Consider the following 127,023-nt stretch of genomic DNA (forward strand, 5'->3'; position numbering starts at 1 on the left):
CGTATGGGGGGTGTTGAGATAGCTGATCACTGCAATGTTTTATGAGGAAGACTCTGAAATGGTGGTGTACGTTGTTTTTCTGGGGGCTTGAGGCCAGTGTTGTAAATTCCTATATATCGTACAAAGAACGCCAAAAAAAGAAAAAATGAAAAACCGATAACGCGTGTGAAATGTATTAGGAAACTAGTACATGATCTTGTAGGAGAATTCAGAGATGGTCCGCTAACTCCCAGCGGTGGATTATTATCCACTAAGTTAGAGCAACGTGTAGATGGAAAGCTCCATACAATCTCATATAACCCTAACAAAAAAAACACAAAGCTTATGTCATTTGTTCTAACAGAAAAATCAAAGGAGGAAGAAGAGAGACGATCTATATTTGCAAAACATGTGCATGTAAACCAGGTCTTCGTGTGGGTGAATGCTTCAACAAACATCCCATCATGAAAAATTTATAGAGATTAAAATGACTCTTTGAATGTATCAATAATTTGAAATATTAAAAAAAATCCCAAATAAATAAGTTCGTATGAAAAGAAACTCCAGTTTTTTACTCTACTGCCGTGCTTTGTAAAAAACTGGGGTGTTTAAAAAAATTAAATCCCGAGTAGAATAAAGGAATCGAGAAGAAGGCAAGCGGGTGCAAAGGGCTAAAGGTGTGCGTGACAACCAAACTGGGGGGCGCAGATGGTGAAATCCCCATGAAATCCCCATGAAATCTACAAGACTTCGAGGGAGCTTGGGGATCTCTCCTCCCATCTAGGAAGCCCCAGAGGGGGGAAACGCGATTGAACTCGGGGCCTCTCGATCTTTCAAGGGTACACGACTCAGCTGGGGATCTCCTTAAAGATCAGGTTCTGATCCAGTCGCTCCAGGGTCAGGGCTTGGAGACTTTGCATTTCTAACCCGTGCCCAGGACATGGTGACACTGCAGCATCCTGCAACAGATTCGGGTCTGCACGATCCTCCAAGAAGGCTCCATCCAGGTCTCTCCTCCGTTGTCACTTCCTCAGAGAGCCCTTCCCCTGGCCACCACCTCTGGAACCCCGGATGTTGTTACCGGAAGGAGGGCAGGAATCCTGTCTGTTGGGTTCTTTGCAGAATCCCTAGCCCGCACTTCCTCCAGCGTGTCGGTTCCCACAGACCAGACCTTTGGTCTGAGACCTGACAGTCCAGGTGCCACGCCTGCTGCCGCGTGGCGGCGGTGTCGCTGCATGGGACAAGAGGAGGCCCCACGGTGCGGGCTGGGGTGGCAGGCACCGTGGCGGGCGCTGAGGGTGGGGGTGAATCACCGGCCCGCCGCCGCGCTCCCAGAAAGGGGACAGAACAAGAGGCAGAAAAAAAAAAAAAGCCTAGGGCACCCGGTATTCCCAGGCGTTGCACATCCAAGTACTAACGAGGCCCGACCCTGCTTAGCTTCCGAGACCAGACGAGATGGGGGGCGTTCAGGGTGGTGTGGCCCTAGACGGCGGAGGGCGCCCCTGCCCCGCTCAAGAAGCCGAGCCTCTCTGCGCTTCCCCGCCGCCTCCTCCCGCCCCAGGCCCCGCGCCGGGCCGGGCCTGTTGAGTTCTTTGGCCGGCGGGGTCCCACGGGCTCCCCGGGACAGTGGTGCCGTGTGGGGCGGGGTGGGGGCCTGTCCACACACACACACACACACACAAGATGCGTCTCCACGGGTGGACCCCCCAAGGTGGAGACCTTCCAACCCCCCTCCTCTCCTCACCTCGCCTCCTTCACCTACCCGCCCCCACCCCCAGCGCGCCGCTGCTGACTGCGCACACGCGGGCGCTCGCCTTTGTCGCAGGGGCCCCTCTCCCGCACAATCCATTCCAGCTGCGCCCCTGCCCTGAGTGTGGGCTGTCGCATATCCGCCCGGGCCAGGGCTGGGGCACAGCGCATGGGGGAGGGGAGCGAGTGTAGGGTCGTCTCTCCGGACGTGTGCCATGGGTGGGGTGGTTTCAGGGGCACCGAAGAAAGCAGTCCCCTCCGTCTCCTACCTCTGGAAAACGCCCAAGCCCTTGGAGAACTGCCGGCACCCCTACCGTGGGGACCCGGACCCTACTCTGTGTCCTCCTGTGGCCCAGTCCAAGGGGCCTGGGCCTGACCGGGGCTGGATTGGACCCCAACCACCCTCGGGTGTGGACTTGCTAAAAATGGGCGATTAGATATTGGATTTGAGATTCATTTAGGTCATTTCACTAATGAGTGCACCATAAAGTCTTTCCTAATCCATCTGTGAGGGTGGCAACTGAGAGAGAATTTTAAAGCTGGCAGAATAGGCGAGGAAAGGCAGAGGAAATTCCCAAACCCAGTAAAGAAGACTTTCCCGAAATGGAAGGAAGAAAGTAGCAAACAAACCGGCGCACTGCCCGGTTCAGAGTCTGCTCGCTAGAGAAACTACACTGACGAAATTCACCTGTGGGTCCCAAGCGGCATTCACAAGAGCGAGGCCTGCAGTCTACGCAAAAGACACCTGCGATCGGGTGTCTGTGGCGGCACAATTCACAATTGCAAAGTTGTGGAAGCGACCCGGGTGCCCATAAATCCACGAGTGGATTAATAAAATGTGGTGCGTGGACACTACGGAGTGCTATTCGGCTATGAGAAACGGCGGTGAGAGGGCGCCTCTCGTGTTCTCCTGGCCAGAGCTGGAACCCGTTCCAGTAAGCCAAGTATCCCAAGAATGGACACACGAGCACCACGTGAGCGCGCTCACTGGCAAATTGGTAGGAACCCATGGACACCTGAGTGGACAGAGAGGAATCACCTTCATCGGGTGGGGGTCGGGCGGGTGGGGGGAGGGGATGGGCATACACACCCATTAGGAATGGGGTGGGTGCGCACCGACTGGGGGATGGGCGCACTTGAAGCTCTGACCAGAGGGGGGAGGCGGGGAGAGGGCAATGTACCTGACCTTAACATTGGGACCCCCACCAACCATACGCTGCTAAAGCATGAGAGATAAATGAATAAGACAACAGGGGGGAGGGGGGCACGGGCAATACATGGAACCTTAACACTTGTACTCCCATAATCTGCTTGAAAAGAGAGAGAAAAGAAAATGTAATAATCGAGGTAAGAGGCATTTTTTTTTTTTTTTTGAGACAGAGTCTCCCTTTGTTGCCCTGGCTAGAGTGAGTGCCATGGCGTCAGCCTGGCTCACAGCAACCTCAATCTCCTGGGCTCAAGCAATCCTGCTGCCTCAGCCTCCCAAGTAGCTGGGACTACAGGCATGCGCCACCATGCCCGGCTAATTTTTTTTTTGTATATATATATATATATATATATATATATATATATATTAGTTGGCCAATTAATTTCTCTCTATTTATAGTAGACATGGGGTCTCGCTCTTGCTCAGGCTGGTTTCAAACTCCTGACCTCGAGCAATCCGCCCACCTCGGCCTCCCAGAGTGCTAGGATTACAGGTGTGAGCCAGCACGCCCGGCCAAGAGGCATATTTAAAAAAAAAAAAAATGACTCCGTAAAGAAAAGTAAAAGGAGGCCTGTTGAGCACGTCTGGGTGTGACTGTGCATCCCCCAACATCCGGTGCCACCACCAAAGATTCCTACGTGTAGCCCATAGAACCCCAAAAGCAACGGGAGGAGTTCTGGTCACATACTCCCTCAAAATGACATCCTGGCCTTCTTCTGCAACTCCCTCCCCTCTCAGACTCTCAAGATTTCCTCCAGCGTGTCGGTTCCCACAGAGCAGACCCTCGGTCTGAGACCCGACAGTCCAGGTGCCACGCGTGCTGCCGCGTGGCGGCGGTGCTGCGGCTTGGGGCAAGAGGAGGCCCCACGGAGCGGGCTGGGGCGCCAGGCACCACGGCGGGCGCTGAGGTTGGGGGTGACCCCCCCCCCCACCGACTGCCGCCGCGCTCTCCGAATGGGGACAGAACAACAGGCAAAAAAAAAAAAGCCTACGGCACCCGGTATTCCCAGGCGGTCTCCCATCCAAGTACTAACCAGGCCCGACCCTGCTTAGCTTCCGAGACCAGACGAGGTCGGGCGCGTTCAGGGTGGTGTGGCCCTAGACGGCGGAGGGCGCCCCTGCCCCGCTCAAGAAGCCGAGCCTCTCTGCGCTTCCCCGCCGCCTCCTCCCGCCCCAGGCCCCGCGCCGGCGCTGACCCACTTGGGGCCGGGCCAGGCTGGTTGAGTTCGCTGGCCGGGTCCCGAGGTCTCCACGGGACTGGGGTGCGGGGCGTGGTGGGCTCGGCGGGGTCGGGGGCTGTCTTCACACACACACACACACACACACACACACTCACACACACCAGATGCGCCTCCACGGCTGGACCCGCCAAGGTGGAGACCTCCAGCCGCCCCCCTCTCCTGGCCTCGCCTCCTTCACCTACCCGCCCCCACCCCCAGCGCGCCGCTGCTGACTGCGCACGCGCGCGCGCGGCGCGCTCACCCTTTGACCCCAGCCAGGGGCCGCCCTCCCGCACAACCCCTTTCAGCTGCGCCCCCGCCCTGCGTGTGGGCTGCCGCCTATCCGCCCCGGACCGGGGCCGGGGCACAGCGCATAGGGGAGGGGAGCGAGTGTAGGGGCGTCTCTCGGGATGTGTGCCATGGGTGGGGTGTTTTGGGGGGCGCTGAAGAAATCAGTCCCCTCCATCTCCTACCTCTGGAAACCCCCCAAGCCGTTGCAGACCTGCCGGCACCGCTACCGTGGGGGCCGGGACCCACTCTGTGTCCTCCTGTGGCCCAGTCCAAGGGGCCTGGGCCTGGCCGGGGCTGGATTGGACCCCAACCACCCTGGGGTGTGGACTTGCTAAAACTGGGCGATTAGAGATTTGGTTCCAGCTTCATTGAGGTCATTTCACTAAGGAAGGCACCGTAAAGACGTTCCTAAGACGTTTGGGGGGTGGCAACTGAAAGAGAATTTGAAAGCTGACAGAAGAGGCGAGGAAAGGCATAGGAGATTTCCACACCCAGCAAGGAAGACTTTCCCGAAATGGAAGAAAGAAACGAGCAAACAGAGACACCGGTAGCCCGCCCGGATCAGAGTCTGCCCCTGAGAGAGAGCACCCTGACCAGGTTCACCCGTGGGTGGGTGGTGAGCTAGCGGCATTCAGAAGAGCGAGGCCCGCAGTCTGTGCGGAAGACACCTGCACTCGGGTGTCTGTGGCGGCACAATTCACAATTGCAAAGTTGTGGAAGCGACCCGGGTGCCCATAAATCCACGAGTGGATTAATAAAATGTGGCGCGTGGACACCACGGAGTGCCATTCGGCTGTGAGGAGCAGCGGTGAGAGGGCACCTCTCGTGTTCTCCTGGCCAGAGCTGGAACCCGTTCCAGTAGGCCAGGTATCCCAAGAATGGACACACGAGCACCACGTGCGCGTGCTCACCGGCAAATTGGTAGGAACCCATGGACACCTGAGTGTACAGAGAGGAATCACCTTCATCGGGTGGGGGTCGGGCGGGTGGGGGGAGGGGATGGGCATACACACCCATTAGGAATGGGGTGGGTGCGCACCGACTGGGGGATGGGCGCACTTGAAGCTCTGACCAGAGGGGGGAGGCGGGGAGAGGGCAATGTACCTGACCTTAACATTGGGACCCCCACCAACCATACGCTGCTAAAGCATGAGAGATAAATGAATAAGACAACAGGGGGGAGGGGGGCACGGGCAATACATGGAACCTTAACACTTGTACTCCCATAATCTGCTTGAAAAGAGAGAGAAAAGAAAATGCAATAATCGAGGTAAGAGGCATTTTTTTTTTTTTTTGAGACAGAGTCTCCCTTTGTTGCCCTGGCTAGAGTGAGTGCCATGGCGTCAGCCTGGCTCACAGCAACCTCAATCTCCTGGGCTCAAGCAATCCTGCTGCCTCAGCCTCCCAAGTAGCTGGGACTACAGGCATGCGCCACCATGCCCGGCTAATTTTTTTTTGTATATATATATATATATATATATATATATATATATATATATATATTAGTTGGCAAATTAATTTCTTTCTATTTATAGTAGAGATGGGGTCTCGCTCTTGCTCAGGATGGTTTCGAACTCCTGACCTCCAGCAATCCGCCCGCCTCAGCCTCCCAGAGTGCTAGGATTACAGGTGTGAGCCAGCACGCCCGGCCAAGAGGCATTTTTTTAAAAAAAAAATGACTCCGAAAAGAAAAGTAAAAGGAGGCCTGTTGAGCACGTCTGGGTGTGACTGTACATCCCCCAACATCCGGTGCCACCACCAAAGATTCCTACGTGTAGCCCATAGAACCCCAAAATCAACGGGAGGAGTTCTGGTCACATACTCCCTCAAAATGACATCCTGGCCTTCTTCTGCAACTCCCTCCCCTCTCAGACTCTCAAGGTTTCCTCCAGCGTGTCGGTTCCCACAGACCAGACCCTCGGTCTGAGACCTGACAGTCCAGATGCCACGCCTGCTGCCGGGTGGTGGCGGTGCTGCGGCTTGGGACAAGAGGAGGCCCCACGGTGTGGGCTGGGGCGCCAGGCACCGCGGCGGGCGCTGAGGGTGGGGGTGACCCCCACCCCGGGCCGCCGCCGCGCTCCCAGAAAGGGGACACAACGAGAGGCAAGAAAAAAAAAAAAAAAAAAAAAAGCCGCCGCCTACGGCACCCGGGATTCCCGGGCGGTCTCCCATCCAAGTACTAACGAGGCCCGACCCTGCTTAGCTTCCGAGACCAGACGAGATGGGGGGCGTTCAGGGTGGTGTGGCCCTAGACGGCGGCGGAGGGCGCCCCTGCCCCGCTCAAGATCCCAGCGTCTCTGCGCTTCCCCGCGCCAGCGCTGACCCACTCGGGGCTGGGCCGGGCTGGTTGAGTTCGCTGGCCGGGTCCCGAGGTCTCCACGGGACTGGGGTGCGGGCGTGGTGGGCTCGGCGGGGTGGGGGGCTGTCTTCACACACACGATGCGCGTCCACGGCTGGACCCGCCAAGGTGGAGACCTCCAGCCGCTCCCCTCTCCTGGCCTCGCCTCCCTCACCTACCCGCCCCCAACCCCAGTGCGCCGCTGCTGACTGCGCATGCGCGGGCGGTCGCCTTTGGCCCCAGGGGCCGCCCTCCAGCACAACCCCTTTCAGCTGCGCCGCTGCCCTGCGCGTGGGCTGCCGCCTATCCGCCCAGGTCACCCCGCCAACAGGGGATCTCCCGAGACACAGCTCTTTGGTGGGAGCACAGGTGACCCTGCCACCATAGGAGAGTGCCAGACACAGCCTGTGGTCAGCGTGAAGGTCACCCCTCCAGGATAGGCGGGCTCAGGACAGAGCTCTGTGGGCGGTGCACACACCACCATGCCACCACGGAAGGGCGCAGAACAGGGCTCTCTGGTGGGTGCACAGAGCACCCCGTCACTGTGGTTGGCCCGGGACACAGCTCTGTGGTCGGTGCACAGGTCACACCGCCACCACGGGAGGGCGCGGGACACAACTATGGGGCCGGTGCACGGTCACCCCGCCCACGCGGGAGGCCACTGTACAGAGCTCTGTGATCGGCGCCCAGGTCACCCCGCCAGCACGGGAGAGCGCGGGTCACAGCTCTATGGTCCGCGCCCAGGTCACCCCGCCAGCACGGGAGAGCGCGGGTCACAGCTCTATGGTCCGCGCCCAGGTCACCCCGCCAGCACCGGAGAGCGCGGGTCACAGCTCTATGGTCCGCGCCCAGGTCACCCCGCCAGCACCGGAGAGCGCGGGTCACAGCTCTATGGTCCGCGCCCAGGTCACCCCGCCAGCACCGGAGAGCGCGGGTCACAGCTCTATGGTCCGCGCCCAGGTCACCCCGCCAGCACGGGAGAGCGCGGGTCACAGCTCTATGGTCCGCGCCCAGGTCACCCCGCCAGGACGGGAAGGCCTGGGACAGCTCTGTGTCCAGTGCGCAGGTCACCCCGTGGCCACGGGAGGGCGTGGGACACAGCTCTGTGGTCGGTGCACAGGTCACACCTCCACCGTGGGAGGACGCGGGACACAGCTCTGTGGTCGGTCCTCTGGTTGCCCCGCCAGGAGGGGAGGGCACAAAAAGGGCTCTGTGGTCGGTGTGCAAGTCACCCCACCATCGAGGGAGGCCACGGGACACAGCTCTGTTGTTGGCGCCCAGGTTGCCCCGCAACTACGGGAGGATGCGGCACACAGCTGTTTACAGCACGAAGGTCACCCTGCCACCACGGGAGGGCGCGGGACACAGCTCTGAGGCCAGTGCACAGGTCACTCCGCCACCACAGGACGGCGGGGGACACAGTTCTGTGGTCAGCGCCAAGGTCACCCTGCACCACGGGACACAGCTCTGACGCCGGTGCACAGGTCGCCCCGCCACCACAGGAGGGCGCGGGACACAGCTCTGTTGCGGGTGCACAGACCACCCCGCCACCGCTGGAAGGGAGCGGGTCACAGCTCTACTATGGTCTGCGCCCAGGTCACGAAGGGAAGTCGCGGGACAAAGCTCTTTCCTTGGCGCGCAGGTCACCCCGCCACCTCGGGAGGGCGCCGAACACAAGTCTGTGGTCGGTGCCCAAGTCACCCCGGCACCACGGGAGGGTGCGGGACACAGCTCTGTGGCAGGTATGCAGGTCACCCCGGCACCACGGGAGGGTGCGGGACACAGCTCTGTGGCCAGTATGCAGGTCACCCCGCCAACACGGGAGGGCGCGGGACACAGCTCTGTGGTCAGTGCGCAGGTCACCCCGCCACCACGGGAGGGCGCGGGACACAGCTCTGTGGCCGGTATGCAGGTCACCCCGCCACCACGGGAGGGCGCGGGACACAGCTCTGTGGCCAGTATGCAGGTCACCCCGCCACCACGGGAGGGCGCGGGACACAGCTCTGTGGTCAGTGCGCAGGTCACCCCGCCACCACGGGAGGGCGCGGGACACAGCTCTGTGGTCAGTGCGCAGGTCACCCCGCCACCACCGGAGGGCGCGGGACACAGCTCTGTGGTCAGTGCGCAGGTCACCCCGCCACCACCGGAGGGCGCGGGACACAGCTCTGTGGCAGGTATGCAGGTCACCCCGCCACCACGGGAGGGCGCGGGACACAGCTCTGTGGTCAGTGCGCAGGTCACCCCGCCACCACCGGAGGGCGCGGGACACAGCTCTGTGGTCAGTGCGCAGGTCACCCGGCCACCACGGGAGGGCGCGGGACACAGCTCTGTGGCCGGTATGCAGGTCACCCCGCCACCACGGGAGGGCGCGGGACACAGCTCTGTGGCCGGTATGCAGGTCACCCCGCCACCACGGGAGGGCGCGGGACACAGCTCTGTGGCCGGTATGCAGGTCACCCCGCCACCACGGGAGGGTGCGGGACACAGCTCTGTGGCCAGTATGCAGGTCACCCCGCCACCACGGGAGGGCGCGGGACACAGCTCTGTGGCAGGTATGCAGGTCACCCCGCCACCACGGGAGGGCGCGGGACACAGCTCTGTGGCAGGTATGCAGGTCACCCCGCCACCACGGGAGGGCTCGGGACACAGCTCTGTGGCCAGTATGCAGGTCACCCCGCCACCACGGGAGGGCGCGGGACACAGCTCTGTGGTCAGTGCGCAGGTCACCCCGCCACCACCGGAGGGCGCGGGACACAGCTCTGTGGCAGGTATGCAGGTCACCCCGCCACCACGGGAGGGCGGGGGACACAGCTCTGTGGCAGGTATGCAGGTCACCCCGCCACCACGGGAGGGCGCGGGACACAGCTCTGTGGCAGGTATGCAGGTCACCCCGCCACCACGGGAGGGCGCGGGACACAGCTCTGTGGCAGGTATGCAGGTCACCCCGCCAACACGGGAGGGCGCGGGACACAGCTCTGTGGTCAGTGCGCAGGTCACCCCGCCACCACCGGAGGGCGCGGGACACAGCTCTGTGGCAGGTATGCAGGTCACCCCGCCACCACGGGAGGGCGGGGGACACAGCTCTGTGGCAGGTATGCAGGTCACCCCGCCACCACGGGAGGGCGCGGGACACAGCTCTGTGGCCGGTATGCAGGTCACCCCGCCACCACGGGAGGGCGCGGGACACAGCTCTGCGGCCGGTATGCAGGTCACCCCGCCACCACGGGAGGGCGCGGGACACAGCTCTGTGGCAGGTATGCAGGTCACCCCGCCACCACGGGAGGGCGGGGGACACAGCTCTGTGGCCAGTATGCAGGTCACCCCGCCACCACGGGAGGGCGCGGGACACAGCTCTGTGGCAGGTATGCAGGTCACCCCGCCACCACGGGAGGGCGCGGGACACAGCTCTGTGGCCGGTATGCAGGTCACCCCGCCACCACGGGAGGGCGCGGGACACAGCTCTGCGGCCTGTATGCAGGTCACCCCGCCACCACGGGAGGGCGAGGGACACAGCTCTGTGGCCGGTATGCAGGTCACCCCGCCACCACGGAAGGGCGCGGGACACAGCTCTGTGGCCGGTATGCAGGTCACCCCGCCACCACGGGAGGGCGAGGGACACAGCTCTGTGGCCGGTATGCAGGTCACCCCGCCACCACGGAAGGGCGCGGGACACAGCTCTGTGGCCGGTATGCAGGTCACCCCGCCACCACGGAAGGGCGCGGGACACAGCTCTGTGGCCGGTATGCAGGTCACCCCGCCACCACGGGAGGGCGCGGGACACAGCTCTGTGGCCGGCGTCAGCGAGGCCCGGGTCGGACCGCGTCGGCAGCTTTCCCCGCGGGCGAGAAGGCGCAGGAAGCTGACCGCGGCCTCTCTCCACACGGTGCAGGTTTTTCCCCTCATAAAGAAACGCTGAGCGTTCCAGTAGGCAGAGGAAGGCAAAATGCACCTCTTCCTTCCTCGTGCGTTTTTCGCTCGCCTCGTCGTCGGTTCCGGAACGTTGGAACGACGTGAGACAAAGTCGGCGGTGACTGTCACGTCCGTCAGGTGACAGTAAGAATCACGGCAATCGGCGTGATCTCACCACGGCAAAAGTTAATGAGGTTTGGTATGAATGAGCTCTAAAGGGGGACAACCTCACCTGCAAGCCACCCTGGAGGCTGCCTATTGTTGATGACAACGTCCCTCCCAACAAGCTGAGAGGTCAGTGGCAAGGGCGTTACCATGCCTGCTCCCTGACTGAGGGACTCCAGCTCAGAGAGGCTGAGCTCCTGCTCGAGGTCACACCGCACCGCTGGCTGCCCTGAGCACTGGCCGCGGCCTTCCTGACCCTGCGCCAGGGCTCCCTCCCAGAGCCTGCCTCCTGCTCTTCCGCCCAGCCCTCAGGCCTCAGCTCAGCGGGTGTGATTCCCAGGCCTCATTCCTAGAGATTTTCTCTTGGAGGGCTAAGTGGAAGCCAGAGAGGTGCATTTTTAACTCTCTCTCCCAGGGGACCCACTTAAGGGAGATTTGACACATGGTCTGGCAGCATGATCTCACCAGTTGCCATTGCATGGATTCACATGTGGCCTTACAACTCGGTCCCACAGTAGGTCCCGGCGTGGCTGTGTCTGACCCTACAACACGGGGTCTCGTGATGTGGTCTCACTATGGGCATCTGGGAAGGACTTGGGTGGTCTCGTGACGTGGCCTTGCGACATGGCTTAGCGCTATGATCTCCTGGCAGCGTCTCCCTGCTCCGCAGGTGTGCTTCGCCTCCTGGCCCTCACCTTTGTCCTGGTCGCCACGTGGGTCTTCTTTAGAAACTATATGAAGTTAACCACAAAAACCATCCATCTGCTGCGCTGGCTGGACGAGTGGGGCTCCCTGCTGGGGGCAGGGTGTGCAGACTTCCATCCGTAGGTGACCCAGGAGACAGACAGGGCAAGGTGTGCACCTGCCTTTGGGTCCCCAGCCATTTGTGGAGACAGGGAGCTTCAGGGAGAAAGCCCCCAGGCTGTCAGGAAGGTTGGAGCCTACGGGTAACCAACAAGTGTCCCAAGGAGCTGGGCGACACATGTGCCTGCACCAAGGGCTGCTTTGGAAAGGTGACCCCCAAGAAGGAAGGGAAAAAAGAAAGACAGAGGAAGGAAGAGGAGAAGGAAGGGAGGTAGGGAGGAAGAGAAGGAAGAAGAAAGAAAACGGTCTCTACGTTGAGTGGCTTCACCTGCACTTGCTGTTCCCTCTACCTGGAACCTCTAGGTGTAGCTCCCACAACACCGACCCGCCCTCCTGCCCAGCTCCTTGTCAGCCTTCAGGTCTCTGCCCAGATGTCTCCTCCTCAGACGTCTTCCCTGACCCCCCAGCTACAGACACACCCCTCCCAGTTTAGCTTCTCTCATGTCAGCCTGTTCCCTTCAGGACACCATCATTATCTGTCATTATGTTCACTCATTTATTGTTTCCCTGGTCATTGCCTGTCTCCACGCCCTAGCATGTGGGCTTTCTGAAGGCAAAGATTTTATTTTGTGTATTTCCATCTTTCTAGCACCTGGCACACAGTAGGTGCCTAGTGAACATTTGAAGAATGAAAAGAAAATGAATGGATGGATGGGTGGATGGATGGAGGAATTAGTGTATAGGCAGGTGGGTGGATAGATGGATGAGTGGATGGATGGATGGATGGGTGGGTGAATGGATGGATGGATGGGTGGGTGGGTGGATGCATAGATGGTTAGATGAGTAAATGGTGAGGAATGGATAGATGGGTGGATGGATGAATGGAGAGATGGAAGAGTGGATGATGGATGCTATCTGCTTTACGTGCATAGTGTCATTTAATCTGCACAATCTCCTATGGGGAGAGTCATGGTGTAGACTCAAGCATGATCCCTGATGTATTTTCACATGTGATCTGAGAAAATAGAAGCTTTGGGAGATTAAAACACTCACCGAAGCTCCCCTTGGAGATGTCAGACAAGAGTAGAAACTCAGGTCTCCTAGATTCAAATCTTTTGTGATCAAGGAAGGAGGGAGGGGAAGGGATTTACACTTCTGGATTTGTCATCCTTGAAGACCAAGAACCACCTCAACTGACAGAATCTGTAGTGAGCCAGGCCAGCTCACAGCTTCCTAAGACAGCAAGAAACCAGCCACCCCACTTTAGCACAGCCACACGGTGGAGTGTCTGAGTTCCCTCCCCTCATCTGCTGCTTAGCTAACATGATCTATGACCCACGATTTATAAGTTTATATAGCTGCTTGGTGGCCACCATGTCCACAGCCCCAAGGCACTGCTTTTATAGGCTAGAGATTGACTTGGCTGTGCTGATGGCCTCAGAGAAGAGGGGCCCAGGTCAGGTTAGGAGTCTCAGGGTAAGTGTGGAGTGCAGGGGTATCTTGAGGAAAGAACCCCAGCCTGAGGTGGGAGAGGAGCAGTGGTTAAAAGGAGACCCCAGGTGGCCAGGCGCGGTGGCTCACGCCCATAATCTTAGCACTCTGGGAGGCCGAGGCGGGCGGATTGCTCGAGGTCAGGAGTTCAAAACCAGCCTGAGCAAGAGCGAGACCCCGTCTCTACTATAAATAGAAAGGAATTAATTGGCCAACTAATATATATAGAAAAAAAATGAGCCAGGCATGGTGGCGCATGTCTGTAGTCCCAGCTACTCGGGAGGCTGAGGCAGGAGGATCGCTTGAGACCAGGAGATTGAGGTTGCTGTGAGCTGGGTTGATGCCATGGCACTCACTCTAGCCTGGGCAACAAAGTGAGATTCTGTCTCAAAAAAAAAAAAAAAAGGAGACCCTAGGAATTCTTTCTTTCCCAGAACTCAACTGCTTGGGGTTTGACAAATCAATACCTCCAACCAACAGCTCAGTGTCCAGCTGTGCATTGGGTTCCAGGGACCCTGAAATGAGGAACATGAGGCCTCTGCTCATGGTCTGAGTCAGAGAGACCAAAAGACTTGATTACAGAATACAGAAAAATAAACGTGCGTTCACATGATCCAGAGTCTCAAGAAGTATAACCAGTGGGACAGATGGCCATGGAAACCCATTCGTGGTCCCGCACTGACAAAGGGGTAACTTTGGTTGACTTCAGAGCTTCCTAACCTGGGTGCACATGCCTCCATTTTGTTATTTAATGCATTAATATAGAAGCACATGTGTTACTATTATAAATTTTTATCATTATGCTGATATATGTTAATAATTGGTTTCCTTTGTAACTCAGTCTATTTTACTTTATACGTTTAATAACTTGCAATTCGTGGGAATAGAAAGTGCTAAGTAGGAATAAATTTATTCTAAGGGGAGTTCATAGTCTTTTTCCAAACCAGAACTCAGGAGATTAAGAAGCCCTGGTTTACCTGGCAAGTTAGGCAGGGTTCTTCCAGATGCTCTGGTTTCAACAAAACAGGATGTCTTGATGTCCACTATGGGCACCTGGCTTCAGGTGTGGCTGGATCTAGGGGTCCCCTCCAACCCCCAGAGCCTCGCTCTTACTACCCTTGGCCTTGTTCATTTCTCCTTCACCTCAACAGTCAGAACCTCCTTCTGCGTGCAGCCTCCTCCTCAAGGCGCGCGTGACGGCCACTGTCCAGAGGCTCATCCTGCAGCCTGGCCGCAAGAGGCGCCTCTCTCACCCCACCCCAGGGCCACACAGCAGCCCAGGGAAGGGCTCTGTCTCCAGAGGAATGTCCCATTATGATTGGCCCTGAGTAACATGCAACTCCTGCGGCCTGGGAGGCAGGGGTGGGGACCCTCCAGGCCTGAGCAGCCCCCTGAGGACCAAATGGAAAGTGTGGGAGCGTGGGGGTCCCCCAGAAGAGGAGAGCTCCTGTCCTGGCATTTTTGCTACCACTGGGGCCCTGTTCTCTAGGACTTACTGCCAGTGTGGTAGGAGATCTGACGTAGGGCAGCAGAAACAACTAGGACACAGCAGCAGAGGAGATGTCAGGAAGTGACCGGGGCCCTAAGGTCCAGCACAGACAGTCGGCGCCGCAGGCAGTCTGGAAGGGGGTGCCCCAGCACGGGCGGAACCACCCACAGCGGCACCATTGACCCTTCCCTGCGGGCCGCGGCCAGGCCCTGGGCTTGGCCTTCACAGATCGACCTGCCCGCTCCTCGCCGCAGCCCACGCAGGGCAGCTGTGCCGGTCTCCACGTGCAGTCAAGGAAACTGAGGCTCACGGAGGTTCTAACTGTCCAACTGCGGCCTCACCTTTGCCAGTGCCCCTCCCACAGCCAGAACCCCTGGACAAGACTGACCAACGGCTGAGTGGAAGTGAGGGTGGTCCCTGCCACCTGTGGGTCAGCTTCCCCGGAAGGTCACCCACTTACAGTTGATATAACCTAAACTGGGGTTATACTTTGCTCGCTGAGATGCTAGGGCTGTGGGTAACCACAGCACACACCTGCTGATTCTGCCACGTTCAGTCTCCCAAGGCATCTTCGACTCAAACATCTAGACTGACAGCCTGACGTCTAGCCCCATCTCCTTCCCCTGCCACTGACCTGGGCCCGGGAAAGTGCAGCCATCTGTGTCCCCGCAGCAGCCGCTCTGCAGCGCAGTGCGTCCCGGCCCTACCGCAGAAACGGCACCCGCCCTGGTGCTCAGACATCCCAGGTCCCCATCTCGTCTCCACCGGGTTCCTGCAAAGTGGCACCGCCTGTAGCTACTGCAAGACCTCCGAGTCATTAAAGTGAGCATATTCCCAATATTCTCCGCACAGCTCAAAACTGCTTTCCATGTTTTCTTTCAGCAGGTCTGACCACCCTAAGAAAGATCCCACTGTCGTATCTGAGCTGTCTCCGCGTGGGCCACGGTGCTCGCGGCCTGGCTCAGTGTTCTGCACCGAGACTACATTCCTCTGGTCTGAATTAAGTGGTCAGACGTTTGTATTCAAAACTTGTAAATGGACTCAATTGCTACATTTAAAAACTATTTCTCATTGCATTAAAAAATTCCAAACTCCCCCTCAGAACCAAAGGAACCGTGTGAGGCAGCAGGGCGGGGACAGCAGCGAGAAAGGGTAGCCACACGGAACGCAGGCGGAGGGGGAGGAGGGCTGCGACGCATGCGCAGCTGGGGACGACAGCTAAGAGCTAGTGAGGAGCAGATCGTTAGGAAATAAAACCGGAGCTCCTTTCCTGAGGCCAGAGTCAGCTGTGCAGCCTGCGAAGTGCTCTCCCTGCGTGCAGAATTAATTTTACTTCACCTTGGATGTTTCTTTATTTTATCCAGAGGTACAAACTCACTTCCATAGAAATATTTCACTCCTAATTTTACAGCTTATATTATACACCCTGCTCTGTGTTATGTGTTTGTTCACTTCATATATATGTCAAAACAGCCCTTGCCTTGCAAGGCCTCCCCATTTTTCATTCAAATGAACTGTCCCAGTCCAAACAGATGATGGTACTTATAAAAAGGGAAAAGGACAACTTTTAAGTGGCTTAAATAGTGTTCTTTAATTGAGAAGAAAAAACGAAATGTACCAATTAAATTAAATGTAACTTAATACACTCACTGTGGAATTACATCTTTAAATTAATATCTGAATACCATTAAATTTTATAAAAGCATTATTATAACCCATGAGCAGGTTATAGAAACAATACTTTATGAGTGCTGGAACAAGTAAATCATGACAGTTCTTGCAATGAGCAACAGGCAAAACACACACCGACTATATTTGCAGTGGGAGATTCTGGACCGGGAGACATGATATTTTTGAGAAATGAATTCAGTGCACAGAAAATATATTTTCCTTCAGAATCCGTGAGGTTTCTAGTGTTCTAGCATGCCATCAACTCTTAAAATTATATGTTTTGTTTCAATATTTTCATTTTCCTTCCTTTTTCTCCATATAGGTATCCTCTCTCCCTCTCCATTTCTCTCTCTTTCTCTCTCTGTCTCTCTCACACATTCCCACATACAAATAACTTCCTCCATAGTTCTTGTACTCCTAAAATTTATCTTTAGATTGATATATTTGTATATTTGTTAGTGTAAATCAAAACCAAAAGTCTGTGTGTGTTTTGCAGGCCCAGAGGATTGGTATTCCAAAAGGAAATTATAGGATAAAATGTTGTAAATAGTCACACCTGATTAATAAAGATACCAATTATTATAGCACTCATAAAATTTGTGTTATAACCCTCATTATGCCACAGAAGTTACAAAAAAAGATAAAAGAATTTAAAAAACTTATGAGATAAATGTTCTCCAAATTATTTGGAATTTAATCCTACTGGGAATAAGGATTCCTAGAAATATCATTGGACTGTATTATTCAATAGTACATTTTTGCCAAGTAATAATACTACCTACAACTTTGAGCAAGGTGGAACAGGCTAATATCTGTGGCAAGATAATATGTTATTCTACATACAACAATGTTAAGACATCAAAAGCCATTCAGTTTTATTCATCATAACAACCCAGTTCACGCATAGACTGAAGAAAGCATTTTAAAATTCACTGTGTCTTCAATGGCTAGTGTAGAGATTATGAACGCTCAAGAAGCAGTCTGGCTCTCCTGATACCATGAAAGATGTGAAAAGTGTGCTTCCTTTATTTCTGAACTCAGGCTAAGTACTTAGAAAATTGGATTCACAATAATGCCATGTCCTACCAGGGTAGTTTTCTATACCTATTTCTGGTATCTGTAAAGATTTCTTTATTGCTGCCACATCAACAAATACCTATTACTTCTAATTATTGCTACTATGAATATATATTAATATCTATATATTAAAAGAATGACTAGACTCTTCTCCTAAATGAGTAATTGGTAAAATCATTTATTTCTGAATCTCAGTGTTCCTACCTGATACATTAATGAAGAAGAATGATACCCTGAACACCTAATTTATAGATGACTTATAACACTGTTATGTCAAACAAAAAGAGCTTCTCTATTTAGATTCTCATCTTACACCCTACGTTTCTTAATCTCCCGTGAGAGAATCGATGTGAATGATGCCCACCTAATATGGAATAGTTTCTCATAGCTCAGAGGCATGAGCAATCCCCCACATGCCTTGACATGAACAGTAGAAATGAATGAATAGCCTCAAGTTTATTGACATCAATAGTATTTGTTCAAATCTCGATATTGTCATTATAAAAAAGTATACATTGAATATAGTTATGCCTATTGAAACATCAATCTCTTTGTTCCTTTGACATATACAATTAAATTATCTAATTGTTTTGACTTTGCATTATTCTTTGTAATAAGCACTCCAATTTAGAGTGATGTCTAAAAGTGTTAGTGTCCTTTCTAGAGTGATTCCTCTGGTTTTTATTTAGACATAATTTTTGATTAAATAAATTTCCACGATTATTGCACCTATAAAATTGCTTCCTAGTATAAAGTCTCTGTTGTTTTCTAAGATGTATATTTTGGACAAAGTTTGCTCCATACTTATAACATTTTTAAGAGTTTTCTTCTACAGGAACATCTGTCAAGTAAGATATGAGAAACAGTTAAAGATTTTGCTATCTGCTTTACATTTGTAATTTTTTCTTTCAGTATAAATACTGTAGTGTTATCTAAGATATATATTTTGGACAAACATGTATAGGGTTTTTATCCACTATTAATTCTTTGATGTTGAGTAAAGTATGAGTACCATTTAAGGGTTTTGGCACTTTCTTTATACTTGCAGGGTTTGTAAGTGGTATGAATTCCCTTGTGCTTAGTAAGGTCTGATCCTAAATTAAAGGCTCTGTCACATTTTTTACACTTGTAGGGTTTCTCTCCAGTATGGATTATCTGATGTTTTATAAGGTATGTGCTCTGCCTAAATCCTTTGCCATATTCTTTAAATTTAAAACATAAATTCTCTTACGTTGTGTAAGGTTTGAGTGCCAGTGAAAGGCTTTTCCACATTCTTTACATTTGTAAGGTTTCTTACCAGTATGGATTTTATTTCATGTATAAGGGTTTGGTATTAAAGGCTTTGCCACATTCTATACATGTGAATGGGTTCTCTCTAGTATAGATTTTCTTATGTCTATGTAGATGTGATGACTGATTAAAGACTTTTCCTTATTACATTTGTATGAATTTTCTCCAATATGAATTCTCTGACATTGAGTAAGTTTGGGGGACTGATTAAAAGTTTTACCACATTCATTACATTTGTAAGTCCTCTCTTCAATCTAGACAACAGTTTGATGAGAGCATTTAAAAACATATTCATCAAATGCTATCTTCTTGGTAGAATATGGACATGTTCTTGCCTTGTAGACTTTGCTAACTTTTTATATTCTAGGGTAAAGCAGCTCACTGAGAGAGGCTCAACCTTAAGAGCTTTAATGACAGCAGATTAGGAGGACCCCACCCCTTTTTGTGGCAACCTCTCTCAAGAGTGGACAATCTCTGGCATGCTGCTGGAAACCTAGGATTTAAAAAAGAAGTCTGCAAAGAACCACATCAAAAACCCACAAACAAAAACAAACTTGAGTCTGCAAATATCTGTAGTAGGGACCTCGTGCTCCATGTCTGAGTTCTCAAGGGTCACCTTCTTTTGCAATCACTTTAATGTAGGGCAAATCAAAAGGACTTACCCTCCTTGAGAACAGAATAGATGCTTTCTACTTCTCATTCTCTTCTACCTTCTCTGTCACTGGCCCTGCAGTTTTCTCTGTGGTTACAGATGAAGTTATGTCAAAAAGCCAGTTACAAATGTAGGGAACGGAGGCTGGCTGATCAGACATAAAAGGAAAGGATCAGATCATCTAGAAAAATTAAATTGCTAAAGTTTCTCTAGCGTCCAAAGGGGATTAACATGGGGTGAACATAAAAATACAGATAGTAGTAAGGTAACCAGGATGTGGTCATGGAAAAGGGTTCTCTAACTTCCTGAGGCTTCATGTTGGTTTGCCATCATCTTGCATTGCTTGTGTCCACCAGATCAGGCTGCTGGGAATCCGCAGTCCTGGCTGTTATGAACTACACCAGAACTGTCCCTGTTGTAGGGAAACCATCTCTCCAGCATGCAATTTGTGAGCCATCAGGTGTCATTGTGGGTGGGGACTAGAAAGCAAGGGCTGGGAGAAGGACAGGCATAAATGAGGGAGTAAGAGGAATGGGGTAATTGGAAACCATGGCAGCATTAAACGGACAATAATCTGGAGGGAAGAGAGGAAGAACTGGGCAGGGAGATCAAGGTAGTGTAGTGGGAAGGAAGGACAGAGAGGAGGTCTGCAACAGGTAGGGTAGAAAACGGAAGAAGTTGGACAAATATGGAGGCTACACTGAAGGCCAGACGATTGAGAAGAAAGGGGAGGAAGGAGGGCTGGATAATAAAAACATAAGAAAGCAGAATAAGGCAGATGCTGGGGTTGAGAAAGAGATACACAAGGTAGCTTTCTTGCTATTTTTTCCAATATGAGCTCTAGTTACTCACTTATGCAAAGGAGTCAAAATGAGTAATGGGGCATGTTCACACTTACTTCAGTATTTATCTCTTGCCCACCCCTCATGCCATCCCATGACTCAATGCCCATCACGACATGTACGTCCCCTTCCTCAGGTCCAGTAAGTAGGACCCAACAGCCAGGACAATGGTTCCAGTTTCTAGGTTTAAGTCCTGTCAAGAAGCCAGTTACAAATGTAGAGGATGCAGTATGGTAAATAGCAATGAGAAGAAACGGGGTTGTAACGTTAGTCTATGTTCCCTAAATACCATGTAGCGTTGCCCCTCATGAGGCAAAGATTGATCCAGGGCTAGGAGAGAGTTCAGTGCTCAGTGCCTAAGGGAATGGTTCTGAAGCAGCAATTCAAAAAATGGGTGAAAGCAGGTGTCCCAGTGCTTTAACTCACTGCATTTTCCAAAGCCCTTCACATCATTTTATCACTGTGTAAATTATGCATGACTAGAGAAGAGATGTTATATCAACTTTACCACTGAAAACACTGACGACCCAAGAAGATTCTATTATAGGCAAGGCAGTGTGTGACAAAGCAGGTAGGATTAAAGCTTGGGTCAAAAGGAGGGAGCAGGTGGAAAGGAGAGCAAAATGGCACAAAGTGCTGACCAGAAGCATTCCCTCCTCCTATCCCTCCAGGCAAGATCTTGTAGGGGATACTCCAGAGCAAAATTTTTGAGACAAGAGTCTCACTCTGTTGCCCAGGCTAGAGTGCTGTGGCGTCAGCCTCGCTCACAGCAACCTCACACTCCTGGGCTCAAGCGATCCTCCTGCCTCAGCCTCTCCGGTAGCTGGGACTACAGGCATGCACCACCATGCCTGGCTAATATTTTCTATTTTTAGTTGTTTGGCTAATTTCTTTCTATTTATAGTAGAGACAGGGTCTTGCTCTTGCTCAGGCTGGTCTTGAACTCCTAAGCTCAAGCAATCCTCCTGCCTCCGCATCCCAGGGTGCTAGGATTACAGGTGTGAGCCACTGCACTGGGCCAATATTTTACTTTTTGTAGCTTACCTCTTGGTCCCTGTTGTCTTTGGTTGATGCTTTACTTTGAAATGGAACCAAAAACATAGGGCCAAAGCTGGTAACATGAATGCTCACTCCTGCGTGTCTAATGATTAGATTTGGACTTCTTGCTCCCTACCTGAGATGCCTAATTTCATGTCAGAAGATGAAGAAGGCTAGCAGCCCTTTCTGCTTAACATTCCCGGTTCCTTTGATCACAATCCAAATCATAAGCCCCTTTTGTATCAAATTCTCTCCTGTATTATTACTATAATATTCTGATTTTTCTCCCCTCACCTAACATCCTTCTCCTCCCATAAGACATAGAACATTCAGTGGTATTCTCTGGAAATCAAGCTACATGACTAGGAAACTTCTATTTCGTTAGACTCCTTCTTCATTGAGTTTCTTCCATGTACTGGCTTTAAGTGTAATCTGGATTTCCCTTGACATTGCTGCTCTGTATCTCAAGTAAAAAGTACTCATTCTCTCAAACTATAAAGCACTTTAAGGTGGAAATGGGGTTTATAGACTCTCCTTGCTTCTTCTGATTTCTTTTTTTTTCTTTTTTTTTTTTTTTGAGACAGAGTCTCGCTTTGTTGTCCAGGCTAGAGTGAGTGCCGTGGCGTCAGCCTAGCTCACAGCAACCTCAAACTCCTGGGCTCCAGTGATCCTTCTGCCTCAGCCTCCCGAGTAGCTGGGACTACAGGCATGCGCCACTATGCCCGGCTAATTTTTTATATATATATCAGTTGGCCAATTAATTTCTTTCTATTTATAGTAGAGACGGGGTCTCGCTCTTGCTCAGGCTGGTTTTGAACTCCTGACCTTGAGCAATCCGCCCGCCTCGGCCTCCCAAGAGCTAGGATTACAGGCGTGAGCCACAGCGCCCGGCCTCTTCTGATTTCTTGAAGACCATTATTCCTGTCTTCCTCTTGCTGCTTAGAAGATTGTGCTGCCCCCCACCATTTCCCTGGCACTGCCACCTTCAGATCTACTGGATGCTCTCCTATGAAAACCTTCACACTTGTCCTGAAGTTTTATTCTTGAGTCCATCATCCTGAGTCACTTCAATATCCATTTGGATGGCATCATTTAATTCTCTGGGTTCACTGTGAATCCTACCCAAACCCGATCTGCTGACTTTTGGATTTTTTTATTTATGTGCTTGCTTTTGTTTATTTTATTCTCTATGGAAACACAGAATAAGAAGTTTACACAATTTCTAAGACAGGGAAATGCAAGACCAGAGGAGGGTACAATAGGTGTGTGTGAGGAATAGGGTCAGGACATGGGGAGGTGTTATTCTCTTTCAGATTTTCATCCTAAAGTCTATGCTTTTCTCTTAGCTTTGTACCTTCCTATCTTTGGAGAGCATTTAGGGTCAGAAGCTTCTATCTTTGCAGCCATGCTTCACCCCACTGTCCTTGGCATTTTCACTCACCTTTATTACCTACTGTTCCTGCCCAGAGCACCATAGAAGACAGTGACTTGGGCACTCGTATGAAACAGAACTATACAATTTTGAGTTGCTCCCTTCCAAAAACTCCCAAGTAGATTCAACTTTTCCCATAAAGCTGCTAAAATGGAGCGTGCGTGGAGGGAGGGATCAGTGGGTACAGGGAGAGAGTGACTCCCTGCTAGTAGGCAAAACACCAAATGCCACATTTTCTTTGAGTTTATTGCTGTAAGGAAAACCACAACACTTAAAATATTTTTGGTTTATCCAAAGTGCTGTATCAGCTGTGGGGACTCTGTCCTTTGTTCCTCCTGACAGGAGAAGCAGCAGCCAATGAAGCGTGCTTAGATGGCCCGTTTCCTCCCTCGCCCTCAGACAGCCTCACTGTCAGGTCAGAGAGTGGATGGGTTACTTTCACTTCACTTTCACTCGGGTGAGAGACTTTGCTACTTGTTCCAGGGAGCCTTCTCATATCCCTGACCATGCCTCTACTTTCGTTTTATACAACATTATGTTACATTAAATAGGAAATGTCTAACTTTGAATCAAAAGTTTAGTCTATTATATGCCAAGAAAGAAACAGTACAGTTAATAAAAGTATGTACCTAAACTATCAATACAGTTTCACCCTCTGAAACTTGTTGTACTGCTTGTTTATGCCAGCAGCAAAGAAGCCTGGAGAGCTAGTGGTGATGAAGTCACAAAAGGTGTTTTCCACAGCTTGTGGGGAACTGAGTATTTTTCCTTGCAACAAGTGGTCCAAAGCCTGGAAGAAGTGGTAGTCAGTTGGTGCAAGGTCTGGTGAATACGGTGGATGACAGAGAGTTTGAGCAGCATTGTTTGTGTGACATGTGGTCAAGCTCTGTCTTGCAAGAGGATTGGCTTGTATCTATTAATCAATCTCAGCTGCTTAATTGCAAGCATCCTCATCATTTCATCCAGTTGGTGGCAGTAGACAATCACTGTAATCGATTGACCAGGTTTCATGAAGCTGTAGTGGATTATACCAGTGCTGGACCATCAAACAGACACTATTAGCCTTTTATTAATGAATATTTGGTTTTGGACTGTGTTTTAGCACTTCATCTTTATCCAACCATTGTGCAAAATGCTTGTGATTGTCAAAAAGTAACTGTTTTTCATCACACATAACAATACAGTGTAGGAATGGTTTGCCTTTATGTTGTGACAGCAAAGAAAGGCAAGCTTTCAGTGACGTCTCTCCTTATGTTCATTTGCTTCATGTGGTACCCATCTATCCATCGTGTTTACCTTGCTGATTTGTCTCAAATGGTCCAATATTGCTGGAATAGTAATGTCAAACCTTGCTGCTAATTTATGAGTGGGTTGAGATGGATTCGCTTCCATGAAGCTTTTAGCTCATCATTATCCACCGTGGTCTCAGGTCGCCCACGTGGCTCATTTTCAAGATTAAAATCACCAGAATGGAACTTCTCAAACCATCCACGTGCTGTGTGTTCATCAGCCACATCCTTCCCAAACTCTTTGTTGCCATTTTGAGCTGTCTGCATTACATTGTTTCCACAACAGAACCTATATATGAAAATAACACAAATTTTTGACTTATTCATGGTTTCACAAAAATTGTTCCAAAATATTTTTGAAAGAAAATCACAAGCCAAACTATACCTTTGAAAGAATGAAGATGTACCTTCATAATAAAACAAGAAGTGTCAAGGTGAAATGTCAGAGATGTCAACTATCAAACTTAGTACTTAAGGAAATCAGACATTTCATACTTTATAACCTTAATCTCTTAGAAATCCACACTCATCACCAAGATTGTCAGAAATGTGAAGCTCTTAGATTTTTTCCCATTTGAACGCCAACAAGTTACACTATCAGTGTTATAGACAAGCCAGCTCCAAGAGTGAGGTGAGGTTAAATTGGGTGAGGCAATGAGAGGTGACAGCAGATAAAAAGAACTGTAAGACAACATTTGAAGAATAAATTGAATTTTATTATCTTACTGGAAAATAATTAAATCACTAGCCACACACAACCAATTCTGAATGGATTGTGAAACCACATTTTTAAATGTCTTTTAAAAAAAGAACATCTCTATGGTCTTAAAATAGAAAAAAAATCATTAAATGAAAGAAAAGACATTTAATATACTGAGGGAAATAACAAATGAGTTGGTATTAAATTTTAGAACTTCTCATTGAGAGGGGGGGGGAGAGACAGAGAGAGAGAGAGAGAGAGAGAGAGAGAGAGAGAGAGAGAGAGAGAGAGAGAGAGAGAGAAGGTAGAGGGCAAAGCAAGGACTCCAATCCAGCACATATAAAAAACTCCTACAAACCCATATGAAAAATATGGCTGAAACAATGGAGGATGGCTAAAATAAAACAGCATAGTCCTTCAAAAAGAGGTAATTTAATAGCTTAAGAAGTGTAAAAAAATGTTTAACTTTTTTAGTAATCAGGGAATTGTAAAAAAGCTTGATATAATCACACAGCAACCAGGAGACACAGTAAAAATACCATATTAGGCCGGGCGCTATGGCTCACGCCTGTAATCCTAGCTCTTGGGAGGCCGAGGCGGGCGGATTGCTCAAGGCCAGGAGTTCAAAACCAGCCTGAGCAAGAGCGAGACCCCGTCTCTACTATAAATAGAAAGAAATTAATTGGCCAACTGATATATATATAAAAAATTAGCCGGGCATGGTGGCACATGCCTGTAGTCCCAGCTACTCGGGAGGCTGAGGCAGAAGGATCATTCAAGCCCAGGAGTTTGAGGTTGCTGTGAGCTAGGCTGACGCCACGGCACTCACTCTAGCCTGGACAACAAAGTGAGACTCTGTCTCAAAAAAAACAAAACAAAACAAAACAAAAAAAACATATTAGCAAGGATATAGATACTCCAGGAAACTTATATACTGTTGGTGGGTTTGAAAAGTGGTACAAATATTTTTGGAAAACTGTTTTGCATATTTTTTTGAGACAGAGTTTCACTCTCTTGCCAGGGCTAGAGTGCCATGGCATCAGCCTAGCTCAGAGCAACCTCAAACTCCTGGGCTCAAGCAATCTTCCTGCCTCAGCCTCCCGAGTAGCTGGGACTACAGGCACACACCACCGTGCCCGCCTAATTTTTTTTCTATTTTTAGTTGTTTGGCTAGTTTCTTTCTATTTATAGTAGAGACAGGGTCTTGCTCTTGCTCAGGCTGGTCTTGAACTCCTAAACTCAAGCAATCCTCCTGCCTCGGCCTCCCAGAGTGCTAGGATTATGGGCATGAGCCACTGCGCCCAGCCTGGCATATTATTTATAGATGAAGAGATGTAAACATATGACATAAAAATTTTACTTTACATATGTTCCCAACAGAAATTTGTACATGTGTCACCAATACATTTTCTAGAATTTACATACGGGCACTGTTCCTAACAGCCCCAACTAAAGCACACTCACATGTGCATCAGCAGTGGAGTAATTATGTTAGTTGTCTGATATTTACACAACAGGATTCAATGCTAAAAAATGACCCACAATAACATGCAAAAATATAGATAAACTTAAAACAACCCATCCAATTTAAAAAGTCATGTACTAAAAAGTTTATTCTTCATAATATTTATATAAAGTATAAAAGAGGTCAAAGTGGCCGGGCGCTGTGGCTCACGCCTGTAATCCTAGCTCTTGGGAGGCCGAGGCGGGCGGATTGCTCAAGGTCAGGAGTTCAAAACCAGCCTGAGCAAGAGCGAGACCCCATCTCTACTATAAATAGAAAGAAATTAATTGGCCAACTGACATATATAAAAAAATTAGCCGGGCATGGTGGCACATGCCTGTAGTCCCAGCTACTCGGGAGGCTGAGGCAGAAGGATCACTCAAGCCCAGGAGTTTGAGGTTGCTGTGAGCTAGGCTGACGCCACGGCACTCACTCTAGCCTGGACAACAAAGCGAGACTCTGTCTCAAAAAAAAAAAAAAAAAAGAGGTCAAAGTGACCTCTGCCATTAGATGTCAGTGTAGTGCTCACGCTGAGTGTAGTGGCTGGCGGTGATCATAAGAATATCTCTGTGGGCTAAGATGTCCTTAAAAAAAAAATCTAAAAAGCCTCATACACAATTATGCCAGAGATGTTTTAATATTTCATTGTGCTTTCCACTCATGACCTGTGTATGTACCTTTAAATATTTTAAACACATGAGAATTTTTTTAAAGTTGAAGAAAGGTACATAGATTAATGCCATATTGTTCATAGGGCATAGGTATTGTCACCTGACACCATGATTGGTGTTTAAAAGAAAGCTTTAATTTCTAGGTTTAAAACTAAGAAATGATGAAAAAATAGGAAAATAGAGCAGGTTATCATGAAGAATACACTGCACAATATACCCATTATTATATTTAACAAAAACTAACTAATCATTCCTATTAAAGACAACATACTTTGGCTATATTCAGTTGGACAATTTAAAGACAAATTAACAATGAATCACTTACCATAGTGATGTAACTATCAAATGTAATAGACTTTATGGCAAAGCATTTGCCATTATTGTAATTGGTATTATTTTTACATTCTTCATGTGTAATTTCCAATTTTATTGCTTGATAGAGAAGAATAACCTGATTGTCACAAGCACATGCAAACACATGCACTCACAAACACACGCACTCACAAACACACACATTTACACTCACACAAATGCATTTACCTGTGTGTACAGTCAGTTTCTTGAAATGAGAACATTTCACAGTTGTGTTTACAACTCTATGAAGATGAATGAACAAACAACTGAATGTTGAAAAAACACACACAATCCCATATTTCTGAGAAGACCTGGGGTTTGTATTACTTACCCAGGCAATGCAAAGCTGTGACACGTTGCAGTCTCTGCTCCTGAGAACAGGGGCTGACAGTCGGGAAACCTTCACTGGTTATCAGGGAGATGTGAACCATCAACTGATTGGGATTATTACAAAGAGCCAAACAAATTTGAAAGATAAAGGAGAGAGTGTAAAATGATATAAAAGCACTCACCAGAAGAAGTTTTAGAAGCTCTGGTCTCAGAGAAGGATTAGGGGTGAAATTAGTCACATGTATGTATTTGACCTGTTACTTGTGCCTGTACAGAATAAAAATCATGGAGACACACACCCAGGGCATGGTCCCCAAACATAAAACACCAGGGAATGATAACAATGCTGCATGGAGTATCTCCAGTTTTGCCAGGATAAACAATAGAACAGTATCCCAAATCTTCTGTCTTTGTGATTTTTTATTACTTCATTTGCCAGGCACATACATGGAAAAAATAATATTTACGAGAATTCGGAGGATCCATCACAGGAATATGGAGGTGTGGGGAGCGGTGGCAACGCCATTCCAAGATGGCGGCCGCTTCCTGGTCAAACCCTGCTGTTAGTCTGACAAACAAGTGCTCAGCGCATGTGCAGAGTTTGTCTCCTCCCTTCCAAGTGCCTTATCCAATCAGACAATGCCCAGTGTACTTACTGCCTTTATAAGCAGCCGCCGAGAACGCCTCGGCGTCTCCGCATGTAACCAGTTAAGCAATCCCCATTAAAGCGCTGTCAGAAGAACTCCGGTTGCCGTGTCTTCCTTGCTGGCGAGGGGGCGCGACAAGTGGTGCCGAAACCCGGGAACCGAAACAACTTTGAGGCACAAGTGGTGCCGAAACCCGGGAACCGAAACAACTTTAAGGCACCAGCGGGAGACGACCTCGATAGAGGAGAGTTCAGAACTGACGCGTGGGACGGAACCGAATTCGGACCTTTGCTGACCAAAGTAGGCTGTTAGTGAGAGCCCGTGAGCCCCCTGCTTTCGTTTCGACAGGCAGGGAAAAAGGTGCTCTCTGACGATCAAGACAGTACTTCAGAGTCAGACAAAGGGAGAAGGCCTAGAAAGAAGAAAAGGGAGAGAAAGAAGAAAAGGGAGAGAAAGAAGAAAAGGGAGAGAAAGAAATGTAAAGGTACCAAAAATAAAAATGACAAAGGAAAGGACAGGACAGAAGACAGAGGAGATGCCTGCTTGACTACTGATATTCATACTGCTCAGGCTCTCAACAATCTATCTGCTGGAGTAGCCGCAGCCCTCGACACTCAAGTCACTCTGAATGCCCATGTGAAGGGTGGGATTATGCTTCTGAATCAGCGAGTGGATTTAGTACAGGACCAGGTGGACACTCTTTGGCAGCTTGCGCAGCTGGGTTGTGAGTGGAGAATGACCGGCCTCTGTGTCACTTCTGTGCTCTATGAGAACTTTACCTTTGCCGCTAATCTTTCTAAACAGCTGTCTAGGCATCTAACAGGCAACTGGTCTGCACAGTTTGATTCCTCACTCAGAGACCTGAGACTGGCCATCATGCATGTGAACTCCACTCGTGTGGATCTGAGCCTTGCCACAGGACTGACAGCATGGATTCAATAAGCCACCCGTCATCTGAAGGAATGGTCCGGTCTTGCAGCCGTGGCCGTCTTCTGATCATTGCGGTTGGCAGACTGTGGTGCATCTGTAGGCTACAGGCCCAGAGACGGAGGGACCATGTGGTATTGGCACAGGCATTTGCTGCGCTTGAACTGGGACAGTCTACACAGGTGTGGTTGACCATGCTTAAGGGTTAGCCTAGGTTTGGGTTGCACCCGCTCCTGCCCCCAGGCATTTGGCAGACATGGCCTTTGCACTCTGAGGGATTTCTCCCATTGCACCAGAGAAGGCATGTCCTCAGTCCCACAACCAGCCTTTGCACATCTCAGAGTTTTGCTCATTGCACGAGGTAAGGTGGTTGTTGTTGGGTAAGTGAGGCTCTGCATCCTTGCTAAACGGTTGCTCAGTTCTCATTTAATTAATAAAATAGGGGGAGATGTGGGGCGCGGTGGCAACGCCATTCCAAGATGGCGCCCGCTTCCTGGTCAAACCCTGCTGTTAGTCTGACAAACAAGTGCTCAGCGCATGTGCAGAGTTTGTCTCCTCCCTTCCAAGTGCCTTATCCAATCAGACAATGCCCAGTGTACTTACTGCCTTTATAAGCAGCTGCCGAGAACGCCTCGGCGTCTCCGCATGTAACCAGTTAAGCAATCCCCATTAAAGCGCTGTCAGAAGAACTCCAATTGCCGTGTCTTCCTTGCTGGCGAGGGGGCGCGACATGGAGGAGCCAATATAAGTAGTAGTTTTCACCTTAAGGTCTGCCCACCTGGAATTCCTGACTGACTGTGATTCCTTGGAAAACACTCAATAGGAAGCTGGTGCCAGTGAACACACCCTTCCCCACTCTGTGAACACAGAAAAGTACTTTTTATGTAAAATCACTGAGGGAATGTTTCCACCCCAAAGCTGCCATTGTCAGTAGAACTCCTCAGGAGAGAGGGAACCAGGATTTGGCTATAATAATAAAGGTGCTTAATAATCAACTCTGTGGACCCTAAAGAGTGAAGTAAATCTTTACTGAGTGAAGTAAAAAAAAAAAAACATGGTAAAAAAGACAAAAATTTTCCAGGATTCCAAGTGTGGCCTGTGTTAGGAAGGCCATTCCGGTTGCCAAATCCCCGACAGCCATTCTTCAGCGCCACAGCCTACTTGCCTTCAGAGCCAGAGGACGTGCAGGGGACGTGAGCATGGGCTACCTGTAAAATATCAGCTAGCATGCAACACTCTCCCTGACCATTAGTGCCTATTCAGAATATGACTCAAATTTTCTCTATTATCAACAGGTTTCCAATATGTAAATCTGTACCATCTAAAGTACACTTGCATCGCTGCGAAGGGCAGGCGTGTGGTGACTTTGCTACGCTTCACTCACGTATGAGGCATGTGCTGCCACTGTAATGATAGAGAGGATTTAAGCACAGAGAGGGCAAGTGACATGTCTAAATTCAGGCACTGGACAGGGGTAAAGTAGGAACTTGATCCTGTCGGGCTGATACCAAGGAGTGCTTTTATCCCCCATGCTCTGCTATCAACGCTGGCTACCTGAATTCTTTCAGTTGTCTAGATATATATTTAGTTTTGATTTTACACTGTGTCATTCTATCTCACATTGGCGATATTGAATTTTATATTGCTGGATTGAACAAGTTTCTATGAATGTGTAAAGTATTCCAATGATAAATATCAATTATGAGTAAACCTTTACAATTTTAGATATAATGTAGATACACTGATGGCAATATAATATCCCAAGAACCTGCATCATGATTAAATTGGATTTAAAGAATACAAGAATGGTTTTGTTTCAGGATGGCCACAGAAAGACTCATTTTATCTTATGCCAGGAAGGAAAATACAATAGCAACTACTATAAGAACTAATAACAATCTCATATCATGTCCTAAACAATGGGACTCAAAACACTAGTACATGATCAAATAGTGTAGGGTAGAAACTAAATTACTACCATTTAAGTTTATATACTCATCATTTAATTAATATGTAAATAAAACAATTTGCAAAGAGGTGAGGCTTGTGAACAATATTAACATTAGACAAATATGGAAAATGAAATCTGTGAGGCATGGAAACTTGTGTATTTTATAAATTGAAATGGTAGATTTGGGAATAGATATTAGACATTTTAATCTAGACCAATAACCACTAGATACACTGAGTCTAGAAAATGCTGTCTGAAAGCCATTATTATAAAGTCACCTCTGCTTTCAATGCTGCCTCCTGAACGTCAGGACTGAAAATAGCCTCCGCGGGGCGCGGTGGCTCACGCCTGTAATCCTAGCTCTTTGGGAGGCCGAGGCAATCAGCTCAAGGTCAGGAGTTCGAAACCAGCCTGAGCAAAGTGAGACCACGTCTCTACTATAAATAGAAAGAAATTAATTGGCCAACTAATATATATAGAAAAAATCAGCCGGGCATGGTGGCGCATGCCTGTAGTCCCAGCTACTCGGGAGGCTGAGGCAGGAGGATCTCTTGAGCCCAGGAGTCTGAGGTTGCTGTGAGCTAGGCTGATGCCACAGCACTCACTCTAGCCTGGGCAACAAAGTGAGACTGTCTCAAAAAAGCCTCACCATGAACGGCATGTCACTATGTTTTCAGTAGAGATACAACTACTGTCTACTAGCACTTTGTACATCAGAGCTTGAGAAAATATTCTATTCCAACAATTGCCATTCATATACATTGATTCTGCACAGAGAATCCAATAGTTATATAGATTTATACTATTCTTTATTAGCAGCATGGAAGTGATATGGGTGCAACTATAGGAATTCTAACAATCCTGTCTAGGATTAGTTTAAAGATTCCAGAGTTACAGTTTTTAAGAACCTTAACATTCAGATGTTATTATCACATGGATAAAATATCAACAATCCCATCAGTGAGGATTATATTAAATTACATATCTCAGAAGGACTTTCAAAGAGTTGCAAGTAAAAGGAAACATATAATGTCAATAGTATGCATTAGAAATTATTGGACTCATGTACAACTCAATCCCAGTTAACATGGAAATTTTGTAGGAAAATATACTTTACCAATACTTACATAAATAGTATTATATCCATAAATGTGTATTTAAATAAATATATAAAATGTAGTGTTACCAATTAAAGGGATAGAAATTATTAAAAAACAAGAAGAGATACTGCATTTGGAAAGGCAATAAATAAATTGAAAAATTTACTATAGGTATGCAACTGTTGACTTAAATAAGTAGAAGAAACTATCAGCAAACTGAAATGGAGATAATTTGAAATTATTGGATCTGAGGAACAAAATGATTAAAAAAAAAATAAATGAAAAGATTGAACAAAGTCTAAGGGACTTTAGGAACATCATCCAATGGGCCAATATATGCATTGTGGTGTCCCAGTATGAGAAGAGAGATTTCTCTTCTCATACTGGGGAAGAACATTGACTTAATAATGGATGAAAACTTTTCAAATTTCAGGAAGAACATGAATAAACAAGTACAAGTTTCATAATTACCAATAAGGAAAACCCTGAGATGCATACCAAGACACATAAAAATCAAACTGTTAAAAGGTGAATGTAAAAAAATATTAAAACTAGTAAGAGAAAAGTGATTCATAACATGCAGGGATTCATAGAAAAGACGACCAACAGATTTCTCAGTAGAAATATAGCAGGCAGAAGGTAGTGCAACAATATATCCAAAGGGATGAAAGGAAACAAACAAACAAGAGGCAAACAGAAAACAACGAAAAAAGAACTATCAATCAAGAATTCTGTATCTGGTGAAATTATGCTTTACAAATGAAGGCAAAAATAAGACATTTGTAGACAAACAAAAGTTGAGAGATTGTTTCCTGTCCCTAGACCTATCCTACAATAATGTTCAAGAGAGTTGTTTAGATTGAAATAAGCATTGGCAAAAAGTATCTCAAAGCCATATAAAAATACAAAGTTATGCAGTAAAGTTAAAGACATGAGCATATATTTTAAAAACTATTATAAAAATTTTAGTTGGTAACTTGATTTTTATTTCCTGAAATATTTTAAAAGAAAAATAACAAATAATAAACATCAATCTGTTAACTATGCAATATATTAAAGTGTAATTTGTAACATCAATAAAATAAAGAGAGGAAGTGGAGCTTTAAAGGAGTAGAGACTTTGTACATAATTTAAGTTGGTATACATTTAAAATAGATTTTCATAACTGTAGAATGTTGTGTGCAATTTCCATGGTAATAACAAAGAACATATCTATATAATGTACACAAATGGAATGAAAAGAGAATCAAAATGTGTTACAACAAATAAAATAAATACAAAGACATGAAAGCAGCTATGGAGTAAATAAGAGACAAAAAAGCTGTAAGACATACAGAAAACAAATTAAAAATGACAATGTGAGGCCAGCCATGGTGGCTCATGCTTGTCCTAGCCTTCTGGGAGGCCAAGGCGGGTGGATCGCTCAAGGTCAAGACTTTGAAACCAGCCTGAGCAAAAGCAAGACCCTGTCACAGCACTCTAGCCTGAGCAACACAGTGAAACTCTGTCTCAAAAAAAAAAAAAAAATGACAATGTGAGTCCTTTCCGATCCATAATTACTTTACATATAAAAGAATTAAACTCACAAAATAAAAAAATTAAAATTGGAACAACAAATTACAAAATTAAACTATATAAGGTCTATAACAGACTCATCTTAAATCCAAGGACCCATATAGGTTGAAAATGAAAGTTTGGAAAAAAAGATGTTTCATGCAATCAGTATCCAAAAGACAGATGGGCTGGCTATATGGCTAATAAATGCATGAGGTAATGAATACACTAAATATCATGATTTCATTATTATGCAACAGATATATGTGAAACATCAAATTGTATCCTGTAAATATGCACAATTACAAGTGTCAATTAAAAACATAGACAAAGACTTAAATGTTAATTTAAGACCTATAAATATTAAACTCCTAGAAACATATGTAAAAGGGAAGCTTCATTACAATTAACCTTTGTAATGATTTCTTAGATATAACAACAAAGTATCACACAAAAGCAAGAATATGCACATGGTACATATATCAGTGTATCCAAAATATCTCAAATTTATTCAAAGCAAAACACGGAATAGATATTTGCACATTTGGATACATTGCAGCATTATTTACTAAAGACAACACCTGGAAATAAACAAAATGTCCCTTTATCGATGAGTAGATAAAGAAATGTGTCGTATACATAAAATGGAATATTATTTAGCCTTAAAAACATCATCTTGACACACATTATAGCAAGGACAAACCTTGAAGATAACATGTTAGGTAAAACATAGCAGTCAAAAAGAAACAGACACTGTATTATTATACTCATAAAATATGTGAAGTAGTCAAACTCATAGAAAGAGAAAGTAGAATGATGTTTTTCAGGTGCTAGAGAGAGGTGGAAAGAATAATTTCTTGTATAATGGATATTCATTTTTAGTTTGGTAAGATAAAAATGATCTAGAAGTATGTTGAAAAACTATGTGAATATACACTACTAAACTGTATACTTAAAAATGTTTGCTATAACAATTTTATGTATTTTACCACAATAAAAAATTTGGCTATGTAAAAGAGGTAATTAGAAAACTTTTCAAAAATCACCTTCAAATAACAAAAGTGTTTCTCTCATAAAATAACAGAAATTCAAACAATAAATACATGGTGAATTTAAGACTATTTCCTTCACTACTCACATAGACAAGATAAAACAATCACTGACAACCAATGCGTTTGCGCGCACGCACACCCACACACACAAGATAAGCCCTAAACAGGTATGGGCAATGTAAGTCCTGAACCATGTATGGGCAATTTTCATAAAATCAAAAAACACACAGATATTTTATAGACATATGACCAATACATACAAAAATCAGGTGCCACATCATTTTAAGCATACAGAGATGAACATTATCATCCATTCATAATATTCACGTACAAAATTAAAAATACATTGAACTCATCTGAGAAAACATACACCCAAAAAAGAAACACAGTAAAATGGACTTGAAAACAAGAATAAGAGAAATTTTGATGTATAAAATATTGAAGATAACATAGATACACTATTTAAAAATAATTCTGTTGTCTTTTTTCCTCTGTACTCTAATGGATGCAAATAAAAATAATTCTTTAGCAATAGATTAAGGCCCTGTCTCAAAAAAAGTAATACTTTCAATATCTACAAGTTTTAATTGCATGCTGCCATGAAGATTGGTGCTATTTTTACAGAAAATATAGGAGCAATAATACAGCCTTTTGAAGTTAAGAAAAACTTGGCATTCCCAAATGAACAACATAAATGTAAAATATGTTATAAATTACTGAAATAAAAAGGAAAGTTTGGGGATTAAATTATACCATCATTTAAATATAGGATGAGAAAAATGGATATTAATTTTAATGATTTCGTCTTGCTTACAATAAACTTGAACTTAAATCCAAACATTTTAATAAATATTTGGTGCCCACTAGTAATCTAATTTGCTTGTTACATAACATGTAAGTTTACCATTTTATTTCAGAACTTTTGAATCTAGGAACCATGGACAAATTTGACATATATTTCAGAAAGTGAAACATGCAGCAGAGTAACATAAGCAAGATGACGGAATAGGAGGTCTCCCACCCCTGTCCCCACAGCACACTGTGATAGCCACACTCAGACAGAGCAGCCTTTATGAGAGTTTCGAGGTCCAGGTCAGAGTTTGTGACACCCTGGTGGAGCCCAGTTTGAAGAGGCTCATTTTGAGAAAGCCAGACCATGACCAGGTGGCAGACTTGTCAATAATAGTCCCGGCAAGAGAATAAAGAATGACCACTTCCACTTTAAACTAAGCTATAGCCCATTTGACCTTGATGCTGCCACTAGCACCATCTGCCAAGATACACAGGATTCACATCCACCTATGTTTCAGGTGAACAGACCTGCAGACCTTGGTCCTATCTTTGCCCACTGAATCAGCCTAAAACCCACCTTTTTCACCTCTCAGCCATGGTATAGAAAAAATTCCTGCCCACACAGGAACTCTCATGGAAAAACACCCATCTATGCTTCTGAATATAGAACCACAAATATTGATCTGAAAGTTGATTTTGCAGTGGCACTATATCCTGGCCTCATCTAGTCCAGGACCACTTTTCCTCAGTCTAAGATATGTGTAGAAGCTCACACATTTGTGCCTGTGGAGGCCAGCCTGCTCAGAAAATCTTATGGTAAATCTTAAAATTGCTTGTTAACCAGCTCTAGTCTCTGTCATCCAGGGTCTAGAAGCAGTCCTACTCACCGAAAAACTTGGAGGGAACATGGCATGAACGCAGAGACAGACGTTAAGACCAGGCTCCGGGCTGTGTATCCCGCAGCAGCCCTATACATCAGTTCCAGCCCCTCTCAGCTGATCATGGGTCAGTCCTGCTCATTCAAGGACCTGTCTTGTGACTGAGTGACAGCACTCCAGAGACCCAGCAGGAGCCACACCTATCCACATACATTGTATCAGGGATACATTTGCTCAAACAACCGCAGTCCCTTGTCCAGGTATTGGCCTACTGATCAAGATCCTGAAAAAACTCAGATGTCTCAGGGAATAGCCAGGATCTACAACTGTTTGATGCCTTGATTACAAGTCAGCCAACCATGGAAACCACCACAGACCCAATAACAGTCACATGACATAACTCTAAACTCATTCTAGTACAATCTCAGAAAAAAAATCATCAGCCACCGTACCCAATAAGAGAAGATATTTAGCTCCCCAAACTTGTTTGTAATGACTGGAAGAGGTGTTTGCTCTTTCATATTCAAAGACAGAAACCAGGGATATCTAGACCATAAAAAATCAGGCAGGCCGGGCGCAGTGGCTCACACATGTAATCCTAGCAGTCTGGGTGGCCAAGGTGGGAGGATCACTCCAGGTCAGGAGTTCTAAACCAGCCTGAGCAAGAGTGAGACCCTGTCTCTACTAAAAATAGAAAGAAATTAATTGGCCAACTAAAAATATATAGAAAAAATCAGCTGAGCATGGTGGCGCATGCCTGTAGTCCCAGCTACTCGGGAGACTGAGGCAGAAGGATTGCTTGAGCAATGAAATTGAGAATGAAATTGCTCATTCATACCCTATAAAAAAGTTAACTCAAAATGGATTCGCATTAAATGTAATACCAGAAACACTGTAACTTCTAGAATAAAGCATAGGGAACAATCTCTTTGACATTAGCCTTGGTAATGATTTTTTTTGTAATATCACACCAAAATAGTACAAGCAATAAAAGCAAAACCCAAAACAAGACCACATCAGGCTAAGATGTTTCCTGCACAGTAAAAGAGAAAAAAAAAAACAAAAACAAAAGAGCCACCCAAGGATTGGGAGAAAATATATCTGATGAATGTAATGTTTAAAATATATAAGGATCTCTACTCAGTAACACAACATAAAGGTAAATCTGACTTAAAATATGCAAAGGACCTAAGTAGATATTTCTCCACTTGGAGACATAGAAGTGGCAAATAAGTCTATGAAAGGGTGCTCAACGTCATCATCCATCAGGGAAATGGAAGTGAAACCACAATGAGAGATCACCTCACACGTGTTATGACTATTATCAAAAAATCAAGAGATAATAAATGTTGGCAAATGTGAGGACAAAAGGAAACTCTTGTACAATGCCAGAGGAAATGTAAATTGATCCAGCCATTATGGAAAGCAGTATGGAGGCTCCTCAAATAGTAAAAACAGAAGTACCATACAATCCTTCCATCTCACTTCTGGGTACATGTCCAAAGGAAATGAAATCAGTAATACAAAGAGATATCTGTTCTCCTACATTTACAGCAGATTATTCATGATATACAGTAGAATATTATTTAGCCATAAGAAAAAAGGTAATCCTGACACTGATGACAACATGGATGGATGAACCAGATGGAAATTATGGTAAGTGAAATAAAATAGAGAAATACACTTACTATATGTTATGAGCTATTTATTGCTAGAATCTAAAAAAAATAGAGATCGGAGAAGTAGAGAGTAGAATGGTGGGTGCCAATAGTGTCGGGGTATGGTAAAAATTGGGAGATGTTTGTCAAAGAGTACAAACTTTCATTTATAAGATGAATAAATTCTGGGAATATAATGGACAGCATTGTGAATATAGTTAATAGTAATGTATTATACACTGGACATTAAGTAATACTGTCTTAAATAGGTTAAGAGCTTAGATAGACCTTAAGTGTTCTCACTCCCAAAAATTTGGCAACTATGTGATATTATTGATATATTAGGTTCATTGTGTTAATCATTACACAATATATACATATATCAAATCATCAAGATGTATACCTCAAAAACATAAAATTTATACTAGTATTTATTAAAAATTCCACATGTCAGAAAGAAAGAAACAAATGAGTAAATAAACAAATGAACATAGAGGACACATTCATAAAATTATGATTATTAAGATATAAGGTAACAGTCAAAATGTTACTATACACTGGAAAGTATTCTAAGCTTCCCACAGACCATTTTTAGTTAAGAACCCTATATGGAAAGTAGTACATTAAACTACTTTACACATATGTGTAAAGTAGTACTTTACACAGTTTAAATTTTTAATTTTCATTGAGGCTAGGAGAAACAAACTGTTAATGTAAAATATATGATTAGCTTTTTAAAATAAATATTTAAAATATCTTTTAAATATCTTTTAGCTTTTTAAAATATCTTATTATATTATATGTAATTTAATATTTAATTAAAGGGAGATGCTTTGTACTCTGATGAAATTATAGAGTCTCAATTTCTGTAGAACCACCTTTGAAACATCGATAGGATTAGAAATTAATAAAACAGAAAATAGTTGATGTCTATCTACAGTATTTTGGGGACTTCTGAACTAAACATCACTATGTCCACCACTATGTGCACACACTTCTGACAAGAGGCAAAAAAAACACTAAAAAAATGGTTTAACATAGAGGTAAGTCCGAAAAATGCACAGATTCCCCCAGGTCCCCAAAGGGAACAGATGAGTGGATCATGTAGGCCCTCATAGGCTAAGGGGAGAACTTTGGCTCTCACTGTAAATGGATGAAAGATCCTTGAAGGGCAAAAAGAATCCTCAGATAATACTTTTCACAATCTTAAGGAGAACCAATCCTCAGATAATTTAAGAGTATGAGAAAGAAGATGTCCTTCTATAAGAACAAGAGAGATAAACCGAGGCTTTTCAAAAATTTATGTAATTATACCAGAGCTTCTTAATCCACACTTTAAGGTCTGGCTTCCTCCTTGACATTTAGACCTATCACTATCATCTGCTTCGTTCACTCCCACCTACCTGGGTGCTTGGCAACTGTTTCCTCTCTCTTCACATTGCAGGGCTCTTTCATTTGTTTGAAAAAGGTGACCAGGTCCAGACAGAACAAGTTTTATTTTATTAAAAAAAGACACGGCCGGGCGTGCTGGCTCACGCCTGTCATCCTAGCACTCTGGGAGGCCGAGGCAGGCGGATTGCTCAAGGTCAGGAGTTTGAAACCAGCTTGAGCAAGAGCAAGACCCCGACTCTACTAAAAATAGAAAGAAACTAATTGACATGGTGGCGCATGCCTGTAGTCCCAGCTACTCGGGAGGCTGAGGCAGGAGGATCGCTTGAGCCCAGGAGTTTGAGGTTGCTGTGAGCTAGGCTGATGCCACGGCACTCACTCTAGCCTGGGCAACAAAGTGAGACTCTGTCTCAAAAAAAAAAAAAGACATGTGAATTTTGCTTGTGGTTCTTCAATTTTCAACTTAGTATTGCAATCCCTAGAGAAGAGAGCATATTCTACAAAATTATTTTCCTAAATACCATTTCCTGACAGCTGCTGTAAGATATCTAGGAAGCATTTTAAAATTGTAGATCATGTGCTTTACTTTCACGTCAACTTGATTGTTTTCTTAATATTTCACATTTTTTAAAGTATCACAGGGCTATAGGTAAGTCTATCCCATGCAAACCACTTACCCGAATTCAGTGGTCTGTGCCTACAAACATCATTAATAACTGCTTGCAGATTGGCAGTTACCTGATCACTTGACATATCCAACTGAAAGAAAAGGATATACATAACATAAAAGATGAGAAAATGAGAATACTGTGCAATTTGGGTATCTGTATCAGTATTTTTTTCTAGACTATTTTTCAAACATTCAACTAATGCAAATTATCTAATAAGAGACCCAACTGTGAAAGGAAAAAATCTCCATAACTCTTCTTTCAGAATGCTGCATTATCATGTCTTTACATGCCAAGACATGACTACCTTACCGAGCATCTTACAGCAGAGGGTTTTAAGTTTCTGTACTTGAAAGCCCTTGATTTCCAAGTAATTTCCCCAAAGCATATCCTGGAACAGAATACATCACTTCCCACATCCACCCCAACGAATTAGTGATATTTTCTCTTGAAGTTATCTGTTGATTTACTTTTAAGGGACATTGAAAAAACGTTTAGAGGCCGGGCGCGGTGGCTCACGCCTGTAATCCTAGGTCTCTGGGAGGCCGAGGCGGGCGGAATGCTCGAGGTCAGGAGTTCGAAACCAGCCTGAGCAAGAGCGAGACCCTGTCTCTACTATAAATAGAGAGAAATTAATTGGCCAACTAATATATATATACAAAAAATTAGCCGGGCATGGTGGTGAATGCCTGTAGTCCCAGCTACTTGGGAGGCTGAGGCAGGAGGATTGCTTGAGCCAGGAGTTTGAGGTTGCTGTGAGCTAGACTGACACCACGGCACTCACTCTAGCCTGGGCAATAAAGTGAGACTCTGTCTCAAAAAAAAAAAAAAAAGAAAAAAGAAAAAACGTTTAGAAATTAATGCTTTCATGAGTCCAAAATAAAACTACTTGCTACATGCATTCAGATAGTACACATCTGACACAGATATTCTCAGGATGCTATGCTAACATTCTCATTTTTATTATATTGATTATTATATATTACATTTATTATATTTTATATTTATCACAGCACAATTCACACTTGCAAAGATATGAAATCAACCTAAGTTGATTTTCTTTTTAATGAAAGCTTTGTTGGGTGTTGACAGACTTCCTGTTTCCTACTATGCATCAACTATGTAGTTGAGGCTAAAAAAATATGTTTTGTCAGGCTAAACATTGTGTTACCATTTAAAATAACAGAAAAAATTCTTAGCAATGGTTTCAACGGCTGATGTAAATTTTATACATGCATTTGAAACAAGTTTCTCCAGGATTGATGACCAAGGCCCAAACCTTAAAGCAAAAAAGGCATTTAATACCCTATATTCTAAAGAAAGATGCCAATAGTTAAGACCATCAAAAGGTCCTACTGTAATCAACTCCTAACCCAAGTAGAAGCAGAAGCCAAGTGAGGAAGCAAGGCTCCCAGGGGCTCATGTGTGGAGACTGGCTGGTTGAACACATCCTACATGAAGGTCATTGAAACAGTAGAAGATGGCCAAAGAAGTGGCAATTAGAACAGGGGCAACAGATACGGGCAGGGAAGTAGAGGCATTGTCTTTTTCCCTTATTCTCCTCCTTAGGCCTCTACCCCAGAGGAGCGAGGCTTGGTAAAGGCATGGGGGAAGGTACTTTAGGGCTGAGTGCTCTAAGGTCTAGATGGGAGGTTGAAAACGCAACAATCATTCCTCACTTCAGGGTACACAAGCCATAAGAGTGGCTCCAAAGTAGGTCATGGCAATTTTTAGGTATGAGATTAAAATTTTGAACTGAGTTCCAACAGATCAGAATCCAAAAAAAAAAAAATTTTGAACTGAATCAGGCTTCACTTTCAATTATATTTAATATGATTATGCTTAACAGAGAAGGGAAATTGTACATGGCACAGTTGAAAGAGAATGAAGAAAACTATTTCATGTTTGTTCTTCACTAAATTCAGACTTTTCAATGAACAGTTAACACATTTATACACATAGAATGTATACTCCATGTATGACAGATGTGGATTTACATTTAAGAGAGTGATATTTATAATACTAAGATATTAGAAACAATCTGAATGCCCAACAAAATAAACAAGATTGAGTAAATTATATCCATAAAACAAGCCATGAAACAGCTATTAAAATGACATTTTAGGCTGGGGGCCGGTGGCTTACACCTGTAATCCTAGCACTCTGGGAGGCTGAGGCGAGCAGATTGTTCGAGGTGAGGAATTCGAAACCAGCCTGAGCAAGAGCGAGACCCCGTCTCTACTATAAATACAAAGAAACTAATTGGCCAACTAATATATAGAGAGAAAATTAGCCGGGCATGGTGGTGCATGCCTGTAGTCCCAGCTACTCGGGAGGCTGAGGCAGGAGGATCACTTGAGCCCAGGAGTCTGAAGTTGCTGTGAGCTAGGCTGACGCCACGACATTCACTCTAGCCTGGGCAACAGAGCAAGACTGTCTCAAAAAAAAAAAGATATTTTATAAGAATTTTAATGGCATGGGAAAGTGTAAGATACAGTGTTAAAGGAAAAAAAATACAAAACTCAGTATAACAGATATTATATAAATAAAAAATATATGCATACAGAAACAGCAGTAATGAAAAGTACTAAAATGTTACCAATAATTACAGGAATTTTGAATGATTTTTATGGTCTTATATATGCTATTCAGTATTTTCCAAATATTTTATCATGTGTAGTTATCACCTCTTAATAAAAAAACATTAGTTTTAGTTGAGCATTTAAAATTATAAAACCAGCCCATTAAGGCACTGTATTTCTTCATAAAGAAATAAAGCAAAATAAGAACTATTCTCACTGTTGGTATTGGGGGATAGGCCCGAATCCCTGCCCCAACCACCAACACAGCTCCTAACAAGCTAGTTATGTTGTTACATGTTTACATATTTTTAAATTACATTTTTAAAATTGAAAGGTAGTAAAATTGACCTTTTTTGGGGAGGGGGTACAGTTCCATAAATTTTAACTTTAATTTTAATTTTAATGCAAAGATTCGAGCAATGACCACTCCAATACAGGATACAAGAATCTAACAATATTCCTTCATGTGATTTCTCTCAGGCAAAACCACCATCCATTCCTAACCCCTGATAACCACTCATGTGTTTACTAGAATTTTGTCTTTTTGAAAATGTTATCTAAATACAATAACAGATACACTGTTAAACAATAACTCCTGACTTGCTGTCGCGCCCGCCTCGCCAGCAAGGAAGACGCGGCAACTGGAGTTCTTCTGACAACGCTTTAATGGGGATTGCTTAACTGGTTACATGCGGAAGACACCGAGGAGTTCTCGGCAGCTGCTTATAAAGACAGTAAGTACACGGGGCATAACCTGATTGGTCAACACAGAACAGGAGAGGAGGCAAGGCTTTGCACATGCGCTGAACATCTGTTTGTCAGACGTACAGTAGGGTGTGACCAGGAAGCGGGCGCCATCTTGGAATGGCGTTGCCACCACGCCCCACATCTCCCCCTATTTTATTAATTAAATGAGAACTGAGCAACCGTTCAGCACCGTCCTTCGACAGTACGATCAAGGATGCAGAGCCTCACTTCCAACACCAGCCACCTTACCTCGTGCAATGAGTAAAACTCTGAGGTGTGCAAAGGCTGGCTGTGGGATTGGAGACATGCCTTATCTGGTGCAATGGGAGAGATCCCTCAGAGTGCAAAGGCCATGTCTGCTAAAATACCTGGGGGTAGGAGCGGGTGCAACCCAAAACTAGGCTAACCTTTTAGCATGGTCAACCACACCTGTGTAGACTGTCCCAGTTCAAGCGCAGCAAACGCCTGTGCCAATACCACATTGTCTCTCCGTCTCTGGGCACGCAGTCTACAGATGCACCACAGCCCGCCGCCAGCCGCAGCAAGCAGCAAAATGGCCGTGGCTGCAAGACCGGCCCATTCCTTCAGATGATGGGTGGCTTGTTGAATCCATGCCGTCAGTCCTGTGGCAAGGCTCAGATCCACGCGAGTGGAGTTCACGTGCACGATGGCCAGTCTAAAGTCTCTCAAAGAGGAATCAAACTGCACAGACCAGTTGCCTGTTAGATGCCTAGACAGCTGTCTAGAAAGATTAGCGGCAAAAGTAAAGTTCTCATAGATCACAGAAGTGACACAGAGGCCGGTCATTCTCCACTCACACCCCAGCTGCGCAAGCTGCCAAAGAGTGTCCACCTGGTCCTGTAAACGAGCTCCCGCTGACTTGTTTGGGTCTGGCTCCTCCCTGCTCTCTCAGAGGAGGGGCGGTAGGGGCAGTAAAAGCAGCGTCACGGTAGGGCGGCGGCCGATATCGCCCCGCCTCATACTTTGCCGCTTCCTCTTCCAAAGTAGCTTATCTCCTCTGTCTTCTGTCCTGTCCTTTCCTTTGTCATTTTTATTTTTGGTACCTTTACATTTCTTTCTCTCCCTTTTCTTCTTTCTCGGCCTTCTCCCTCTGTCTGACTCTGAAGTCGCACGCTTCCGCTTTCGCGCTCTGACTCTCGCTCCGGCGCTCTGGCTCTGGCTCCGGCGCTCTGGCTCTGGCTCCGGCGCTCTGGCTCTGGCTCCGGCGCTCTGGCTCTGGCTCCGGCGCTCTGGCTCTGGCTCCGGCGCTCTGGCTCTCGCTCCGGCGCTCTGGCTCTGGCTCTCGCTCCGGCGCTCTGGCTCTCGCTCCGGCGCTCTGGCTCTCGCTCCGGCGCTCTGGCTCTCGCTCCGGCGCTCTGGCTCTCGCTCCGGCGCTCTGGCTCTGGCTCCGGCGCTCTGGCTCTGGCTCCGGCGCTCTGGCTCTCGCTCCGGCGCTCTGGCTCTCGCTCCGGCGCTCTGGCTCTGGCTCTGGCTCTGGCTCTGGCTCTGGCTCTGGCTCTGGCTCTCACGCCTGCCTTGGTCAGCAAAGGTCCGAATTCGGTTCCGTCCCACGCGTCAGTTCTGAACTCACCTCTTCCGAGGTCGTCTCCGCTGGTGCCTCAAAGTTGTTTGGTTCCCGGGTTTCGGCACCACTTGTCGCGCCCCCTCGCCAGCAAGGAAGACGCGGCAACTGGAGTTCTTCTGACAGCGCTTTAATGGGGATTGCTTAACTGGTTACATGCGGAAGACACCGAGGCGTTCTCGGCAGCTGCTTATATAGACAGTAAGTACACGGGGCATAACCTGATTGGTCAACACAGAACAGGAGAGGAGGCAAGGCTTTGCACATGCGCTGAACATCTGTTTGTCAGACGTACAGTAGGGTGTGACCAGGAAGCGGGCGCCATCTTGGAATGGCGTTGCCACCGCGCCCCACAACTTGCCCTTTCCCCCATCCCCTGACGACTACCATTTTACTTCCTATCTCTATAAATTTGACTATGTATTTGGATAAAGACAGAATTGAGCAAAAGCTATCATATTTATCATAGGTTTTTAAAATAAAACTAACAAAAGACAGCTGTGTGTGCAATATGCTGACAACTACTTATTAACAAATGGATTGCCACCAAAGTAATTGGCAAAGGAAAGCAAATCAGTTTGCCCCCTTTCACATATGATGCTACATTTGTATTTTGCATCGTGTGTTATTCTATCACCAATGATTACTACATTGTTGAGTGAATGCAATGGATTAACAAGAAAAGTTAGCTGTTTCTCTCAAATGGTATGGTTTTCTTATGCTATTATTTATATATCTGACAGAAGGAGAGAGTCATACTTTCAACTCCCAAAAGTTCTAGGAAATTACTGCTGATTTCAAGGTACTATAGATAAGAAAACTGAAAATGGTAATAAACCATTTTTGATTCTAATATTCCCATTGGTAAGAACATTGGTAAAAATCCATTCAAAGAATGTAACCTAAAATACTGCCAGGAAGATTCTTCCCAGTTAAATATACATCTCTCACAATAAAGCAATAAGGACAGAGCTGGCACAGAATGGATTCTGAATAAATATTAGCTTCTCCTTTCTTTCTTTTTGTTTTTTTTAATAGAGTCTCACTTTGTCACCCAGGCCGGAGTGCAGTGGCACAATCATAGCTCACCTCCAGCCTTGAACTCATGGGCTCAAACGATTCTCCTGCCTCAGCCTCCTGAGTCGCTGGAACTACAGGCATGTGCCACCATGGCTGGCTAATTTTTTATCCTTTTTTAGAGACAGGGTCCTGTTCTATTGCCCAGGCTGCTCTTGAACTCCTGGAATAATTTTTCTTGATATACAGACACAGTAGTGAAAATGACAGACCAAGTCCCTACCCTCATGGTGCTGACGATCTAGTAGGGAAGAGACAGCATGACAAATAAACATACACAAATATAAAATGCCAAGTAGTAAATAAATACTATGAAAAATAAAGGCAATCAAAGAAACTAGAATGATAAGGACTGTTATCTGAGGGGTTCTCAAGGACAGCTTCTCTAAAGTGTGGGATTTGAGCAGAGTCCTGAATGAAGCAGCCAGGCAAGACTCAGAAATATCCAGGGAAAGGCTGCAGACACAAGAGATAGCAATTATCAAAGAATTATGATCCTCCCCTTAAAGGGCTCCCAGGCAAGTTACTTTCATTTATTTTTTCAAACTTAAAAGACAGAGGTAATTCCCACATAATATCAACTGCTCTTAGGCACAGAAAAAGATGGAAAGCTATGCAGTTCATAATTCTGACAACAAATCTAGGTAAAAGTATTACAAAACACCCAACCCACATACTCACTCTCTCTCTCTCTCCCTTTCTCTCTCTCTCTCTCCAGATTAATAGTACCAATAAGTACAGATGCAAAAACCTATTATCAAACTAAATTCAAAGGCATTTAAAATTCTTGTATAGTTATATTTTTCAAGCTTTAGATTTCCAGCTAAGAGAAACCACCAGCTAATTGGTGGTCTGCAACCAACATGTAAGAGAAAAAGAATAGGAAAAAACAACAACAACAAAAAACTAAGTATATTGCACATAGTAAGATTAAGTAATGTTTCATGAAACTTTTGTTTCACTCTCATACATATACACATACTTTGAATGGATCACAACACAAAAATTATCTTTTTACTATGATGGTAGTCAAAAATATTTGGAAGACAATGCTATACAATAGGGCTTTTCCCTGAAATGCAAGAATCATATATACCTCATATCAAGATATGAGATGTATATCACATCAGTAGCTTAAAGGAAATAACTATCTCAACAGATTAAATAAAAAACTATTCAGTTAATTCCAATAAATATCCCTAATTAAAAAACCAAAATAACAAAAATACCAACTTCTTTCCTTCTAAATATCATCAAACCTCCTTAAAAACCCTTTCTTTACATTATAAAGAATATTTATCTTGAACCAACAGCAAACATCATACCTACTGAGGAAAATCAAGCTTCAGAACCACCTACATACTCATGACTCAAATTTAGATCTCCACCCCTACCGTCTTCTCTGACCTCAGACTGGAATATCCAACTACCTACTGGACAGTTCCATTTGGATGTCTAAAAGACATCTCAAACTTCGCATGCCCAAACAAAAGCTCTGATAATGACCCTTCTGCCTCCACTCTACTCCTCTTTGTGATCTTCCCTATCAGTAAGTGCATTCATCATTCCAGTGTCTCCAGCAGAAAACCTTGCAACCACCCTTCACTCCTCTACCATATCTTCTACCCAACAGTCAGCATATTCCATACACCCCACCTTTAAAATATTTCCAGAATCAAACCATTCTTATCACTTCCACTGTTGTTAATAATACCTGGATCCAAGCCATCTTCAAGTCTGGCCAGAATTATTGCAAAAGACTTTTAATTGGACTCTCTGCTTCCACCCATGCTCCCTTAGGAGTACTCTGAATACAGCAGTAAGAGTATGCTGTGAGAGTGAGCCGTTTAAAAGTAAACTTAGATTGAGTTACTGCTCTGCTCAAATCCTCTGAGGCTTTGCATCTCACTCTAAGTAAAAAACAATATCCTTACTACAACCTAATCGTCAGTTTCTCTCTCTCTCTCTTTGTCTGCTCTAGCCACAATGCCTATGGTAGTCCTCAAACATGCCAGATACACTCTTGAGAGGCTTTGCATCTACTGTTCCTTCTGCTTGCAATGCTCTTCTTTCAGTCACTTTCTTTGGACCATGATTCCAAAGTCACGTTTTCAAGAGAAGCCCACATGAGATACCCTTATCTAAAATTTTAAAATCCTAGCTCTACTACTATGTACACTCCCTTCGTCCAATATTTTTTTTTCAAGTTAGCATGTCTATCTGAAACACATTTTTTTTTTGAGACAGAGTCTCGCTCTGTTGCCCAGGCTAGAGTGAGTGCTGTGGCGTCAGCCTAGCTCACAGCAACCTCAAACTCCTGGGCTTGAGCAATCCTCCTGCCTCAGCCTCCCGAGTAGCTGGGACTACAGGCATGCGCCACCATGCCCGGCTGATTTTCTCTATATATATTAGTTGGCCAATTAATTTCTTTCTATTTGTAGTAGAGACGGGGTCTCACTCTAGCTCAGGCTGGTTTCGAACTCCTGACCTCGAGTAATCAGCCTGCCTCAGCCTCCCAGAGTGCTAGGATTACAGGCGTGAGCCACTGGGGTGTTTCAGCCAGGCCTGAAATACATTTTTAACTTATTTTATATTGTTTTCTCCTGTCTCCAGATATGCAGTCTTCTTGCTTATAATCTATCTGTATACCACCCACACGTCTGTCCCACAGAGGCAGGGATTGTTGTCTACTTTGTTGACAAAGCTACCCCTGTTACCTAAAGCAGTGCCTGGTATACAGTAAGCACTCAATAAATATTTGCTGAATGAATGAATGATCATGAATCCCTGATGAAAAATACAACCACTCACCCAAGAATACATGTATATATGCATATACACATAATATTCTGCATACAATTTCTGGAAGTTCACAAAATCTTGAAGCCCATTGTTAGCTATATGAGGGTTTCCTGATGTTAAAAACCTCTTCACAAGGCCAGGCGCGGCGGCTCACGCCTGTAATCCTAGCACTCTGGGAGGCTGAGGCAGGCGGATTGCTCAAGGTCAGGAGTTCGAAACCAGCCTGAGCGAGACCCCGTCTCTACTAAAAATAGCAAGAAACTAATTTACCAACTAAAAATATATATACAAAAAATTAGCCGGGCATGGTGGCACATGCCGGTAGTCCCAGTTACTCGGGAAGCTGAGGCAGAAGGATTGCTTGAGCCCAGGAGTTTGAGGTTGCTGTGAGCTGGGCTGACGCCACGGCACTCATTCTAGCCTGAGCAACAAAGTGAGACTCTGTCTCAAAAAAAAACCTCTGCACAAAAGGATTTTCTATTTAAAGAAAATCAAGTCAAGATTGTTATTATGTAAAACTACTCAGGAATGTCCTGTCAAAATAAAATACATAATTCTATGTTCTCCTGTATCAGAATAGTTTCCGTTATGTATTTAATACTTTTCTCAGAACTTTTTGAGCATGTATTTCTTCAAAGATATTTTAGCCTTTTCTAACTCAGAAGAGAAAAATACCTCTTGTTCCTATAAAATCTCAAGCCCTTTTCTTCCTTTGTACTTGCTTACTGTCCCTCGCCCAAGAATACTTTTTGTCCCAGATATCTTCACAACTTGTTCTCTTACTTCATTCAATTTCTATTCAAATGTCACCTCCTCAGAGAGGCCTTCCCTGACCAACCTATCTAAAATAGCCACACATACACACACCCAACCATCACTCTGTCCCCCTACCAAAGTACATACATATTTATTTGTATATATCTATCTTCCCAACTAGAAAGTAAGCTATTTGAGGACAACTTTGGGTTTTATTCACAATACTTCCCCACAGTTAAGAACAGTTTTTGTCACACAGTAGGCATACAGGATGTGTATATGCGTGTACTCTGTGATGGAATAGTACGAAAGGGACACAGTATTAAAGGAGGTGCCACGCCGGGTGCGGTGGCTCACACCTGTAATCCTAGTACTCTGGGAGGCTGAGGCAGGAGGATCCCTTCAAGGTCAGGAGTTTGAAACCAGTCTGAGCAAGAGCAAGAACCCATCTCTACCAAAAATAGAAAGAAGTTAATTGGACAGCTAAAAATATATAGAAAAAATTAGCCAGGCATGGTGGTGCCTGTAGTCCCAGCTACTCGGGAGGCTGAGGCAGGAGGATCGCTTGAGTCCACGAGTTTGAGGTTGCTGTGAGCTAGGCTGATGGCACGGCACTCTAGCCCAGACAACATAGTGAGACTCTGTCTCAAAAAAAAGAAAAAAAAAAAAAAGGAGGTGCCAACTCACGTAAGACCATCAAAAAGATTTTTTTACTTTTACTAGATTTGGTGTGATACGCTGAATTACTAAGTCAAAGGATGAACGGAAAAAAGAAGGGCACTACAGAGGGAATGAAAGAAAAATAACATGGAAAGAAGAAAGTTTGTTTTGGACACAATAAATGTATGTGCTATTAGTATTTAGCAGAAGCCACACTTTCTGTGTTTGCATTCAAACTTTTGCCACTCAAGAATCAAACCTTGGGTGATCCCACAGCCAGGTGCCTATATTCTCTCTCCTCAGCTATTTTTCCTTTTTGGGGAAAAAGCTAAATTAGAATTAGGGCTTTATAAAGCAACAGATTCTAAGAAAATACATAATGTTTCATTTCTTTACTTTCTTACCTGAAATGTTATGAATATGAGTTAATTTCTCTTTAGATTTTCTTTTAAAAGTGCTATGAACCAAAGGAGTTCCCAATGTTCTAAGATAAAATGAAGATAAAATATCAAAATTCCTGATTTTATGATTTTTCAGAAAATATTATAGTAAGAAGTCATTTTAAAAAGCTTTACTTGTATGCACATGTATACTTGAAAAGAATTACTTTGAAATGAAAATTAAAACAGAAATTGATTGGAAATATAGCAGTCCTTCACTAAACATTCTTCAGAAGGCCAAACATTTTTTACAATGTGTGGTAAATTCTACCAAGTTGCTGCACTGACAGAAAAGCACTTGAAAAGGGATCAAAATTGTAAAAAATGATTGAAAACTAAATAGCTTTCGTAGTACACTGCATCTTTTAAAAGGTCCAGTGTGCATTATCTTCTTATCCTCAACTTTCATTAAACTTTATTAATCTCAAAAGATTTTTTTAGTTAGAATTGATTTGAAAATCAAAGTCTAAATCCATGAAAACTACACTAAGTAATTCCACATTTGTGAGATTCTACTCAACCGTATTCAGCCATAAACGTAGCTAGTTGCTACTTGAAAACATATACACAGAAACATGGGTCTCATTTCATAGGCTCTTGAGTATACATAATAGATCATGACAGTCATATAATTTATTATGGTATTAAATACTATGATAGGTTAAACATACCAAATAAGCACATTCCAAATTTGTCTTTAATTTAAATTTAAGTCATGCCCTCTCTTGTGCATAATTACTTCTTACCACAAGTCCTAAAGTAACATATTTTATAGCTCCTCCTTAGCGAAAAGCTCTGCTCCTTGACCTCCACCACTTTCAGCAAATGAAAGAAACCTCACTACAATGCTATCACACGTGTTTGTTTTTGAAACATGTGAGGTAGTCAACATGAAACATGAAAGAAGAGAGCATTTTAGTTTTTGACAAATATTAAGGTATTTATGTGTGCCTCTGTAAAATGGAATAGGCAACATTAATAGAAAATCAGAAAGAACTTTTACCTTATAATGATGGACAAGTGGAGAAAACCAATCAACAATGCAAGTGGCCTTCAATTATACTTAGGAGTCTTCTGGAGAAGCAGGCTGAAAGTCAGGTATCTTAAATCACACAAGGAATCTGTGACAAAAAAGCAAAGCAAGTTCTGAGGGCCTCACAGCTGACACAGAATGGATTTGTGGTATGTTCTAAAATACTAATAGGCGCTGTGAAAATTACTTCAAAGTCTCTATTCCGACAGGCTTATGCCATAATATAATGATACAGTTTAATTGTTTTTAACAACATCAGAATATAGCCTAACTAAGCGTTTCTGCAATGGAGGACAGGAGTTTGGCTCTGGCTCTCACCTTGTGAAGCTCCCAGCAGTATTTCACCTGCAGCGCTACTCCATTTTGAAAAGTTTAGCATAAATCAGTCAGATTTTTATAAAATAAAACATTTTCCCATTGATTGACTATAATTTGAAATGTCTTTTAATAATTTCTAACATCTTCAATTGGCAGATTTTGTTTATTCATCACATGTACATTCAGTCAACAATTACTTATTGAATACCTACTATTTGCCAGGCATTCTTACAGGAGTTGGGGATACAGCAATAAACACAATGAACAAAAACTCTTGCCTTCTACTTTCTTATTCTTTTAGGTGTCGTGATTCCTCCTTAGTTGTGATGAAACCCTAATTGTCTCCCCAAATCTACCCCCTCTTCTTTCAAATAATCAAAGTTTTAGCTGGGCACATGGCCACACAGCTAGCTGCTAAATAACACAGACCTGGAGCTCTCAGCCATGTGACTAAGCTCTGAACCAAGGGGTGGGGGCAAAGCTGGTGAGGGCAATGGCTCACATGCTTGCAAGAAAGCTGCTTATTGTCTACCTCCTCTTGCCTCCTTCACTCAGGCCACAAGTCAGACGTGGTTGTCAGCAAGCTTCAGCTACACAGACGACCCCGAGGAGATAGTAAAAAAAGGAAAAAAAAGGGAAGGAACCTTCATCCCTGGATGAAGGTGGATGCCTGTGGAGCAACGAAGCCCTGAACTGAAAACCAGTTCAAACCTGGGAGAAAATTAACTTTCTAGCATGGTCACTGTGATTTGGTCCCTATAAAATAGCTGAACCAACAGCTATTTTATGTGTGATAGTCCATTCATCATCTTGTATATTATTTATAGCACCTATCAAACTGACAAAAATGTTTAAGTTTGATAATACTCAATGCTGGTAAGTGTGCAGAGACACAGGCACTTTAACACACTGCTGGATGAATTATAAATTAGTGTAAACATTTTACAAGTAATTTGGGAATATTTATAATAAAATTTTCAACATCTATTTCTGGAAATTTACTTTATGGACATAGTTGGGAAATTTTGGCAATATTTATTTGTAAGAATGTCGTTAAAGTATCATTTGTAACAGCAAAAAACTGGATAAAATAAAGGTCCATAAATAGGAAACTTATTATGCACACAATGGAAAACAATTCTTTGCAGGCATATGAAAAAGAACATGACAGACCTCTTTGCATCTTTAAAGACATCCATGCTATAGTTTTATCAATGGAAAAGTAAGTTACAGAACATTATATGTGATAAAATATCCTGTACAAAATGAATTTTATAAGGGTATTTATGTTTGTTTATACTTTGACATTTCTGGAAGGACAAAACTAAAACTATTAATAGAAGTTCCACAAGAAAACAATTACAGGGAAGGGGGCTTCAGTGTCTCCTTATATGCTTTTGTGAACTGCTTGAATTAAACCCTATGCATATATTTATTTGAAAATTTTTAAATGTCAAGAGAATTGTCTGAATAGTAGAATTGTTATTATTATATTGTTTTCTTTTTTTTTTTTTTTGAGACAGAGTCTCGCTCTGTTGCTCAGGCTAGAGTGAGTGCTGTGGTGTCAGCCTAGCTCACAGCAACCTCAATCTCCTGGGCTCAGGCAATCCTTCTGCCTCAGCCACCCGAGTAGCTGGGACTACAGGCATGCGCCACCATGCCCGGCTAATTTTTTCTATATCTATTAGTTGGCCAATTAATTTATTTCTATTTTTAGTAGAGACGGGGTCTCGCTCTTGCTCAGGCTGGTTTCGAACTCCTGAGCTGAAGCAATCCGCCCGCCTCGGCCTCCCAGAGTGCTAGGATTACAGGTGTGAGCCACCGCGCCCAGCCTGTTACTATTATATTGTTTTCTATATTATAAACTCAGATAAATCGTTTTAAAACTAGTTGATTACTCTCTGAAATTAAACTCCTATTTAGAATGTTAACACTAGCCAGCTACACACATATATCTCAACTTTAGTTTCATTTCTATTTTATAGAAAGAGCCATTGGGGGAAAAAAAGTTGAAGTAATGTACTTTTTCTGCTAGGTAGCCCTTTATTTTTAGTTTTATGCTTTAAAACCTTTCCCTTAAATCTGATCACTTAGCAACTTACTTTTATCCCAACCAATTATGCTTCATGCCAAGAGAGAAAATAAATGGTGACCACATGATAGCAATATAATCGATTAAAAAAATAAAATATTCCAATAACTTGTCCTATGTTCATGATGCCTAACATATCATTTGAGTGACATTTTCACTACTATGGGCATTTGATTTGACAGCATATAGACATAAGCAATTTCATGAATATGTAAGTTGTAGCTACAAATGGTAGAAAAGATTAAGAATGAAACTAATTTACCTGCAAGTACTGCTAACAAAGGTTAGAGCATCAGTATACAGAGTGCTGACCTACAAAGGCATCGATGACTAAGTTCTGACACTCAAGATGCTCACCCTAAGAAAGATCGTTCAACTGATTGTATTTACCACTTTGATACAGAAGGAAACTAGTTTAAACTACTCAAGATCAATTTCACATCACACCAATATTAGAGTCAGATCTTGAAGTGCAGATCCCTTGCAGGAACATGACAAGGGACAGCAAGACGATTTAACTAAGTGAGAGAATCTCTATTGTGCAGACAGAAACATAAAACGAATCCATTTCACTCTCCCAAAAGGTATTTTTCTCAACCAGGAGTCAGCAAACCTTTTCTGAAAACAGTTAGACAGTAAAATTTTAGGCTTTGCAGGCCACGTTCAATCTCTGCACTGGATATTTCATATATCATTCACTATTTCATGTATCATACACTATGTGAGTTCTGTGTCTGGTTTCTTTCCCTGAGCCTAATGTTTTCAAGGTTCATCATGTTGGATGTACCTGTAGTTTGTTACTTTTCTATTGCTAAATAGTATTGCATTGGATATGCAGCACATTCTTAAAGTGGAAAATTTGTTAAGCTTTGACATATGTATACACTTATGAAATCATCACCAGGTCAGGATAACAAACATATCAATTACTCCCAAAATTCATCATGCCCCTTTGAAATTCCTCCTTCCTGCCCTTCCCCACACACTTTTGTCCCCAAGGCAACCACTGGTTTGCTTTTTGTCGCTATACATTACTTCACACTTATCAGAATTGTACATAAATGGAATCATACAAGATATACTCTTTTCCAACTTCTTTCACTTGGCATAATTATTTTGAAATCCATCAATATTGTGTGTATCAAGAGTTTCGTTTTGTTTGTATCACTAAAGAATATTTTTGTTTATACATTTATCCGTGATGAACATTTGGAATCTTTCCACTTTTTGGCTATTACAAATAAATCTCATATGAACACTTGCTTACAAAATCTTTGTATGGCCACATGTTTTTATTTCTCCTGGGTAAATTATCTAAAAGTGGAATAGCAGGATCATATTACAGTAGGTGGATACTCAATTTAAGAAACTGCCAAATGGTTTGCCATGGGGGTTGCATCATTTAACACGCTCACAGACACTATCAGTAGTGTTCCAGTCCCTCCACACCCTCACAACACTTTATGGCCAGTCTTTTTAATTTTATCCATTCCAGTAGATGTGTAGCGATAGCTCAGTGTGGTTCTCATCTGCATGTCCTAACAACTGAAGATGATGGGCCCCTTCTCATGTGTGTGTCATCTGCATATCTTCTTGGTGAAATGTGGTCAAATCTTTTGCCGATTTTTAAATTGTATAGCTTTATTATGGAGTTTTTAAATTTTTATATATTCTAGATTAATCCAATATATGATTTTCAAATATTCTTTCCCAGTCTGTAATTTGTTTTTTTGTTCCCTTGACAGCATCTTTTAAAGAGGAAAAGCTTTTAAGTTTTATAAAGGGCAATTTCTTTTATGGATCATGCTTTTGGTGTCATACCTAAGAAACCATTCTCTAATATAGCTTTTTTCTTCTATAAGTTTTATAATTTTAGGCTTTACATTCAGGTCTTTGATACATTTTGAATTAGTCATTATATATGGCTTGAAGTACAGGTCCACGCTCATTTTATTACATACAGATATCCAATTGTTCCAGTACCACCTGTTGAAAAGACTATTATTTTGTCTGCTAAAAATGCCTTTGCACCTTGTTAAAAATTAGTATGTTTTGCCTTTTTTTGGATTCTCTATTCCATTAATTGTTTTATCTCTTTTGATGTCTACACCACATTGTCTAAATTACTGTGGCTTTATAAATCTTGAAATCAGGTAGACCTCCAACTTTGTTCTTTTTCAAAACTGTTTTGGTTATTGTAGATCCTTCACACTTCTATATGAATTTTAATTATCTATTTATTCTTTTACACAGTTCCAGGTGTACTATGTATATGAATTTTAGAATCAATTAGTCAATTTCTACCCCAAAAAAGCTGACTGGGGCTTGATTGAGTTTGCAATGAAATCTAGAGATTACTCTGGGGAAAACTGACATTTTTAACAATATTGAGTCTACTGGTTCATGAATAAGGGACATCTCATCATTTATTTAGATTTTTAATTTCTCTTAAAAATGTTTTGACTTTTTCAGTGTGTGGATCTTTCACCTTTTTTGTCAGATTTATCCCTAAGTATTTAATATTTTTAATATTATTATAAATGGCATTTGTTTTTAATTTCAATTTCTAATTGTTCATTGCTGTTATACAGAAATATAACTGGCTTTTGTATATTGAACTTGTATATTCAACCTTACTTCTTTGTTCTACTAGCTAGAGCATGTAATCTGTGAATAATGACAGTTTCACTTGTTCCTTTCTAATCTAGATGCCTTTTTATCTCTTTCCTGTCTGACTGTACTGCCTAGAATCCCCAGATCAATGTTGAAAAGAAGCACTGAGTGGATATCCTTGTCTTCTTCCTAACCTTAGGACGAAAGCAGCATTCAGTCTTTCATCTACTTAGTGATGTCAGCTGTTGGTTTTTCTTATCTACCCTTTATTAGGTTAAGGACATTGACTTCTGTCCCTAGTTTGCTGAGAATTTTTAGTCAGGAATCGATGTTGGTTTCTGTCCAATGCTTTGTCTGCATCTAGTGAAATGATTATATGGCTCCTGCTTTTTAGTTTGTTAAGATGCTGAATTATAGGCCGGGCGCGGTGGCTCACACCTGTAATCCTAGCACTTTAGGAGGGCGAGGTGGGCAGATTGCTCAAGGTCAGGAGTTTGAAACCAGCCTGAGCAAGAGCAAGACCCGTCTCTACTATAAATAGAAAGAAATTAATTGGACAACTAATATATATAGAAAGGCCAGGCGCGGTGGCTCATGCCTGTAATCCTAGCACTCTGGGAGGCCGAGGCGGGCGGATTGCTTGAGGTCAGGAGTTCGAAACCAACCTGAGCAAGAGCGAGACCCCGTCTCTACTAAAAATAGCAAGCCAACACATTGACTCGAGCTTTGTGAGACCCATAAGCCGAGCACCCAGCTCAGCTAACATCTATTCCTGACACACAGAAATGGTAAGATAATAAATGTGTGCTGTGTTAAGCCACTAAATTTGTAGTAATGTTGTTGCACTATTACAGATAACTAAGTATATGCAATGATGATACTTAACATACTTCAAAAACACACATGACATATTAAAATAAAATCTACAGAATAGGGCCGGGCGCGGTGGCTCACGCCTGTAATCCTAGCTCTCTGGGAGGCCGAGGTGGGCGGATTGCTAGAGGTCAGGAGTTCAAAACCAGCCTGAGCAAGAGCGAGACCCCGTCTCTACTATAAATAGAAAGAAATTAATTGGCCAACTGATATATATATAAAAAAAATTAGCCGGGCATGGTGGCGCATGCCTGTAGTCCCAGCTACTCGGGAGGCTGAGGCAGAAGGATCCCTCGAGCCCAGGAGTTTGAGGTTGCTGTGAGCTAGGCTGACGCCACGGCACTCACTCTAGCCTGGACAATAAAGCGAGACTCTGTCTCAAAAAAAAAAAAAAAAAAATCTACAGAATAACCTATGACAAAAGCTAACAGTATAGTCTTGAGACTTAAGAACTTTTATCTACCTTGCACAGAATATACCTGACCTCCTTTACCATAAAGAAATGAAAGAGCTGGATAGCAGTAAGATTTAGCAGTGCAAACAGTATCATAATGACTGACAACAGTTTGAAGTAGCTCACTGCTACACAATGGTTATAGAAACTAGCATGAGAAAAGAATGAAAAACTGAAACTTAATTTATTGGATTCTAAGGTCACTTTGTCCTCTACTAGGATGGAAAAAGAGATGCAACTAAATATAGTAAGGAGAAAAACGGAATCAGAGTAAAAATTAAGAATTTCAAAGGATCATAGAGGAGACTCCAAAAATAAACTATACCCTCCTAAGATTTAGACATTATCACTTTAACACAAATTTAATATACAAAAATACATATTTTTAAAATATGCTACCATACCATAACTTAATTAGGAAACTTTTAATTCTATGTATAGAAAACGTGAAGTATTTGAAGAGTAAGAAGAAATGCAATGAAGAATGTGCCACTGAAAAGACACCACTCCCTCTGTGCCTCTTGCAAGTCTTCCCTGGGTGAGTCCACGTGAGGAACTCGTTAGGCAGAGAGCACAGCACACCCTCAGCACGCATCACTTCTGAGGGATCATCCCTCAGAAGTACTCAGTACGGCTCAGGAGCACTTCAGCTGTAAATGAAAGTAGCTACCTACGAAGAACTTATAATCTAATTGGGAGATAAGAGACATACCAATGGAACAATTACTGTATTTTTCAGTATCACAGTCGGATATAATTCAGCACTAAACAGTATGACCGATAGTGTATTAGTAAACAGTAAATGCTAATAGTAGTATACAAAAAACAGACACTAGGTTAAACCAACTGTATCTCTATCTAAACTTCTTTACTTAAATACATACTTTTAAAAGTTTGTTTTTAGCTGGCGTGGTGGTGCTGATTACAGATAACTTAGCTTTTAAATCAACAAAGGTAATAAAAGACAAAGAAGGTCACTATATAATGGTGAAGGGTATAGTTCAACAAGAAGACATAACAATTCTAAATATATATGCACCCGGATTCATAAAGCAAACTCTACTTGATCTAAACAAATGGATAAACAACAACACCATAATAGTCGGAGACTTTCACAACCCACTGACAGCACAGGACAGATCCTCCAAACAGAAAATCAACAAAGAAATAGTGGACTTAAACAGAACTCTAGAAGAAATGGGCCTGACAGACATTTACAGGACATTCTACCCCAAAACCACTGAATATACATTATTCTCATCAGCTCATGGGTCATTCTCTAAGACTGACCATATCCTAAGACACAAAGCATGTCTCAAACAATTTAAAAAAATAGAAATTATACCATGTATCTTTTCAGACCACAGTGGAATAAATGTAGAAATCAATCCTAACAGGAGTTCTCATTTCTACACAGTCATGGAAACTAAACAAACTTCTGCTGAATGATCACTTTATAAATGAGGAAATCAAGATGGAAATCAAAAGATTCTTTGAACTAAATGACTAAGGAGACACAAGTTACCAAAACCTGTGGGACACAGCTAAAGCAGTCCTCAGAGGAAATTTCCATAAATGCCTACATACAAAAGTCGAAAAGATCACAAATAGACAACCTCATGAATTGCCTCAAAGAGCTGGAAAAAGAAGAACACACCGACCTCAAACCCAGCAGAAGAAGTGAAATCATTAAGACCAAATCAGAACTAAATGAAATTGACAACAGGGAAACCATTCGGAAGATTAATAAAACAAAAAGTTGGTTCTTTGAAAAAATAAACAAAATTGACACACCTTTGACTAGACTAACGAAAACCAGAAAAGAAAAATCTCTAATAAGCTCCATCAGGAACAATAAAGGAGAAATTACAACTGATGCCCCGGAGATACAAGATATAATTTATGAATACTACCAAAACCTCCATGCACACAAACTGGAAAACATGGAGGAAATGCACAATTTCTTAGAAACACACAGCCTCCCTAGGCTCAACCAGGAAGAAATAGAATTCCAGTAGAATAGAATAGACCAATATCAAGTACAAAATTGAAACAGCAATAAAAAACCTTCCTAAAAAGAAAAGTCCTGGGCCGGGTGCGGTGGCTCACGCCTGTAATCCTAGCACTCTGGGAGGCCGAGGTGGGCGAATTGCTTGAGGTCAGGAGTTCGAAATCAGCCTGAGCAAGAGTGAGACTCCGTCTCTACTAAAAATAGAAAGAAATTAATTGGTCAAAAATATATATAGAAAAAATTAGCCAGGCATGGTGGTGCATGCCTGTAGTCCCAGATACTTGGGAGGCTGAGGCAGGAGGATCACTTGAGCCCAGGAGTTTGAGGCTACTGTGAGCTAGGCTGATGCCACGGCACTCACTCTAGCCTGGGCAACAAAGCAAGACTCTGTCTCAAAAAAAAAGAAAAAGAAAAAGAAAAGTCCTGGACCAGATGGTTTCACAGCCAATTTTACCACACCTACAAAGAAGAACTGGTGCCTATCCTGCAGAAATTATTCCACAACATCAAGAAGGATGGAATCCTCCCCAACACATTTTATGAAGCAAACATAACCCTGATACCAAAACCAGGAAAGGATACAATAAAAAAAAGAAAACTACAGACCAATATCCCTTATGAATATAGATGCAAAAATTCTCAACAAAATCCTAGCCAATCGAATCCAGGTGCTTGTCAAGAAAATAATCCATCATAACCAAATAGGAGATATCAGTTTACCAGATTTCAAACTATACTACAAGGCAATAGTACTTAAAACAGCTTGGGACTGGCACAAGGACAAGGACATTGACCAGTGGAACAGAACAGAGAACCCAGATATAAAACCATCCTCATATAGCCAACTAATCTTCAACAAAGCAGACAAAAACATGCACTGGGGAAAAGAATCCCTTTTCAATAAATGGTGCTGGGAAAACTGGAGAGCCACATGTAGAAGACTGAACCAGGACCCACATCTTTCACCTCTCACAAAAATCAACTCACGCTGGGTAACAGACTTGAACCTTAGGTGTGAAACTATTAGAATTCTAGAGGAAAACATTGGAAATATTCTTTTAGACATTGGCCTAGGCAAAGAATTTATGAAGAAGACCCCAAAGGCAATCACAGCAGCAACAAAAATAAATAAATGGGACCTGATCAAACTAAAAAGCTTCTGCACAGCCAAAGAAACAGTCATGAAAGTAAACAGACAACCTACAGAATGGGAGAAAATTTTTGCATCCTACACATCCAATAAGGGACTGATAACTAGAATATACTTAGAACTCATGAAAATCAGCAAGAAAAAAATCAACCCTATTAAAAAGTGGGCAAAGGACTTGAACAGAAACTTTTCTAAAGAAGACAGAAGAATGGCCCACAAACATATGAAAAAATGCTCAACATCTCTAATCATCAGGGAAATGCAAATCAAAACCACAATGAGGTATCACTTAACTCCAGTGAGAATGGCCTTTATCAAAAAGTCTCCAAACAATAAATGCTGGCGTGGATGCGGAAAGATAGGAACACTCCTACACTGCTGGTGGGACTGCAAACTAGTTCAACCTCTGTGGAAAGCAATATGGAGATACCTTAAAGTGATACAAGTAGATCTACCATTTGATCCAGCAATTCCACTACTGGGCATCTACCCAAAAGATCAAAAGTCACTTTATGAAAAAGACACCTCCACTCTAATATTTATAGCAGCACAATTCACAATTGCAAAGCTGTGGAAACAACCCAAGTGCCCATCAATTCATGAATGGATTAATAAAATGTGGTATATGTATACCATGGAGTACTATTCAGCTTTAAGAAACAATGGTGATCTAGCACCTCTTGTATTTTCCTGGATAGAGCTGGAACCCATTCTACTAAGTGAAGTATCTCAAGAATGAAAAAACAAGCACCACATGTACTCATCAGCAAATTGGTATTAATGGATCAACACCTAAGTGGACATACAGGAGTAACATTTACTGGGTGTCGGGTGGGTATATACAAACATGAGTGAGATGTGCAACGTTTGAGGGATGGACACGCTTGAAGCTCTGACTCGAGGGGGGAGGGCATGAGCAATATATGTAACCTTAACATTTGTACCCTCATAATATGCTGAAACAAAAAAAATTTTTAAAAAGACCTATATTAAGGCCGGGCGCTGTGGCTCACGCCTGTAATCCTAGCTCTTGGGAGGCCGAGGCGGGCGGATTGCTCAAGGTCAGGAGTTCAAAACCAGCCTGAGCAAGAGCGAGACCCCGTCTCTACTATAAATAGAAAGAAATTAATTGGCCAACTGATATATATATAAAAAAATTAGCCGGGCATGGTGGCGCATGCCTGTAGTCCCAGCTACCCGGGAGGCTGAGGCAGAAGGATCACTCGAGCCCAGGAGTTTGAGGTTGCTGTGAGCTAGGACGCCACGGCACTCACTCTAGCCTGGGCAACAAAGCGAGACTCTGTCTCAAAAAAAAAAAAAAAAAAAAAAAAAAGAAAAAAAAGTTTGTTTTCATAAGAATGGTGCCTTATACATAGTGAGAGCTCAAGAATTATTCTGAGACTGACTTAAATCTATACCCACAACACCGCTTTCCTTCCTGTTACTACAAACTGCCTGTGTTCCTGCCAAAGGCCATCTCTCTTCATTTGCGACTGAACTGCTCCTCCCTTCTCTCCTCTACAATGTCCATTTTCCCTCCTTCCCTAGATAATCTTCATTAGCTTACATTTACTTGCTATAAAAACTCCCTTCTCAAAATAAAACAAACAAACAAAAAAACTTCACATTGTCTTCCAGTTATCATCTAACACTCCCCTGAAGAGCATAAGGTGTGCATCCTTTCTGTTTCTACTTCCTCTCCTTCCATTTTCTTTTATACCTACTTTAGGCAGGTATCATTCCCATTACTCCACTAAAAATACACTTGTCAAGGTCACCAGTGACCTTCGAGCTGGCAAATCCAATAGTCACTTCTCAGCGTTCCTCTGACCTGACCTTTCCGCAGTGGTGCACGGAGTGTGTCTCTGCTCTTCCTACAGCCTCTTGACTTGTCCCTCTGAAACCCTCTTCACTGGCTGCTCCATTCCATTCTGGCAGAGCCGCCCACCCTCACTTAGCTGACTCTCAAAGGCTGAACCACTCAGGACTCAGTCAGAAGGCCTCACTTTATCCACACACACCTCCCTAACTGATCCCCTCCGCACACGTGACTTTAAATACCACCCATCCTTTGACAATTGCTAACTCTCTAGCTCCACCCACAACTTCCCTCATGATTTCCAACCACCTACTTGACATTTCTACCTAGGTGCATGCAGGTAATTAGTAAGGATGACGAATGTTTGCTGGAAGAATGAACAATTAAATGACTTCATAATTTCAAGTCTGGTATCATAGTGAATGATATAATGGTAATGAAGAATAGGACTTAAGAAGGAAAGAAAAATAGTTCTCCATTAAAACATACTGATATGAGCTGGGCGCAGTGGCTCACGCCTGTAATCCTAGCACTCTGGGAGGCCCAGGCGGGCGGATTGCTCAAAGTCAAGAGTTCAAAACCAGCCTGAGCAAGAGCGAGACCCTGTCTCTACTATAAATAGAAAGAAGTTAATTGGCCAACTAATACATATATAGAAAAAAATTAGCCGGGCATGGTGGTGCATGCCTGTAGTCCCAGCTACTTGGGAGGCTGAGGCAGGAGGATTGCTTGAGCCCAGGAGTTTGAGGTTGCTGTGAGCTAGGCTGACGCCACAGCACTCACTCTAGCCTGGGCAACAAAGTGAGACTCTGTCTCAAAAAAAACCATACTGATATGAAGGTGCTAACAAAATACTGAAAGAAATATATTTGTACAGTTAGAAAAAAGAAACTAGAAGGTGATAGATTGAGGACAATGCAGATTTTAGTTTTTAAGTCAGTTCCATCCTAAAACAAACAAAACTTCCTTCCTTTGATCTTATATAATTCTTTTCCTATCTTTCTCTTTATCTAATTTATAATTCCCTAGTGACCCAAACAATTAGTATCATCTCATGTGTTTAATAGCCAATTGTATATATTCTTTTAAAATGTGCCTGTTTAATTCTTTTGTCTTCTTTTCAAAAAATTAGGTTGATAGTCATGTTGAATATATATATCACATTGACTATATAAGAGTTCTTTATATATTTGGATACAAATCTCCTTTGTCAGAGATATGTGGGTACATATTTTCCCCTAATCCGTGGCTTGTCTTTTCATTTTCTTTGTGGTATCTTCCCATAAGCAAAAGTTTCTAATTTTGATAACTTCCAATTTACTAATATTTTCTTCTATGTCTCATGCTTTTTTTGTGTCCTAAGAAATCTTTGCCTAATCCAAAGTCACGAAGATTTTCTCCTAGAAAATTTTCTTCTAGAATTTCATGGCTGTACCCCTTACATTTAGGTCTATGATCCAGTTTGAATTAGTTTTTGTATCTGATGTGAGAGTTAAGGGATATCCAGCTATTTTAATACCACTCGTTGAAAAAACTATTCTTTTTCTATGTAATCTGGCATCTTTGTAGACAAATCAGTTGGCCATATGTGTTTCAGTCCATTTCTGACCTTTCAACGTTTGATCCATATTCATCTGTCCTTAATGCCACGCCACAATCTTGATCACTGCAGCTTTATCGTAAAGCCTTAGATCAGGTAGTGCAAGGCCTCCAACTTTGTTCTTCCTTTTTATTACAAATCGTTTTTTTGACTCTTAGTCCTTTGCATTTCCATTTAAATATGAGAATAAACTTGCCAATTTCTTTTTTAAAAAAAGCCTTCTGGGAGTTTGGCTGGAATTGCATTAAATCTATAGAAAAACTTGGGAAGTTCATTTTAACAATATAATGCTTTCAAAGCCATAACTATGGTATACCCTCTATTCATTTAGGTATTCCTTAAACTTTCAGCAAGACTTAGAAGTTTTCTGTGAATAGGTCTTGCATAACTTTTGTTAAACTTATTCCTAAATATTTTCAATTTTTTATGCTCATGTGAATGAAATTGTTTTATAAGTTTCATTTTGACTATACATTGGTAGTATATAGAAATACAGTTGATTTCTGTATACTGATCTTGTATCTTATAATCTTCCTAAATGCATTTACTAGGATATCCTAAAATATGATCGAAGAATAAAGACAGGCTTATTTCTTCCTTTCTCATAGTATGCCCTTTATTTCACTGACTTCCAGTATAATGTTAAACATAAGTGGTGACAGCAGGATCTTTGCTTTGTTCCTGATCTTAGGGAGAAAATTTCTTTTCAATGGTCTCATCATTAAGAATATTGCTTTTTCATAGGTGTGCTCTGTCAAGTTGAGGAAGTTCACCTCTATTTCTAGTATTCTCAGAGTTCTTATTATGAATAGGTATTGGATTTTATCAAATGCTTTCTTTGCATCTACCAAGATGATCTTAGGTCTTTATCTTTTATTCCATTAATGTAGCTTATTATATTAATGTTCAGATGTTAAGCCAACTTTGTAGTCCTGAAATAAACCTCCTTAGTTAAGGTGTATTAAGCTTTATTTATATATTGCAGGATTCAATTTACTAATAGTTTCTTATGAATTTCGGGTTTTTTTTCTTTCGCTTCTATGCTCACAAAGAATATTCATCTGTAGTTTTTTGTGGTGTCCTTTAGCTAGCTTTTACACCAGGGAAATGCCAAGCTCATAAAATGAGTTGGCATGTGTACTTTAGTCAGAGGCTATGAAGGATTAGTATTATTTGCTCCTTAAGTGTTGGATGGAATGCACCAGTAGGAAGTCAGGTGGGCCTGGACTTTTCATTGGATAAAGTTATAAAACTAATTCAATTTCTTTACTTGATATAGATCTATTTAGATTTTCTATTTCTCCCATTTACTTTTGGGAATTTGTCTATTTTACGTAAATTGTCACATTTATTGGCATAAAGTTGCTCACATCACAATATTGCCTTATTATCTTTTTTTTTTGAGACAGAGTCTCACTTTGTTGCCCAGGCTAGTGAGTGCCGTGGCGTCAGCCTAGCTCACAGCAACCTCAAACTCCTGGGCTCAAGCAATCCTGCTGCCTCAGCCTCCCAAGTAGCTGGGACTATAGGCATGTGCCATCATGCCTGGCTAATTTTTTCTATATATGTTAGTTGGCCAATTAATTTCTATTTATAGTAGAGACGGGGTCTCGCCCTTGCTCAAGCTGGTTTCGAACTCCTGACCTTGAGCGATCCTCCTGCCTCGGCCTCCCAGAGTGCTAGGATTACAGGCGTGAGCCACCGCGCCCGGCCTGCCTTATTATCTTTTAATATTTATGGAATATGTATTAATGTCTCTTCTTTCATTCCTGACATTGATAATCTATCTTCCCTTTTTTTAGAAAAAAAATCAGTCCAGCTAAAGTTTTATCAACTTTATTGATCCTTTTAAAGAACGAGTTTTGCTTTCATTGATTTTTCCCTACTGCTTATCCTTTTTCTATTTCAGTGACTTCCACTCTTGTCTTTATTATTTTCTTCCTCCTTCCTTCTTCTTACTTTGGGCTTGGGTTTAATTTGCTTCTTTTTTTCTTGGTTCTTAAGGTAAAACATTAGAACAATGATTTTAAAGCCATTCTATCAATCAATCAATCATCAGACAGGGTCTTGCTATGTTACCTAGACCGGAGTGCAGTGACTATTCACAGGCATGATCATAACGCACTGCTGCATGGAACTCCAGTCCCCAAAGGGCCCTCACACCTTAGCCTCTCAAGTAGCCGGGACTACAAGCACGTGTCACCTCAAACACAGCTAATTTAGCCTTTAAAGCTATAAATGTCACTGTAAGTACTGTTTCAGCTGCATTCAACAAGTTTTGGTATGTTGTTTTCATTGTCATTCAGTTCAAGACATTCTCTAATTTCTTCTTTGATCAATGAGTTACTTATTAGTGGGTTGTTTCATTTGAATGTATTTGGAAATTTTTCATGGTTACTAATTTCTAATTTAACTCAGTTATGATTAGAAAACATACTGTGTATTGAGTTCGATTCTTTCAAATCAATAAATTTAAGACTTATTAAAGACTTGCCTTATAACCCAGCAAATGGTCTACCCTGGTGAATGAATAATACCAAACAACACTAGCTGTTGTTGGGTAAAGTAATCTATAAATATCAATTAGGCCAAGATGGTTGAGAGTGTTGCTCAAATCTTTTTTTTTTTTTTTTTTTTTTTGAGACAGAGTCTCACTTTCTTGCCCAGGCTAGAGTGAGTGCCGTGGCGTCAGCCTGGCTCACAGCAACCTCAATCTCCTGGGCTCAGCGATCCTACTGCCTCAGCCTCCCTAGTAGCTGGGACTACAGGCATGCGCCACCATGCCCGGCTAATTTTTTTTGTATATATATTTTTAGTTAGTCAATTAATTTCTTTCTATATTTTGGTAGAGACGGGGTCTTGCTCAGGCTGGTTTTGAACTCCTGACCTCGAGCAATCCGCCCGCCTCGGCCTCCCAGAGTGCTAGGATTACAGGCGTGAGCCACCGCGCCCGGCCTCAAATCTTTTATATCTTTACTGATTTTCTGTCTATATGTTGTATCAGTTATTGAGAATATTAAAATCTCTAATTGTACTTGATGATCAGTCTATTTCTCCTTTCATTTCTGCCATGCTTGCTTCATGTATTTTGCGGCTCTGTTTTTACATGAATATGACCTATTATTATTATTATTATAGAATATCCATCTTTCCTCTAGTAATAATCCTTAAAGTCTATTTTGTCTGACAATATAGAACTCAACTCTCTAATGCTTACTATTTTCACAGCATACCTTACCCATCATTTTATTTTGAGCCTATTTGTGTGTTTGAATATAAAGTAGGTCTCCTGTAGACAGCATAGAGATGAATTATTTTTTCATCGTCTTATACATCTTACAACCTACCTTTAGGTTGGAGTGTGTAGTCCATTTCCAATTAACACAACTGCTGAAATGGCTAGACTTAGGTCTCCATTTTGGTATATCTTTTCTATTTGTCTCATCTTGTTTGTTCTTGTTCCTCCTTTACAGACTTACTTTGTTTTAAACAAAAAAATTTCAGTGTATCATTTGTATTACTCTACTTTGATTTAAGCTATATTTCCTTGTATGTGTTTTTGCTTGCTCTAGAGATTACAATGTGCACACTGATTATTTATCACAACCTACTTCATGTTGATACAGTTACTATTTCATGTTAATACACAATAAAGTTGTACCAGCCTATCTACTCCCTTCCCCCTGCCCCTTGTAATATTACTGTCATGCCCAAACCTCCTGTATATTTAGCTTTAATAATATTCACTGGGCTACTCAAGACCAAAATTAGGGGATCATTCTAGATTCCTTCCTCTCCCTTACCCCCCACATCAAATCAACAACTCCTGTTAATTCTACGTCTTCAATATCCCACACAGCCTTCCTCTTCCGTCTTCCTTGCCACCACCGGATGCTGTCCTTATTCATCTTTTATCTAGACTACTGCAACGGACTCCTCACTGGTCACTGTTCTTAAAGTTTCATGATCCTTATATGGACACCTTACCACTTACCCAGTCCCCACAATATTCATTCTAATAAGTAAATATTTTATATCACTCTTCTGAGCAACAGTTTTCAATGGCTCCTATTTGCACAGAGGATAAAATCGAATCTCCATGGCGTAGCACACAAAGCCCTCTGTGACCTGGCCCACCAACTATCACTGACTACCCCACTGACTACCACCATCTGATAACACTTATCTACTAAATGGCAGAAAGCTACTTATAATTTCCTTAACATAACTAGCTCTCTCATACTTTTGTGCATTATAAAAGGTCATTTCCTCTGTCTGAAATGTCATCCCCATGTACATGAGGAAAGCAAATGCTTATTCTTGCTTAACCTCTGAACTGCTAGCTATCTTCTTTATATAATCTGATTCTACAAAGTAGTCCCTCACTCCTCTATGTACTTCATACATTTTCCACTAATACACTTACTGAATTTAGTGCAGCAGTTTGTTCTCATTTTTCTCCCCTCTTGATGTTTATCTTCCTGAAGATGGGAAATGTCTTTATTTTTCAATCCTCAGTACTAAGTGCAGGGCCTGCACATAATAGGGATTTAATAATTAATTATCTGCTTGTTCAATAAAGGAATTATAAAGGTAGAAATGACATATGAATACATGAGAAAGAATAAGTTCTCCTAAAGTAATGTGGAAAATGAATAGCTACTTTAGGAAGTGTAGAGAGCCAATTATAGTAACAGTGGCCCACATATATTATGTACTTGTTATATACCCAGCTTGTGCTAAGCTCTGCATACATTATCACGAAAACACTATGGGATAGATGTTATCATGAAACCTACTTTGTAGATGAATAAACAGAGGCACAAAAATGTTAAAAAGTATATTCAATATCATAGTAGATGATAAAGTCAAGACTGAGAGTAGTCTATATTTACCACTATTCTATTCTGCTTTTCAATATAGCCAAATGTTAAATTGTCACTGCTATTTCTAGGGCTTTGCTAGTCCTTATAGCTATGAAATTGTTCTTCTCTTTCCTCTGTGTTATACGCTCTTCTACTTTTCTCCTCTTTCTTCCTTTCCCCTTCTCTTCCTCTAATTCCCTCTGTTCAATTTCCATAATGAACATAACCTATACTAAACTATAAGATCAGGTATTTCACCCTGGTGTACCTTCTCTTCTCTTATTTTACCATGAAAGACAAAGAAGGAATAGTTAGCGTGAAAGGAGGTGAGTTAGGATTGTAAATGTAAAAGAAAGTTTCCAGAAACAGTTTGAATCTGGCAAAAGAAAGACCTGTGATTACAACTGACAGCAACATTTTAGCTAAATTATGGAAGAAAAGGCTGTAAGAATGAATAATGCTTCATAAGGAAATGAAGATAGCCAATCACCGAAGACTACTTATTTGAAAAACTTGGTATAAAACAACAGAAAGAACTAAGATTATAGCTAGAAAGAATACTTGACTCAAATATGGTTAGGGACAGAAGGAGGCTGTGGTTTGTTTTTGTTTGTTTAACTAGAGACATCTGAGCATAATTAAACACTAAAGTCAAACCAGTTTGTCTATTGCAGAAAACAAAACTATCAGTTCTATGACGGCAAAGACCTGGTCTGTCTTGTTCACAGACATCACACCCAAGGTTTCATACATCGTAAATAATTACTCTAAATACAATTATTCTAATCGGAGGAAAACCTATAAATTGTAAACAGTCCATTTTTAAGTTGCATTATTTAATTCTATACAACTGAAAGCTATATTAAATGTTCATTGCACAAATATTTATAGAGTACATACTACAAATATGCAGTATAGGATGGTGATGGGAATGGGAATACAGCAGTGGACAAAACAAAACAGCCCTTGCTCTAGTGAAAGGATCTAAACACAAACCACAAATAAAAAAAATATAAGAGGCCAGGCACAGTGGCTCATGCCTATAATCCTAGCACTGTGGGAGGCCGAGGTGGGTGGATCATTTGAACTCAGGAGTTCCAGATCACCCTGAGTAAGAGCGAGACCCTGTCTCTACCAAAAAAATAGAAAGAAGTTAATTGGACAGCTAAAAATATATAGAAAAAATTAGCTGGGCATGGTGGCGCATGTCTGTAGTCCCAGCTACTTGGGAGGCTGAGGCAGAAGCATTGCTTGAGTTTGAGGAGTTTGAGGTTGCTGTGAGCTAGGCTGACGCCGCACTCACTCTAGCCTGGGCAACAAAGTGAGACTCTGTCTCAAAAAAAAAATATATATATATATGTGTGTGTGTATATATATATATATATATATATATATATAGAGAGAGAGAGAGAGAGAGAGAGTACCAACAATGGTAAGTCTTAAAAAAGATACAAAAGCATAATAAGGAGATATCTAGTGATAATGGGAAGTGGGGGTTAATATTTTATATAGGATAGTCATGAATGGTCTGTTTAGGTGATATTTTATTGAGAAACTGAGCAAGGAAAATAAGCAAAGAGCACTACAGACACGTGGGACAAATGTCCAGAGACCTAAAAAGGTCTTAGTGTGTGTGAAGAGCACTAAGAGTGTGTGTGTGTGTGTCTGGAGGCACTTAGTGTGTATGAAGAGCAAGGAGGCTGAAGCAAGGAAAACAAAAGAAAGCATAATAGAGCCAGCTGTAATATATCCATAATTGATCTACAATAATTATAACAGTACCTAATCATTAATAAAGTCTTTCACATATGGACAGTTTTTAAACTAATACATGAGGGAGGAATTTTTTTAAATGTCAAATTGATTACCCTACAAAAATTCTCTATGTTTTAGTATTTTTCTTTACATAATCAGAGTTCTAACCATTCCAATAGTGCAAACAATACTCTAATGTACATGTTATTCTATGAGTTAAAAATACTCCACATTGGCCAGGCACGGTGGCTCATGCTTGTAATCCTAGCACTCTGGAAGGCCAAGGTGGGCGGATCGTTTGAGCTTAGGAGTTCGAGACCAGCCTGAGCAAGAGCGACAGCTCCATCTCTACTAAAAATAGAAAGAAATTAATTGGTTGACTAAAATATTTATATAAAAATCAGCTCAGCGTGATGGCACATGCCTGTGGTCCTGGCTACTCGGGAGGCTGAGGCGGGAGGATTACTTGAGCCCAGGAGTTTGAGGTTGCTGTGAGTTAGCTGACGCCATAGCACTTTAGGCAACAGAGTTAGACTCTGCCTCAAAAAAAAAAAAATACTCCACATTATATTTCAAGAATCTTTTTTTTTTTTTTTTTTTTTTTTTTTTGAGACAGAGTCTCACTTTGTTGTCCAGGCTAGAGTGAGTGCCGTGGCGTCAGCCTAGCTCACAGCAACCTCAAACTCCTGGGCTTGAGTGATCCTTCTGCCTCAGCCTCCCGAGTAGCTGGGACTACAGGCATGCGCCACCATGCCCGGCTAATTTTTTATATATATATCAGTTGGCCAATTAATTTCTTTCTATTTATAGTAGAGACGGGGTCTCGCTCTTGCTCAGGCTGGTTTTGAACTCCTGACCTTGAGCAATCCGCCCGCCTCGGCCTCCCAAGAGCTAGGATTACAGGCGTGAGCCACAGCGCCCGGCCTATATTTCAAGAATCTTAACATCCATGAATCTCATGAATGATACAACCAACTTCCTTACAGGAAGCAGTGTCCTGCTCAGTAGATGTGAATATCCTTTGGACAAGACTCCAACTAGAGCACTGGTGATCAATTCTAAAAACTACATATAAGAGGAATACATATTAGTATAATTCTAATTTTCTAAGTATGTCTCTTTCCCATTTACCTGCCAATAATTTGATATGGTTTATAAGAATTCAACTGTTTCCATGCATGCCACAGTACCTACCATGGGTTAATATGCATAACAGAAAACTAGGCCAGGTGCAGAAAACTTACAGGTGCTCACGCCTGCAATCCCAACACTCTAGGAGGCCAAGGCAGGCAGATCACTCGAGCTCAGGAGCTCGAAACCAGCCTGAGCAAGAGGGAGACCCCGTCTCTAGTATAAATAGAAAGAAATTGATTGGCCAACTAACATAGAGAGAAAAAATTAGCCGGGCATGGTGGCGCATCCCTGTAGTCCCAGCTACTCGGGAGGCTGAGGCAGCAGGATCCCTTGAGCCCAGGAGTTTGAGGTTGCTGTGAGCTAGGCTGACGCCATGGCACTCACTCTAGCCAGGGCAACAAAGCAAGACTCTCTCTCTAAAAACAAACAAAAAAAAACTAATTTAATTAAGTCAAGAAATTTTTTATTGTTTTATTTTTTTGAGACAGAGTCTCACTTTGTTGCCCAGGCTAGAGTGAGTGCCATGGCGTCAGCCTAGCTCACAGCAACCTCAAACTCCTGGGCTCAAGCGATCCTCCTGCCTCAGCCTCCCGAGTAGCTGGGACTACAGGCATGCGCCACCATGCCCGGCTAATTTTCTCTCTCTATGTTATTTGGCCAATCAATTTCTTTCTATTTATACTAGAGACGGGGTCTCGCTCTTGCTCAGGCTGGTTTCGAACTCCTGACCTGGAGTGATCCGCCCGCCTCGGCATCCCAGAGTGCTAGGATTACAGGCGTGAGCCACCGTGCCCGGCCAAGTCAAGAAATTTTTCACATTAGTATTTTTGGTTTAGTAAATGATAAATAAGATTAGGAATAAGAATTTTTAAAAAATCAATAAAATAGACCTATATTAGAGATAAGAGAATTTCAGGGAAACTTACATTGGGCGGGGAAAAAGCCAAATGATAAATAAATGAAGCAAACTTTCTTCTTCCAAGAAATTTTAAAAAGCAAATTTAAAATTTTTTAATGAAACAAAAAACAAATATTGAGAAAACAAGCCGAATGTGCATTTGAAAAATAGAGAATTTGCCTACAGTTATGTAAGCAATTAAACCGAATAAAACTGTAGCATTTAAACATGCTGCAAAATGTGCACACACCCACTCCCATTAGTAAAACTGAAACAAAAATTGGGAAACTAATGAGCTCAGCTGCAGGGGCTTATTTGTTTATTTTTTAATTTCATCCACTTGCTCAAAATGTAATTTCTATTTTACCCTAAAGACTTTTGTTGGATATAAGGGGAATCAAATGTTCTTAAATAAGAATCTGAATGAGCTCTGAAAATGCATAATTCAAGCTTCATTTGTTCTACTGCCCATCTGATGTGTTCTGTTTCAACATTTTTGACAGGTTTATCATTTGTCTTCATGTTTAAAGAACACAAATGTTTTGCCAGTGCTGTTAAATCGTGTGGGGGTGAAAAGAAGATATTAGAGAAAGGAAAAAACTATTTTTTCTTTTTTTTTAAGACAGAGTCTCACTCTGTTGCCCAGGCTAGAGTGAGTGCCGTGGCGTCAGCCTAGCTCACAGCAACCTCAAACTCCTGGGCTCAAGCGATCCTCCTGCCTCATCCTCCCAAGTAGCTGGGACTACAGGCATGTGCCACCATGCCTGGCTAATTTTTTCCATATATTTTTAGTTGGCCAAATTAATTTCTTTCTATTTTTAGTAGAGACGGGGTCTCGCTCTTGCTCAGGCTAGTTCTGAACTCCTGACCGCCTTGGCTTCCCAGAGTGCTAGGATTACAGGCATGAGCCACGGAGCCTGGCCAAAACTATTTTTTCAAGGTTCCTTTGTTGAGCAAATGGTGGGGAAGCATACTTAGGTGCTTGACCATGATATGCAAAGTTGTGATTCATTAAGAAAGCAGAAATAATGTAAAGAGCACAAATAAAAATGAACACTTTAACAGGAAACTTCTGTTATTTGGAATAAAGAAATAAGTTACTTAAAACAACAACAAAAAAATAGTACTAAATTTTGCAATGACAATGATAATAAAAAAATCCTTCAAGGCTAAGGAAAATGGAAGCCAAAATTAGGGTTTTATAGACTTATCTATGAATAAAGTAGCAAAGGTGACAAAATTAAAGTCTGTGAAAAATCAGTTCACCATGCAAAGTAAGGAGCAAGATACCACAGTCATTTTCAGTTTTGACTATATTTAGTACTATTTATTTTGCTCTGATTTGAACTTGAATTTAATTAGAAACAAAAAACAATTATGAGAAATATTTTCATCAAATTTAACTGCAATTCTGGCTTAATTTTAAAAATAAGGTCCAGTTTTAAGTCTTACCTAGGAAATAATATAAATGTGATTCCATGACAAAAGATATTACTGTAACAGTAATTACTAATAAAAAGTGTCAAACCTCAGTACAACAGCTAATAAAGATGTGTGATTTACTACAGGCTATCAACAATAAACAAAACTCTAGTACAAGAAAAGAACTGGAGAATCCATTCGAATTTGCTTAAATTACTGACCATGATTTAGAATTCAGACAAATGTCAGTGGCTAGCATGGATGAAAAATTTTAGCAGGATTTTTTAGCTCAACTAGAGTTAAAATTTGAAGACAAATCTACTAAAACAATTTTAAATATTTATTCTGTTTACACTACAAAATTTTATTTGAAACAATACCTATCTACACCAGACACTTAACACTACCTAAAAAAAAAGTTAGGAAATGAACTTGCTTTTCTTCCCAAATATATCCATTAATGATACCACTTATTAGGAAAAGTCCCTAGCCTTAAAAATCTCAGCATCATTTGAGTCTACCCTTTCTCCCCCTCAGTCTAACCATTCCTAAACATTTAGTTGCAAAGTCCTAGTATCTTTGACATTTGTCTTCTTCTTTACTCCAGTCTCATTTTAAAGACCTTTATTAGTCTCTTGCAATTGCATACTAACTGGTCTCCCTGCCTCTAGCTTCAATTCATGCCAATACATCTTACAAACTCTTGCCAAATTAAAGCTCTAAAGAACAGATTATGTCACTTTCCATCTCAAAAACTTCTAAGGGATTACTTTTGAATATACAATAAAAGTCCTCAATATGGCATCGATCTACCTGTTCAACACCATTATTCATTATTCTCTTCTATTTCAATATAGAAGTACCATTCCCTACAGCCAAAGGGAATTAATTGATATTTTGTGTATATATATATATATATATATATTTTTTTTTTTTTTTTTTTTTTGAGATAGAGTCTCACTCTGTTGCCTGGGCTAGAGTGCCGTGGCATCAGCCTAGCTCACAGCAACCTCAAACTCCTGGGCTCAAGCAATCCTGCTGCCTCAGCCTCCCAAGTAGCTGGGACTACAGGCATGCACCACCATGGCCGGCTAATTTTTTCTATGTATTTTTAGTTGGCCAATTAATTTCTTTCTATATTTAGTAGAGAGGGGGTCTCATTCTTGCTCAGGCTGGTTTCGAACTTCTGACCTTGAGCAATCCGCCTGCCTCAGCCTTCCAGAGTGCTAGGATTACAGGCGTGAGCCACCGTGCACGGCCGATATTTCTTATATTTGGCCTATAATTTCTGACTTACTCCAATGATTAATATATTCCTCCTACTCAAAATAATATTCTCCTTAATCAATTCATCCGATTCATGTCACCTCCTTTATATTTAAATGTCACCTCCTTTATGATGCCTTCCCTGATTCCCCACCTATATGTAAAGTCCTCCTCCACTGAACACCCATAGCACCTTGTGAATTTATTATATAATATTTCACACTTTATAACATGGTTCTTTATGAGCAATCTTATTTTTTTTTGCAAACTATATATATTTTAATTAAAATAAACGTAATGGTATAATCCAGGCATAATCATGACCTACATGTAAAACTGGTTGCAAAACAAATTAGATACAAAGCCCTACTGGAGAGATATTTGGAGTCAGTATTCAATCATGCTTTTATGATTGAATATGCATATGATCTAAATGGGCCCAGTAACTCAATTTAAGTCTACCACTGGATTTTAAAATGTATCACTGGTAGTATTTCTGGTTTTAAGGAGTTTTATATGCAAAACTGATCTGCTTCCCTATTCTCCAGTAGCATAGAGGCCAGATCTATGAATAATATTTTAAAGGTATCAAATTCCATTAAATTATTGATATTTTATTAAATCTTAATCTCTCTTATTTCCCTCCAAATAGGTAGATTTCTCAATTTGTTTGAAACATTGTATAATATTTGAATGCAGAAAAGATAATGAGATGACTAAAAGCCCCTTCATTAGATATGACAAGTACATGTCATGTTTGCCTAAAAAGTGGTGATCTGGATCAGCAATCTTATTGCTCTATGAGATTTCTTAAAGGGAAAATATCCATAATGGAAAAATTCCCTAAGGGAAAACACCTGCAGAGCCATGCACATAGTCAGCATTCAAATATATGTTGAATGCTATAATAAATGAGCATACATAATAATTAATAAGTATAAAAGTCAATAAAACAATGTGATGATAACATACCTAGTAGATAAAACATTGTATTTATTTGGAGCTAGGCTATAATTTAAATTTAAAGAACCATTATTATAAAGTAACTACATTTTCAAATTATATTGGATTACCAATATTAATGCTAAAGGGAAAAAAAAATCAAATCTTCATGTTCTCATAGAAAACAAAACTCAAATACCAAAACATACTATTTATTCTACGTAAATATTAACAACTTTGTTTCCTAACTGAACAAAGATGAAAGTATATTGAAAGTATATGAGGCCGGGCCCGGTGGCTCACGCCTGTAATCCTCGACACTTTGGGAGGCCGAGGCAGGCGGATGGCTCCAGGTCAGGAATTCGAAACCAGTCTGAGCAAGAGCAAGATCCCGTTTCTACTATAAATAGAAAGAAATTAATTGGCCAACTAATATATATAGAAAAAATTAGCCGGGCATGGTGGTGCATGCCTGTAGTCCCAGCTACTCAGGAGGCTGAGGTAGGAGGATCGCTTGAGCCCAAGAGTTTGAGGTTGCTGTGAGCTAGGCTGACGCCATGGCACTCACTCTAGCCTGGGCAACAAAGCGAGACTCTGTCTCAAAAAAAAAAGAAAGTATATGAAAGTATATTTTCATAGTATATTGAAATAATACAAAGAATTCTCTCTTCGAGTTTGCTTTGGAAATCTTTTTTTCAGTTTTTTCTTCAATGGATTAAGCTCAGGCATTATTTCTAGAATAGCTACCTAAAAGTCTACAGGAATTTCATCATCCAAAATCTGAAAATAAGAAAAAAAAAAGATAATCTTAGATTAGATGAAAAGCTTTATTCTTCTGAGAATAAAGTAGAATGTAATTTCCCTTACAATTCAGAAAACAGACATTAAGCACAATTATTTTCTTCAAACACAAGGATCATATGAATACATTTACCAATTATGAAAACCATCAGAAGCAAAATATTTTCTTCTGTTTTCTTTTTAAAACAGCTATATCCATTTTGTAAAAAAAAAAAAAATACTTAATGATTTTAATTCTTCCATGAGGTTGTGCTAGGCAAAATGTTTTAAACCAGAACATCACACTCATATGCACATGGCTCAAACAATCCTACAAAGTTGAATTCATATGTTCTTTAAAACTGAAGAAACCTACTAAAGCTAAAATTTTGCAATAGGTCACATCCAAAATTAATAATAAGCACTAGCTGCCAAACTCACCAGCAACCACTGGCTTCCTAAATTTAGAACATCAAGAGAACTGAATCTGTAATTATTTTCACAAAGAACTGAAACTAAAATTCTCCTTACCACCAATAACTAAAAATAAAAGAGGAGGGGGAGTGATCAAAGACAAGTTCATTTACAGTTTATTATCTATACTTTATTTCCATTCTCAGAGCAAAGGGATTATTATTAATACTCAATTTTTAGAAAACATTTTTGATTAATTCAGGCAAGCACCCAAAATAATTATTATACTACTATGATATACCTAAAAATTTTGTTGATTATAAATTTAAGCAACTTTTTAGAATGATACTGCCTTGGCAACAAATATTTCACCAATAATTCTTTTTGGATGAAATCTTACCACAACATGCCATTCAAAACCTTAGGTTGGGCCGGAAGCGGTGGCGCGCGCCTGTAGTCCCAGCTACTCGGGAGGCTGAGATGGGAGGATCGCTTGAGCCCAGGAGTTCTGGGCTGTAGTGCGCTATGCCGATCGGGTGTCCGCACTAAGTTCGGCATCAATATGGTGACCTCCCGGGAGCGGGGGACCACCAGGTTGCCTAAGGAGGGGTGAACCGGCCCAGGTCGGAAACGGAGCAGGTCAAAACTCCCGTGCTGATCAGTAGTGGGATCGCGCCTGTGAATAGCCACTGCACTCCAGCCTGGGCAACATAGTGAGACCCCGTCTCTAAAAAAAATAAATAAATAAATAAAAATAAAAAAATAAAAAAAAACCTTAGGTTGGGACTACACAGTGAACCCTAAAAACCTGGACTCCAGCAAATCTAAGCAGTGATTATGGAATTCTATCTTCCTGTTACTATTCTTTCTTTTACAAATCCTTTACTCCTTAAATAACATAATATGCTCTCCTTAACAATAATAATTACATTAAATGAGCACTTGTCATGTGCCAAGTATTCTGCTAAATATTTTACAAGGTTTAGTTCATTCAGTCTTCAAAATAACCTTATAAACACTCTGGGAGGCCGAGGCGGGCAGATGGCTCAAGGTCAGGAATTTGAAACCAGCCTGAGCAAGAGCAAGACCCCATCTCTACTATAAATAGAAAGAAATTAATTGGACAACTAATATATAGAGAGAAAATGAGCCGGGCATGGTGGCGCATGCCTGTAGTCCCAGCTACTCGGGAAGCTGAGGCAGGAGGATTGCTTGAGCCCAGGAGTCTGAGGTTGCTGTGAGCTAGGCTGACGCCACGGCACTCACTCTAGCCTGGACAACAGAGTGAGACTCTGACTCAAAAAAAAAAAAAAAAAAAAAGTCAAAATAACCTTATAAAGTAAGTACTGATATTGACCACATATTCCAAATAAGGAAACTGAGGGCTCAGGGAGGACCAATCAGCCTATGCACTCATAAGAGGCAGAGCCAGAATTCAAACACAGGAAATATGGTTCTAGAACCAGGGCATTCATCCCTGGACACATGAAAGCAGAGGCAATTTTGAAATGTTAAAGAACTGTATGTGAGATTTCTATTCTAAGACCTTCCAATAGTAATTCTTTGACATGATTCTTTAAGTTTAAAATTATGTTTAAAAGTTATGCTATAATTAACCTTAAGATCACATCTTAGAATGATACAAAACTCTGGATGGAAATCACGCTCTGAGAGACAAGTAAAAACATGAAAAACTTTAAAATCTTTCAGAAGCAGGCATATCCGTGATATTTCAAAACAAAGTAAAATGAATTTAATAAAGGTGTTATGTAAGATATCACTACAAGGTCTGTAAATTCATCCTACTTTACATTTTACAAGAGCTAAGTAAAATAGTAAACTAATTTGAAAATACAAGAATGCATTAAAAATTGCAGCATGATACTATTTGCAAAATTGTATTGAATTTATTTCATAACCTGAATACCTTCTAAAAATAACATGGACAAGCTTTAACAAATTCTTGCAAGGTAACTTGCAAGAATATACTCATTATGATGATTTATAGGTGGCATGCTCCCACTAATAACAGATCACCACTGAGGCCCTAAAAAGAAATTCTGTACTTGTAATATTTCATATGCCAAAAAATTTCAAAATGTGTTTGGCTTCCTTATTTGGTTTACTTTTAAAAATATGTTTCATTTTCTGAATATACAGCTGCATAACAGTTTCTGCTCCATTACCATTTCTTTCTTGAGAAATAAGCAGTTTCTAACTTAACATGTGAGAACCAGAGGAGTGGCTGTAACAGTTCTACAAGATACTCTTGAGCTTACAGGAAGAAAATAGATGGGCCAGGCACTGTGGCTCACACCTGTAATCTTAGCATTTTTCAGAGGCCAACGCAGAAGGATTGCTTGAACCCAGGAGTTCAAGACCAGTTTGGGCAACAGTGAGACCCCGTCTCTACAAAAAATGTAAAAATTAGCTGGGTGTGGTGGCACACGCCTGTAGTCCCAGCTACTCAGGAGGGTGGAGCCAGGAGGACTGCTTGAGCCCAGGAGTCTAAGGTTGCTGTGAGCTATGATTGCACTGCTGCACCCCAGCCTGTGTGACAGAGGGAGACCCTGTCTCAAAAAAAATAAAAAATAAATAAAAAAGAAAGAAAGAAAACAGATGGAAGACAGGACACAAATTTAATAAGATTAGTTCTCTGATTCCAGAGACAAAGCTCTACTCCCAAATTCCCAAGCATTTGTGGTATGTTTATTTTTTAATAATTAAAAAATTTAATTTTAAAAATTAAAACTACGGCCGGGCGCGGTGGCTCACGCCTGTAATCCTAGCACTTTGGGAGGCCGAGGCGGGTGGATTGCTCAAGGTCAGGAGTTCGAAACCAGCCTGAGCAAGACCCCGTCTCTACCAAAAATAGAAAGAAATTAATTGACCAACTAAAAATATATATAGAAAAAATGAGCTGGGCATGGTGGTGCATGCCTGTAGTCCCAGCTACTTGGGAGGCTGAGGCAGGAGGATCGCTTGAGCCCAGGAGATTGAGGTTGCTGTGAGCGAGGCTGACACCACGGCACTCACTCTAGCCTGTACAACAAGCAAGACTCTGTCTTAAAAAAAAAAAAAAAAAAAATTAAAACTAAAGATAAATCAGAAAGCACTGTGTACATCCTCTGAATTTGGCTTAGAACCCCTATTAAAGCATAATCTCTTCCTAGTTTTTACTAATTCTGCTCCCAGAAATCATTCTGGAGACTCACCTTAAAAATTCAGAATCCTGACCCGAATTTAGAATACTTTTAAGGTGGAACAAAACAAACAAGCACTATTGTATATAGCCCAAAGGATGAGCCCAGTTAAAAGTCCCCCAGATGGAAATACAAATATGAGACAAAGGATAAATTTTCAAATCACTTTTTCTTGTCTCTCCTCATCCCCCAAAATTCCATAATCGAAATGATTATTTTAGAAGAGAAGCTTTTGGAGAATATTAGGAAAATCTTTTGTGTTTTCAAAAATAACTCCACGTCTGGTCTTCCAAACTCTTAAAAAATTGTTTTGTTCTTGTTTTCAGACAGGCTCTACAAGCTCTTTGCTACTTTCCAAAGGCAGGCTACATAATCACTTGTCTCTACCATGCTGAGCCTATACCACTGAACTGTCTAGGGGGTAAAAGTTAAGAGGAACCAAAAGCACCATAATATAGAGGTCAGATTAAAAAATGTGTCATCTACTAAGTGAATTGTAGTGTCACTTTAAAAAAGCAAAACAAGTATTTGATCTTCAAAACATGAATAGAGACATGCATGTGTGCCACCTTTGGATTTCATTTTAAATCTCTCATTCAAAACCAGAGTCATACTGCCCTTTCCAGTCTACCCACAAACCCTCATAGACAAAAAGGAAGCGAAAAAAATTATAATATAAATCATGTGTATTTAATATGACTCTCTCTGGATAGTTTATTCTTAGCTTGAGTTTGAAACTGAAAAAAGTAAGAAAAATTTTTCCCTGTTCTCATAAAGCCCTACTAAACATTTATCATGAGATCTAAGCCCAATGGTTATGTTCCTCATGTAATAAACCAATGGATGGCAAGGATAACAGACCAATCTCCATCCCTAATGAACATGAAAACAACACTGTACCTTCTGAATCAGATTAGCTCCTCCTGCAAAAGCAGCTCCGTTTTTTTCTGCTATTTTAACCTCTGATGCATTCTACCAAACACAATAGTTTGAAATATCAATTTTTTTTTTTTTTTTTTGAGACAGAGTCTCGCTTTTGTTGCCCAGGCTAGAGTGAGTGCCGTGGCGTCAGCCTAGCTCACAGCAACCTCAAACTCCTGGGCTCGAGTGATCCTTCTGCCTCAGCCTCCCGGGTAGCTGGGACTACAGGCATGCGCCACCATGCCCGGCTAATTTTTTTTTTTATATATATATATCAGTTGGCCAATTAATTTCTTTCTATTTATAGTAGAGACGGGGTCTCGCTCTTGCTCAGGCTGGTTTTGAACTCCTGACCTTGAGCAATCCGCCCGCCTCGGCCTCCCAAGAGCTAGGATTACAGGCGTGAGCCACAGCGCCCGGCCTGAAATATCAATTTTTAAACATATTCAGTTTGCTTTCAAGTATTTCGTCAGAAATAACATCACAGTTCATAATAAAAATTGTGGTTTTTATTTTTAATTGAAAATACAATAATTTTCAATTAAATGCTTCCAGATATTATATTCAAAACAAAGTTAGTTTATAGGTAATTATAAAATAAATTCATAAACATATTATAAGCCAACATTTATAATACAAAAAGACTGACAAAGTGCTTTATTATTACATTTGCTATATACTTGACTTTCTAGACTACCTATTTTTAAAAGTAGTAGTTTCTGAGCCACCAAAGCACTAAGTGTTATCATCACTTTAGAAAAATTGTATTGTTGTTTGGGGAAGGAAGTTTGAGTAGGAAGGAGTTAGTAGGATAAATTCCACACTTTTCTTTGGTTTCTTGTGAGAAAAAATGCAATGGACTAGTAATAATGATGAGATTAACATTCTAAGTTAGCGCTTTCTCAAACAAGTGACATAACTTCAAATAAATAATCTAACTGCTTTGAGCTCCAAATGGGGAAAATGAGACTAAATGAATATTAAGATTTTCTCTAACTCTATTTATTCAGTTGTTCTCATCATTGATTACTGTGATCTCTTAAAAGAGAGAGAGAGAAAGATAAATAGTTGGCAAAAATTACTCACCCATGTAAGTACAGCAATTTTATTGATTTCTGAGGAGAATGAGTATGGTAACCTAAGAACACTGGCAAATGGCTCTACTTTTTTCTAAATATACAACAGGGGAAAAATAATTATTAAAACTTATCTTTTCTATATCTCTCATATTCTATCAAAACCAGAACTGACATGTTTTGTTTTTAGTGTTTTAATTCTACCATATGTCCACTCATTGATCCAGAAATATTCATTGATTACAATTTTAAAGCACAAATGATTAAATTTATTTTTTGAGAAACCATAATAAAAAATCTAAGTCTTTCTTCCCAGCTTCATAGTCCCATGGCACTTGGCTTCTATCTCTATGTCATTCATCATAGTCTCTCAAATATTATGAGTTTATGAGTTTGTTTGCATATCTATATCTTCCAGCACCTAATACAATGCTTTCCATCTGACCAATGTCAATAAATGTTTGCTACCTTGAATTGAATTTTCTTAAAAAAACATGCAATTTTCTAACACCATCGAGAAAGACATGAATACAGCTAGACATACTGAACAACAGACGATAGACAGCTGATGTGCCCAGTAGGTAACCCCTAATTGCCATCATTGGCTCTAAACAACCAGGAAATGTAAACCCTAAATCCAAGACAGACTGCCAAAACTAAACAGCTCTTCTGAGTGGGTCTATGTAGAAACAACTTGGACCACTACCACTTTCAGATTTACATGGGAAGTCAACTGAAAATCCAAAATAAACAATGGCATGCATTTGAGGCATTCTAAGACAGGTACAGACTCTATAGGACCTCAGAATCAATCTGGTCAGTCATTTTGACTAGGAACCTATCAAGAACTGAGGCTCAGATATCTTAGAGAGTCTTCGCAAGGAAACAAGTTCTAGACCCTCCATAGTCTGGGGGCAGCCTTAAGGTCTGGAAGAAAGAGAAAAGGGGTTGTCCCCTAATAAAATTAATTGAAAGATTAATATTTTTAGAAAACCTCTGAGTAGAGACATCCTCCTGGGGATTTCTTTTCAGACAAGAAAGCACAAATTCTTAAGCACACTTTATATCAGCCATGAAACTTTGTTTTATCAACTGGCATTCCTTTGCCATTAACATGTCACAACTAGTTTCAGTAAATTTTTCACTGGTAAGCTATCACAATAATAGCATCCTCTGCAGAACACTGGCTTGTTGTACAAGCAACTCTGTGAAGAACAAAAAATGCCTTAGGAAGGCAGTAGTATCTGTTCAACTGCATTAGTTTACAAATGGCTTCCATACATGCAATGAAGCTTGTGGTCCTTCAAGACATTGTTACAAATGACATTAGCAGTTGACTGAGAAAGTGATCATCTTGAACACTATAAAAGTTTTAAAATAAAAGAACTAACATAACACTATAGTATAAAATAAAAATTGTAACATGGCTGGCATAAACTATTTCTAATAAATGAGAACCAAGTAATGAGACAGATCTCGGTTTTAATTTTAACTCTGCCCCCTGTTCTATGACCTTTAGCAAGTTACTTCATTTTCTGTGCCTCAGCTTCCTCTTCTGAGATTATTATAGAATTAAATGAAAAAATGCATGCAAAGCAGTTAGCATTGTGACTGGTACACAGAAAATATTTTGGTAAATGCTGACTGATATTATTAAGCACTTACTAAGTCCTTTACATGCATTGTCTCGTTTAATCACCACTATAACCACATGAACTATCAAAGCCTTACCGAAAAGACACTTAATCCAGCATAGGCTAGGAAAAAGTTCTGGAAGAAATGACCTCAAAGTAAATTCTTGAAGGATAAGGAAGAGTTAACCTAGGTATATACCTCAAAAAAGTGAAAACATATGTCCATACAAAAACGTGTACACAAATGTTCATAGAAGCATTATTAATAATAGCCAAAAAGTAGAAACAACCCAAATGTCCATCAGCTGATGAATAGATACATAAAATGTGGTATATCCTTACAATGAATATTAATCAGCAATAAAAAGGAATGATATACTGATACATGTTACAACATACATAAACCCTAAGTGAAAGTAGCCAGTGACAAAAGATCAGATATGTTTCCATTAATACAAAATAATAAGAATGGGCAAATCTATAGAGACTGAAAGTAGATTTGGCAGTTGTCTAGGGCTAAGAAAGGAGGTTGAGGGAATGGAGAATGATGGTTGATGGGAATGGGGTTTTTTGGGAGGGCAACAAAAATGTTCTAAAATTGGCCATAGTTTGCTGACTCCTAAAATAAAAGGGTAAAGTAGAAGGCAGGCAAGAGTGGAAGACGAGGCTGGAAAATCTAGATCACAGAGGGCCTTCTCTAGAGGCAATGAGCAGTCAGTGAGCAGGAATAACACCTGTATTTTAGGTAGAGTATCCTAGCTACAATACAAGGGATAAATCTGAAGGAAACAGGATTGGAGACAATTAAGAGACCCTTCCCTCTCTTTCTTCTCAAGAAGATATGAGAACCTGAACCAGAGCAGTGATGGTAATAAAGCTGGAAAAGATGATAGATTGGAGAAATATTTAAATGGTAAATATTGAGGATAGGAAAAGGAGAAAGAAAAGACTCTAAAATACTTCTTAGGTTTCTGGCTTCAGTGACTAGGCATAGAATAGTATGGTTAAAACTGGAAATAAAGAAAGCAAAACAGGCCAGGCGCGGTGGCTCACGCCTGTAATCCTAGCACTCTGGGAGGCTGAGGCAGGCAGATCGCTCAAGGTTAGGAGTTCAAGACCAGCCCGAGCAACAGTGAGACCCCGTCTCTACTAAAAATAGAAAGAAATTAATTGGCCAACTAAAAATATGTAGAAAAAATTCGCCGGGCATGGTGGCGCATGCCTGTAGTCCCAGCTACTCAGGAGGCTGAGGCAGGAGGATCACTTGAGCCCAGGAGTTTGAGGTTGCTGTGAGCTAGGCTGACGCCACGGCACTCACTCTAGCCTGGGCAACAGAGTGAGACTCTGTCTCAAAAAAAAAAAAAAAAAAAAAAAAAAAGGTTTCTGGTGAAGGAGGTAGTCACAGAGATAAGTTAAATTTGGGGTATACAGAGTTTGCATGTGGGGTAGATCGTATCACTGGTCTCAATTCCTCACCCCATCTCCATTCAAGCCCCTTTGCTAAGTGACTTTGCAGTTCCACTAAAAAGTATATTTCCCAGCCCCTTGATTTGGCCAAGTGACTAGTTTTGGCTTACAGAATAAAGCAGAAGTGACAGTTTCCCACTCTAGCTTAAGCCATAAGAAGTTTTATCTGTTTCCACTTTTATGATTGTATTTCTGCCATTTTCATTAGAAGAACACGCCTAGGCTAGCCCAAAGGTAGGAGGGAGGATACGAGACACGTGGAACAGAGCTGCCTCCACAGAGCCCCAGGCTACTACACATTAGACAATTCTCAGCTGACCTCTAAACTCACAGATACCTAGTAAGTCCAGCCAAGATCCTCAGAGACATCCATCTGATCCCAGCCTAGGTCAGTGACCCACAGATGCGCAGGCAATGATAAATAATTGTGAAGTGGTTTGTTACAGCAAAAGCTAACGAGGTGCTTACAAAATATCTAAGAAAATACGTTCAACAGGTAATTGCAGGTAAAAGTTTGAAGCTAAGAAAAAAAGAACTGTAAGTTATATAATTTTCTCAGCATTAATTCAGATCATACCTATAGTCTTAAAACCATAAAAGTTTTAAACTAGTAAAATAGTATTCTGGAAAGATGTTTGAGTTCTGTGGTAAGTAGAATAATGGCCCCCAAAGATATCCATACCCTAATCCACAGAGCCTGTGTATATATTACTGTACATGGCAAAAAGGACTTTGCAGATGTGATTAAGGTTAAAGACCTCAGGATGGAGAGACCATCCCTAGATTATCTATGTGGGCCCCATCTAATCACATAAATCCTTAAAATTGAGAGCCATTCCCCTTCCCCAGCTACAGCAGAGACGAAAAGATCACACTGGAGAAATTCAAGCAACCTGCAGTTGTTTTGAAGATGGAGGAGGGGAGCCACAAGCCAAGGTACACAGGTGGCCTCTTGAAGCTGGAAACGGAAAAGAAACAGATTATCTCCTACAGTCTCCAGAATGGAACTGCCAACACCTTGATTTTAGCCCAGGGAGAACCATGTCAGTTTCTGACCTACAGAACTGTAAAATAAGAAATTAGTGTTGTTTTAAGCTTCAAAGTTTGTGGTAATTTGTTATGGCAGCAATAGAAAACAAATATGGGCTCCCATACAATTTATGTGAAAGAAATGAATGACATTAGAACAAATTTCTTTAAAAAGACCTCAAAAACCAATCCAACATATAATTCCATTCTCACTTTTAGCACTCAATAAATCCTTATTACTACCACTAGTAATAGTATCCTCCCAGCTAATGAGCAATTCAACAGAATAGCAGATAATAACAATGTTCATTTTTAACAGGGTGCAGGTGTCCTTCTGGACTGATGACAAGTCTAAGCAAGTGCCCAAGTGGATGGACGCAACACATTGCAATAGCTACTTTGGAAGGACTCCACAGTACTGAAACCTTCCAAACTGGAGAAACCACATTTTTGCTTTATATTTACTAAAGAAGCAGAGAAGCCAGAAGGAGGAGGAGCCTAGAGAGCCTATCTTAGGAATAAACTCTATTTAAAATAAACAAAATGTTCTAGCTGTGGCCTCCAGACTCACTTCACATAAACGCAGATTTCACCACTAAGTTTTCAATCATAGTTGAACATGTGTGTTAAATTTGCAATTAGTACAAACTTCTCAGAGGCTGTAATAAAACTTTTTATTTGCAAAACCCAATAAAAGTCTGATACATAAAAAGACTGAGTTGGGTACATAACAATTTATTTATACTTTGGAACTTGTTTCACAAAATATTTAAAGTGGTTCAGTGAAAATTCTTACAAAACAAAAAAAGTATAATATCATTGTAACAAATCAAATAGGACTCTCAGAAAAATGCATTCTTTTGGGAAAAAACACAGCAATTTAACAAACTCTTTCAACAATAAATAATCTCACAGACCTGCAGCCTGTTTTTCATGTCATCTAAAAGTGTCTATCTTTATTCACAAGAATCACATTCAGAAGAACTTTGTTGTTCATGTAATTATGTTAATAAGCTCTATCAAGAGAGCTTAAATGCTGTGATTCTCAGAGAATAAAATAAATCACACTAGAAAGATTTTAGGGAAGGTGGAAGAGAAACACCTGGCAGTCTATATCAAACAGAACAGAATTTAGCTACAGTTACCTGGGTAACTAAACAACACAGATTAAAGGAGTAATACAAGATTATACTCAAGTAATAACTTTCTCCCTGCCTCATTTGTCCCCACTTCCAAAAACATGAAAGAAAAAATAATTCCACGGTCATACCCAATGAAACAAGATTTAAAGAATCAGTGCTATAATAAAGTTCATTTAAAGACCTTTGAAAATCTGTGACGCCCCAGAGACCAATCCAAGTCCTTCTAAGGCTGAAGAATCCTTTACATTGAGAAATTAGGGGGATGTATATCATACCACCTCTGTCAAACTAAACTGAACTCAATAAAACTAAAGAGAAAATGTCTATGGCATATATTAATGGAATGGAAATGCCTGAAACTCCTCTTATTTCTCAGTGTAATCATATAAATGAATTAAAAAACATCTCTGATGCTGGTTTATTAATTATCTTTTAAACTAAATGCATAAGTTCTGCTTCCACTTAAAAAGTAAAAGCTGGGCCGGGCGCGGTGGCTCACGCCTGTAATCCTAGCACTCTGGGAGTCTGAAGCGGGAGGATCGCTGGAGGTCAGGAGTTCGAAACCAGCCTGAGTAAGAGCGAAACCTCGTCTCTACTAAAAATAGAAAGAAATTAGTTGGCCAACTAAAAATATATAGAAAAATTAGCTGGGCACGGTGGCGCATGCCTGTAGTCCCAGCTACTTGGGAGGCTGAGGCAGGAGGATCGCTTGAGCCCAGGAGTTTGAGGTTGCTGTGAGCTAGGATGACGCCATGGGCACTCACTCTAGCCTGGGCCACACAGTGAGATTCTGTCTCAAATAAAAAAAAAACCAAAAAACTTCTACCCCTGGAAACAGGGCAAGAAACAGTCCTGACCCCTGTATCCTATACCAGTCCAGCTAGGGAAGGGCCAGGATACTTCCCCACAAGACCTGCAACAGATAGTACCCTGGGAAAAAGGCCAGAAATGCTCCGTCCCCAAGCTCCAATCACACTGAGCCTGCTTAAGACGAATCCCTGCCACCACCATGCCCAGCCCAGCAAGCACTAAGGAATAAGCAACAGCAGTTCATTGCCAGGGAGAGCAAGAGCAGAGAGGGCGACTCCCCTCTGGCGCAGCTGCGCGGGAAGGCGGAAAACTGAGCGGGGAGCAGGAACACGGAGAAAAACCCTCCAGCAACCCAGCCCTCACCCTAAGCACAAGATAACTGTACAAAAATTTGAAGCTGGTGGTAACCATGGCAATGACAAAACCAAACCCTAGCTGAACCCCTGCCTAGACTGACTCAGCGCTCTGACAGATGAAGAGGCCTGCCTGTTTGCAGGCATAAACAGTATTTACTTCAGTCTCTACTGTTCTACGTAAGATGTCTGGCATTCGATAAAAAAATTCTGAGATACACAAAGAAGCAAGAAAAAAAAAACCCACTGTCAAGACAGAAAGACTCAGATAATCCACTGGCCCTTTTTTTTTTTTTTTTTTTATCAGGATCTGCTACTAGCAAACAGAGGACATGCTGCACGGGAGTGGGGAGACTCAGAATGACAAAGAAAATAGAGAAGCCAGCACATGCCCCTCTGCCCCATCTCAGATCCTGATTTTTAAAAAACTACCCATGAAGAAAACTGTTTTTTAGTATATTGTAGTCAGTACATTAAACAATAAAGGTATTACTAAAACTATGAATACTATGATTCTCATCAAGCTACTAAATAACTCGTCAGACATGAAAAAAATCATCTGCTTACAAATAGTTTTTTTAAAGTACGCCTATTTCTTCTAGTAGACTTTTTGGGTTAGCAAAAAGTACTTGTAAATTGTACTGGAGTAGAATTTTGGGAAAATATAAAATGAAAAATTCCTAGAGGCCGGGCGCGGTGGCTCACGCCTGTAATCCTAGCACTCTGGGAGGCCGAGGCGGGCGGATTGCTCAAGGTCAGGAGTTCAAAACCAGCCTGAGCGAGACCCTGTCTCTACCATAAAAATAGAAAGAAATTAATTGGCCAACTAATATATATAATATAAAAATCAGCCGGGCATGGTGGCTCGTGCCTGTAGTCCCAGCTACTCGGGAGGCTGAGGCAGCAGGATTGCTTGAGCCCAGGAGTTTGAGGTTGCTGTGAGCTAGGCTGACGCCACGGCACTCACTCTAGCCTAGGCAAGAAAGCGAGACTCTGTCTCAAAAAAAAAAAAAAAAAAAAAAAAAAATTCCTAGAGAATAAACAAAAAATTTAAAGATAAAATAGTCTCAAAATAATTACTATCCCTAATAAACAAATATTTCACAAAACAGAAAGAAAATGATAAACAGCCTAACAGAAAAACAGGCAAAAGATGTAAATCAGAAATACAGTGAAGAAACACAAATAAAGATTGATGATATCCAGGGTTGTTAGGAATGTGTAAAACTGGACACTCTTCACTCACTCCTGGGTGGGGATATGAATTGGTACAAGCAGTACTCCTCCAACTTCTCAACACCAAAAAACAATTCGGGCACTATTCACACTCAGAGGAAGCCTCCTTTCTTGTTACATTTCTGCCACATCCCTATTCATCCTATATTCAAACCGTGTCATACTGTATTTATACCTATGTCATTTGCCTTCATGCCCCTGCACCACTGAAATACCTCATCCAATTCCCCCATAAAATTCTCTTTCAAGGCCCTGCTCAAATACTTCTTGCCCTACTCTTCCCTCAGTAGAATTAACTGAACTTTCATCTGTGATCCCATAGCACTTGGTCCTATTTTTCTAATATGACAGTCAAAACAATAAAGTGAAGTTGTATCATAGACATGTGCTAATTTATAAAGTTCTTACTCATCAACAACAAAAAATGGAAATAGAACATAAACAGAAAATTCACAGTAGAAACATAAATGTCTCTTAAACATATGAAGAGGTATACAACCTCAATAGTAATAAAATATAAATTAAAATAATACCATTTATTACCTGTTAAATTAGCAAAGATCAAAAAACTTGACTATATCATATGTGGGAAAATGACATTCTAATAATGCTTGCTAGTAAGAATATAAATTGGCAATATATCTATGACAGCACTATGTATCAAAATTATAAATGCACACATATTTTGGCCTAACAATTCTATTTGCTGGAGTTTATACTACAAATAACAAATATATTCATCATAGTTGACAAGATCTATATGCTTGATTGTTCACTGCAGGATCATCTGTAATAGCAAAAGACTGAAAAGATAAATGTGCATCAATAGAGAAATAGTTACGTAAATTATGGTACATTCACACAAAGAAATACAGTTAAAATGACTAAATAGCATCATATGAAACCATTTCCAAGATATATACTGTTAACTTAAAAGCAAACAAGGTCCTTGCCTGCAAGAGTGGCCACTGTGTTGGTGCTCTGGGGCTTGGACCCTGGCTAACCAGAAAATAAACCTCCTCTTGTGTGATTGCAAAAAAAAAAAAAAAAAAGCAAACAAGATGCAGAACAAGGTGTACAGTACACTACCACTTATGTAAAAAATAATACAGTCGTGTACTTACATATGCATAAACCACAGCAACTGAGTGGCTAAAGGACAAGGGTAGGAAGATGACCTACTTTTACTATATACCCTTTATGCTTTTTTAATTGTTTACCATGACTATGTTTTATCTATTCACAAGGTTAACTAATTCATGTTAATTAATTTAAGAACAAAAAGCAATTATTTATGTTGCTGTCAGCTTACTAGGAAACCCTCAAGGGAAGAGGGAGGGAACATGTGCTTATTATCTTCACATCACCAGCACCTCGCACAGTGCCTGGCATATGGTAGGTGCCCAACGAAGTGTGCTATTAATAAATAAAAGGGACTACTGTGGCACAGCTGCCTGATGTTCAGTTAGGTTCACAGAAACAAGAACACATTAAACAACTGAGAATTTACAAATTCACCAAAAACATCGCACACTTTAGTTTTCATTTTGGGCATCCCATAACTTAAGGACTATATTTTAGCAAATATGGTCATGAAGTAAGATTTTTGTAGATTGAACTGTATGTGCTTTTCAGACCCTACCCTCCAACACATTCTAGCTATGTAACATTGGACATATTACTTAATATCTAGGCCTCCATTCCTTTACCTGTAAAACACTTATAATAACGTCTGTGCTCTATAGAGCCATTATAGGAAGCTTAAATGAACTAATACACGTCGTGTGCTTAATATAGTGTCTAGCACAAAGAAAGCATTCTGTATATTTTAACTATTATTATTCCACAACTTTTCAGTATATTATGACTCCCTCAGAGCCACTTCTTCAGTTTCAAAAAAGGTGGCATTAAGGAAGAAGGCATTCAGGAAAAGGATGATGTCAACTACCATCCCTCTGTTTCTATATTTCATTAACATCAGAGCCACCTGGGAAAAACAACAATCAGTGCTGTGCCCTGCAACCAGATGCTACAAGATGGGAGCTTGAGAGTTCAGCCAGTATCTGCCTTTCAGTGCCGTACTTCAGCTGGGCTATCACACTGCCATGCAGTTCAACAAGATGGCAGCAGCACCAAGGGAGAAAAGCATCAGGTGCTTATTCCAATAAGAAACCAGTTTCTGCTCCTGGGAATCAGCAGTTGGAAGAACAAATTTCATTCCTTTAGGTTTTCACATGTTCAAACTCTACATTACATAATATAAATTTAAACTCTAATATATATTATGCAAATCTGAAATTCTACTATGTAATCATAGTACAGGTAATCCTAGAACACCTGATCTATAAAAATTGCCTAAGAGGAAAAAAATGTAATTTAAAGAGCAAAAAGACACACACATAGTACATCTTAATTAAAATTCATTAATTCTAACAGTAGGTTCTGTCCTAAAAAGGCAGTGATAGCATATGGGAAAAAGCTTAGCTCTGGGCCGGGCATGGTAGCTCACGCCTGTAACCCTAGCACTCTGGGAGGCCGAGGTGGGCGGATTGCTCGAGGTCAGGAGTTCGAAACCAGCCTGAGCAAGAGCGAGACCCCATCTCTACTATAAATAGAAAGAAATTAATTGGCCAACTAATATATATAGAAAAAATAAGCCGGGCAAGGTGGCGCATGCCTGTATTCCCAGCTACTCAGGAGGCTGAGACAGAAGGATCGCTTGAGCCCAGGAGTTTGAGGTTGCTGTGAGCTAGGCTGACGCCATGGCACTCACTCTAGCCTAGGCAACAAAGTGAGACTCTGTCTCAAAAAAAAAAAAAAAAAAAAAAAATCAACAACCACTATTTAGAATCCCCAATCATGACAACTGGAAATTTAAATTTTCAATAGAAATCTATCAAACTGCTAAAGGCTTAAAGAAACCAAATTACAAAAATACTACTATTTATGTAGCACTGTTAGCCCATGATATCTGTATTCTCAATATCTCTGTAGTCAATTTGTCTACATGTATTATTTTATATCCTTTAAAACATTTCTTCTCCCCATACTCTTAGCAGATAATCTCACTTGGTACTTTGGAGAAAATAGCCCTCAGAACTTCCTGAGCTACTTATGAACCCACCTAAATTTGCACTCATCCTTAAAAGTCTCTCCCACCCTTTGGCAATGAGATGGAAACTACGTCTCCTTTGCGATTAATAGCTTATTCTCTTATAATTGATACTGAAAGGTTAGAGTTCCCCAGGGATCAATCCTAAACTGTCATCTCACTTGGCTCTGTAATCCTCACTCTCCCTAGAAGAACTTACCCATCTAGTTTCTGCCTTCCCCCTACAACCACCATAGTACAGGCCACCGTCATCTACCACCTGGATTACTGCGACAGCCTCCAAATTGTTCTATCTTCTACTACTCCTGGGCCTCTCCATTTCTTTTCCACCTATTATTAGTAAAGATCATTTAAAAATGAAAATCTCATGTCCTTAAAACCCCTGAATGGCTTCACTTGGCTCTTGGAACAAAGTAAATTCTTACTAAAGGTACTCCAATAGGTACTTCTAAACCTATCTAGTGAGCTTTATCCAACACCACTCTCCCTCGTACTCACCATGCTTGAAAGACACCCACCTCCTATCAATCACTTGAACACACCATATTTCATTAAAAAATCTTCCTTCCATTTGTGACATTTTCCCCTACCACTTTCAGCTCCACCTTCACATAGCTAATTCATAGTAATCCAGTAATCTTTCTGGGCCTCTACATAAACATTACTTCTTCAGAAGTCTTCCCTGAAGACTCAGAATAGATCATGTCTCTCATATACACTCTTATGGGATCTTGTAGTTTTCCTTCACAGCACTTAGGAAAATTGTAATTAAAGAAATAATTATCCAACTAATGTGTGCTCCTCAATAGATGTAAGCTCCATGAACAGGAATGTATATAGCTCATTCCCCATTGCATCTCTAACACCTAGCAGAATGCTTGGCAAGTGGACACTCAATAAACATCTGTTGAATGAAGGGAATTTAAATAAATGAGAGCAAAAACTGGATTCAAATTATTTTACATATTATCCATTACAACACATGGAAGGAGGGGCATTTTTTTTGATGATCAACTTCTTCATTCATTCATTCAACAATGAAGTGCCAATGAAACACGGGCTAGCACTGCTGTGAGCATTTAGTATACATCAATGAACAAAACAGACAGAAATTCTTATCCTCATAGAGTTTACATTCTAGAGAAGAGAAGCCAACATAATATTGGGGGAGGGAGGGACTACAGGATAAAAGGGTTAGGGTTAGGAAAATCGACTGCAATTTTAAGCGAGGTGGTTAAGATAGACCTCATTAAAAAGGAGACATTTTAGCAAAGACTTGAAAAAATGAGAAAAGTAACTGTGCAAATATCTAGAAAAAGTGTTCCAGGCCAAAGATCCCAAGGCAGGAGTGTTCTTGGTGTGTTTAAGAAATAAAGAGTCCTGGCTGGGCGTGGTGGCTCACGCCTGTAATCCTAGCACTCTGGGAAGCCCTGGTGGATGGATTGCTCGAGGTCAGGAGTTCAAAACCAGCCTGAGCAAGAGTAAGACACCATCTCTACTATAAATTACTAGAAATTAATTGGCCAACTAATATACATAGAAAAAATCAGCCGAGCATGGTGGCACATGCCTGTAGTCCCAGCTACTCGGGAGGCTGAGGCAGTAGGATCGCTTGAGCCCAGGAGTTTGAGGTTGCTGTGAGCTAGGCTGATGCCATGGCACTCACTCTAGCCTGGACAACAAAGTGAGACTCTTGTCTCAAAAAAAAAAAAAAGAAAAGAAAAGAAATAAGAGTCCTGGCTGGGCACAGTGGCTCACGCCTGTAATACTCTGGGAGGCCGAGGCGGGCGGATTGCTTGAGGCCAGGAGCTGGAAACCAGCCTGAGCAAGAGGGAGACCCTGAGGAAGGGAGGGAGGGAGGGAGGGAGGGGGGGAGGGGGGAGGAAGGAAGGGAGGAAGGAAGGAAATGAGGGAGGGAGGGAGGGAGGGAGGGAGGGAGGGAGGGAGGAAGGAAGGAAGGAAGGAAGGAAGGAAGGAAGGAAGGAAGGAAGGAAGGAAGGAAGGAAGGAAGGAAGGAAGGAAGGAAGGAAGGAAGGAAGGAAGGAAGGAAGGAAGGAGTCCAGCGTGGCTAGAGCAGAATGAGTGTTAAGGAGAATTGGAGAAGTCAGAGGTGAGCTGGAGGAGGGGTGTGGGAGAAGACAGGCACCAGATGATGTGGAAGACTGTAGGCCAGTGATGGAATTACATGAGCCACATGTGTAATTTTAAATTTTCTAACAGACAAGATAAAAAGGTAAAAAGAAACAGTGAAATTAATAATATATTTTATTATAGCATATACCCCAAAATATTACTTCATTATCAATGTAAAAAATATTAATACAATTGAGATATATTACATTTTCTTTTACTAAGCCCTCAAAATCTAATATGTATTGAACACACTCAATTCAGATTAGCCACATTTGAAATGCTCAATCATGGCTAACAAAATGGACAGTACAGCTACAGGCCATTCTAAGGAGTCTGGATTTAGAAAAATGGAAAGGCTTTCCAGAGCTCTGAGCATAGGAGTAACAGAATTTAAGTTCTTAAAGGTCCAATTTCACTACTTATTGACAGTAACCTGTTAAGAAATCCAGGCGAGAGATGGTAGTAGCTTGAAACAGGGTAGTTGCAGTGTAGTAGTGACAAGATGTCAGAATCTGGAGGGAAAAGCCAACTGAATTTGCCAACTATTTAACACAAAGTGTGAAAAAAAAAGAGAGAAGTCCCTAGCACTTTGGGAGGCCAAGATGGGAGGATCATTTGAGCCCAGGAGTTTGAGACCAGCCTGAGCATCAAAGCAAGATCCCATTTCTTAAAAAAATAAAAAATTAGCCAGGTATGGTGGTACACACCTGTAGTCTCAGTCTTAAGCTACTTCAGAAGCTGAGACAGGAGGATAGCTTGAGCCCAGGAGTTTGAAGTTGCTGTGAGCTATGATGGCACCACCGCACCCTAGAACTGGCAACAGAGCAAGATCCTATCTCAAAAAAAAAAAAAAAAAGAAAGAAAGAAAGAAAAAAGAGATGAATCAAGGATATTCTGGGATTCTGGCCTGGACAACTGAAAGGATGGAGCTGCCACAAAATAACATGAGAAAGACTGTAGGCTATGATAATGAGTTTGATTTTAAACAATTGTGAGGTGCTGATAAGCTATCCAAGTGAAGATCTATAATAGAACACTCAGATGAGTATAAGAATCTAAAGTTCAGGAGAGAGGTACCAACTGCAGATATAAATTTGATAGCCAAAGGAGTGAATTTAGATACAGAACAGGTGAGAATGAAGGACAGAATCCTAGTTCCTGGGACACTTCAAGGAAAGAGACTGGGGAGAGGAGGAGGAACTACACAAGTAACGGGAGAAGGAAAGAGAGGTTAAACAGGAAGAAAATTAAGAGAATGAGGTATCCTGGAAGCCAAGGAAAGAAAATGTGACAGGAATGATAAATCTTCAATTGTCTTTTTGGTTTCTTTGGTTTTGTCTCATGTGATTTCTGTCATGAAAGATACATGAAAATGTATGCCATTGATGTCTTTCCAGTTAACAATATCCATTTTGGTTTGCTCCCTTTGTCATCAGAGTCTGTGGTGAACTCTTGGCATCCCTAACTTCTAAGCAACAATGATGCCCAAGTATTGGCTGGCCTTGCCACTGAGCTTTCCTGTGAGAAGCTCAAAAAGAAAACTATGATGCAGTGTTTTAAATTAAAAAAACAAAAACAAAAAATCACTGGCCTAAGAGAGCAAGCTTCAGTCTTTCCACTGCCACTTAACTAAAAAACCTAACTTAAATGACAGTATAGATCACTGTGCTTCAAAAACATAACAAAATCAAAAAAGCATTGTACAAACAAGGGCTGCCATCCTAGCTAACAAATTGGACTTCATTAACTGCTGAAAAGGGGTGCTACCCAGAAGTGCTACAGAATTAGTCCCCAAAAGAAAAGCGTTGATGCAAAGTAGACAACCTCTAAAAGCTGAAGAACTGGAATTGCCTGCAACGATGTAATTCAGAGAGCACCAACAAGCACTGTGAAAACGGTTAAAGTTTACAGACGAAAGCAATTCAAATATACTATTATACCTTTCCCTTACCAGAACTCACTTCACGCATCAACTCCTGCCCAGTATGGGGAATAGAACCTTGTCCTTGCAGTCCCCACGGGCGGCTGGAGGATGTCAACGTGCATCCTCTTCCCGCGCGCCCGCGCCCCCTGCCGCGAACGGCTCCGGGATGGAGTAAAATCACTGACGAGGTCGCCTGTAAGTAACAGGACCCTCCGGAGAACCTAAAGCTCAGGAAGAGTCCGCGGCAGGTGGAGCATCCACCGCAGACAGGCGCCTAAAACAGCACGGTTTGCACTCTGCTGCGACAGGAAATGCCGCGCCAGAGCTATGTTCCCCACAAGACAAGCCCCTGCCTTGCCTCTATGAGCGTCGCGGCCGCCGCCATATTAACCGTCCCGGATGGTGTTCACGAAATTGGTCCTACGTTCCAACTCGGAAGAATATTTTTAAAGTTCCTACAGGAATTGGCGAAGAGGGAAGGGGTTAGGGACAGCAAGAGGAACAGGGCGGGGATCTCAGCAGGCTTTACCGTCGGCGTGGCGGTGTTACCCTCCGTTTTCGTTTTCCGTGCTGCCTGGGACCCTCGTTTTGTGGTTCCCCTGAGATAGCAACTTAACTGCCTTCGGGAAAATGTGGTCCTGTTGGCGATGCCGTAATTATTTTATTCCTGTCTTCTTCTTCTTCTTCATTTTTTTTGTTGTGGATCCTACGAGGGTGCTCAGAACGATAATTTTAACAGATTCCTAACAGTACCTAGGACCCAGCCTAAAATCTTGAAAAACAGAAACCCTTGTGGACGGAAAAATCCAAACTCTGAAATATTTGAAAGAAGTTTACTCTGCGCCACACTTGAGGACCATGAGCTGGAGCCACTGCCAAGAAGCCTTGAGCAAGTGGACTCGCTGTGGCTGGGCTACAGTTTGGTTTTATACATTTCAGGGAGACGGGGGTTGCAGGTAAAGTCATAAATCTATACGTGGAAGGCATACATTGGCTTGGCCCAAAAAGGTGGGCCATCTCCAAGTTGGGGCTGGAGGCTTACATGTTATAGGTGGGTTTAAAGATTCTTTGGATTGTAATTGGTTAAAAACATGAAGCTTTGTCTAAAGGCTTGGAATGTTTTAACTTAAGGAGCTGTTATCAGAGATCCACCACTGGACATAGATTTGTTGTGTAAATTGAGGACCTGCTTAGGCCTGCTAATGGGTTACAAACGATGTCCCAAGAAGGGAGGGGGGCATGACCAGGCATGTCTGACCTCCCTCCTCTTGGCAGACAATTTAGTTTTAGGATATTCCTTTGGTCGGGAGGGGGTCCATTCAGTCAGCCGGTGGTGGGATGAGGCTTAAAATTTTATTTCACACCCTGCAGAATGCCACCACACACCCAGCCTTGTAGAGACTTTTAAAACATCCCCCAGTCTCTTCGCCACCACCCAAGGAGGGCAAAGGGGGGTGTCCCACTCACTAACAAACTTTCCTTTTAACTCAGTGCGAGATCGACCCTAGTTCAACATAAAATCTTGTTAATGTGCCCTACATCTTCTACCTGCTGACAAGAGGTACCATTAGGCTCAATTGAATGATAATACTTGACATTTATATAACACTGATAGTTTTAAAATGGCAGATCTGAGACCTATGCAGGTTATTCTGACAGGGAAGTGAGGGGGAATTGAGTGTTCTTTCCATTACGTCACAGCTGTCGGTTTGGTTCATCTAAAACAAATCTGATCACGGTTTATATCGCTTCCCAGTTTAAGTAAAACTTTTCTGTGGCTGGCCAGCTCTGAAGTGGGTTTCTGGTCTCTGCCTACCTCTCCAGCTGCAACCCCATGCCAACATCCCCATGACACACACAGACACATGTGGTTTCTCTCCTCGGTGGCTTTGTGCAGCCTGTCCCTTCTGTTTGAAATATCTTGTAACACATCACCTCGGTAACTTTTTTTGAGACAGTGTCTCATTCTGTTGCCCAGGCTGGAGTGCCATGGCGTCAGCCTAGCTCACAGCAACCTCACACTCTTGGGCTCAGGCGATTCTCCTGCCTCAGCCTCCCAAGTAGCTGGGACTACAGACATGTGCCACCGTGCCCGGCTAATTTTTTCTATGTATTTTTAGTTGGCCAATTAATTTCATTCTATATTTAGTGGAGAAGGGGTTTTATTCTTGCTCAGGCTGGTTTTGAACTCCTGACCTTGAGCAATCCGCCTGCCTCAGCCTCCCAGAGTGCTAGGATTACAGGTGTGAGCCACCAGCTTGGAATTTTTTTTTTTTTAAGATTTCATCTCAGGCTTTACTTGTGTGAAGACTCCCTCCTCACTTCCCAGGTTGAGTTGTGGCCACCTCTTCCTGGCTTTGTGTAGTACCCAGGAGTTATATCTGGTTTCATTTGTTTTAAACAGTTGTGAGGCCGGGCGCGGTGGCTCACGCTTGTAATCCTAGGTCTCTGGGAGGCCGAAGTGGGCGGATCTTTTGAGCTCAGGAGTTCGAAACCAACCTGAGCAAGAGCGAGACCCCACCTCTACTATAAATAGAAATAAATTAATTGGTCAACTAATATATATGGAAAAAATTAGCCAGGCATGGTGGCACATGCCTGTAGTCCCAGCTACTTGGGAGGATGAGGCAGGAGGATTGCTTGAGCCCAGGAGTTTGAGGTTGCTGTGAGCTAGGCCACGGCACTCACTCTAGCCTGGGCAACAAAGTGAGACTCTGTCTCAAAAAAAAAAAAAAAAAAAGAAAACATAAACAGTTTTGAGATATAATTCACATACCGTACAATTCGCCAACCTATACTAGACAATTCAATTGTTTTTAATATATTCACAGAGCTGTGCAACCATTGCCACAATGTATCTGTTTTTCCCACCAGTCTAAACATTTTGTGGACAGAAATCATGTCTTACTCATTTTTGTAACCTCAGCACATACTACAGTACCAGGCCTAAAAAGACCCTCGATACATGTTTGTTGAATAAATGAATGTATGTATGCATGAATTAGTGACTCCATTAGAATGGCAAGCCTGTGAAATTCATTTGCTTCCATGAAGTTATCCATGGAAAAATGGACTGGATCAAAATAGGTATTTCCCAGATGCTTTATTTCATGTTTATATGCAGTACTTATCTACATGAAGATTAAGATTTCTAATTTATTACCTTATCTTGTTAATACCTAAGCAGTTACTATAAAGGTTCCATAACCATTTGTGACTGTTATGCAAAAAACTCAAAGAACTCAAAGAATCCACCTTTATAACTTACTTTCTCTTTGTGTCTCCTTCCCTCCCATTTTCCCTTCTTTTCACAAATATGTGAGTGCCTGCCATGTATAAAGCAGTGTAACTGGCTATGCATAGATGAAAAAAACTAATTCAATTTGAGAGTAAATGCCAGAATTGGAGCAAGTTCACCTAGTCCATTTCAGACAAAACAAACACCCAGATTAGAGGTGCTGGTCCTTAAATTCTACAACCCTTCCCTTTCCACAGCTGGGATCAGTTGGCCCTCATCTGTGGACTCTTTTATGTCTCCTGTTCTAACAGGAGGATTTAAATATCCAATATTGGGACTCAGAGTAACATGTACTATGTTTACAGTAATAGCCTCAGTAAAGCAATGTCATGTATAGGTACAGCTTACCTGATTGCCCTCTCTGAACACCAGAACTTTCGGGCATTAATCAGGTGGGTCCAGAATCCAGTCATGTTTAACAATACATAAAGAGATTCTTTAGCTTGAGATGTTATAACAACTACAAAAGGATTTTATAAAAACTACAAAAGCCCATAATTTGAAATGGGAACTCCAAACCTCTAAATATTTAATACATAATGAGTTTCTCCTCACTGAAGAGAGGCAACAGAGCATTTTGTTTAAGCATCTGTACACTTGAGCCAAACCGCCTGGCTTTGAATCCCAGTGTTATCACTTACTAGTTGCATGACTTTGAGGCAAACTTCTACTAATATACCTCTCTGGGCCTTGGTTTTCCCATCTGAGATATGGTGCTAATAATGAAACACTTTACTGAGGTACTTACTAAAGTACCTGGCACAGAGTAAGCACTCAATAACGATTAAATGCATTATAAAACTGGTGAGAGCTCTGAACCACAAAGGCAAAATGAATAGGCTGTTCTAGTACCCCTTCTTCCAATACCTGCCTATTTCTTAATATGATCCATGTTGTTTGCATTGTTGTCTGTGCCAGAATGTCACTTTCTTTGTATCAGAACTTTTATTAGTATTTGCAGAATGCACTTTCTCAAAGTTCACTTTAAAATGCAACCTTTTGTATTTTATACTCTCCAGGAGTCTTGGCAAAATGCCAGCTTCTGGCTTGCTTGGCTAATTCCCTGGGAAAAATTTCTAAATATTTGCCTAGCCCTATAGTTCTCTTGATCTGTGTTCTCTGCCTTCTTCAGCCATCTTCCAGTTGAGCTGGAAACTTCTTTCCCATTTAGGGATCAAGTTGAAAATGGGTTCTCTTATTGGACAAAAACAAAGTACTCCAAGACATTTCCTAGTTCAGTAATATGCATCAGAATCACTCAGAAAGCTTGTTAAACTCAGACTGGGCGGCCCCAGCCCCAGAGTTTATGATCCAGTAGGGCTGGAGCAAGAGCCTGTGGGTTTGCATTTATAAGTTCTCAGGTGACGCTCATATACTGGCCCAGAGACCATACTTCAGAAACCACTTTCTGCAGAAGACCAAGAAACATTTGTATCTGTACTTAATATTAACTTGGTAGTTGTTATTTTGTTTAACAATTTAATGGTCAATAAAATATAGGTTATAAAATTTCCTCATGTGCCATGTCCCTAGAGCTAGAAGCTACCCACCCTGATCTTTTCCTCCTCTACACAGAAACTTCTATTCCATGCCTGGGTTTCAGCTCCAAAACTATCTAGCTGTCCAATGCCAGTCTGTCTGCCTATCTGGATTTTAAGTATTGCCAACTCCTAGATTCTCTTCGCCCCTTGTGCTTACTTCAGAATTAGATTCTTTTTTCATAAAGAAATGACTATCTAAAATAGTTGTTTTTAGTCACGAAGTTGAAAGTTTGTGAGTGACAGACTGGAACTCATTTTGTCTTGTCCCCCATATATGGCAGCCTCTCTCTCCAAAAACCCCTAGGAGAATATTTTAATTGCAGATTGAATTAGGAGATTTAGAACCATCCAGTGGTATGATGATAAAAGTTTAACAACTGGTTCTTCAGTACACAAGAAATGAACTTGTGCCATTTGCCAATTTCCATGGTATAAATACTCCCACAATACCTGATTTCAGGCCACCAAAGACAAAATCAACCAACTCAAAATTTCTGGCAATTTGTCATTTGGTTCTCACATGGCTACAAAATACCACTAGAAGTTTTCTACTAATATTAAAAGTCATTAGTAGCATTTAGGAGACCTAAACCAAACCAATTCATCCTAGAGCCACACTTCTCAAACTTCAGTGTAAATGCAAATCACCTGGAAATTTTATTATAATGTAGACTCTGATTTGGTAGGTCTGGCACAGATCCTGATTTCTAACAGTGTCATAAGTGATGTTGATGCTGCTGGTCCATGGACCACGCTTTGAATAGCAAGGTCCTACAACATTTTCAAGAGCAAAACCCACATTTCTACTGTTGATCCCAAACCAGAACCTTTTAAATAGGCTCTTTTTTCTAATACAATGAATAAGCTTGAATGGATTTCTAAATTTCTGGGTATAAACTCCATGGCCTCCATCTTTCAGTGGAGATACTAAAAATATCAATAACTTCCTGCCCCATCCCCATCTGATCTGGTGAAATTTCCCCTCTCACACAAAATCTCCCAGCCCCAATTCTTTGGATCAGTGGAAACCATCTGACCCAAGGAAAGTCCATCCATACTGTGGCCAGTGACCCATCCTGAAAAGAAAGGCCAGACCAATCATTCTTCTCACAAAACTGGGAAAACTGAAGGTGAAACTTGTAGGTGGGAGAATTCAAGCTCTAAGGTCATAGAGTAGACCTGAGGCTAGAGAAGCCTTAAGAGGCAAGCTGAAACTAGCAGGAAACAGAAAGGATGAGTGAATAAAGTTACATGAAGCCAATCACTTGCAAGTATAGAATGGAGTGAGGAAGTCAAGAAAAGCAGAGATAACATGAGGAAGAAAGAGATCAAGCAGCCTTTGAGAGGAGGATAGCAAATGCTGCCTCAGCTGCTGTTACGGTTTCCAACAGGCCAGAGGTATCGTCGTCGCTCTCCCTGTGTTCTTACAAGATCCCTATCTACCATATCTATCTCTACAGTAACCCCTGTTTCCTTAAGCTAGCACTGGTGAATTTGAATTTCTATATCTTCTTTTAAGAAACTAATTAAAACCGTGGGACACTAGTTATTCTACTCATAATGCATGATTTGGGGCCGGGCGCCGTGGCTCACGCCTGTAATCCTAGCACTCTGGGAAGCTAAGGAGGGTGGGTCATTTGAGCTCAGGAGTTAGAGACCTGCCTGAGCAAGAGCGAGATCCCTTCTCTACTAAAACCAGAAAGAAATTACTTGAACAGCTAAAAATATATATAGAAAAAAATTAGCCGGGCATGGTGGCGCATGCCTGTAGTCCCATCTACTCCCGAGGCTGAGGCGGGAGGATCGCTCGAGCCCAGGAGTTTGAGGTTGCTGTGAGCGAGGCTGAGCTAGGGCTCTGTAGCCCGGGCAACACAGTGAGACTCTGTCTCAAAAAAAAAAAAAAAAGGCCGGGCGCGGTGGCTCACGCCTGTAATCCTAGCACTCTAGAAGGCGGAGGCGGGCGGACTGCTCGAGGTCAGGAGTTCAAAACCAGCCTGAGCAAGAGTGAGACCTGTCTCTACTATAAATAGTAATCCTCCTGCCTCAGCCTCCCGAGTAGCTGGGACTACAGGCAGGCACTACCATGCCCAGCTAATTTTTTCTATATATTTTTAGTTGACCAATTAATTTCTTTCTATTTATAGTAGAGAGGGGGTCTCACTCTTGCTCAGGCTGGTCTCGAACTCCGACCTCGAGAGATCCTCCCGCCTCTACCTCTCAGAGTACTATAATTACAGGTGTGAGCCACCGTGCCCAGCCTGTATTAACTTCTTTGGCAAATCTAATGGCTTTATTTATTACTTTGTGATTCCTCTGTTTGCCATCAATACTTCTTGATTTATGACAAAAAACATATCACAAATATCCCAAATTTTTGTTTTTTGGTTGTTTTTTTTTGTTGTTTTTTTTTGAGATAGAGTCTCACTCTGTTGCCCTGGCTAGAGTGCCGTGGTGTCAGCTTAGCTCACAGCAACCTCAAACTCCTGGGCTCAAGCGATCCTCCTGCCTCAGCCTCCTGAGTAGCTGGGACTACAGGCATGTGCCACCATGCCCGGCTAATTTTCTCTCTATTTATTTTTAGTTGGCCAATTAATTTCTTTCTATTTTTAGTAGAGATGGGGTCTTGCTCTTGCTTGGGCTGGTTTTCGAACTCCTGACCTTGAGCCATCCACCCGCCTCGGCCTCCCAGAATGCTAGGATTACAGGCGTGAGCCACCTCACCCGGCCCCAAAGTTTGAACTAAACTAAAAGCCAAGGAGGTTCTTTTTGATGAACATTTTGCTTTAAGATTTCTATATTCAGAAAAGGACTGTCCAATACAAATATAATGCAAGCCACATATGCATTTTTTCATTTTCTAGTAGCTATGTTAGAAAAGTAAAAGGAAAGAATTACAATTAATTATAATAGTTTATTTAACTCAATGTATCTATAATATTATCAGCTCAACATGTAATCAATATAAAAAATGACTTAGGGAGCCAGATGGAGTGGCGTGAGCCTATAGTCCCAACTGCTTGGGAGGCTAAGGCAGGAGCACCACTTGAGCTCAAGTTTGAGACCAGCCTGAGCAACACAGGAAGAACTTGTCTCTAAAAAGAAAAATAAAACAAAAAAATGGAAATATGAAAAAATTACTTAGATATTTTCCAGTCTTTTTTGAATACTTAATGTATTCAAAATTTGTTGTGTATGTTATACTTGGAGCACATCACAATTATATCTAACTACATTTCAGATGCTCAGTGGCCACATATGGCTACCATATTGGATTGGGGCAATTTTATTGTTTTTTTTTTTTTTTTTAGACAGAGTCTCCCTGCCTCCCTCTGTTGCTCAGGCTAGAGTGCTGTGGCGTCAGCCTAGCTAACAGCAACCTCCAACTCCTGGGCTCAAGGGATCCCCCTGCCGCAGCCTCCCGAGTAGCTGGGACTACAGGCATGCGCCACCACGCCCAGCTAATTTTTTCTATATACTTTTAGTTGGCCAATTAATTTCTTTCTATTTTTAGTAGAGACAGGTCTCGGTCTTGCTCAGGCTGGTTTCGAACTCCTGACCTTGAGCAATCCTCCTGCCTCGGCTTCCCAGAGAGCTAGGATTACAGGCGTGAGCCACCGCGCCCGGCCTGGATGGGGCAATTTTAGAATAAGAATAAATAGCTAATGCTTCTTGAACACTTACTGTGTGCCAGGCATTTTTATAAAGTGCTTATATATTTTAACTCTTTCAATCTTCATCCAGCCCTATGAGATAGGCACTACAATTACTCTCATTTCACAGGTGAAGGAACAGTCACTGAAAAGTTAAGTAACTTGCCATGTTAGTAATTAGTTGAGTTGGGATTTGAACCCCGGGTGCCTGGCTGCAGTGTCTATGTTCTTCATCATTATTATACATGCATCACACACATATTTTAATATGTTGGACACTGTGCTAATCACTTTGCATATATTATTATGCTTAATTCCAACTTTATAGGTGAAGAAACTGAAGCTCCAAGAAATTAGTGACCTGTCAAGTTCACAAGCTAGTGTTAGATCTAACATCAGGGCCAATGCATCTAACCACTGCACCCTTTCCTGCTTCACTGCTACCCTAAAACGCAGGTGTTCATATATACATATATGTATATATATACCCATGACTCAATATTTTTGATGCTGATGTTCTAAATTAGAGACTGACTAGATAATATCAGAGTGTGTGGGAGAAAAATACATAACATGTAAGTATATATACAGTATTTTTTGATCTTCAAAGCCATGCATATAAATCACAAACACCAACAAAACACTAATTAGAGTTACTTTTTTTTTTTAATTTTTTTTTTTTTTGAGGCGGAGTCTCACTTTGTTGCCCAGGCTAGAGTAAGTGCCATGGCGGCAGCCTAGCTCACAGCAACCTCAAACTCCTGGGCTCAAGTTGATCCTCCTGCCTCAGCCTCCCGAGTAGCTGGGACTACAGGCATGCGCCACCATGCCTGGCTAAGTTTTTCTATATATATTAGTTGGCCAATTCATTTCTTTCTATTTATAGTAGAGACGGGGGTCTCGCTCTTGCTCAGGCTGGTTTTGAACTCCTGACCTCGAGCAATCCTCCTGCCTCGGCCTCCCAGAGTGCTAGGATTACAGGCGGGAGCCACCATGCCTGGCCTAGAGTTACTTTTTTTTTTTATCTATAATGCATGAGGAGGTAAAACTTGTTTGAAATATTTATCTAAAATGTGGAAATATGCATTTTTTTAAAACTTTGCAGGCCTGAGAAAAGTAACAATACCAGCAAAGCAATCCTTGGGAAGATGTCTTGTTTTTATAGAGACTGTGTATGTCTCACAAGGGGAGGCAGTAAGCAATTAAAAGGATGTGACACTCTTCCTCTCTTTTGTACTGTGTGGCTTTATTGTTCTGTAGACTTAGAAATGAACTACATCTTTTGTTGTTACATTCCTTTCAGGTCCTGTCTTTTTTCTAGATTAGGTCAAACTGAGTCTGAGTTCCAGCCTTGGAGATTGATAAACTCTTTCTCTACCTGTAGTCGTCTCTTTTTTACTGCTTTAGGAAGTAAGCACAGGGTTTTTAGAGAAACTTGGGAATTATTTCTTAGTCATTTTTATCTGGAAAATATTGAGTTCAAAGACTCTAATATTCACCTGTGCACAGTACCATTGCATCTTTGTCTAAACTACTTTACTCCATCTACTGATTTTTCTGTTATTGGTGCTGGGTTAGCATTTTTCTTTTTCTCATGGCTATTCAGTGGTAGATATAGAGCAGTGCTGTTGCAGAATGGGGTAGAGGTGGGGCAGGGGAGTGGAAGGAGAATAGCGAGAAAAGAGACTCAGAGTAGAAGGGCCTTTAATAATCAGGAAGCCAGAGGTTCCGGTTAGGCTTTCCTGACATGGTCAACCCCAGCAAGTTATGTTCCTGCTCAGTGCCTTAGTTTTTCCATCAAAAAATAGGGATGACACTATTTTTGTGGCATATGATTCTCCATGCAGTTCCTCAGCTTCAGTGACATCTTGATAATTAATTCTAAACAACTATGAGTGATTGTTAAGGGTTAATGTAATAGATAGATAAAAGATGCTTTTTTAGCTCCTGTAGGAGAGATGATGGTGTTCTATGCCCTAGCAAAAAACAGATCAGGCCGGGCGAGGTGGGTCGTACCTGTAATCCTAGCACTCTGGGAGGCCGAGGCGGGAGGACTGCTCGAGGTCAAGAGCTCAAAACCAGCCTGAGCAAGAGTGAGACCCATCTATACTATAAAAGAAAGAAATTAATTGGCCAACTAATATATATAGAAAAAATAAGCCGGGCATGGTGGCACATGCCTGTAGTCCCAGCTACCCGGGAGGCTGAGGCAGGAGGATTCCTTGAGCCCAGGAGTGTGAAGTTGCTGTGAGCTAGGCTGACGCCACGGCACTCACTCAAGCCTGGGTAACAAAGCGAGACTCTGTCTCAAAAAAACAAACAAACAAACAAAAAACCAAAGGACTACACTGCGATCCAAGGAAAGGAAGAAATATAATTTGCATCCTGAGCCATCAGGAGAAATGGATCATATTTAGAAAAATAACCCCAGATATCACCAAAGGTCAAAGGAAAATAATAATGATTGGGCAGAGGGGTATGAGTAGAAGAATTACTAAATAAAATACCTTTAAACTGTAATAATGTAGGCTTTAAAATATGTACTGGTAATTTCTTATCTTTCCTTGGTTTGTACTGTCAAAAATGGTAAATGAAGGTATCTTCATGAAAACGCAAGAATACACCGCTCTCCTGAACCCACCCTAGAAGGAAAGCTACAGAAGGTTAAGAAGAGTAAGATGCCCTGATTCTCAAGCCTCTGCTACAGAAAAGGCCAGAAGTCTTCCGTGGTTGACAGTGAGGGTGGGGATATTTTGCAGTGTTACCACAACTCATCACGTATACAGCACACAGAAAGAATCCAGGAGGTAGCAGCTGTTTAATAGGAAGTCTCCGCTGAATGCAAACCATGTACACCTTGAGATATGTTGGGCATATAGATTGTCCTGACATCCCAAGGAGTCTTCGAATAACTCTGGGAAGCAGTTCATCCTGAGGAAGTAAGATCATTTGAAGGGCACAGGATAAGTATGAAAAAGAAGATAATTCTGATTGTGTTGCTCAGAGCCCTGCTTCTACCTTTCAAGGATGAATGTTAGAACCCTGCCAGGGGAGGCAATAGAGAAATATGTAAAAAAAGCCATTTCACTTGAAACTGTGAGCTCAGGACTTCTTGTTTATGGAAACCAGGTAACAAAAAGCATCTGAGAGAAATTCTTGAATTTGGCATGCTGCAGCCTGAGATACACTTAGGACAGCGACAGCTTCGATGGCTTTGGCAGCTTCCTACAGACAGAAGGTAACAAAAAGCAGAAGAGGACAAAGAGGGCTTCTGCCGTGCAGCACCAAATGTGTTTGGGAGCGCTTGCTGAGACACTCCCTTAGGACAGCCATCAGGAGTGAGAGAGACTTGGAAGGCGAGGTATAGAGCCAGTAATTATTGGTGGGGTTCCAAAGGCAGAGAAATACAAGGATCCTGGTTCCACTTGGTCTGGGAAACACCGGCTGCACAGCAAGAGCCATCTGAGAGTCATACAAACAAGTATAATTATGTTTTGTGTTTTTTGAGGGCTTTTATTTATTTTTTTTTTGGGGGGGGGGAACAGTCTCGCTTTGTTCCCCGGGCTAGAGTGCCGTGGCATCAGCCTAGCTCACAGCAAACTCAAACTCCTGGGCTCAAGTGATCCTCCTGCTTCAGCCCCCCGAGTAGCTGGGACTACAGGCACAGGCCAACACCTGGCTTATTTGTTCTATTTTTAGTAGAAACAGGGAGGAGGGGCTGGGAGGGTCCCCTGTTGCTCAGGCTGGTCTCAAACTCCTGACCTCAAGCGAGATTCTCCTGCCTTGACCTCTCAGAGTGCTAGGATTATAGGTGTGAGCCACTGCGCCTGGCCTGATTATGTTTTTAATACTGATGTTGCCTGTTATGAAGCTTAATAGGTCTTATTCAATGTTTAATTTTCCTAAATTTGCTTTGACCAGGATTACCAGGGTTTTTTCCTTGTATTTTTAAAAATAAAATATCTAATTCCAGGCTATGAATTAAGATGTGACACACGGTACCCTAAATCTTTTTTTTTTTTTTTTCTTTTTTTTTAAATATATGGAACGCTTCACGAATTTGCGTGTCATCCTTGCGCAGGGGCCATGCTAATCTTCTCTGTATCGTTCCAATTTTAGTATATGTGCTGCCGAAGCGAGCTAAATCTTAACTTTCTATTAATTGAGTTAATATAAAATCCTTGTCTACTTTGATAAATCTCATCAAGTTACCCATGACTGTTTACCTTATCCCTTCCTCCATGAGAATAAACATCTTTCATAAGCTAAAGGAAGGCAATATCAGGATTCTTTGCAAAATCCAAATAAATGATATTGACTGAAACTGCTTTGTCATTTATGCACCTCTTTTAAATAATTTAATAGGTTAGAAGGTAACTATTTTTACAGGACTGTTATGTCCTTATCATGTTGCCGTAAGTTCACCTACTTCATTATCTTTACTCATTTTTTTTCCTAACAGATTGTTTCCTCTTTGCTATAGTCTGATAAATTACTGGTCATGTCTTATTTTAAAAGACATTATACTGGTTATACACCATTTGCCACCCACCACATCCCCTCTTCACCTTTGTCCATCCTGTTGGACCCTTTTAAACGGTACCACCTGAGCTCCTCTGGCTTCTGCTTGGGTTTGGCTATGGGAAGTGCCATAAATAGACAATATTTCTATAAAGAAATAGACCACAAGAAGAAAGAGATGCCAGGTATTACCCTGCACCCTGCACCTCCCTGGCTGTCGTCCTGGAGGTGGCTGCATTCCTCGATGGCCACTGCTTCTGCCAGGCAGCCCCTCTTCCACAGATCCAGCTCTTACCTGGTTCCTGTAATACTGTATCTCCCCTGTTCCTCGCAGCCTAGGTGTGGTTACAGTTCCTGTACTTGCTAGTTCACATTTATCACAACATCCTTGTTAGAGCCCTTAACCCTGCCCACACTTTTGTAAATAATCCTGCTTTTAAACTCTCCTCAGCTAAATTATTTGAGTTTCCCAACTGTTTCCTGCTGGGTCTCTGGCTAATACAGACACCTAGTAGATGTATTGCTAAATCACACTTCAACTAAAGGGGTGGGATAAACAAAGAGAGTTATTTAGGTTGGTAAAGAAAAAAATCTTAACATTATGCTACCAACAACAGTTTCCATAGTCCAAAGGAAATGCAGGCAAGAAGTCAAACCATTCTCAGAAGGTCCTCTTAAGGTTGTCTTTAGTTCTTAAATCTGTGCTAAGGTCTGTGTCTTACAGTAAGAACACCATCTTCACCCTACTTCTTTTTTTTTTTTTTTCATTTTGAACACTTCTATCACAGGTTATCACCTTACTTCTAATGTGCAATGCTACACCCAGTCTTTGCTAAAACTCCTTCCCCTATATAGAAAGGATGGCCTTATCACATGATTTACAGCCCTTCTAAAACAGTGCATATTCAATATTTGGAGTTGTTTAGTCAAAAACAATGCCTTGGAAACTCCTAACAAGACAGTTCTTTTTATGTTCATTAGCACTCTCCAAGACCCATAGAACAATCCCAGAGGACACAGGCAGTACAGTCCAACTTTAACTTTTCCCTCTAGTGTGAATTGCAAAAAATGCCTCTTTCTTATTTCAGTTGTCTAACAGATAACTATTAGATCACACACACACATACACATCTCCTAAGGAGAAATATGAATTCTCCCCAGAGACAGTACACTTTGTTAATACAGTATTGGCCTACAAATAGTTGATGAAACTGACAACTAACTACCCTAAAAATCTAGGTTTCTGTCTTCTTTTGAAAATAATCAGAAGAGCAAGGCATACTGAGCCCATGTTTCTACACGGCCTTGATCCATCGGAGCTGAGTAGACATTGCACTTCCTGGATGGGACATTGACTCCCTATGCACCCCAGTCCTCATTGCACCAAGCCTCGCTTTTTACTCAGTCACAGTATCTGGGTAGACCCTGCAGACGCTTGAGTTTGCAACGCCTAATTCCACTCCTTTGAAAATTGTGCTGAGTCTGTCAGAATAAGAAACAGGTCTATTCCTGAAGAATGAACCTCTTAATGGTTGTTCCATTAGCCAAAAGCACCAGGCCAAAGCTTTGAAATTACCACAGTGTCTGACTAGATTCTTAGGTAAGATGCATTTGCCTTTCATATTCTAAGCAATTCATCTAAGGTTTCTTCCATCAGAACCATGTATGTTTAATAATTATTTACACCATTTGCTCCTTTTTGTAAGTGGGGGATGTTTTGTATCCCAATGGTACCCTTTTCTATTTTATATACATTCGAACACATTAGAAACTATTAGTCAAACCAGGTTAGGTAAACCTAGCTTTCAGTAAATTAGTCTCAGCTCACTCAATTCATGCTTTTTAATTAAATGAACTATTAAAATTTTTTTCGTTGGAACCCTGTAGTGTCTGTCCAGTTTGAGTTAGTTTTATATGCTGCAGAACTGTAACGTAGTCCTAACTCAGACATTTTTTGTCCTCTCCAGCCCAGAAAATTTGTGTTTGAAGCCTGTCCACTACCAACACTTTTATTTATTTATTTTTTTGGAGACAGGTTCTTTCTCTCTTGCTGAAGCTACTAGAGTGCAGTGGTGTCATCATAGCTTGCTGCAACCTCAAACTCCTGGGCTCAAGCCAACCTCCTGCCTCAGCCTCTTGAGTAGCTGGGACAGCAGGTGTGCGCCACCATGCCTCGGATAATTTTTCTTATTTTTTGTAGAGATGAGGTGTCAGTATTGCCCAGGCTGGTCTTGAACTCCTGGCCTCAAGCAACCCTCCCACCTCAGCTTCCCAGAGTGCTAGGATTACAGGCGGGAGCCACTGTGCCCAGACCCAACCCATTATTTAAACTTTATCTTCTACGTTACATTTGGAAATATAATGGAACATTTTACTTAATTTATTAAATTGATATTGTACTGAGGTTGTAACTTACTAAATGGAATCTCCATTGCAGAAAAAACTTATTTTGAAAGTGCTGAAACTTTTAAGACAATGTCAATTCAAACGTAGCCATGTTCCTAGTCATGACTGGCTTAAAAATAATGATAAAGAAAACATTATCTTGTTGTAACTGTAGTACATACTCTATTGGCCAACTTTCATGCAATCAATTAACCAAACTCACCCTTTCCAATGCCCCGGTAAATATACTGACCCACGACACCCTGAAAATTTGGCTGGTAATCTGATCTTTAGGCTACTCACCATTGCACCTATGAATAGAGTTTTATACTTGATTTTATTGTTTTCCCAAACCTGTTTATGCTTGTTGATGAAGCATAAGAGTAAGAAGAAAGTGTTTTTTATATGAAAACTAATTTCAATGCTTTGGAAAGACTTGAAAAAGGCAAGTTGCTAAAACCATTGTTGCCAAATTTGGGGTAACAAGAAAACTATAAAATATGGAAAAAAGAATAAATGTTTAGAAGAAATTCATCCTTCAGACTGTTCCACAAGTCTTTGTTCCACTTTAATCCAAATACTTATTATGTTGCATTTGCTATGGTGCCAGGCAAATGTTCTAAGTGCTTAAACACATTAACTCATTTTATTATCTTCTGAGGTAGATACTATTATTACTTTCATTTTACAGCTGAGGAAATTAAGGCTCAGAGAGGTTAGGTAAGATCCTCTAGATAATTATGTGGTGGAGCCCCATTTTAAACCTGAGAATTCTGAGTTCTAGCTGTAGACTGGATATAATATGAAACTTATTATGGCTATATTGTATGGAAAAAAACAAAAAAAATTCAGAATACTAATCAGCAGACCCATATTTAAAAGAAGAGTTTAGCAAATGAATAAGTTTTATACATTTTGAGTGAAAAGAAAATGTTTAACGTATGTACTTATCATTTTCTATGATTAAGTAGCCACTGATTCTAATTGAGTTAAATAAGGAGCTTTTCTTTATTAAGAGAGACATAGGGTCATGCTATAAAAAGGGTGTGTTTTGGCCGGGTGCGGTGGCTCATGCCTGTAATCCTAGCTCTCTGGGAGGCCGAGGCGGGCGGATTGCTCAAGGTCAGGAGTTCAAAACCAGCCTGAGCAAGAGCGAGACCCCGTCTCTACTATAAATAGAAAGAAACTAATTGGCCAACTGATATATATATATATAAAAAATTAGCCAGGCATGGTGGCGCATGCCTGTAGTCCCAGCTACTCGGGAGGCTGAGACAGAAGGATCGCTCGAGCCCAGGAGTTTGAGGTTGCTGTGAGCTAGGCTGACGCCACGGCACTCACACTAGCCTGGGCGACAAAGCAAGACTGTCTCAAAAAAAAAAAAAAAAAAAAAAAGGGTGTGTTTTCTCATGGGAGAAAAGATAGAATTTAACATTAAAAACAACAGAACAATCTTTTCAACAAATGGTGCCTGGACAACTGAACATCTATATGCAGAAAAATAAGCCTCCTCACTTACCTCAAACCTTACACAAAGTTAATGCAAAATGGATCGGGCCAGGCACGGTGGCTCACGCTTGTAATCCTAGCAGTTTGGGAAGCTGAGGCAGGAGGGTCACTTGAGACTTGAGGCCAGGAGTTCAAGACCAGCCTGAGCAACATAGCAAGACACCTCCCCCGACCCCTAGAAAAAACAGAAAAATTAGCTGGGTGTGGTGGTGCCTCCTGCACTCCCAGCTACGTGGGAGGCTGAGGCAGGAGGATCGCTTGAGCCCAGGAGTCTGAGGTTGCTGTGAGCTAGGATCGTGTCTGTGCACTCTACTCAGGCTATAGAGTGAGATCCTGTCTCAATTTAAAAAAAAAAAAAGAAAAGAAAAGATCATAGACTTAAATGTAAAGCATAAAACTATAAAACTTCTATAAGAAAACATAGAGAAAATCTAGGTGGCCTTGGATTTGGCAATGAAATTTTAGATATAACACTACAGGCACAATCTATGGAAGAAAAATTGATAAACTGGACTTTATTAAAGTTTAAAAAGTTTGCTCTATGAAAGGCATGTTAAGAGAATGAGAAAACAAGCCACTTCTTGGTAGAAAATATTTGCAAGCCATATATCTCATAAAAGACTTGTATTCAGAATATGTGGAGAACTCCATTATTGTAATAATGCTAAAATGAATATTTTTGTGCATAAATTTTTTGCTAAGTTTTTGAGCATATAAAAAAATGATAGAGCTCTAGAAGGATAATTACTAGGCCAGAGAATATGAACTATTTAAAGAATCTTAACTTTTAAAAAGTAATATTTTATTTTTTGTGAGAAAATTAATTATTCTACTAAGTCCAAATGAGGCAGAGGAGGTAAGAACAAAGAGCCCTGAAAAGGAAATGAAGATACACAAAACAGTTAACAAAAAGCAGAAATAGGATTTGGAAACCAACTTATGTGGTACTTACTACATGCCCAGAATTGTTCTCGGCACTTCAAATATATATTCATTTTATCCTGTGACAACAACTCTATGAAGTGAGTACTGTTATATTATGACCATTTTAGAGATAAGGAGATTGAGGTATAGATGGTTTTTTAAAAACCGTGGCAAAGCCACACAGCTGGTAAGTAGAGGAAATGGCATTGAAACACAAGGTTTAGCTCCAGTCTACAATCTCTCAGTTATCATACTATACTGTCGCTGAAATCAACAAGCATTTGTCAAATGTCTACTATTCAGAAGGCATTGTATAAGACATAAGAAGAATACGAAGGAATAATTTAGCCCAGGCTGCCAGAGATTTCATTAGAATGTGTAGGTGTGAAAACAGGTAAAGATGTAAAAAACATTCAAAGGAGCCTGAATTTTAGGTAAATTGGTCATTAACAGCAGTGACCATTAAGTAAACAAGCTTTAGACAAATTGACTTCAGACTAATTTATTTTATTTTATTTTTGAGACAGAGTCTCACTGTGCTCCCTGGGCTAGAGTGCCTTGGTGTCAACCTAGCTCACAGCAACCTCAAACTCCTGGGCTCAAGCAATCCTCCTGCTTCAGCCTCCTGAGTAGCTGGGACTACAGGTATGCACCACCATGCCCAGCTAATTTTTTCTATATATTTTTAGTTGGCCAATTAATTTCTTTCTATTTTTAGTAGGGTCTCGCTCTTGCTCAGGCTGGTTTTGAACTCCTGACCTTGAGCGATCCTCCAGCCTCAGCCTCCCAGAGTGCTAGGATTACAGGTGTGAGCCACCGCGCCCAGCCCAGACTAATTTATTTTAGTTAAGCAATTTTAGGCAACTATTTGTGTCTTTGTTTAGAAGAAGTGGTTTCTTTCTTTTTTTTTTAATTATTATTATTATTTTTTAAGACTAGTCAAGTGCAGTAGTGAGGAGAGGGGAAAGTAGTAGAACAAGGAGTTCAATCCGTAACTGACTGTGAACAAGAGTATCTACCATGAAAACACGTGAGAGTCTGAGGATAGTGGGATGAGCTGAGTTCTCTTTGCCCCAGAGCTGTGGGTGGGGATCACCAGAAAGGCTTGTCAAACTCGCATTAGGAGGTGCCACTCCTAGACTTTCTAATTCAGAGGTCTGAGGTGTGACCAGAGAATGTCTAGTTCTAACAAGTTCCCAGGTGACACAGACGCTGCCCGTAGGAGACCACACTGAGACAGCCACTGCCCTACAAGAATCACAAACTAACTGGATGGGAGGTTGGTGTCTGGGAGGCCTGCACAGCTGAGTTGTAAAGGAAGGAATTTGCAAAGGAAGGACAAGGGGGGAGGGGATTCTGGGTGAAGTTTAGCATTTACAAAAGTAGAGACTGGGAAAGCAAGATTTAGGATGTTTGGAAACTAAAGAACTCTTGGGAGACCCAGCAGGAAAAGCAGCCCTTGCCTGCTCTGCTAAGGAGCTTGACATCACTATGGTCCTCGGAGATTGAAGGATTTTAATCAAGACAAAGGAGAGACAATAATAATTTTACCAAAACGTTACTTTGACACCCATAAAAGTTAGCGATACTTGCCGCATTCTTTAAAAAATGAGACAACTAGAACTTAAGAGTGCAACGGTACTAAAAGCAATTACTTCTAAATTATCTGTTCCCAGACAAAAGTCTGGAAGTGGGCTGCATCTTTGGCACAGAGGGACTTTTATTAGATATTTTATATTAGAAACTCAAGACAAATTTATTTAATGCCATAACAATATTTAAATAAAAGTATTTCAATGTTTCCTTCTTTTCTTGTTATAACAACCTGGGAAGGAAATATAGCTGATTTTTCTAGGCAGATTTTGACATTTAAAATAAACATAAGCACAAGCGGTAAGGATTTTCATTACTTAGGTTTACTTTCAGTAAATCAAAGCGCTGGTTTGTATAATGTTATACAGCAGAATTTGTTCCATTTTAAGAATCAAAAGAACATTGTAAATGGATATTAATAATACTTCAAATATATTTAAATTTTAGTAGAGAATTAAAGTCAGCACAATAATAACGTACACTTATCAGTAATTATACTGAGACATATGCTGATAAATACTTCAGCACAAACGGACAAATAAAGCTAACAATAAGACTTTGGAATACAAAAACAGAAATAATTTAAAGAACATTCATGTTCTAAAAATAACTATGAAACAAGAGGTATTTTGTAGCTATTAGTCAAAAGCTATAATTCAACACTAATGTCAGCCAACCACCTGTATTGTGTGCTTAGACTGGGAGAGGTACCAGGCAAAATCCACTGTGGATTTTAACACTAAGAGTGTTTTTTTTTTTTGAGACAGAGTCTAGCTTCGCTGCCCAAGCTAGAGTGAGTGCCGTGGCGTCAGCCTAGCTCACAGCAACCTCAAACTCCTGGGCTCAAGGGATCCTTCTGCCTCAGCTTCCCGAATAGCTGGGACTACAGGCATGTGCCACCATGCCCGGCTAATTTTTTCTATATATATTAGTTGGCCAATTCATTTCTTTCTATTTTTAGTAGAGACGGGGTCTCACTCTTGCTCAGGCTGGTCTTGAACTCCTGACCTCGAGAAATCCTCCCGCCTTGGCCTCCCAGAGTGCTAGGATTACAGGTATGACCCACTGTGGCCAGGCTGGAATGCAACTCTTAAAACATACTCTTAGGACCCGGCACGGTGGGTCATACTTGTAATCCTAGCACTCTGGGAGGCCGAGGCGGGAGGATTGCTCAAGGTCAGGAGTTCAAGACCACCCTGAGCAAGAATGAGACCCCATCTCTACTAAAAATAGAAAGAAATGAATTGGCCAACTAATATATATAAAAAAAATTATATATATTAGGTGGCACATGCCTGTAGTCCCAGCTACTCGGGAGGCTTAGGCAGGAGGATCAACTTGAGCCCAGGAGATAGAGGTTGCTGTGAGCTAGGCTGACGCAACGGCACTCACTCTAGCCTGGGGAACAAAGTGAGACTCTGTCTCAAAAAAAAAAAAAAAAAGAGTTGCATTCCACAAAGGAAACTTGTAGTTTCCAGAACAGTTAAGAATGCCTAATTCACTTGAACAATAGATGGAAGGGAAAATGTTATTGAGAACACAAGAGGTAAATATCCAAAGCCAAAAAAATTTAATACAAATTCATGTGAACATCAAGTGAAGTGGCTGGGAGGGGACAACTCTTGTTGACAACCAAGTTTCCCCACAGTGACTAGCTTAATTCTAAAAATCTAAAGAAAAAGACTCAATAAAAAATAATAAGGGAAAGAAAAGAAAGAAAAAGGGATTTAGTAAAAGCTGACCAATTGCCCAAAACTTAATTTTCCCTCTCTTTCTTCAAGGCATATCTATCAACACGAATTTTTTTTTTTTTTTTTTTTTTTTGAGACAGAGTCTCACTTGTTGCCCAGGCTAGAGTGAGTGCCGTGGCATCAGCCTAGCTCACAAGCAACCTCAAACTCCTGGGCTCAAGCGATCCTCCTGCCTCAGCCTCCCGAGTAGCTGGGACTACAGGCATGTGCCACCATGCCCGGCTAATTTTTTCTATATATATTAGTTGGCCAATTAATTTCTTTCTATTTATAGTAGAGACGAGGTCTCGCTCTTGCTCAGGCTGGTTTCGAACTCCTGACCTTGAGCAATCCGCCCGTCTCCGCCTCCCAGAGAGCTAGGATTACAGGCATGAGCCACCGCGCCCGGCCACGAATTTTTTTTTTTAAGTGAGAACCATTCTATCAATTTTTTTTTAATTTTTTTTTTATTTCGGCATATTATGGGGGTACAGATTTTAAGGTTTCAATAAATGCCCATTTCCCCTCCTCCCCCCAAAAGTCTGAGTCTCCATCATGACCATCCCCCAGATGGTGCACATCTCACTCATTATGTATGTATATACCCACCCCCCTCCCCCCTCCCACCTGCCCAATACCCTATTACTGTAGTACCTATGTGTCCACTTAGGTGCTGCTCAGTTAATACCAGTTTGCTGGAGAATATATCTGGTGCTTGTTTTTCCATTCTTGGGCATTCTATCAATTTTGAAATGTGAAATTCAGGCTGGGTGCGGTGGCTCACGCCTGTAATCCTAGCACTCTGGGAGGCCGAGGCAGGCGGATTGCTGGAGGTCAGGAGTTAGAAACCAGCCTGAGCAAGAATGAGATCCGTCTCTACTATAAATAGAAAGAAATGAATTGGCCAACTAATATATATAGAAAAAATTAGCCAGGCACGGTGGCGCATGCCTGTAGTCCCAGCTACTCGGGAGGCTGAGACAGAAGAATTGCTTGAGCCCAGGAGTTTGAGGTTGCTGTGAGCTAGGCTGACGCCACGGCACTCACTCTAGCTTGGGCAACAAAGCAAGACTCTCTTTAAATAAATAAATAAATAAATAAATAAATAAAATGTGAAATTCAATAAAATATAGTCAAGAAATATCAGTATTTCAAATCCATTTAAAGTTTGTTTATATTCTCTCTTTATCTGTTTCTCTCAATCACTCTTTCCACTTTACTGATAAAACATTTATTAAATATCTTCTGGGGAAAATCTAAAGAGAGCTAGTCAACCAAAAGTCAAGAACAGCCAACTTGAAGTACAGAAACACTTGAAAGAAAATGAAAAGAAACCAAACTTGAAAGAGAATCAAAGAAAAGCCTCCAGGGAAGTCTTTTCTCCAGTCAAAAGGATGTACTCAGACTTAAACCTAAGGTATGAAACTATTAGAACTCTAGAGGAAAAAGTTGGAAACACTCTCCTAGACATCGGCCTGGGCAAAGAGTTTATGAAGAAGTCCCCAAAGGCAATCACAGCAGCAACAAAAATAAATAAATGGGACATGATCAAACTACAAAGCTTCTGCACAGCCAAAGAAATAGTCATGAAAGTAAACAGACAACCTACAGAATGGGAGAAAATTTTTGCATCCTATACATCCGATAAGGGACTGATAACTAGAATATACTTAGAACTAACGAAAATCAGGAAGAAAAAATCAAATAACCCCATTAAAAAGTGGGCAAAGGACTTGAACAGAAACTTTTCTAAAGAAGACAGAAGAATGGCCAACAAACATATGAAAAAATGCTCAACATCTCTAATCATCAGGGAAATGCAAATCAAAACTACAATGAGATATCACTTAACCCCAGTGAGAATGGCCTTTATCAAAAAATCCCCAAACAATAAATGCTGGTGTGGTTGCGGAGAGAGAGGAACACTCCTACACTGCTGGTGGGACTGCAAACTAGTTCAACCTCTGTGGAAAGCAATATGGAGATACCTTAAAGTGATACAAGTGAATCTACCATTTGATCCAGCAATCCCATTGCTGGGCATCTACCCAAATGATCCAATGACATTCTACAAAAAAGACACCTGCACTCGAATGTTTATAGCAGCACAATTCATAATTGCAAGGCTGTGGAAACAGCCCAAGTGCCCATCAATCCAAGAATGGATTAATAAAATGTGGTATATGTATACCATGGAGTACTATTCAGCTCTAAGAAACAACGGTGATATAGCACATCTTATATTTTCCTTGTTAGAGCTGGAACCCATACTACTAAGTGAAGTATCCCAAGAATGGAAAAACAAGCACCAGATATATTCTCCAGCAAACTGGTATTAACTGAGTAGCACCTAAGTGGACACATAGGTACTACAGTAATAGGGTATTTGGCAGGTGGGAGGGGGGAGGTATATACATACATAATGAGTGAGATGTGCACCATCTGGGGGATGGTCATGATGGAGACTCAGACTTGTGGGGGGAGGGGGGAAATGAGCATTTATTGAAACCTTAAAATCTGTACCCCCATAATATACCAAAAAAAAAAAAAAAGGATGTACTCAAAGCTTATTTAAAAGAAAGAGGAAAGAGCTATTAGAGTAATAAGAATAGTTGATATGAAAGAATATAAGAATGATGTCAAGCAAAGATGAGGCACAAAAGCACAAGTGTTCTTAAGGGAGAGAGAAACTGATAAATGCTTACAGAGACATGTAATAAGCTAGGAAACTCCAGACATCCCTGTGGTTACACATTGAAAAGGAAGTTCTTTATGTTCATCTCTATCTCTGCCACTAGATTGTTAGTTTGTTAAAGCAAGATGCATTCTTGTGTCTCCCACAGCAGCTAGCTCAGTTCCTTGCTCAGGGAAGGTGCTCAATGGGTGTTGACTTGAACATGAATAAAAGTTACCTGGACTGTAGCTTACATGCTGACTGTTAAACATAATGGAAGGAACAATAAAAGTATACTGGCTTATTTATTCATTCTACAAATTCCTGGGGACCATAATGTGCTAGGAAGACTCTGAGGATAGAGCAATGAATCATATGTGTTAGGATTCTGTTTTTCTTTACAAAAATATAACCCAGATCTGCAAGTTTAGTATTAGAAGGAAATTTTCCAGATAATCTGGAGACAGTTGGACCACTTAATCCTATTTCCCCTGGCTTTCCCTTGCCATTGGGGTCTTTAAACTGAATGCCATTGAGACAAACATACTGGTGGAGGTAATGTTGCAAATCACCCATTGGGCATTCTGGCCCAAGCATGAACAAGTGACCCTCTCTTTGCTTTCTGCCGTACAGCTAAAAGAATTTATTAAAAATTGAGGGCTTTAAAAAGGGCAATAAACCTAAATAACTGCATGAATTTGGATAATGTGGGTTGGAATTATACCTTGTTCTCCAAAGCTCACGTGCTACCCTGGAGGGGAAAAAAAGTTTAGAAAATAAACAGGCCGGGTGTGGTGGCTCACGCCTGTAATCCTAGCACTTTGGGAGGCCGAGGTGGGCGGATTGCTCAAGGTCAGGAGTTCGAAACAAGCCTGAGCGAGACCCCGTCTCTACCAAAAATAGAAATAAATTAATTGGCCAACTAAAAATATATATACAAAAAAATTAGCCGGGCATGGTGGCACATGCCTGTAGTCCCAGCTACTCGGGAGGCTGAGGCAGTAGGATCGCTGAGCCCCGGAGATTGAGGTTGCTGTGAGCTAGGGTGACGCCACGGCACTCACTCTAGCCTGGGCAACAAAGTGAGACTCTGTCTCAAAAAAAAAAAGAAAATAAACAGATCGAATCTGTGCTCTTCCTTCTTGGCTCCTTATTTGCTACTATGTGATGGACGAGGGGAGCCATCTTCAACAGCAATTACTGAAGAGTACACTTCTAAACCTTCTCACTCCTGGGCCTTTTGAGAGCAAATCTCCTCTCATATCAATTTTGAGGCCGCCCACTCAGTAAAACTTTCTTGTGTGAGGACTAGTCTTTTTCCTTCGTGGCTGTCAACAAGGAAGACATAATTCTTCAAATAAGATTCTACTCTCTGGTCTGAGGTTTTATTATTATGGACTCTTCAGGATAACTGCATTATAACACAATAAGATGAACATTCCTCCAAGAGATGCACATATACGGTAACACTGTGGGTGGAAAAGTTAGTTACCTACTACGAAGGCACTATTCCCTAATTTCCCCTTTCATTCCTAATTAGGAAAATGGACTCCACAAATATTCCAAAAATAATAACATTATGATGTAAGACTTAAAAATTGTTGATTTTGCCTAGATATCCCATCAAGCTTCATATGCATGTCATACAAAAAGGCAAAAAATTATATTGCGTGTACAGGTTCAAAATGTGAACGTACACTTTGGCTCAAAGCACTCCATAAGAGAAAGGGGCTATGAGAAAAGGTTAGAGAAAGAGAAGCCACTTTTTAAAAATGTCTCCTATGTGCTGATATAATTCTAACAACACTCAGAAATATCATCTCATTGAATCTTCACAACAACCCTATGATTTAGGAACTATTAGGTTCGTTTTATAGACGTAGAAAACAAAATACAAAGAGACTAAGTGAAGTCTGTTCATGTTTAGCTTATAATTATATTGCTAAATTAGATTGAACTCAGCTTCATGTACTCCCTCAATGAATACTTAACTGTGAATTTACTATGTATGAGCATTACAATGTATCATAGAGGAAACAAAGTGGCATATATTCTCTTTCCTCGAATTACTTCCACTCTAGTAATGAAGAAAAAAACACTCTATTAATGAGGAAGTCGTTCATAACTACTGAAATAATATTTTTAGATGACAATATTGAAGGTGGAAGCAACCATTCAGTAGTTGAAAAGTGAATGGCTGGTGAAAAAAAAGAGGAACATGTAACAGTATACTCCCTGGACATGTTGGTTCAAGTTAAAATTTCTTAAGCTCCTTTAAAAATTGAATTGAATTTGCTCGGTTATATTGAGTCATTCATTCAGAGACAGCCTTAGGGTAATGACATTAATTAGACCAATTGTAGCAGATCAAAATCTAGCACAGATCTTAACTTTAAAATAAAGAAGTGGGAGTACTCTTATGTTTCCAGAAAAGAATTGTTCCAGAAAGATCAAAAAGGAAAGACATTGACAAAGGGAAGCCGTATCAGAAGGTAAGAAAAGTATGGGGAAAAAAGAGAATGGGTGTTCTAAGAAGTAATAAAAACTACATTTGGCAAGATATCGCAGTAGCTAAGCACATGGATTTTTTTTTTTCTTTTTTTTTGAGACAGAGTCTCACTTTGTTGACCAGGCTAGATTGAGTGCCGTGGCGTCAGCCTAGCTCACAGCAACCTCAAACTCAAGCAATCCTTCTGCCTCAACCTCCCGAGTAGCTGGGACTACAGGCATGTGCCACCATGCCCAGCTAATTTTTTCTATATATATTAGTTGGCCAATTAATTTCTATTTATAGTAGAGACGGGTCTCCCTCTTGCTTAGGCTGGTTTCGAACTCCTGACCTTGAGCAATCTGCCCGCCTTGGCCTCCCAGAGTGCTAGGATTACAGGCATGAGCCACCGCGCCTGGCCAGCACATGGATTTAAACATCAAAAAGACCTGGGTTTGGATTTTGGCTCCCGTGAAGAAAGTTACTTGAGGCCTTTGAACCTCAGGTTTCTCATCTGTAAAATGGGGAGAAATAATAATACTTACTTTATGTGGTGGTTGTAAAGGCTAAACAGGCAAATGTAAATAAAATGTCTGGGGCATTGCAAGCTCTCAAGTTAAGTTGTTCCTATTGTGATTACTCAGTGAGTGAAAGAGATTATGTCTTTGAATTTAGTAAATACTTGGTAACCCACTAGTGCCATAGTAATTCAATGGAATGCTAGGCAATCTTTAAAATATATTCTACAACAATGGTTCTTAACTGGTGTGCCCCCACTAATGGGTGGGGGCATTTTGAAAGTTCTTAGGAAATGTTTTTGGACATCACAATCACAGTGGGAGTAGGGAAATGTCCCTCTAGACAAACAGGAAAAATCTGTTTAAAATCTGAACCTAGAACCAACACTATTTACTTATAACATAACGTGTTTTGAGAGGTTTTCCCCATGGTTTTAATATGGATTTTCTAGGAATGTGGCTACTATGTAAATTAAAGAATGTATGTAATTTGTTTTGTGGGGAATTTTACCAAGAGCAGTTCACCATTTTTGAAGAATCATGCCACTTCTATGATAAATCAACATATTTGTATATCAGTCTGCTCTGTAACCATGAGATGCATATTAAAGCTACATGTAGATACAAGCATCTAACTTTTTCACTATGCCTTCTAATATAGTCATGCCTAAGCATTTTCTTATATTATTCCATTATAAATTACTTTGCTTTTAATTTTTCTATATCATAGCTAAGGCATTATATTCCTTTTTAATAAATTGTTTATATACATAAAATATATTATCTATGCATTCTAGGTCAAGATAATAAAGAAAGCATTACAAAATATTTGTTATTAAAAGGGAACGTTGGTCTGACAGGATTGAGAACCATGTTCTAGCACAGGGCTGGGGAACCTTTCATGTTGAAAGGCCACATTAACTTAGCTGTAATCAAATAAGGCCACATTCAAGAAACTTCAATTAGATACACTTAAAAATGTCCATTATTTTATAAAAATCTAACTACTATGTACTTAATAATTTCAAAAAAGGAAATCTATTTGTTAAATTTAAAGTTAACTAACGTTCTAATGATTCTGTTGTGTCTGATTTTTGTCGGAAAGCATTTGAATATTTGGTTGCAACATGGAGGTCCTCAGTTTTAGTTGATCCTCTAGATGGGTATTAGTTATTTGTGACTTTAAGGGCATCTTGACTTTGGTTAGGTAGCAATAAATGGTTAAAAAGCAAGAAAGCATTTTTTGGGCATGTTGTGTCGGTATTCTACTGCATTTTTCTGTATTTCAATTGAATATTTCTTAGCATCAAACAATGACTTTAAAATGTCATCTACTGAGAGCTCAATAAATTCCATCTGTAGTTCTTTAGGTGCCTTGGTGATGTCACCTAGGTGAGGCTGAGATGCTAATTTGAGTGTGACGTCATGATTCTCACAGTCAGTGAAACTTTCACTGTGGTCTCCAATTAACAGGTCTGCAACAGCTGCATAGTCTTCCAATGATTCACTTATATCATCCTGCTCATCAATGACTTTTGCTAAATGGAGGAAATGTTCATCTGAAATTTCCTTTTGAGCAGTGTTTTCAAAAAGTATAGCTTTTTTTGAAATGCTTGGATTTTTTTTTGCTACATATCATATACAGATTTAGTTTCACCTTGCAAAGAAACATTCATGTTGTTTTGATTTGACATGATATCACACAGAAATGCTGCATTCCTATAAAAATCTTCTTTCAATAATTCACCATTACTGATTCTGTTCCTCATAAAATTTAACTATTTGTTCTTGCAGAGATAAAATTTTGGCTAATACTTGTCCCTGCAATAGCCAATGCATTTTAGAATGACACAGAAAATCCATACTGAATACCTATTGTTCAACTGTAGCATGGTATGAAACTGATTACGCAGTGCTGCATGTGCACAAATATAGCTAACAATACTTATAACTTGTTGC

General features: G+C 41.5%; 1 long non-coding RNA gene, 2 other non-coding genes and 2 pseudogenes across 5 annotated transcripts; all 5 read right to left on the minus strand.

The window, feature by feature from the left end:
• Positions 1 to 1,349: 1,349 nt before the first annotated feature.
• Positions 1,350 to 1,467, minus strand: LOC142864818 (uncharacterized; annotated as a pseudogene).
• A 2,453-nt stretch (positions 1,468 to 3,920) lies between these two features.
• LOC142864747 (5S ribosomal RNA) lies at positions 3,921 to 4,039 on the minus strand. Its single transcript, XR_012915097.1, has one exon. It is a non-coding gene; the product is annotated as a 5S ribosomal RNA (ribosomal RNA).
• A 2,542-nt stretch (positions 4,040 to 6,581) lies between these two features.
• Positions 6,582 to 6,700, minus strand: LOC142864792 (uncharacterized; annotated as a pseudogene).
• A 15,050-nt stretch (positions 6,701 to 21,750) lies between these two features.
• LOC105859715 (uncharacterized) lies at positions 21,751 to 98,585 on the minus strand. 3 transcript variants are annotated; one of them, XR_001148658.2, is made up of 5 exons: positions 98,261 to 98,585; positions 51,758 to 51,875; positions 50,719 to 50,798; positions 40,118 to 40,199; positions 21,751 to 24,222 (listed from the first exon to the last, which is right to left on the minus strand). It is a non-coding gene; the product is annotated as an uncharacterized LOC105859715 (long non-coding RNA). The 3 variants fall into 3 exon arrangements; XR_012915080.1 differs by having other exon boundaries at positions 28,149 to 40,199; XR_001148657.2 differs by lacking the exon at positions 50,719 to 50,798.
• A 12,173-nt stretch (positions 98,586 to 110,758) lies between these two features.
• On the minus strand, positions 110,759 to 110,863 carry LOC142864755 (U6 spliceosomal RNA). The gene has a single exon (XR_012915102.1). It is a non-coding gene; the product is annotated as a U6 spliceosomal RNA (small nuclear RNA).
• Positions 110,864 to 127,023: the final 16,160 nt, after the last annotated feature.

This window comes from Microcebus murinus, chromosome 26 (genome assembly GCF_040939455.1).
Source record: "Microcebus murinus isolate Inina chromosome 26, M.murinus_Inina_mat1.0, whole genome shotgun sequence".
NCBI lineage: Eukaryota > Metazoa > Chordata > Mammalia > Primates > Cheirogaleidae > Microcebus > Microcebus murinus.